This window comes from Drosophila hydei, unplaced genomic scaffold, assembly GCF_003285905.1.
Source record: "Drosophila hydei strain 15085-1641.00,03,60 unplaced genomic scaffold, DhydRS2 tig00000131-arrow-arrow-pilon, whole genome shotgun sequence".
Taxonomy (NCBI): domain Eukaryota; kingdom Metazoa; phylum Arthropoda; class Insecta; order Diptera; family Drosophilidae; genus Drosophila; species Drosophila hydei.
In genome coordinates, this window is record NW_022045671.1 from 177130 (window position 1) to 318562 (window position 141433).

Below are 141433 nucleotides of genomic sequence, written 5' to 3' on the forward strand. Positions count from 1 at the left end.
AGCGCTTTGTTCCCCATCCACAGCGACGTTTATTATTAGTGTCGATTGTTTTTGTAGTTTTTAGCAACTCGTTTGTTTTTATTTCTGTTGTTATCGTTGGCATTGCTTTCTTCGATGTTTCATATGCAAATCGTCCGAACCCTTGAATTTGTTTTTTAGTTTTTAATACTTTTCATTTCAGCTAAATGAATCATTCCAATAACATGGAATTAAGCTGCCGCGTCATATGTATTTCAATGCGACCCTCAAGCCGCCCCAGCGAACTGTTTGTCTCGCTGAGTGTGAGTGTGTGAGTGTGTAAGGCGAGCTTGTTGTGCATGTCCGTGTGGGACGACTCAGATGACTCATTCTGCTCCCATGGTCAATGTCTAATTCCAATGATAAGCACGATTCGCTCTCAGCCGCACAGCCACTGGAATGTGCTGCCAAAACACACAATTTATTTATGCTTGACTCATTGCTCAATTTTTGTTTAAGGCTTTATCAGTGCGACAACAAATAAAATGCACATTAATTTCATATATTTATTTAGGCGTTGACACCAAAATAAAACAAAAACAAAAACAAAACGAAAATGTTTATCGTTTATCAGGTCTTTTAGTTAATCACTAAATGTATATGTATGTTTGTGTTTTTTTTTTTAATATTTATAGGCTGCTTGGCAATTGTATTGGAAGTGAGTGTTCACATATTTATAGCCATGATAAGAGGGCAACAAGGCGCCCCTAGCTGAGTGCTGGGTGCTGGGCGCCGTTCGAGTGTTGCCATATCTTTAAATAAGTACCGTATCAGTGTCTTGTAAGTACACACATACATACATAAATGTGTGCATGTGCATGCGAGAGTGCAAGTGATATGAGCGCCCGCATATGCAATGGAAAAGTCAGTTCCGTTATAGATCAGCGCCATATCCGCTGATTGCAGCGAGAAAGGCGTGGAGCACGGACCGAGCGCGCCAGTCTTAAGCATATGGATTCTGCTGACAAAAAGGCGATAAAGTCGACGCCTTCACGCAATGCTGGCCACGTGCAACAATATTTAATTTTGTTGTTGGCTAAATTTTGGGTGTGACCAGTCAGTCGTTCCTGTTGCACGCACATTAAGCTTTTCGTTTGTCACGCGCATCCAAATCCACAAACGCACGCAGCGATTCACGTGCGTTTATTCTTTTCAATTTGTGTAATTGCTGACCAGCGGCTGACTTTGCAACTTTATTTGAATTTCTTGTCTCTTTAATTGATGTTGTTCACACGCACACATACACAAACACTCGCACACACACAGAGCAAAGCATGGGCAGAGGCAGAGGCAGAGGCGCACGCCCAGCTGTTGGCGCTGAACCGTAACGGGCCAAACCTGCGAAAAGCTTCAGCCAATCTACCGACCTAAAAGTCACTTGGAATGGGAACAACGCTACGAGTGGGAATGGAAATGGGAATGAGAGCGTGCATGTGTGTATGTGTGGGCGATGGTCTACACTTACATACATACTTATGCATATATGCCAGTACACGCTTAATAAGTATAACACACTTACACTCACACGCATGCACACAAACACATACACACACACATACATAGGCGTCACTCGTTTTGATTAAAAACCACTTAAGGTTTTGTTTTTGCAACCCACATTCTTGTGGCTGCGGCCTTCTTTAGATTCGCCGTTAAAGTGAAGACTCGCTAACAGTGGCGCACAAAATGTTAGCTTACAGTAAACCCACCGATCATATCAAACAGTTGGCAACAACAGTAGATTAACAATAAATATGAATACAGATACTTAAAATATATAAATAATTGCTATAATAGCGCTGAAAGCGTGTATTCACTGTGTTTTATTTTAAAGTAGTTTTAGTTGTCACAGTTACTTCACCATGCAAATATGTTGCTTTAGCCATATAAATGCAACGTCGTATATGTGTACATATGTACATACATATATACATTTGTATGGCTGAATGTGTGTGTGACTGTTCTACTGCCCATTGGAGCTGTCATAATTAAAAATTGTGAAAATTATGCGTAGTTTTTTTAAACTTTAATTGTGTATATTTTGGCAATGTAGTTGCATAGACAAGCTTTTTTTTTGCAAATTGGAGACTCTCTCACTCACTTTGTGCCATGGCTGAAGTAAGCCAATCCAATAATAATTGGAGAGAAATTCTTTATACGTCTCTTAGAAGGCACACGTCCAATTGGATATTATGAATAAATAGAAGTGATTGACTTATTTATGCTTTGCATAGACTAAAATAACTAACTATATACAGAAATAGTGGCTGCCATTGGATGTATAGCTCCGATTCCAATCAGATACTTACTATGCTCAGCGAGGTGCCGTTCGAATGCCCAAACAAAATCCAACAGATATCAAAATAATGGAAAATCCAGTCAGACGCCGGCATCAGGTTCGCATACAGTTTCGCTGTGTCTCGCCGACGCTGATGCCGCAAAAAAAAAGAAAAAAAAAAAACAAAAAATGACCAACAATATGTGGAGAAGAAAAAGTAAAGGTGCTGGACGAGCCGCTACCCTGGGTTTTGCTAGCACATATACATATCAAGTTTATCAAGCTGCAGAGGAAGAACATTTTTTGGATACGACAGTCATGAATAAAGTAAAAATATCTCCAGTCTTGTAGTCTGATACATATATACATCTACATATATATACGCTTGCCATTCGCATGCCTTAAGAAATACACCCGGTTTTATGCACTGGCAATTGGTACAGGGTATCGCTAGACAGCAAAATAAAGCTCAATAAAAAAAATTACGACTCAGACGGGCTTCGCGCTGTCTGCGGCGACTCCCACAACGAGCCACGTCTCATCCATTCAATTGCTTCAACACCTTCGGCTGCGGTCGCTGCAGCAACCAGCAAATGGGAAACTAGAAAACAAACAGCAGAGAGGGGGACTGCCCATATGCCGTCTGACTCAATGAAACTGCATTTGCCCAGCGAACAAGTAGTAGAAGCCTAGCAAATGCACCTCCTGTGCTTACTGTGTACATTCTAGATAATCATTATCGTTCTCATTAGTATTAGCATCATCATTAATAATGTTATCCTGAGACAGAAAGAGAGAGCGAGAGGGAGAGTGATATAGCGAGACAAATGCATGAGACACGCATAAATACAGCCGTGCATTGGCATCGAAGTGAAATTGTGAAAAATGGCGTCTTGCAACAATCAAACATAGTTTTTCACTTTTCCAAAAGCTGCTTTAAGTTCTGCTTCTTCTTGAACAACATCATTATCGCCATCGTCATCATTATTATCATCGCCATCAGCTCATTAATCGGCATCGTCGCATGCAACGCGCCCATTAGCTGCCAATTGGAGATGGAACACTCTGCTGCCTAGCTAGTGGCATTAAATTGGAGCCAGTTCAATAGTAGTTGAACTAGTTTTTTTTATGGCTTTTTACTTTGCTTGTTCATCTATATATAGCAAATTATCGCACGATAGCTGTTGCGGCTACTCATCTCTAGCGCAATTAGCCAAAGGCAATTAACAACTATTTGGTATTTTGGCATTATATATAAATAAATTTTTCATAGTTTCATGCAATTATTTATGGACTTCTTCATCTTTGCAATTTGTGCACGCAGCAGACAAACGCTCACTGGGCACTGATACGTCCCACAATCTATCCCTCTCTCCGTCTCTCTCTCTCTCTTGCTCTCTATTAGTTCTACCATTGTCTGAAACAAGCATTTCGTAAAGGCATGCTTGAAATGTTATGGAAAGTGCTCACACACACATATGCATATAGACAGGAGTGTTTCGCTAACTCTCCACTTTATGGAGCCTATGAGCGTTTGATATTAATCTGAAATATGGCAATTATCATAACAAAAGTTGATTGACAATTGATATGTTTAGCTTGATCCCACTTTAAATGGCGCCTAGATGGCAATTAAACGTTTGCACTCTAATTAAGCAGACAATCAATGCGATTTTTGGTGCACGTTTTTGTTTTTATCATGGTCACAACTGGTCATACCTGCCGCTGCGTCTGTCCAAAAAAAAAAAAAAAAAAAAAAAAACAAAATAAGTCATCTATACAAAAGTTGTAGAGAAAATGTGCAACTTTTGCAGCGTGACCAAAAGCGACGAAACAACTCTACGACTGCAAGTGCACTTGACGAGCGAGTGGAGAGAGAAGAGCGGGAGGCAATGCACATCTTAATACCAAATACGCGCGTAAAATGCCAAATTAATTGCAAAAAACGTAAAAATTTTCTCATTCAATGACCTTGACAATGGCTTCGGCTATGGCTTTGGCTTTGGCTTTGACTCGCGAGCTTCAGCTTTGAGCCTAAGCTCTGCGCTCTTTATGGTTACAGAGTTCTCTGCGTGTATGTGTACACACACACATACATATAGCTGCAGTGTGGCGGCTGTGCGAGTTTTGTGTACCCCCTTTTCACTCTGCTCTTTTACAGTGTGCGTGAGTGCGTGCGTGCTTCTCTCGCTCTCTCTCACTCACTGTGTGTGTGTAGAAAACGTGACGAGCTTCAAACTTTTTGGAGAAAGGTCATTGATCATGGCTCTTGTGTAGTAGCTTTTGTTGTTGTTGATATTGCTGTTTGTTGTCGTTGTTGTTGATGTCTGTGAACGCAGCCATTTCAAAGTCATCGGCTACGTCAATTCGCCGTTTTTGGCCATTTAATTATTTCTAGTTTTAATCAAGCCAGCTGTGTGTACGCACAGACATACACCAGCCTCCCTTGACTCCCCCTTTGCCAGTGACAAGGTCGCAACTCATCTGTCTCTGTGCATACAAACATACACACATACATAACTATATTCACACACTAATTAAAACCTCTAAGAACTGAAAGAATACATGTAAACATATATGTATATATGTATGCATATATCTAGCTGCACTTTCCTAGGCAAAGGTGAAGTCTAAAGCAAATGCGCTTCATGGAAAATGTTTCTAAGTTAATTTAAAAAACGGATTCACGAAGTATAGACATACATGCAAATACATAATCATTATGATATAAAATATAACATTACTGTAAAAGAAACAAAGAGCAAAAGATAGAAGAAATATAATACATTCAATAGCCATCAAAACCGGCTAACGATATGTAGGGTATGTGCCGCATGTATGTCTGTTTGTATGTATGTGTGGATGTATGCTTATCTACGAAAGCAGAGCAAAAAGAACAAGCTGATTGGAATGCTGCGAATGCTGACGTTAGCGAATAGCAGTTAACACCATGAGAATTTCTTCAGTTATTCAGTTAAAATATGAAATTACGACAGCTCCCATATCAAATTGAGCGTCTGCCTTGAACAATTCCACGAACAGTGGCCCAACACAATCAGCTAGCTCAACGTTCGATTTCTTCAAAAATACATACATATATACATACATGTATGTACATACATGTACACGAATCAAGTGACGGCAAATACATACACAAACACATTCATAAGTATATATATATACGTATATACATATATATGTATGTAGATAGAAATGCAATGTGATCGAATGGAGCTGCGGCGCTGGGGCTGCGACTGGCAACGTCATTTTTTTTGCCACTCCTTTGGCCACCGTACCCCAAAACGCAAACATTTGTTGTTTTCTTTTCAAAGCTGTTCGTGAGAGAGCACGCCTGCGTAAGCCTCTCTCGTTCTCACTCGCGTTGTCTCACTTTTTTTGTGATGCTGCTCGTTGTTGCTATGTTTGAGTGTGTATGTTGTGTGCACGTGCATCAATGTATGTGTTTGTTGCGTGCTAAAGCGGTTGCTTTTGATATTTTCTAGCTATTTGTGCGTCATTTTAATTCAAAATAGGCAATTATTTAAACAATGATTAGTCAACCGGCAATAGTAAATATACACGATTGCCTATAGAAGAATGCGTCCGCTAGCCATGTATGAGCAATTGCCGTTACAAAAACTCAGAGCGATTTGAACGAATACTTACACAGCCACAAACACTCAACCGCACACTTGCTCATTTATATGTATATATGCATGTGGTTGCATACACTCATACATGCATGCATACATACTTATGTATGCTGCATGTTTTATGCAGCTTTCCCCTCTTTGAGTCTGACAACCACTCGCACTGCACTCTTTCACTTTTAACACTGTTGCAAGAGATACAAAGAAAGAGAGAGAGAGAGAGAGACAGAGAGAGCGGCTTTTTCAATGCAATTAGCAGTCTGTAAATATGTCTTATACAGAATTTAATCTATGAAATATTATAAATAGTTGTCAATAATGATAAGAACTATTATTTAATCATTTAGCACTAGTCAATTTTTAAAAATACCTTTTCAAAATCTAGTAAAACAAGCCATAAACGACTCAGAGTAAAGTTGAGTCAGCATTACGCTGAGCACCAGCAAGTGAATGAGCGAGCGTAATTCTATGTAAGTTAGTGTGTGTGTGTATGACTGAGTGTGCCTCCGTCTCTTTTGCGCAAACGCGCGGTTGACGCATCAACTGGCAGCTGTTTTGGGCTGGCGCCGTTATTGCTATAAACCGAGCTTTAAAACTAGATAACTATGTCGACTAATGAAGACCCTGCATTTCTATTTTGCATCAGATAATGCCCATAATTTCAAATAAGTTGTCTTGTTGAATTGCAGTTGTTAGACAAGGACATCTAATGACTCAAAATCATACTGTTATTACAATTTGGGTTGAAGGAAGGTTCATATGAAAAATTTTCAGAGGGTCAAATAATTGTAGTTGTGCTTACAAGAAAGAATTGAAAAATACTTTAATTGTACGCAACTTATATATTATATAAATTTATTTGTATTTCGCTATCTGTATTTGAGATAATTTTGATTAAGAGTCACAAACATAATCGAAGCTTACGCACTTTGCTGCATGCTGCAAAACGTTCGACAAAATGACGCAATCTGATGGCCGTCACACCCGAAGTAGGGAAATATGCTGTTTCATACTCTTTGTGAGCAGCATATGAACACGCATAGGTACACACACACACACACACGTATACGTTTATACAGGCGCAAACGCACACAGGTTCGTTGGTGTATGTAGAGAGACATGTATAGGCGCACACAGATACGGGGCAGCACACACACACTATCGCTGGCAACGGGGTAAAAATTGAATTCATACCATATATGGTAAAACGCTAGCCAGGCTGGAGAAGTGTGTAAGTGGCGCTGATAAGGCGCTAAGTTACTGTGCCGGTTGGGATGGACGGATACCGGGCTTTATAAAACGGCAAACGCCGACCAGTTTTCATGTCATTACAGTTTGAGTTCTTGTGCAGTGTGGAATACACCTCCCGACACAAAACCGCTTAAAGCAGCCAGCTAAAGTCGTCTACACGAAAGACACACAAAACCGAAAGACTTAATTTATATTTATTTAATTAATTTTAATCAAAACAGACCAAATGTAAGTATATTTACATCAGTACCAAGCAATCCAGCCAAACAAATCCTACAACAAAAATCAATACACTTTACAAACTGCAATAAAAAATCGTGAATAGAGTATATTATTCTGCAATATATACATATATATTTTTTTTAAATAAACCAATTTTTTTTATACAAGTGCTTGTGGAATATGTGAGATAACGTCAATAAAATTGACCATCAGATAATTGAAATCGAAAAACGTAATCAAAATACCAAAAACCAAACCAGTATCACACTGATATCAAACAAAAATAAAAGTCACGCGCTTGTGGAAAAAACAACTCAACAATTTTGTTATCACAAACAATTTGTGAATCGATAAGATATAAAAGCTTATTTCGTAAGCGCTAGAAGCTAGCAGAAGAAGAATGCAAATAGCATATACACGCACACGCACCCAACACATATTTATGCAGCTGTAGCTGTGTTTATATGTGCGATAGATCAAGTGATGGGGCGTGCCCTTTGCGAATTTCGAAAACTCCAATAAAACTTGAAAAGAAGAAGAGCATATCAAAGAAACAAGTGGTGACAGTTTTTTTTCAGTTATTTGCAATTCAATTCGCAAACACTTTCTTTTTTTCCCACGCTTCAATTAACTTTCATGGCAAACAATTTGAAAAGTAACGGCCAAATTGAAGACAAAACAAATTCAAACACATGCACAAAAATGTAGAAATATATATGTATATATATACATGTGGATATATGTATGTATATATATTAATATATGGTATATTTTTATATTTGTACATTGTGCATGTGTGTACAGCTCACGGAGCAAGTGACGTAGGCAAGTTGGCTAGATATAGTCAAAGAATCACGTCATTAAAGTTATTCGGCATTTCTTGAATGCAAAAATGCCGGTTTTTTTTAATGAGCCGCGCTAAAATGGAGAAAACCTTCAACATTGTCAACCGTTGGTTTTGCCATCGACGTCGCCGTTGCCACACTACAGCGCGTGAGAGAGCGAAAGCGGCGACAATTTCCAGCTCTCCTTCACGACGATTCGCTTCGAAACATGACCATATATGGTCACAAAAGTTGGCAAGCCAAGCGCGCTAATCGTGCGCTCTCTATCGCACGCATGCGCCAGCATAGATGGCGTGCGAGCGAGCTGGCAGAGCAGCGGCGCGCTCGCACAGATATCACGACGACGACGACGACGTCGCTTGAAGCAGCGCTTGAAATAGCTGTAACTGGCATTCTGTCGTTTGTTCATTCCTCTTTCGGCAGTCAATCGGTGCGGTTGCATTTTTAGTCAGTCTATTGCCTCGTCGCCTCCTACCAATAACCAAGTGTGGTTTACAAATTTTTCAACTTGAATTGCAAAGTTTCAATTCAATTTTTTCAAACAATTTTCGTCGTTTGTTGTTAAATAAAACAAAAAGGTAATAATAAAAATGAATATGAATAAAAATGCAGAGCTAAATGCACTTTCTTAAAAACATAAAAAAAAAATTCGGTGCCGGCTTGAGTGTTGAATTTTTTCCGATTTTTTTTCTTCGTGCAAATGGCGGCCATTTTATGCGACTACGTATACACACACACATGCATGCTCAGACGAGAGCGGCTCTCTCCTTTGGCCACTTGCTTGGCACCGGCATATGCCGTGGTGATATACTCTCGAGCTTTTTGTCAAGTTGTTGATTTATGTGCAGGGTGTTGCCCCTCAGCTCAAAGAGAGCAAATGCAGATACACACACACAGATACACTCGCTCTCTTTTTTATGTATAGAGAGTGTGTTAAATGGTGGCCATTTTGATTAATTTTTTTCTTGTGTGTTTTTTCTAGCTTACAAAATGTGTGACGAAGAAGTTGCTGCATTGGTTGTCGACAATGGCTCCGGCATGTGCAAGGCTGGCTTCGCTGGCGATGATGCGCCCCGCGCTGTCTTCCCATCGATTGTGGGCCGTCCACGTCATCAGGGCGTGATGGTCGGTATGGGCCAAAAGGACTCGTATGTGGGTGATGAGGCACAGAGCAAACGTGGTATCCTCACCCTGAAGTACCCCATTGAGCACGGTATTGTGACCAACTGGGATGATATGGAGAAGATCTGGCATCACACCTTCTACAATGAGCTGCGTGTGGCTCCCGAGGAGCACCCCGTGCTCTTGACCGAAGCTCCCCTCAACCCCAAGGCCAATCGCGAGAAGATGACACAGATCATGTTTGAGACCTTCAACACACCCGCCATGTATGTGGCCATCCAGGCGGTGCTTTCGCTCTATGCTTCCGGTCGTACCACTGGTATTGTCCTCGATTCTGGTGATGGTGTCTCCCACACTGTGCCCATCTATGAGGGTTATGCCCTGCCCCATGCCATTCTCCGTCTGGATTTGGCTGGTCGCGATTTGACCGATTATTTGATGAAGATCCTCACTGAGCGTGGCTACTCTTTCACCACCACTGCCGAGCGTGAAATTGTTCGTGACATCAAGGAGAAGCTCTGCTATGTTGCTCTCGACTTCGAGCAGGAGATGGCCACCGCTGCCTCTAGCTCCTCCCTGGAGAAGTCTTATGAGCTTCCCGACGGACAGGTCATTACCATCGGTAATGAGCGTTTCCGTTGCCCCGAGGCCCTGTTCCAGCCCTCGTTCTTGGGTATGGAGGCATGCGGCATCCATGAGACCACCTACAATTCGATCATGAAGTGCGATGTTGATATCCGTAAGGATCTGTATGCCAACACAGTGCTGTCTGGTGGCACCACCATGTACCCAGGCATTGCTGATCGTATGCAAAAGGAGATCACCGCCTTGGCCCCATCCACCATGAAGATCAAGATCATTGCACCACCAGAGCGCAAATACTCCGTATGGATCGGTGGTTCCATCTTGGCATCGCTTTCCACCTTCCAGCAGATGTGGATCTCCAAGCAGGAATACGATGAGTCCGGCCCATCCATTGTGCACCGCAAGTGCTTCTAAGCAGCAACACCAACCAACAGGGAGGAGCAGCAAGTGGAGTGGCAACAACAACTTCTATGTGGAGCTGCACGCTATGTTATATTCACACATCATCTTCGTCGTCGTCTTGTTGTGTTCTAGCATTAATTTAATTTATTTCACATGAGATATATGATAAATGCATAATATTTTTTTGTTTTTTTTTTAATATACCTTTTAATATAACAACAAATTGAGAACAACAACAACATATTCTCTATGCCATTCCACTTCTAAAACAAAAATCCACAACTACAACATGACACATATACACACAAACACATATGCGTACACTCCCTGCAAGGAAGAAGCAGCAGCAGATAAGCGACTAAAATATTCCCCTTCAAAAAAAAAGAAGCAAATAAAAGACAACACACAAAATATGCAAAACACAAAAACAACACTAAGAGTTTTGTAAAATTTCAAACACAACCTTATGTATTATTTTTTAATTATGATGTAATTATAAACAACAAAGTGAAACAAAAATATGATGGAAAAAAAACTTAACCAACTCTGTTTTCTGTTACTTTATGCCTCCCCCCTCTCTCACTTGATAACTTCCCCTTTTCCCGTAACTACGTTTGCTCTCACACTGACTGCCTAACGTTACGCTCATTTTCGCTCTCGCTCTAAACTCTTGCTTTGCCGGCCGGCAAATGCATTAATACGCACACAGCTTACTCACTCACATATTGATATGAACGTTCAAGTTGCTGGGGAAGTAAATCCGACAGCCAGTTGCGCGCTCTGTGTACTTCTTTTGCTGCACAACTCCCTTGAAATTTTATATAAGCAAAAATTTGATATATGTATATGTACTTTTTTTTGTATTTTCTAATTGCATGCGTATTGAATGACTATAAGTTTACGCGTAAAAATGTTAATTAAATTGTGTAATGCAAAAGAAAATTGTATTCTCTTTTACATATATGCATACATGGATGTAAGAGTGCCTATGCATATTGCTGGAAAAGAATAGCGTTCTGTTGTAAGTGTGAGGGGGTCAGCGAACTTGTCGAGCTTTCGTTTCTCTTGAAAACCTACCCAACATGCACGCACAGCTGGTTTAAGGTTGCGTTCTCCCGCTCTCAAAATGCAGTCGGCAGTGGAACGCTCACAGAGAGAGAGAGAGAGAGGAAGAGAAGGAGAGATATGAGTTTATGTTAATGACCTTAAACTTGCAATGTGTACCATTCCATATGAATACAAAAGCAAACGAACGAGCGGACCCATCTCACTGCGATTAAAGTTCCGTTTCTAACCGCTATCACAATTTGTTGGCATCGTTCTGAAAGCTTTGCTTTTTTAAATGCTTTTGGTTTAATAAATTGATTTTGTGCCACATTTGCCTAACTATGGAAGACTCTTAACTGCAAATGGTAATTTTCCATTCTTCTGTTTTATTTTTATCGCAGCATATCAAATTTTATTTACCGTTTTCTTGTGGACCAGTTGTAAGCATAGTTGAGCCTGTTTTTGTCTGAAGATATCGTATCACACTATTTATAGAATTAGCTGCATAAACTAAGTATTTCTATGTGAAAGGTTCTACCACATACACATATGCAAATTCAGATGCGTATAGATATATATATATATATACATATATACCTATTGATTCAATTCGTTGGATTAAACATGAACCGGATGACACTACCGTACTTCCCCTATATACATCTCGGCTCCACCACAACGAAGCTTGAATACCCTGCAATCAGTGGAAAATCTATGAGACTGAATTCAGACACAATCTAAGCGACAAGTCCTACAGTTAACCTCATGGAACTCGATAACTATACGAGTGAGTGGCATAAAATTTTTCATACGGCTAGTCGTAAGCCATAATAGTGAAATTTTATTAAGAAACTTGAAAAAATTCAAACGCTTTACTATGAATTCACTCATAAACAAAATACCAACTCTCGTAACTCAGCCACTATGCACACGAGACTACTGAAACTTGGTATGCACATAGCTATATATAATAAAAGCTAAATTATATTAAAATACCGAGCGCAGTTTGCTAGCAAATCGAACAACTAATAAAATACCAACTCTAAAAACTTAGGAACTATGCAAACTAGACATCTGGAATTTGGTATCCAGTTATGTGTGTGCATAACATAGCTGAAGGTAAAAGTTCTTAGGCATACCCCTGCTTAAAATTATAAAAAAAAAAAAAAAAAAAAAAAAAAATAGATAAATGATTATAAGTGCATGCCTAACAGTGGCGGATGGATACTTTTTAGAAGGTAAGAAAAAGATGTCCAGGTTGGAAGTATTTTACTTTTGTAATTTGCTGCTCTTGTCTGCAGTTGAATATTCAGCAAATTGACACGCTGCCCCAATCGAAGGCAATTTGCATAATGGGGAACGTAGTCCAGGTACTGTTTAGCCGAAATTGACGATCAGCTTTTTAGACTTCGTCTGGTATTCGATTCGTGCTTAACAAAATGTCGATTGCAGCTGCGTTTAAGGATCAGGAAATCTTTTTGACCGGCGGCACGGGTAGGCGAAGCTATAGCAACTATATCTATACATATGGCTGGCCAGATATATATTTATATCGGAGACATCGATTTTCTTTATTAAGGGTTCGTTGGCAAAGCGCTGATCGAGAAACTTTTGCGCTCTTGTCCGTCGCTGGGCAGGATCTATGTGCTGTTGCGTCCGAAGAAGGGCGTTCCCATCGAGCGGCGTTTGGAGGACTTGCTCAATTCGAAGCTCTTTGAGCGCCTGCGCCGCGAACAGCCCCAAACAGTGTCCAAGGTTGTGCCCATTGCCGGGGACTGCATGAAGCTGGGTCTGGGCATTAGCGACACGGATCTGGCCAAGCTATCCAACGTCACTGTGGTCTATCATTCGGCTGCCTCTGTGCGGTAGGTGGAAGAGCGCTCAGGCCTAGCTGCAGCTCAGTTCATATTTCCGTTCGTTTCAGCTTTGATGATCCCTTGGGCTCCGCCATTTTGCTGAACACTCGGGGCACGCACGAGCTGGTCAAGCTCGCTCTGCACTGGAAACAGCTGAAGGCCTTCATTCACGTCTCCACAACCTACTCGAATCCAACGGTCATCGATGTCGAGGAGCGCATCTATCCGCCCTACGCGGATTGGCGCACGACAATCAAACTAGCTGAGACCTACGATGGGGAAACTTTAGATATTTTCAATATGAAGTAGGTCGATCTGGGCTGAAGCTATCAGTATGGTATCTCACTCTCTTTCTTTTGACACCCCCTTAGGTATAGCGACTTTCAACCAAACACGTATACCTTCACCAAAAGTCTGGCCGAGCATGTGGTCAATGACTACAAGGATCAGCTACCCATCCTCATATTCAGGCCCTCAATCGGTAGGTGTTCGGCTTATGTGTGTAGAAGTGCTTCCAGTAGTTGTGTGGACTTAGTATCTTAGCATCTTTTTGGTATAGTTAACAGATATTGGATAGGACGGCCAGAAAAAAGCTTCATCGATGATCTGATAAGACCTGAAATATTTTCAGCCGAAGTTTTGAAGAGTCCATCAATACTTAGACTTTGGGCTTTGCTCGTTCCGAGCTATAGAAAACTGATTTTGATTTGGAAACATATTTATTTATGCAATTCGAATCTTCTAGAAAGCTAGGCAGAACCAATTAGTATAATTTCAGTTTAGCAGTTCGATTCTATCTAGTATTCGGGTATTCGACATCTTTCAAATATTATCTAGAAAGTTCTACTTCTAGAAAGTTTGATACACGAAATAAGCTTTCAAGCTCGACTAAAATCTGCTTACTCTCCAACTTGGCAGACTTTTTAATGTTTCCATACAGAAGTAAGATCTTATTCATGCGAGTCTTACCATCGTCTATTTCTTTCTCTTTCTCTCCCTCACTCTGTCTCTCCCTCCCACACTCTCTCACTCTTCCTTTTTCTCTCTCCCTCTCTCATCTCATCTTCTTGCCTCATCTCTCGCTCTCCGCTACCCAATCTGTCTCTCTCTCTCTCTGCACCCCTCATGCAGTCATCTCGACGCTGGAGGAGCCCGTGCCTGGTTGGGCGGACAATTTCAATGGACCCACCGGCATGTTGGTCGCTTGTGGCGTCGGCATCTTACGCTCCCAAAATTGTGATCCCTACATTGTGGCCGACTTTGTGCCCGCCGATGTGGTCGTGCGCGGTCTCATCATAGCCGCTTACAACTATTTGAAGACGCCGCCTGCCAAAGACAAGCCCATCGATGTGATCAATTGCGCCATGGCTAGTATCGCACCCATTACCATGGGCAATGTGATAGACATTGGTAAGAGGTATATACGCCAGAATCCGTTCGAGAAAACGCTCTGGCTGCCAGGTGGGAGCATTACGTTATGTCCTGTGCTACATTTTGTTCGGGTGAGTCTACAATCTCTACCTCTCTCTCTCCCTCTATTGCTCTATCGCTCTATCTCTTTTCTTTGGCACAGTTTATAACAATGCACATTATGATGGCCGTTGTGGTGGACACGTTACTGCGTTTGTCTAATGAGAAGCCTTTGTAAGTTTACCGCGATCCTCCGCGTGATTTGCACTGTCCCTTTTCTTCATCCTCTCGTTCTCTCCTCTCTTGCAGCCTTCTGAAGCTGCAGCGCCGCATCTTTGCCGCCTTTGCTGCTCTGAAGGTATTTGCCAACACTGAATGGCATTTCGAAAATGCAAATTGCCTTGCTCTGCACGAGGTCGTGCCCATAGATGAAGTGTGAGTGAGACAGCAATGGCATCTTCAAGTCGACATGAATTTCGAAAATCTTTCTACTTTCCTGCTGCTTTGTTTTAGACCGACCTTTGGCTTCCTTCAGCATATGAACGTCAATTATGTGGACTTCTTTCAGAATGGCATACGCGGCGCCAAGGAGTTCCTGCTCAATGAGAGTCCCGATAGCAGCAGCAAGGCACGTTTTCGTATCAAAATCTTCTATGTTTTGGACTATTTGCTTCGCGCCATAGTTTATGGATTTTTGCTGCGTCTCGTTTATCGTTACGCAGTGCGCGTTCTCTTGCCCTAATGCCAGCATTCTCTATAGAATATTTGTTGCCTTTTTTGTTTACTTTCACTAGAAACATTTTTTTTTTCTTTATTAATTTTATGGGTTTGGTAAAATAAAGTTGTATGCATTAAACGCAAATAACATTTTCGAGTTTGAATCTACAGTTGAGCTGGCGCCATCTGGCGTACGTGTGCGCCGGTTAACAGCTGCAGCCGCTGTTAATTATACAGAGCAGTGTTATCGATAGCCCGTCGATAGCAAGCACATTTTGAGTATAACATAATGCCGCAATAACATACGCTTTGCCAAAAAGCAACTAATTTTGCCGTGAAAAAAAGTGAGAAAATATTGAAAAATGAATACCTACAAAACGCTAATAAATAAATAAATAAATATAGTCAAAATGCGTAAAGCCTAATCGAATGTGAGAGGCATAATTCGGCGTGCTGTATAATAAAATGCTTAAGTTTTGCGCTGGCGTCTTTTTCCGCAATTAGCTGCTAAAATACACTGAAAATAAACAAACAGCAACACAAACAACAACAAATCATTTTTGAATTGGCATTGCAACAAATGCAGAAGTGTGTGCAAACAGTTAGTTAAATTTATTTGTTTGTTTGGTTGCTTAGTTTTATTATTATTATTATTACAATTCTTTTGTGTGTTTTGGGCACACGAGAACGCGCAGTAGTTTCAGCGGGTTAATTGGATTAGGCAGCAGCAGCGACAGCAGCGGCGGCAGAGGCAGGCGCATTGAGTGTCTTTCGGTTGCGCGAAGGGGAAAACAGAGTTGTTGATCCCGGCTTCAAGCAATGGCCACCACACAGCAATATTCGTTGCGCTGGAATAACTATTTGAGACATTTGACCTATTCACTGGACAATCATCGGCTGAACGATGATTTTGTCGATGTCAGCCTGTGCGTGGATGGGCGCAGGATCAAGGCCCATAAAGTGGTGCTCAGCTCTTGCTCGTCCTACTTCAAGGAGATATTCAAAGAGAATCCACATCCGCATCCAGTCATTATATTTAAGTTTATCAAATTCGAAGATCTCAATTCCATAGTCGAGTTTATGTATCAGGTAAGCGGCTGGCAGCTAATTAACTCACCTTTGGTTGAACAACGTTTATTTTGTATTGAATAGGGCGAGGTGAACGTGCAGCAAGAGGCGCTGCAATCCTTTCTACAAACTGCCGAGCTGCTCGCCGTACAGGGCCTCACAGCCGAAGAGAAGGAGAAGCCGCAAATGCCGGTGGTCCCGCTCATTAGCGAACATAAGCTCATCAAAACGATACCCAGCACAATACGCGCCGTCAATGAACAGCAGCAGCAGCAGCAGCAGCAGCAACATCAACAACAGCAACAACATCAACAGCAGCAGCAACATCAACAGCAGCAGCAGCAGCAGCAGGTGACTGTTGCAGGCAATACCCAAACGATCGAAATACCAACGGCCACGCTGTTGCAGGCAACGGCAACGGCAACGCAAGTACAAACGCAGGTGGCTGCTGTTGCGGCTGCTCAACTGCAGGTGCAGCAAACCCAACAGCAACAGCAGCAACAACAGCAGCAACAGCAGCAGCATCATCATGTACAAAGCACCCAGATACAGCACATTCAAGTTCAGGCAGCGCCGCCTCAGCAACAACAGCAACAGCAGCAGCAGCAGCAGCAGCAACAGCAGCAGCAGCAGCAGGCTGCAGCGCAGGCGCAGCACCTAACTATCACCAACACGGTGTCGCTGCCAGCAGCGAATACCGTTAAGAAACGAAAGATCACCTTCTCCGATGATGATGACAACATCTACACCACCGAAACGGTCGACTATGCCGTCAAGGACGAACAGACCATTGTGAAAAGTAAGCAAAGCCATGGAACTACCTGGACAAATCAATTAGCTGGCATATGCATAAGGTGTACATAGTAAATATACTCAGCCAGTCAGTAACTGTCTTCAACTTAACTCAATGTATTGACTATTATTGTCTGTCGAATCAGATTCCTATCACATATATCTGCGAGCATAGCATGCATCGATGTCTGTACAGCTCAGATTTAAAGCTAGAAAGTTTGCATTAGCCTTAATCTAAGGCTATTGGAAGACTCAAGCTAAGCCTAAGTTCGTCAATAGAATAGAAGTTGTGTGCCGAGAAGATAAGCCAATTTGTTAACTACAATTTCCATCTCAATAGTTAGTAGCACCTTATCTATAGCTTTATACCTGTTAAACTCGATAACAATCTAGTGCAAGTCGAAGCCTCAAACTCTATGTCTATCGTAGTCCACAGCTAATGCCTGCTGATTGAATCCGTTCTAATTGATTGTACTTACAATTTGCTTGCAGCTGCGGAGATGACATTTTTGCGCGGCGCCGTTAAAATGGATATACCCGATTATATAGTTAGCGAGGTGGACGATCGACTGTCAGATGGCGCGACGCCGCAAACGTCCCAGGACGCAACGACAGCGGCTGCACAGACTGTCGCCCAATACTCATCCGAATACGAGATTCTGACCGAGTCCGAAATCGAGGAGAAGTATCAAGCGGATCCCGACAATGCAGATATCGCCATCGAGATGAGTGAGTGGCCGTGCCATAGCATATATATAATAAATTTGATGTGCATTAAAACTAAAGTCAAACTCGTTTGCTTGCAGCTCGCCTGCTGGGCACTGAGAGCGGCGCGACGGCCACAGCCACCGCCCAGGCGGTGCTCGAGGATCCAAGTGCCCCGACGTCAGGTGCCACAACCACCGTCTCCGTGACGCCTGTGAAAACGGACAGCAAAGCCAGCGGCACGAATGGTAAGCTCACTAAAAATGTCTCAAGACTAAAGACTGGAGATCCAAGTTATATATATATATGTATATAGCAGATCTTTGTGCCCTTGTAAACCAGTTAGAGAAAGTCTCTACAATTCTACATCTTTATCTATATCTTTAGTTAATAAATTCGTGAAGTAAGATCTATTATATTCACAATGAGTCTGAGAGTTGAGAAATAATACAATATCTTAAGACTGTAAGTGTTTAACCTAATAATATAGCTAACAATAGCTAAGGAATGTCCACATTCTTTCAGTATCAGCCAACACTAATTGCAGTTCTATAAATAGAATGCTTATGATTCTCAACTAGTTTAAGTCTCAAGTCTCCAAGGACTTAGTGAAGTTCCTTGAGTATTCTTTCGCATGTTTTATGTTTTTATATTTTAGCTTAACTACTATAATTTCGTTACTTTTATTTAGTTAATTTAATTAAACATGTATATATATATATAGTAAATGTTTGCTCTGGCTGGTGCTGGACGTGGAGTGTGTGTGAAACATGATTATAAATTTCTTTATTGTTGCTAACATGCTTATTCTATTGTGTTTATATTTGTCTTCTTCTTTTTCTTATCTTGGCGTCGAATATGTCTCCAAAGTGCTTGTCTATATGTTTATATAAATTTGTGTGTGTCGAGCAGGGGAAAAATAAAACAGAAAATATAGTAGAACAAATAAGACTGAGAGAGTATCGAAATGAAAAGTGGCAAGTCGCAAGCAAATTGTCCTAATTGTGTCCTATTTTTCTGTATATTTTTAGATTCACCCAATAATAAATGGACAGAATGTCAGTTTTGCAAAATGGTTATTACCACGGTGAATCTTTGGAGACATATTCGCACCCAACACACGCCCCAACCGCCGCGCAAATGCGATCTCTGCAATAAGAATTTCAAAAACAAATACAGCCTGCGCGAGCACATACGCATCTCCCACGAGCAGAAGGTGGCCATTAAAACGGAGAACTGATGGACGATCTTTCAGGTGCAGCATGGCGTCAATTGAACAGCCGCACGACACAGAAAGAGACAGAGGCAGGCAAAGAGCGAGAGAGAGAGAGAGAGATAGAAAATTTCGTCCATTAGAAAAGCAAATGCTAAAGTGAAAGACATTTGTGGCACCAAAATCGATAACGATAACGACTTAAAGAAGAAGCAGAGGCAAACGCAAAAATATAATGTTTAAACACTTTTCCAGTCATTAGCACTTACTTTGTCCAAGTTGTTTAGCATAAGACCTAAAGTTAAAGCAAAATTACGAGATGCGATCTGCGTTATATAGAAACATATATATATATAAAGTGCGGCAGCAGATCTGTCTTAGCTATGTATATACTATATATAATTTGATATATATTTATGTCTTAATATCTCTCAGCATGTTTTGGCTATACCAAATGGTATATGCAGATATATTTATATATATATATATTCCTGATACATTGAAGCAAGTCTATAACATTGAAATTTATTTATGTATTTTAGTTAATTAGTTAGCCAAGTAAAGTCACATAACTGTACATACGTATATAGCGCGTAGACTAAGCTTATATATACTATATAATTTCTAGAGCGCCCGAACCAAAGCCAGAGCAGGCTGACAGTTCCCAAGCACCCACAGTCAACATATATGTTATATATATATATATATATATATATATATATATATATATATATAAATTTATATATATATATATATAAATTTATGTTTTTTGCTCAACTTGTACAAATGAAGGGAAAAATATAATTCACATGTATATATGTATATATATATATATACCTATATATATATATATATATATATATATATTCATTGTATATTCTAGTTTCTTTTATACTATGTAACGTATTTAAATACAAATATCGAACGCGAAAATAACAAAAAATAGTTAATTGAAAATCAAATTCCCACACACATGCTAAAGATAAAGATAAAGATTAATATATATATATATATATATATATATATATATATATATATATATGTATATATATCGATATATATATGTACTCTTAGTTAATTGAAAGGCTAAATGTTAAATGAAGAGCACATGCGTATTATATATAGATATATATATAGATATATATATATATATATATATATATATATATATATATATATATATATATATATATATATATATATATATATATATATATATATATATATATATATATATATATGTATGTATATATCGTATCGATTACAACAAATTTTTGATGTCAGATCATATATTATATATAGAGCAAAGAGAGATATATTGGAAGCGCCACCTGGGAGTGGCTCACTTCGGCTAGCCGAAGTCTATGTACCCTTGCAGAATTGCATTCACGTGAATTGCCAGTCATACGATAAATATATAGTATATATATAAATAGTATAGGATATATATATATATATATATATATATATATGCTATATTTCAAGTTCATAGAAAAATATCAAATTCATTGTAGTTTTTTTATACGAGAAAGACGTTTTTTACAATATCTTATGAATGACAGCTACAGCTGTGTCAGTTAAGCTTTAAAATTGGAAATGCAACGGAATGGAACAGTCGTTTTGTACCTTACATGTGTAGAAGACACCTTAGCTTAGTTTTGTGTGGGCAAATATGAAAGTGGAACCAAATGGAAATGAAACATACGCCAAGATAGCGAAAGCTGAGCAGCTAATAACTGAAACGCTGTGAAATGAAACACTCTAGATACGCGCACTGACGCTCAGCTACCAAGCAGACTGACTAGTACCAAACTCAAGTTTGGAACGAAACGGAATGGAATGCGTCCTAACTTGCATCTAGCTTTCGCTTGCTTGCGGTATGAAACACTTGCACGTTGCCGCCACGCCCCGACAACTTGAACTGCAACAGAATGGAATGGAACAACAGTTTGACAGCCACTAGAGTTGAGAATTCAATGAAAAAAAAAATAGTAAAGATAAAATTTTATACCAACTGCCTCTGCAAGGGTAGCAAACCATTTCTATTTAAAAACCAAAAACAAATTTTGCAAAACATTTGAAATTTTCGTATCTCGTGTAATGAAATAGAAGTAAAATGTGAAGCGAACCAAATATGCATGTATATAAGTAAATATATATATATATATATATGTATATATATATATGAAATGAAATTAAAATTTTCGTCTCCTTTTGATAAGCAAAGAGCAAAAAACGAAATAGGAAATTCTTGCGAGAATCACAAATGAAATATACACAATAAAAGCCAAGAACCATACGTATTTCCAGCTTAAAGGCCACACTCTCATTTTTTGTCTTGTTGTTACTGTTAATTTGCACAAATATTGTAAAGCTTTAATTTATTTTGAATGCACTTTGAATTGTTGCAGCTGTGGCCACCGTGGAGGACAGCTCGCCCGCGGGAGTTGCGCTCATCTGCAGCTTCTGCAAGCGGCGGCTGCAGTCGATGAATGCACTGAGGCGGCACATTGCCTCGCGGCACTCGGAGATCCAGAGTAAGGAGTACGAGTGCTTCATATGCATGAAGAACTTCAAGACCAAATGGTCCCTGTCCACGCACAATTCGCGCTTTCATCGTGATGCGCGCAGCAGCAAGGAGCTGACCAAAATCGAGTTTGCGGATCAGTAGCTAAGCTAAGCTCATGGGGAAGACAGAGAGAGAGAGAGAGAGAGAGAGAGAGAGAGAGAGAGAGAGAGAGAGCGCGAGATCTGTAATATATATAAATTTATATATATATAAATATATTTAGTTAAGATCTATTTTGTATGCAACAAATTAAGATTTATCATATTCCTGAATTTTATCTAGATAACTGGATCATCTAGCCATTGTAAATACTAATTTTGTCTAATTTTCTGAAATTTCCAAATTTTTAGCCTACAAATCAAAGGAGTTGCCCTGCCTTAACTTAAATCAATTGCATTTCCATTCGTTTCAAAGGCAAATTAACTTTTCAACAATTCCCATTTTCATACGTTTCATAACAAAGGCAAAAGTAATTCCGTATGTTTCATTTCCATTCGTTTTGAAGGCACAGATAAGTTCTCAGTTCCATTTCATTTTCAAATATAAATACAAATCAATTTTATTTCAATGCGACTCAAAAGCGAATAAATTTTATTTCCATTCGTTTCAAGAGCAAAAGCAAAATGATCAATTATGGTATCCACATGAGTCTCAATTCCACTCGTTTCAATCATACAAATCCATTTGTTCCACAAGCAAAGACAAATGTAAATCAATTTTAATTTATTTTATTTCAATCTCATTCCCAACCGTTTCAAAAACAGACACAAATAGATCAATTTAAAGTAATATTTTATTTTCAAATGCAAATCCAAATCGATTTAATTTTCTAACAAATACGTTTCATTTCCACTTGTTTCAAACATTTTATTTACATTCTTTTTAATATGTAAAAGCAAATCAATTTCATTTCCATGCGTTTCAAAGGCAACACTAGATTATACAGACAGATCGGCATTCGGAACAGTATTTCAGTTTTTTCTTAATTTACTATTAAATTTAGTATAAAGAAATTGGCAAGACTTCATTCATATATATATATATATATAGCTAGATGTTAGTTAAGGAACTCTTTATGGACCACAAAAACAACTAAAAGAAAACAAAGAGCAAAAACCAGTTTGCGATTTATAGAAAATGTTACGAAATGTGTAAAAAAAAATTTTCTTGATTTTTAATATCTTAATCAGTGTTGCGTCTATACATGATAAGATATAAAAGATTTAGGATTTGGAAACATTTTGCCGCGCATGCAAAGAAATTGGTTTTGATTTGGCTTTTGCTTGCAAATTAGAGAAGATCATGGCCGGGCAGGGGGAAGGTTGTGCTAAATTTGATGACGCATTTGTGGAGCTCCTCCAGCTGCTGTTTGATGCCGGCGTTCTCGGCCAATGTCTGGGCAAAGTCGGCCATTTTGGGACTGGGCGCTGCCTTTGCTGCCTCGGAGCCGATCTTAAGCGCGGCATCGATAAAGGCAACCACTTGCTCGATATCCTTTTCGAGAAGTCCGCGTGTGGTCAGAGCTGGAGTGCCCAGACGTATGCCGGACGGATTCATGGCGGACTTGTCGCCAGGCACCGTGTTCTTGTTACACGCAATGCCCACCTCCTCGAGCACCAGCTCGGCCTTGTAGCCGGTCATACCCGTTTTGCGCACATCGACCAGCACGAGATGAACATCGGTGCCGCCGGTGGCCACCTTATAGCCCAGATCAATAAGACCCTTGCACAGTGCCTTGGCATTCTTGATGATCTGCGTCTGGTAGCCCTTGAATTCCGGCGATTTGGCCTGCTTGAAGGCCGTGGCAATGCCAGCAATGGCATTGTTGTGCGGGCCACCCTGCAGAGCTGGGAAGACAGACTGATTGATGCGGTCTTCCAGATCGTACATCACCTTGTCGCCGTTGGCCTTGGTGCTGCGCACGCCCTTGCGGAAGAAGATGACGCCAGCGCGCGGGCCGCGCAGCGTCTTGTGCGTCGTTGTGGTCACAATGTCGGCGAACTCGAATGGCGACGGTATCTGCTCGGCGGCAACCAAGCCAGCCACGTGCGCCATATCGGCCATCAAATAGGCGCCGACTTCGTCGCAGATCTTACGGAATCGTCCGTAATCGAGCAGCCGGGAATAGCACGAGATGCCAGCAATGATGATTTGAGGCCGGAACGAGCGCGCCGCCTCTGCCAGCTTGTCGTAGTCGATCAGACCCGTCTCCGGATTTACCTTGTACGGCATGCTCTCAAAGAAGATGGATGTGGCCGAGATTTTCTTGTTGGGCGTGAAGAAGCCGTGCGTCAAATGGCCGCCATCGGGCAGATCCAGGCCCATAATACGATCGTGTGGACGCAATACGCCCGTGTAGACAGCCAGGTTGGCCGGCGACCCAGAATACGGCTGCACATTGACGCCCCACTCAGTGTTGCTGAGATTGAAAAGTTCAAGTCCACGTGTCTGCGCCAAGCACTCAATCTGATCAATAAACTGATTACCGCCATAATAGCTGTCAATGGAGAGAGAGAGAGAGGAGAGGAAGAGTGAGATTGGAGAGATGACATTCAGTTAAGCTTTAGATTAATCTTGCTCAAGCAAATTAATCAACAATCTTCAAACTCTGGCAATAAAATATAGAACTAAGTCTATCTATAACTGAAGACGATCCAAAATATTTCAAGAGGCGCTTTTAAAGTCGAAGAAGCCTTTTATTGTATTCAAGAAGCTTCTATATTTTGTTCTAAGGCAAGCTTTGATGGTAAAAAGAAGCCTTAGATATGTGAGAAGAGCTTAAAGTAGCTTTGATTGAGCTTTTAAGTGTGCATGATGAAAATAGTCAAAGCTCTAAAAGGATTAAGTGTGCATTAGCTTTCAGAAAGCTTGGAACGCTTTTAATGAGCCTGCATGCTTCGATGTAAGCTTTAAGTGTTCTTGAACTTGAAAATATAAGGAAAAAGTTATCTTTAAAAGGAATAAGTGTTAATTTGCTTTCAAAACGTTTTCGACTTACTGCATAGCCAAGGAATTATTGCATAGTAGCTTAACTTTAAGCTTTTATGGAAGCTTCATAATTCGAAGTAAGTTTAAAGAGTTCCAGGATTATCTGAGTTTGAAGTTGCGTTAAGTAAAAGCTCTTTTAATCACACTTAAGCCTGATTCAAATTTAAACCGACTTCAAATAAGCTTTGGCTGCACTTGAGTTACTTAAAGCTTTCATTTGATCTAGTTTTTATGTAATATTTGTGATTGATCTTACCGCTTGCCCGGATAGCCCTCGGAATATTTGTTGGTCAGGCAGGAGCCCAAGCTCTCCAGTACAGCCAACGAAGTGAAGTTTTCGCTGGCAATCATCTCGAGGCTCTCCTTCTGACGCTGTTTCTCCTTTACTATGATCTCGGCCAGCTCCGGATCGCTCTGCTTCAGCGTTGACTGCAACATCTTTTGGTCTGCCATTTTCTGTCGAGACATGGGTAATATAATACTCTAGAAATCTGTACCGATCGTGGTAACGATCGAGACTGCAATGAATTGCAAACGCATTGATGGCGCGCTCTTTATGACTAAACGAGCGATCGCCGCAAATATTTATATTTTGCCAGCCATCGGTTCAATGGGTTCAAAAAACATTGGAATTTTTTATTTCTTTCACATATTCATATTATATATATATATATATATGTATAGAAATGGGTGTGCAGAGATAAGGCAAAGCAAGCTAAATGTGCCCGATCACCGCATAGTGATGTGATCTATTCAAGTCAGTGACTTTCAAACTGTGACCTTGGACATAGTGTTGGATCTCGATCTCGATCTTAAGGCGTTATCAGCTGCCTAAATGCAAGATCACTTTGTCTAGCTGATAGAGCAAACCTGCAAAGACATCTGTGACTAGGCCGAAATGGCAAGGGATGCACCTGGACACAGGATGAGAGAGAGATTTACCTTGAAGGTCCGCTTGACAGTAAAAGGTTCTCTGGTCGTTCAGAGAGCTATGCCGGGGCTTTGCAACTGCCTTTGAAATACATTCAGTGCTTGCAGAAGAGACAGCTCGGATGTTTCGATTATCGGAGAAGTCAACTTCAAGATTAGATATTGCAAGGGGCAGAGTTCAGGAACGTTACGAAATCTGTATCCGTTTTGGCGAAAACAGACCACGCCCAATATGCCCACTTACACTTTTCGTCTAGGGTGCCCAATTGGTTTCCTGACTTTTGGCTGATAAGATTAAGGTTTTCGAGCTGATATATAGGTCTTTTGGGCTGGCGTGTGCTGCCAAGGCAGGTACGGAGGTCAGCTCATGGAGCAGCATACCATTTTTATATGGACCCCCCGTTGTGCGTCTATTTGCAGCTATTTACGTCGCGCTCATCGCCTCGCCAAGTGTCACAGGTTCAAATTGGTCCGCCGATAAGACGGAAAAACAACATACGTCAGGGGAATAATATGCCAGCTCGTTATCGTCGAGCTGAACACCAAGGCCTGGAGAGCTGGAAAAGTCTTTGCACTTTTCTAGAAACTTAAGCGAAAAACAATTTGTGAAAACGGATTCCTCGCAGAAATTCTGTTGTTCACTCAATGCGACTTGTTTATAGCTATATTATACACAATTCACGGAATTTCTGAATTATAATTTCGATTTTTTCTATTTTAGCTAGAAAAATTCTTTGAATGATTGCCAGAAAAATAATTCTAAAGCAAATATACAATTTTTGCTTCAAGTTTCTCCAAAGTTTTGGGCCTCATTCTCAGGCTGAACCGATCCCGTTTGCTGCAAGCATAAGATCTGCATGCAACTGTTGAACTTTCAGCAAATATCTTCAACTGCTATCTGTCTGCATGCTCCCAATATTGTATATATCGTAAAAATAATCTTGTTTACGGCAAAATGTAAACACAGCTTTTAGCAGAGAAATAATCAAAGGTTCGCTTGCTGTGAGATTTCATATATATATATATATATATATATATATATATATAAAATATAGATATATATATTTACTCTAAGATTCAATATGCAATGGGCTCAAGATACATATTCTTATATAGACATATACAAACTGCATTCAAATTGAGTTTTATATGTTTCAATGACAGGCGTTAATGGAGGGCGACGGACAACAACAATAAGAATCGCATGGGTGGGGCCTTGTCTTGACGCCTGTTGCCAACTGCAATAATTTATAATTTGATATTTCGAATAAACAACAAATTGGACGCTTCAAAATTGAACTAGCACGAAGCCAAACAGCAACAGGTTGACTCGAGCACAGCTTGAGATTAAACGCGCACGAAGCCAAACAATAACAAGGCGACTCGAGCGCAACTTGAGAACAAGACCACGCGCAGCCAAAAGTAAAATTAACGAATAAGCACGGCGAAACCAGAATACCCTTTTAGACACACAGTCTGCAGTCCTTGATAAACAGTTTAGCTAAAAAGGGCTTTTTTATAGTGAAGTCAAAATTATTGTTATATATATATATATATATATATATATTGCAATAATTTTGCCTTCACAATATATATATATAATCTATATATATATAATATAATATATAATATATATAAAATATTTATATATATATATATATATATATATATATATATATATATATATATATATATATATATACATATATAACAACTCGACTGTTCAAGGCATGCAAATATATTCTTTAAGTATTACCAATACACTCGCACTTCAACTGACAAAATCGAAAGACACTTCGGAAGGGTATAAAACGTGACTGATTAAGACGAAAAATAACTCAACGAGATCGAAATGACAAATTTTCACAAAAAACTGCGAAGTTGCTGCACAGCGAATGCAATTCACACTTGCCAACTGATTGTTTCTATAGTTATTAACAATTTGCACGTCTCAATAAATTAATTAGCTTTCTGCTTTCCGCTCTTTCTTGCTTTCACATACACACTTACCGGAATCGAACTTGAAATGATTCTGATCGCCGTTGAAGCTGCCGGTGTGGCTACCACCGGCGATTTGTTTTTCGCCGCAAAATTTGCTGCGCCCAGGTTGGCAGGTCTGAGCGTAAGCCGATAGCTGTTAAATGTACGGATTGCTGTTATAACTGGACAGTTGATAGCCAATGGATGGCAGCGCGCGGCTGTCTTTATATGCTGCATATTTCTGTGGCTGTTGCTGCTGTGTTGCTATTACTGTTGTGGTTGTGTCTTCTGCGCGTTGATATCTTCGAATGTAACGTCCAGCGTCTTGATCAATACTAGCAAGCCTCAAGGCGCGCTTGTCTCTAGCTACTGCGAGAACCTGTTGTTGATAACCTTTAACCTGCATTTGGAATTGTGTTTTGTTTTGTGTTTCTCTGATAAGCAAATAGATCATGAAATGTTGTTGTTTACTTGCCCCTTGCCATTAGGCAGCCACTGTTCACAAATCAGCTGTTTGCGGTTTTCTGAACATTCACGTAAAATTTTGAGAGCTCAATAAAAACTGCTAGCTACAGATGTTATTAGCATTGCTATTGACATTTAAGTCGAGACTCGTAGTTCGATTTTGTGCTATCGAACCAGTCACATCGATACAGTGAACAGAACGCCAAGGGCTGCATGCTCTCGCTGCCAACACTGTTCAGTTGACTTTGAACTGTTAAGCCGGTCGGTTGGTCGATTGGTTGCTTGGTCAGCGCAGCGAAACATAACAGGCGAAAGCAAGCAAAAGCATACGTCATTAACCGTTACGCTTTAGCAAAAAGAAGAAAAACAAAAAGAGCGCGCGTTGCAAATCAATTTTTTTTTCATATGAATTCTGTTTTTTTTTTCTGCTAGTTTTTTTTTTTTTTTAAACAAAAAAAGTGCGCGGCCAACAAAAATGTATGAATGAATTTTTAGCGCGTTTTCAAATAGAAGCAGTCAAAAACAAACATCAAAAACAAGGAAAAGGTGAGAAACTCAAGAAAACAACTGTTATTATTATTATTTATTTGTTAAAAGCAAAGCGAAATTAGTAACAACAATAACAATAACAAAGACAGAAAAGTGCAAATGTTATTTTTAGCTGAAAGAAAGAAAGAAAAAAGTTTTTTGCGGTTTCTGTTCGATTGTTGTTTTGTTTTTAAATATTTGTTATTGTAAAAAAGAAAGAAAGAAATAAATAAAAATTATTACGATAAAATTCCGTTGTTCTGCTCGCTGGGCAAATTTCCGGGTTTGTTGACTTTGCCAGCTGCACGTTGTTGTTGTTTCTTGTTTAAGTTTAAATTGACATAAATAATAATTAACAAAAAAACAGAAATAATATATATAATATATACATATATATATATATAATATAAAAAATAGTAATAACTATATAGATGCAAGCTTTTATTTTGAAGCTAATTTCACACGAAATGATTAAAAATTGTGTTTGCATTATTTGTTTTTTTTTGTTTTTACTGTTGGTAATTAATTTTTTTGCGCCATGTGTTTTGTTGTTGTCAATTATAAAAGGCCGCGTGAAAGAGACAAAAACCAATTTCCGCCTTTGCAGCGCGCGCAAACAAACGAAAGAAAGAAAAAAAATTAAAAAAAAAAATAATAAATATGCCCACAAAATGAGCCAAGCAATTTGCAATTGACTTTTTTTGTGTGCTATTGCTTTTTCTTTCGTTTTCGTTTTTTTTTTTTTTGTATATTTTACAATTTTAACTTTAATTATACAAAACAAAAAATACAAAAAAAAAAACGGCACGCAAAATTAAAATTGCAAATTGCCGCTGCTGCGCTGCCAGCGTACCTGCTGCTGCCTCTGCCACTGCCGCTGCTGTTGTCAGTTGGCTGTTTGTTTTTGTCCGCTGCTTTATTAGTTTTTTTTGTTTTCATAACGACATTCGTATGCGCGGCGTTACAGTGTCCGCGTTGACGTCGCGGCAAACGCAATTTCGAGTGCAAGCCGCTCTTTCTGTATATGTGTGCTTGTGTGTGTGGGAGAGTTTTAGCTGTGTGTGTGACCGTGCTTTACTCGCACACATTTCAATTACATGCTGTTGACTCTCCAAATTTCAAGTTCATCCGAAGCTCAAATGGCAACAACAAAACGCCGTTAGACAAAGCGTGTGTGTGTGCCAGGGAGAAGGAGAGAGAGGGCAAGCGGAGTTAGAGTTGGACCAAACACAATAACAACAAACGCCATGGTCATGGACAAGCGTTTGTTGTTGTTGCCAAATTTGGCTAAACTTTGGCCACATTTGTTAAAACAGAGCCCAACAAGTGTTTAAGCGAAAATTAAGCCGAATTATGCATAAATAAGCAAGCAGCAAATATACACCTTTGATAAACACACCTTGTATGGGCTGTGTGGGAAGCTAAAGGAAGGAAAATAACTTGTTTATATTTTTGATATAGTAGAGAAATGGATGAAAAATACTTATTGCTTCATATTGGGCTAATTGGAAGTTGTTGGTGTTTTTATTGTAGTTGTGCTTTTGTTATAATGCAAGTAAATAATAGTTTTGTTTATTAATCGTTTTCCTTTAGCAAACATATGTACGAAATCTTGGGTATCATATTTGTTTGAGCTATAAAATTTATGATACCACGTAAACGCCAGAGATTCTATTATGTACATGCCCATGTAGACATGTACATACATGCATACATACATACACGCACATATACATATACTCATAAATAAAAAAATGTAGATTCCCCCGAAGTGTTTTTATTTTTTGGGATTTTCGCAGCAATTTTGCTGCGTATCGGTCTTTTTCTTTTTGCTAGAAATATATATATTTTTGTTATTATATTTTTGTTTTTGTTTTTTTTTATTTTATTTCTTTAAACTCTGACGAGAGGGAGAGGGAGAGTGACACTCTCGTTCGCCCTCTCTCCGCTTCGCTGATATCAGCACTTATTTATAATTAAAAAAATAAAAATAAAAATAAAAAAAATGTAAGTGGAGACAACAAAATGGTGGGGGAAAAGGAGAACAAGAAAAAAAATAGTCAACAGCAAAACAAATGCGAACGAATCGTACAGAACAATAAATGTATATATTACAAAAAGATATATATATATATATATATGTACATATATATATGTATATAAATATTTATGTATATATAAAGTATATGGGAACTCTCGTAAAAAGAAAACACAATAATAAAAAAAAGCTGAAAAAAAAAGAAACATGTTAGGCAAATTTTTTTTACTGATAACTCAAGGCAAAAAAAGCATAGGCGTGCAACAAAATGGTGTCGACTAGCAAATACCCTAACTTACTGGAGTCATATGTGTGCATACAAAAAGTTCAAAAAGTTCGAATATGTAGTTTGCTTATAGAATTGTAGTATGTAGTATATAGAACTGTAGTATGTAGTTAAAAGTAGATGCGAATCGGTTCGGTTCACACACACACACCCGCACACATATAGACACTTGTAATCTAAATCAACTACTGGGTATGAAGGCAAAAAAAAACTCAAAAACGAGAGAAAATGACGGAAGTAGAAGCGCAGAAAGAATAATAGTGGAGCAAAAGCTAAAATCAAAGTCGCTGCGCCTTCACAGATAAAAAGCATGTACGAGCATATCCGTTGAATAGAAACGAACCGAACAATAGAAATCGAATAGAGAAAAAACTGAAGAAAATCAAAAGAAAAGAAATTGAGGAACAACAACAACAAAACATACGCTGTGAACGTCCAACACCCGCCCAACTCCTGCGCCCGCCCACACTCGCAGTGCTCTGCCCCTCTACCTCTTGGCTGAACTGAAGCGATTCGTCGCTGCTATCGGTCGACAGGGGGCGCCTCTTTAAGATGGTCTATCTAAAGGAAAGAACGAAAAACGATATAAATTAGGCAGATATTTCTCCCCATGTGTGTGTGGCAAACTGTATTAAATAAATTACATATACAAGTAAACTTATATACTTATATATATAATCAATATCTAAATTCAGTTAAATTTGAGTGAAAATAAAAAAAATTAAAAGCTCACATCGAGCAAATAAAGTAGAAAAAAAACGAATGTTATTCTAAGTTATGAATCAGAGAAGGTTTTGTGGTCGCTTACTATTTGTATACTCTGTAGACATATATAACTAACCGATTTGGGGCATATACACTTCTACCATTAGGTTTTTACCTTACCAGAATCTGAACTCAATAATGAAATGAAAGAAGTGGAAAACGGAAATGGAAATTCCCATTGACATATTTAATTATAAATGCAAATAATAGTATACGTATATGAATTACTACTATAACATATAACTAGATAGTTTGGAGATACTCCCAAAAGCTGGTTTTGGTAGTTTCAAATCATTAACAATAACTATACTCATATAACTAGTATTAGTTTCTGGAGTTACTCTCTAAATTCTCTTTTGAACATTTGGAATACTTGACTATGTTTAGGGGTATTCCCACTCAAAATAGTTAATAATATATAATAATTATTATATATATTCATATATAAAAAAAAAATATATATATATATATATAGAGTTATATTATTACTTATTTTCTTTGTTATTTGCAGTGATGTATAGGGTATTTGACAGTCTCTATATACACTAATATTTACATAATATATGTTTATTCAGTTTTTTTAAATATATTTTCTTCGTTTTAATGGGTTTTCTTTAAATTTATACGTATTTGCATTGCCTGCTTTATGAGTAGTTTTTTATTATTATTATTATTAAATATATATTATATAGGCATGTACATAAATATGTTTTAATGCATTTACAATACGTAGCAATGTTTTGATTCCATTTGATTTATTTTTCATTTAATTATAAATTTTATTATTGCGAAACAATAAATTTGTTTGCATTCAGGAATTGAATTTGTGCTTTTATAATTAATTTTCTTTTTTTTTAAATCATTTTTTTCTTTAATTATATTTCTGAAATTTGATTAGTGGGACATACATAGTTTTTTGTATAGAACTTTAACGATAATTATTTGAGAAGCTTAAATAATCTGAAGGACTTCAGATACATAAATTGTTCGAAAACAGTGAATTCAGTTCAGAACACATCAAGTTCCAATCGGTTCACATCACGTTGCTAACTAGTTCAAATATCTAGGTTCCTTAATTTTTTCAAACTGGTTCACAAGGGATGTTAAGCTTGAATCACATTAGAAATGATTTAATGAACTGATATACAGACATGAATAGCTAGCTAACGGATCGAACACATACATATGTATAGTGTATGGATACAAAAACCATATACCTACATATATTATATACGTGCACACATACATAAATATATACATAGTTACATGTGTATATAGTTAATATAAAGCTGGCAAAGAAAATATTAAAAACAAGGCAAACATCGCCTGGAAAATAAAGTTGAGCAAAAAGCATTTAATTTATTTACCTCCTCTTACCCCCCACTCCACCCCCTTTCTCATTGCCCTGCCACGCCCCCTCACACACACAGACAAACGACCTGACCGTTTGCGCTGCAGCTCTTAGTCCTTTGCCTCTTATGCTCCACCCTAGCCCCTGCTCAACATTGTCCCAACGTCAAGGCAAAAAAGTACAAAAAAAACGGTAAAAAAAACATTAAAAAAATTTCGTTTTACTGTTGCTCGGTTTTTGCCTTTTTGGCGCGGACAGAAAACTATGAGCACAAAATGAAAAAGAAGCACAAAAAAAGTAGCAAAAAAAGCTGAGAAGGAAACGAAAAAATGAAAATAAAATAAGAGAAAAGCGAAACTGAAACTGAACTTTACATCAAGGCATGCAATGGGAGGGCAGAAGAAGAAATCGCAGAAATGGGAACAACAGCAAAAACTTCATTTATACTTTGCACCGAACAAAATAACAAGTGGCCAGAGCGGGATAGCGAGAGAGCGAGTGGAAGTGAGGGGAGATGGAGAGAGAGAGAGTGCTGGAGCCAGCGTTGAGCACACTGCTTGTTATCTGCATACCCTGTATTTTCATTCGCACAGTGCGTCATGCACAATGGTTTGATGTTGCTGCGTGATTGATAAATTGAAATGTGGATGTATTATTATGAAGTTATCGTTTTGCTACTCTATTAATAGACTTCGAATGAGTAGCATTATATTAAAATACTATGTCTTATTGATATTCTCAAAGCATTCATATATTATGTTATCGATTTGTGCGATATGTTATCGGCTTGCTACTTAAGGTATAATCTACATTATGTATACACTTCCATATACATTGTTAGTAAGTTATCGATGTGGTATCGGCTTACTCTCTGATGATAAGTGCACTATAAATATACTTCGTATGAGTAACTTGATATTAATATACTATATGTTATCGTTATACATATTTTATTATGCTTTATCGATAACCTCAGTATTATCGATATGTTATGAGTTAGAATGATATGATCAAACACTGTATTCCATATATGGCTATGTTATACATGTACTATAGATGTACTCGACGTGAATAACTAGCAATAAATTCTTGTGTGAGAGATCGATTACGATATGATGTGTATTAACCAAGCGCTGGTTGTTATTTATTTGCTTTTCTAGTAACACACAATTGTTTACACCAACAACTTATCGATATGCTGGCTACTTAGAGCTAAAAGACAGAAATTGATTTTACAGGATATGTCGAAGTCGTAATCGGACGGCTTATGAAACAGTTGCTCGCTGTTTTTTATGGTTTTGTTGTTGTCCATCCGAAAGGGGGGACAATTCTCTTTGTTGTTGTTGCATTTTTTCTTACTTACATATTATATAAGTCAGATATATGTATATAATAAACACATATGTAACACACGCCCACACAAGAAAGTGTAGAAAGAGAGAAAGACAGAGAGAGAGAGAGAGAGAGGGCAACACATGTACACATATGTATGCATGTGTATGTGTATGCATTGAGCTGCACATTACCTAAGGAATAAATCACTTGAATCGCCAGCTGAATCGGTTGACACTGTGAAACACAACTCAATATTCAATTTTGGCATTTTTTTTTGTTAAGTGGTGTAAAATCGTATGGGAAATGGGAAAATGTGGGAGGGGAAATTGTTGCGGCGCGAGGCGAAGTTGAAATTGAACTTTTTTATTTTCCCTCTTTTAAAGTGAACAAATATGCAATAAATTACAAAGTAAAAAAAATGATAAAAATTGGCAAAAAATAAAAAAATTATCGTCAGTTTCAAGGAGACACAGCAATGGGTAATTGCAAAATTCTCAGTTCGAACGCAGCTCTGCCATCATCATCATCATCATCAGCAGCAGCAGCAACTGGGGCTTTTTTTATTTGTTTTTTTTTTCTGTTTCTTTTGTTTTTGTGGTCCACTCTAATTTAGTTGTGTGCGTCTGTGAGTGTGTGTGTGTGTTTTTTTTTTGTGGCTCTGCTCTTGATTTGATGCCTCGGTTATTTTTATTTTTATATTATTTTGCTTATTTGAGTTTTCGCAATTTATACAAAAGTTTCGGTATATGAAACAAATTTCAGCTGAAACCGTTTTCGATTGCTATAACTATCGATTAGATGGATCGATAAATCCGAGATGATCATTTTCTATCCAGCTTGTAAGATACAGCTACAGTTACAGATACAGATACAGATACAGATACAGATGCAGATACAGATACAGATACAGATACAGATACAGATACAGATACAGATACAGATACAGATACAGATACAGATACAGATACAGATACAGATACAGATACAGATACAGATACAAATACATATAAAGATAACTAAAGTTAGGCCTATATGTTCATAGAGCTATAAATAGCTCTTAGGTATTGGCAGATATGGCTTAAAGTCCAGGGAATTCCTCTGTCGTTTCGTGAAGTAAACAAAGAGTTGCAAAAAGCCAAGAACAGGTCTTGGCAAAAACATCAACAAATCTAAGAGAACAAAACGTCAGTTAAAAGGAAAAAAGTCGCCAAGTAGCTATGCCGGCTCACCTCTAGACCCCGCTCAGCGGGCGCAGCAGATATGTTAGTTTTTGTTTATGTTTTAATGTTGTTTTTTGTCTTGTGTGTTTTTTTCGTTTCGTCTGCTTTTTCGGTTATAGATGGTTCGGGTGGCATTGTTATATTATGTTGGCGCTTTTTGCCAGATAGATTTGTCTATATATAAAAATAATATTAAGTGTATATTAGGCGCAAGAACAAATAACGAAGCATTGACATAGACACACAGTGAAGGCCAGAAGGCGGCAAAAAAGGGGCGGCTGGGCGGTGCGGCACTTGCCAGGGGGCGTCTTGGCAATAATACAAAAAATGAAAACGAAAAAAAAAAAAACTTGTAGAAACCGCTCGCATATGAGTTAGAATCTGTGGCCGAGGCTAACGTACTTACAGATACAAGATACAACCACACACACATCCACACACACGCGCACTCAGATGGGCAAAAAACGATGACAGTTTTCTTGATGAATGTGCGCGCTGCTTCCCGAAGTCGGAGACCACATAAAGCTTGCTGCTAAGCCCCACCAACAGACCTCCCGCTCACCTCGAGCTCCCCTTTAGCCAAGCTCTGGCTGCAGCTGAACGAAGCGAGTTTTTCCTATTTGTATCTGGCGAGCGTCTCTTTCGCTTTTCATTGCCCTCAACCAAAGAGCCTACCTACCTGCCTGCCACCTGCATGTGGCTCCCCTTTGCCTGCGCCACACCCTCCCCCACCTTGCTGATATCTATGCAGCTTTTCATTTTCTCGCTACGTTAGACGTTTTTCCGACTCTTTTTCCTTGGGCTCGCTGCAAGTGTTGCCTTTAAGTGCCTGGCTCTAAAAGAAATAGACAAAAAGTACAAAAAAAAAAAAAAAATAGCTCAACCTAGCAAAGCTTTTCGAGCAATTTACGAGGTCTCTTCTAGGGCTGAGATTAAAACTAGTCCACTTTTTGGGGCCTTCCTTTCTCGGTTTTTCTTATGCTCCACAGTTGGTAACAGATACTCAGACCCAAATAGAAAAAAAAGTGTAAGAGCTAGTCCAATGGATTTCTTGAATCCCTTCAGGTCAAGCAAAAATTGGGCATGCTTTTAGTGCTTCTCGAGTATGTTCCACAAATAGAGCTGCAGAGCGTTCCATTAGGCTGCTCGACCTTGTTAGGAATATGTATTATTATCATTCTCATTCGCTTTCTCTATCTTGTCCTTATTATTTATTTTTATTGTTATTCCTATTCTTAATCATATTCTCATTCTTGTGCTCATTTTCAGTCTGAGTCTCCATCTGCATCTGCATCTCTTTCTCATTCTCATTCTCATTCTCATTCTCATTCTCATTCTCATTCTCATTCTCATTCTCATTCTCATTCTCATTCTCATTCTCATTCTCATTCTCATTCTCATTCTCCTTCTCCTTCTCCTTCTCCTTCTCCAAAAATATTCCCTATCTGAAGTTCTTAAGAGGATTTTCGATATATCTGATTTTCGTAATGATTTGTTTATGCTTAAGTTCGAGTGGAGCCCCCATAAGAAATCTGGTTCTCTAGCTAGGACTCTATTTATGGTGAGTCCTGTTCAAAGTCTTGCCGGCCCCCTGCCACCCACTTGAGCCACTGCCACGGACGATGGCAACGACGTCTTGGAGCCAGGTTCAGCTACCTAAGATTACATCGACGCTGGCCTTAGATACATTTGTATCTGTATCTGCATTTGTGTGTGCGCCAAACTGGACACTGCTGCGGTTGTTGTTGTTGTTGTTGTAGTTGGTGTGTCTGGAAATTATTAGATTTTGTGTCAGCAAAACAACAACAACAACAATGAGAATACCAAAGTGGAAGCTGCATAAGTCAACACAGCAGCTCGAAAGACTTGCAAAAAATAAAAGAAGAAAAAAAAAACTAAAAAAAAAAGATAAATAAATGAAAAATAAAAAATAAATAAAAACGATAGCCAAAGCGGAAGGCGAATGCACTTGGACTTGGCGAGCAACAGCAACAACAATTGCAACAACAACAGCAACAACAACAACTATAACAACAACTACAACAATAGTTGTAGAGCATCGTAAAGTCGCAAGTTGTTGCTTGAGCTCCAAGTTTTTTCTGTTGTTTTTTGTTTTGTTTTGTCTTTTTTTTTAAAGTTATTTTGCTGCAGCTTGTTGCAGTTGCATTTGCTGTTGCTGCTGCTGCTGTTGTTGCTGTTGTTGTTTCGAAAACATTTTATGATGTTGCTTAAAGTCGCTGCAGCAAAAGGTGGCATGCGTATCTGCCTTAGTCTCTGTCTCAGCAGCTTCTACAGCTTTGCAGTTTGCAGCGAACGATGTTGCAGCAGTTGCAGCTAGCCTTAGAGATGCGCCACGCTGTAGACTCTGCGTCGATCTTTGCTTTATTTATTGTATATATATTCTTATTTCATTTGATATACTTATTCATCTACATGGGTATAGACAATTGTCAGTTCAGCTTATCTAATATTAAATATCTTGCTTTATTTTTCAGCTTAATCTTAAGTCCCAAAGTAACAAATTCATTTCTAATACTTTGTCGCCAGCTTTCATGAGCTTTGAGCTTTGCTAAAGTTTTCTATTTTACTGTATGGAAGATCTTAAAAGAAGCAAGCGCAGAATCCTTGTTCTTGATCAAATTATAGCTAGCTATAAGGATTTTGATACATACAAATATATCTACTATCTAGATAAAGATTTTCCGTTATTTTCAGTAAGTTTCATTCTTCTATTTATCGATAGCTAGAGCCTTTCTGTGAGCGGACCTTACTTTACTTACTTTTTGTGCCTATTTGATTTTGTTTCAGACAGAGCTCTTAGCATGTTGAAGTCTTCGTGCTTACGCACGACACGACGTGACACGCGCACATCTCTAATGGGCAGCGAGTACGTGTTATTGCACTTGGCTCCTACTTGCAGTTGTTGTTGTTGTTAGCTAGACTTGATCTTGGACTTCAATTTGAAGTCGAGAACTCTTTGGGCATCTGCGCCTGCGTGCGCAGTTCCTTGGCCTAGGCAGCTCTTGACAGCCTCCACACACACACACGCACTCTCTCTCTTTCTCACTTGTTATTTATTTATTTTAGTCTCATTTTGTTTGTTTTTTTTTTGCATTTCGTAAGCCCAAAAATGAGGGGTCTGGAAACATTTAGCAACTGCGCGCAGTGCAATTTGCAGAGTGTAGGGCTTTTTCGGTTTTTTGCATGTTTTCTTTGCTTTTTTTTTGGATGGGGGCTGGGGTCTGTGTATGCTATTAACAATAAAGAAATAAAAAATACTAATCAAGAAAAGAACAATTTCAATTTGCCAAATGTATACAAAGGCAAAGCCTTTGACTTCTTTTTCTCTAAATTGATTTTCTCTCTCTCTCTCTCTCTCTCGCACTTCCTTCTTGTCTCCAGCAACTGCTTATTTATTATTTTCAGTTGTTTATTTGGATTTCTTGCATAGAACTCTATAAAAGTTTCGTGTTTTTTCTTTGTGTAAAAAGTGAAGGAAGAGAGCTGGAAAAGAGATGTCGAAAGAGATGTAAAGCGAGAACTAGCAAACGAAGCAGTTAGCAAACGGATTCCAAATAGTGATGAGGGAGCATTAAAGAGCGAGAGAGTGAGTGAGAGCGATGGCAGATGGAGAAAGAGAGATGGATTAGGGTAGAGAATGTTGGGGATAGATATAGAGAGCTAAAAAGTAAAAGAAGCTGAAGAAAGATAGCGAGGCAGAGAAACAGATACGTGACTGAAGGAGATACAAAAAGGACATTTCCCTAACCCCTCTATTAAAAATGTTGATTAATAAATCTTTTTCTGTAACGCTTTCCTACTGTCTCCCTCTCCCTCTCTCTCTATCTCTATCTCTATCTCTCTAACTCTCTATCTCTCTCACTCTCTCACTCTCTCACTCTCACTCTCTCTCTCTCTCTCTCTCTCTCTCATTCTCTCTCACTCTCTCCCTCTCTCTCTCTCTCTCTCCTCCTCCCTCTCTCTCTCTCTCTCTCTCTCTCTCTCTCTCTCTCTCTCTCTCTCTCACACTCTCTCTCACTCTCTCTCTCTCACTCTCTCTCTCTTTCTCTCCCACTCTCTTTTTCTCTCTCTTATTCGGTGTCTCTCATTCCATTCATTCTTTCTTTCTCTCTCACTTTTTTTCTCATTCTTTCTCTCTCTTCTTTTCCCATCTTCACGCCACTCTTCTTTATTAAAAAACTTCTATAAAATTTAAAAAGCTTTATAAATTGTTTTTCATTTATTCAGTTGAATCTGAGGCGAAACAAATAACATGCTTATATATATATATGTATATATATATAACTATGTATGTATATCTACATTTTCTTCTGTCGCGTATATTTGTATCTATACATAAAAGTTGTGTAAAATATTGGAGATACTTTTCGTTTTGCTTGGTTTATATTTATTTTTGTTGTTGCTGTATTTTTTTTGCTTTTCATTTCCACTTTTGTCATTCCGTAGCTCTGTGGCGCCCCTGCAACTCCGACCCTTCGGCTCCTCCGAGCTCCCCCGCCCACGTTGTGTGTCCCTTTTGCTGCTCCACGTTAGCACATAAATTTATATTACAGTTTTTTGCTTTGTATGATAAAGAAACAAAAGCAAAAACGTTACGAAAAAAAGAAAGAAAAAAGGAAAAAAAAAGAAAATGAAAAAAATAATAATAAAAAAACATCCAACCAGCGTACAACAAAAATGACAACAACAACTACAACGACGATGACGACGACGACGTCGACGACGACGTTAAAAAATTATACAAATTACAAAAGCATCTGGAAAAAGAAAGAAAATTGCGATGGCAGAGGGAAAAACGGATTTTTACATTCCACATACATATATAGATGTATAAATGTATATATATATATATATATATATATATATATATATATATATATATATATATATATATATATATGATAAAGAAATATATATATATATATATATATACATATATGTGTGTGTGTGTATGTGTGTGTGTTTGGTTATTTGTACTTCACATACATAGATGTAGATGTGTGTTAACTATTATTTACTTGTCCTGCATGCGGTGCAAAGTCTCGCAGGTGTATTGTATAACAATCAGATTCATATGATGTACCGTAAGCTATCAATCATGCATATCATGTATGTCAATCATATATGTAACTATCTTTAATCAAACGCATCACATAATGAGCTTACGAAAAGAGTTTCACGTATTGCATACACATAAATAATAATTCAATTGTTCATCAATCAATCAATCATATCTATTTTTAAATATCTTAATATATTAACTACATGTTCTATGCATATGATACGTTCTATTGCATCATTTATCAAACATCAATCATTTACGATCTAAAGTTTTCAACTTAAGTTCAACTGTTTGATGAGTATATTTGTAAAGCATCAATCATCAATCAATTGTGATGTATGATTCTGCTCACTTCGACGTATCTTTTATCAACTTATCTACTTTTTGCTATTTTCCATGCCAAACGATACTTTTTTGTCATAAAAAAAACTTTTTTCATTATTAGTTTAACATAAGCTTTTAAGCTTTTTAAATTGATTAAATTCTTCTGCTCTCCAAATCTATCAATCATGATGTATGAGTAAATTTGAATGAAAGCTAATCTACTGTGTAGCTTTAGCTTTAGCTAGGCTACGATAATTGATCCATTTCATTCATATCATAAAGAGAAGCTTGGAAAAGCTTTCCGTTAAGCTTTGAGCAGAGCTTTTGAAATTGCTCGTTTCGTTCGCTTTCTTCTGCGACGTGAACATTTCAACAATGCAACAAAGTCCAGGCAGCAACTGAAAGGGGGCGATTCTTGAATCAAAATTAATAGTGCCGAAGCATACACACATATATATATATGTATGTACGTACATATAGAATTCCATATAAATATATATATATATGTTTATATATGGGAAACTGTGTACCTTTCATTTAAGTTGACATAAAAATCGATATTTAAAAAAAAGGATAAAATTGCGCAAAAAAAACCATAAAAAACGTCAAGTAAAAAATTACAGCTTAAAAAAGCTGGCAACAACAACAACAGCAGCAGCAACAAAAGAGCGGAGAAAGACAGAAAATGAAAATAATAATAATAAAATAAGCAAAAAGAAAAAAAAAAGAACTCAACGGTCGTTATGCTTTTTTCCGCTTTTGCCATGTTCTCTGGCGCTTTTTGTGTTTTTATTTATTTATTTTTATTTTTCTTTCTGTTTTTTTTTTTTTTGCTGTTGCTGCCGCAGTCGACGTCGCTGTTTCTGCTGTTGCTGCTGCTTTTGCTGTTGTTAAATTTTTTTCTTTTTTCATTTTCCGCTCGCAACCTTTTTGCGTCATGGCCCTACCGTAGCGCGCTCCTCTCTTCCTTCCTCGTTCCCATCGCCGTCCTCTTCTCCGTCCCTCACCTCGCGCTCTCTCTGTGGCCACTGCTCTCTTCTTTCTGTCCCCCTCTTCATCTTCTGTTTGCGTTCATGAAGCCAACGACGTTTCTTGCCTTACAGTTGGAAAAAAAGAAAAGAAAAAAGTCAAAACAAAAAAAGGATGAAAAAGTTTTCCCAAGCAAGTCGCCAATTGAAATACACTTACAGAAATTAAGCTTTCATTTAGCAGTGGCTTTTGGTTGTATTTTAGTTGATTTAACACTCTTGATAAATTAATTGACAATTGTCGATTTTAAAGCTGAAGATATACTGTTAGTGTATAGACAACATGTTAAAGTGCTTGTCAACTTTGACAGGTGCCCATGTGAGCTGCTCTTCATTAATCTCTAATTCTTTAAGTGAAAATATGAGACATATTATCCTGTTGTCAAAGTTAACGAGTGCTTTAACATTAGTTAATAATGCACTGATTACAGAAACTAATTAGATTTCTGTTGAACTTGACCAGCTTATGTAAAAATGCATAAGCTGAAATATTTTTTTCTATTTTCTTGATTTCAGAATAAAATTAATTATTTAGTATATATTTCAGTAGTTATTAGTATTATTTCACTACCTAATACACATTATCATTGGGGTAAAGACTACTCATAGTAGTTAATAGCTAATATACCCTACATTAGATAGTGCGTCTATCAATAATTAAAAGAATATTTATTTAGCACTCTTTAAGCTTTAGTAGTAGTCTCTCTGTCTCTTTTCTTCTCTCTCCCTCTCTTATCTCTCTCTCTCTTATCTCTCTCTCTCTCTCTTACCTTTCCGCTAACTCCCTCGCTTTTTTCTCTATATCTCTTCTTTCTCTCTATCTCTTCTCTCTCTCTCTTATCTCTCTCTCTCTTATCTCTCTCTCTCTTATCTCTCTCTCTCTTATCTCTCTCTCTCTCTCTCTCTCTCTCTCTCTCTCTCTCCTCTCTCTCCTCTCTCTCCTCTCTCTCCTCTCTCTCCTCTCTCTCCTCTCTCTTCTCTCTCTCTCTCTCTCTCTTTCTCACTCTCTCTCTCCCTCTCTCTTGATACAACTTCAATCGTTGACAGGAACCTTTGATGACAATCGCAAGTTTTTAATTTAGCTCTCAGTATCTATGTATATGGGCGTGCATATACCCGACTAACTGATAGATAGGGTAACATGCCGTGCAGCATAATTAAAATAGCCACATGACATAGTTAGAGTATAATAACTGAAAACAGGAACACACAAAAAAAAAATATATAAAAAAGTGAAGAAAAAACTGAAAAAAAAATGTTTTAAAAAAAAAAACGAAACGTAAAAAAGCGAAATCCAAAGAAGACGAAAAATGTGATAAAAACTGAAAAATATTTTCCATGAGAAAAACCAAAAGAAGCGAAGAAGGCAACGGCGCTCGCTCTCTCTGTGTGTGTGTGGGGCCTTGAGTTCAAGTTGGGTTCGCTTGAGGTTGGGGTTGTTTAAGAGGATGAGGCTTGGCGCCGTACGTTCGCTTTGGGGGTAGTGCTTGGGCGGCAAAAATATACTACAATAAAACATGTATTTTTTATATGCCATTCTTTTTGCGCTCTCGTTGTAAATTTTTGCGTTCTTTTTTATTTTGCTATACATATATATCGTGTATACCTACATATATATGTATATATATATGTATTTTTTTAAGGAGCTGAAATGTATAACAGCTCATGTAAAGTGTGTGTGTGTGTGTGCTGGGATCAAAAAACCCTTTGCTGCAAAAGCAGTTGGCGAAATGTGTTTCCTTGTTGTGGGTGGCCGGACATTGGGTATTTTCTTTTTCTGCTTCTACTTCGGCCTCTTCCTCTGCTTCTTCCTTATGCTTCACTATATTCACGCATCTATGTATCCGTATGTATAGCTATGTATCTTGTCTTCTATATGCTGCACTTTTCGCAAATTCCTTTATGTGCCAGCTTTTCTTCATTTCTTCTTCTTCTTCACTCTCTGCTTCACGTCAATTTCTTTTCGAAATTAAATAGTGAAACGCAATTTCTGTTTTTGTTGTCTTTTTCTTTTTACTTTTTTTAAATGCTGCAAACTATTTTTCTGTATTTTTGCCCCGCAGGGTATGTCCTAATGGCCTGGCCTGTTGTGCCCTTTGATAGCTTGTAAAGATGTGGCATTCAGTTATTCCCTCTGTTGCCTGTCTATATTCTTTATTCTATATTCTATATTCTATATTCTATATTCTATATTCTATATTCTATATTCTATATTCTATATTCTATATTCTATATTCTATATTCTATATTCTATATATTTGTATATTTTTACCGGATATTATCTAGTCGAGCAGGCTAAGCTAATCTCTCAGCTTTGCGGTACTCTGTGTGTCCTTTCTTTTGTGTGTGTTTGTGTGTGTGTGAGAGAGGGAGAGAGAGAGTGCGTGTGTTCGCACGCTTTCCACTTAAACTTGGGCATAAAAAACATCAGGAAAAGCAGTCTTGTTTTGTTTTTTTTTTTATCCCTATAATAAAAATAATGTAAAAAATTTAAAGAAATATTCCAAGAACATTCCCGAAATATAAAACATAAAAGGGTTGGCTCAATTTGTAAAAGCGAAAAAAGGTTTCAAATTCCTCAAATTGATAGCCTTTTCTAGGCGATAACTTATAGCGCATATTGATAAACTAGAAAACTATTTATATTTGTATATCTCTATATATATCTATAAATCTTGAATATACTCAAATGTAATTTTATATAATGGAGGCCCTATGGAATCTGATTAGTTCTTCTCATATTTTAGCACATTTGCTTCTAGTGTTAAGCCATTTTAATACCCATTTAAAATGGTTAAACAGGGCATATGGACTTGTGTTGTTGCAAATGCTTGATTAGTCAGATAGACAAGGATTAGTCAGATAGACTCGATTTTGGCAACAAAAACTATCGGTTTTATTAATCGATAAACGACTCAGATTTAGTTTTTAGATGCTTTGAAATCCTAACGAATCTTGGTATTTGTATTTGGTAGAGTAAAGCATCGATTCTCATTGTTTCCTTTGTTGGGAACAAATTAACTGAAATAGTAAAGCCCGGTCTTTGATACAAACGGATGTCATAGACTATTGCAGCAGAGATGCTTGCGCCTAGAGCGCTCTAACTGTTTTGCTTATGCTCGCTCACTGGACGCAACGCGAGTCTGTTCTGCTGAAGTCAAAGACTTTTCGCCTGCTGCCAAAGTTCCCCTTGTCCTAGCTAATTGCTGAGCTCCTGCCCCACATATAGCTCTATGTTTTCATAAGTTAGAAACTAGCGTGAGCGTGCATTAAGCAGTCGGCTATGCTCCAACTGAAATGTTCTTGTGGCTGTCATTTGCCTAGTTTTTGGTTCGAGCAGTTGTAAATGAATTGTTTTTCACACATTTTTCTTTACATTTAATTATTATTTTATTGTTTTGTAAACAATAATATAATGCTGATAGCAATTGCAAAACGAAAAGTTTTAGTTGGTTTATTTTGGAATTGTTTGCAATTTAAAAATTATGAAGTTCCTTCTTCTGCCTCTGGCTCTGGCTCTGCTTTCCTTAAGCTATTTAAATTGCTTTGGTGGCTTTTCTAGATAATTTCGTATTGTTTATTGTTGTTGTTTTTTATGTTGATTGACGAAACTGATGGGATTTGTGGCATTTTATTATTTGTTTAGATTGTTGAGCAACGGAGCCACTCGATTCGTCCACGATGCTGCCGCAGCAATATTGCCTGCGCTGGAAGTACCATCATAGCAATCTGCAGACGATGTTCTCGCAGCTGCTGGATCGCGGCTGTTTCTGCGATGTGACGCTCGCCTGCGAGGGCCAATTGATAAGGGCGCATCGCGTGGTGCTTTGTGCGTGCAGCACCTTCTTCGACTCGGTGCTATCGAACTATGCCAGCGAACGTGATCCGATTATCATCATGAAGGACGTCACATTCGCTGAGGTCAAGTGCCTCATCGAGTTCATGTACAAGGGCGAGATCAATGTGGAGCATGTGAGTCGTCTCGGTCGGGCTATAGCCTATAGTCTATGGCTGGAGCTGGAGTATGGAGTTATGCTGTTCGTCTCTCTGTGTTTGCAGGCTAGCTTGCCCTCGTTGCTGAAGACCGCTGACGATCTGAAGATCAAGGGCCTCGCCGAGGTTACCTGGCGGGATGATGACGATGGCCCGCCGCCTCCGATGCCAGCCGCTGAGTTCCATTCGCCTCCACGCAGTCTGGCCGAGAGTTATGCCCACGATCTGGTCCATCAGCAGGCGCCGCATCTGCAGGCCCAGCACTCGCTGGCGCACAGTGATCGGGAACGTGAACGTGAACGTGAGCGTGATCGCGAACGCCATTCGCCAGCGGGTCTGGATAGTGTCCTGGGCATAAATGCCGGCGCTCGCTTGCCCGACTTGACGCCCCTGCCCAGTGCCAGCGCTGGCTTGGATTGCCCAGCACCCGTCTCAGATCCGTTTCTGGGACCCAAACGCAAACGAGGACGACCTCCCCTGGATGACACATACGATGTATTTAATGTGTAAGTCAATACCCTGTACTAACTGACTGACCAAACATCTAACCAGATACCAAATGCTTAAATAGTGAAGCAATAGTCTGTACAGCTTTGAGGTGTAAATCGGAAAACCCAGCTAGATAGCCGACGGAGGGGTCTATTGAACGTGACTGCTTAGGACACACTGAGCTAAGACCCCTTCAGTATGTGAGCCTGGGTTGATACCCTTTAAGACATAGTCTAGGAACAATTTAATAAATATATATGACGTCGAGTGAGCTGAGTGTCCGTGGCACTGGCCATGTTCGTCCGTTTGTCCGACCGTCCGACGGACCAACCGTGCATAAACTTTATGTTCTTGAAATATTTGAAATATTTATTATTGAATTTGGTATGCAGTTTTAAGTGTTCGCTTTTGTTTCGATACTCGTTCACGAAATGCAGAACAGAGTTGATGGGTTTTGTGCGCTTCGATCTCGGAATGCGGTTACATTTTTGGCTTTTATTTTATTTTTTTTTTTGGCTTACTTTCTTCAGTCGCAAACTGGCGCAATATGCGGCCAACTTGGAGCCCGCACAGCGCGCTTATTTGGAGTCGACGCGTCCCTTCGCTGAGGAAACGTTGCCGGCTGCACATTCCGCCGCATTGGCATCGCCGCCTGCCGCCTGCCCGCCCAAGCAGCGCCAGCGTCTGCGTCAGCAACAGCAGCAGCAGCAGCAACAGTCGACGCCAGCACAAATGGAGTTGGGGGAGCGGGAATTGGATGCGACACAGGAGTGGGCCAAAGAGTCAAGCCCCAAGCTTAGCGATGTGCAGCTAAAGGCAGAGCTGGAGCTGAGCAACGATGCGAGCAGTGTGCAGACAACAGCAGCAGCAGCAGCAACAGCGGCAGCGGCGGCGGTGCCAGCTGTGCCGCTCTCCAACTCGGCCAAGAAGCTGGCCGACAAGCCGGTCGAGCGGCGCGAACGACATGGCAAGTTGCGTCATGCCACGCGTCGCCTCTATGGCGAACGGGAAAAGTCCGCCGAGAAGAAGCGCTCAACAGCAGCGGCGAGCGAGTCGCCTGCAGTGGATCAGCTGACGCCGGCCGAGCCGGGTGAGGTGCGGGCGGCCGTTGCCGTTGCCGATGCTGACGCCGACGTCGACGCCAACGCCAATGCCAATGCCAATGCCAACGCTGACGCTGACGCCTTGCCAAAGCCCGTCGAGGAGATTGAGAATGAGCATTTGGTGGCAAATCGAGCCGAGTCGCCGGCCCTGCTGCCAGCTGCCAGCTTCGGTGGCAAATACTTGATCAACGATCATGGCATGCTAATGGCCCACGATTTTGCGCCCAATGCTGTGGCCAGTGCCGCAGTTGCGGCTGCAGCAGCGGCGGCAGCTGTTGCCGTTGCCACAGCCAATGGCGGTGGCAACAGCAATGCAACAGCGAGTGCCGTCGAGCATGGCGGCGACTATGCCGAGGTCAAGCTGGAGGATTACGATGCCGCCGAATTGCGGCTAACCAATGAGGAGCTCACCCAATGGCAGGATGTTATCAAAATGGACGATTATTTGGCCAAGGGGCGACGTCCACAGTTCTGGGAGGAGCCATTCACCAAGCGCGTGAGTGCAGCGGACTGTCCATGTGCCTAAGCTTGGCTAATTCGGCATCTTTTGCAGGTACTCGATGCCATCAAAAACAAAAGACTTGAAATGAAGAAGGCGGCTCGCATCTTGGGCGTCTCCTATGGCACGCTCTACGGTCGCTATCGCGAGGTCTACGGCTGTCTAAAGCATCCGTATAGGTAGGTCTTATATGCGGGACTATTTTTAGATTTATGTATAAAACTTTGCCACGACAGCGGCACCACTTTTCGCAATTCCGTCGCCTCCTCCGCAGGCAGCCAGCTGTCGGTGCAGCCGCGGTTCGATCTGAGTTTCCGTAGCAGCAGCGTTTTACCCACCCAACTGGGTAAGCAAATTCTCATCATTCATCCATATTGCACATTTTCCAAATGATAAACTCTAAATCTGTCGCCTTTGCAGAGCTGGGCAAGCTGCGGCAAAAGGATCTCAGCGAACTCTGGACGCGTCCGCAGATATGAAAGCCAACGAAAATGTTGAAAAATCTCAAACGTCGACCCAGATTGATCTAAACTTAGTGTTAAGCACAATTTCGTTAGGCTAACATATTTATGGTCTATATACCCACAAAACAAACAAACAACAAAAAACATTCAACAAAAAGACAGTTAAGTTAAGCGTGAGGCTAGTTTAAGATAATCAAAAAAAAGAAAAAAAAAACAAAAACTAAAAAAAATGAAGAAAATATTTTAAGATTTCCTCATCATTTTCTGCATGTTACAAAACTGTTTTAATATATATATATATACATATATATATATTTAACATATATATATATATAAAGTGTATTGTATTAGATTGGTATTATCTAGCATTCAATGTGAATGAAGTAGCTATTTTTGGTCAGTAGTAAAATTTAAATACAATTTAAATTAGTTTTTCAAAACTATAACTTAATGGGGATACAAAAACAAAAACAAAAACTAAACAAAAAAAGTTGAATTAAAAAAATAACGAAAGTACACAACAATTTTTTGATAATATTACAAAAAACAAAAAGTATTACATATAAACTTTATATGATTAAAACAAAATCACATGAAATATGCAAAAATTGTCGTTTGATTTACAAAGCTAAAAAAATGGAAGCGCTGCCACAGCTATCACGTGAGCACATATAAATATTTTCATTCTCTTAACATTTTCAAATTACATTTTAAATTTGGCGCGCAGTCTTTCCCTGTCATACAGTTATCGACAAGTTCACGTTCATTTAACATTTCGGAACCGGTTCCAGTTGAGGGCGTCGATTGGCGCGAGCCGGAAGACTGAGTGCTGTTAGCCATCAGCTGTTGCTGTTGTCTTCTATATAGTTTTTTTTACAAGTTATTTTATTTATTTTTTTATTATTGTAAAATATGCAGTTAAATATAATTGAGTTAAGCGATGTTCATTTAAAGAGCTGCTTAATTAGCGCCGATGAGGACACAGTGCTGCAGTTTTACTGCCACGATCAACGTAAGGAACTAAGCTACACCGAAAACTTGCCTGTGTCTGAGTTTCTGCAACGCATTAAGGTGAGCTGCTACTTGACCGATGGATCAATGATGAAATGATTAACTGTATCAAATGCTTACGATAGCAATTGAACAAACGTGTGGAATTTCCTGCAAAAGCCGTGCGCGCGGCTTTGAGTAGTGCCCAGCCAACAGTGGCCACATTGCGAACTGATTCGCAGAAAGGTACTGAACTGGAGCAGGAGCTGAATCAAGAAGAGCAGCTGGAGCAGCATACTGTGCTTAGCTTAAAGTATCGCATTGAAGGGACGCCGGCGCCACTTAAATGGGAGTGGCACTTAACGTCCACGAACAGTGCTATACTGATCGTATGTAGTCTCGGTAAAACGTTTATTTATATCGATAATTATATTAAATCTTTAATTCTTGCAGTTCTATCGTCAGATGCTGAGGAATGCGCTGCATATAGCCAGTTGTCTAAGCAAAAATCAGCAGTACTTGTTGGACGTTGTTAAAAAGAAGGATATAGAAGTGCAACAATATCGCCTGGATGGCGCTCGCCATTGGAGAAGTAAGGCACAAGGCCTGTGCATTGACGTTAGCTATAAATATCCTGTTTTTCTATCTCATTTAGCTACTGTCGCAACGGAACCCTTTGATGTGGAGGCGTTCCATGCGCAGAACAAACAGCTGATGTCAGCTGTTGCCGCCTACGAGCCACTTGACAAAACGTTAGATGATGAGCCAGCGGCCACGTCCACAGTCAAAAGCGAATCAGTGGGCAGCTCCAGCTATGCAGCTGCCAAATGCTTAAGTCCACGCAACAGGTTTGCCAACAGAAATTGAATTCAAATTAAAAATCAAACGCATTTAATGTCCATTTTGGTTGCAGAAAGCGCAAGGCAATGGAAACGAGTAAGCAACATTTGGAACGCAAGGTGCTGCAGCGTCGGCGTGTGCCACAGCTCCAATATAAGAGCAGTGAAAGTCAGGAATCCGAATTGGATGCGACGTTTGGCCAAATCCAAGCCGATCCAGTCCAGATTGAAGTTGAATCAACAATGGCCGCGATCAAGCAGGAGCCAAGTCCAGTCATGGAAGCGCCCAAAACAGAGTTGGATGAAATAATGCAGTTGATCAATCGTACAGCGGAGGAAACGAATAAAATTCTCAAAGAACATCAAGTCACTTCAAAGCGATAAAGACGGCAATATGTTAAGCTCTTATTCCTCTCTCTCTCTCTCTCTAAACTACAGTCAAGTGTCTGGTTAATGCAATATTTTTAACTGATTGTAAATTTGTTTATCTTTAGACTAAATACTAATTTATACAAATATTATTTTATGATATAATTGCATGTAAATAGCTGAGGCAACGTAAACAAATTGTTTACACGTGTCTTAAGGATCTATTGATCTGAATTAGTAAATTATATTGTATATGCATATTTAAATAGTATGTTCTTCAGTTTTTATATATATTATAATTAAGGCCATATAAACTTAGATAAGATATTTTAACACAATTTTTAAATGAAAGTAAAATTCATAGTATATGCAGCAATTTGTATTATATTTCTATATATTCCATATATGTGTATATTCGATTTAAATTTAAACACTTTTGATTGTTCAATGAGTTCGAGTGAGATCGAAATACCAACTATGTTTTATAGCTTCTGCTTAACTTTGCCTTCTGCTTCCAGCTTCTACTTCAGTGAAGTTGTGACACCTCGAGCAAGCTGTGGCCAGATGCAAACTGTTTTTGTTAGGACGTTACTATTTCGATATGTAGGTGTGTGTATTTGTGCTTGACTCTGTAGTTATGTGCATGCTGTTTGCTTTGCTCTTCACTCTCAACACGTGGCCCCTAATCAGTGGAGGGTTTCTTTATTTTTTTTACAACTATTTAGTTATTTATTGTTTTTGTCTTAATTTTAATTGAAATATTAAGGAATAAAAATAGACAAGCATTTCCTGGAATTTTAAGACAAGTGCAAAATCTTTCAAAAATGTTGTCTGCTTATCTAATACCCTAGAAAGAGGTGCGTCAAAAGGAAAGTACTTACATTACTATTAGTCAAGTCTATTATCTTATGATTATGATTATGATTTATGATTACCCTATTATCTTTGTCTGATTAGCTCAAACAGGATACATTAGATATCATATATCATATATAATAACGTCTCATATCATGAGTTTGCTAACATTGTCTTAGTTCGGAGGTACGCCCGAACTAAGACAATGTTGGCAAACTCATGATATGAGACGTTATTATAGTTGCAGTCAGTTGCATTATTGAATGGACCTTTCGCTCTCTTCCCTTGAGCTTGGAGTTGTAAATCTACATTGAGTGTGTGTTAAACCCATTGATAGGCCAGCTCATTGGGGAAAATCCATTCAGTAATTCTAGAGTGAGTAAAGGCAAAGAGTTTATCAAGACAGCCTATCACACCCCTTAGCCATGGCACGGTTCTGATTAGATTATGTCGCTCTTTATCGGCAGATTTAATTGTGGCGATATCGAGCGACTAGCGATCGATGACCAATTGTTTTTAGACACGATTGTCCGCGCTTTGTCAGTTTGCTACGGAACTACGAAGACTCCACATGGCTGCCAAACGACTAGCGACGATCTGTTTGGTAGTGCTTTTCAGCGTCTGTCTGACAGCGAATGGTATGCCTGATCTGCTTGAAATCCATCATTGTTCATCTCTCTTGCTCTTGCCTAGGCGCTGGACTTAGCTCACAGCTCATACGTCCCAGATTCAGCGAGGATTCGAGCCGAATTATCAATGGCACCGAGGCCACCATGGAGGCCACCCGGCACCAGGTCAGCCTACGGCGTCGCCTCAACGATGGCTACTTCTTTGGCACTGGCCACATTTGCGGCGGCTCCCTGATCAAGCCCAATGTCGTGCTCGGCGCTGCCCATTGCTTTGTGGAGTAAGTGCGATCAGCTTGTTACCAAAACCAATAGTTGATCATTCCAGCTCTTGGTTGCTGTTAGCTTCAAGCTGAGAGATCTGCTTCCTGATTCTCATATTGGTTATTCATAACCGACAAGACCGATCGAATAGATAGGTCAAGTCACGTTGATCTCATTAATTGACCCTTCCGTTCCTTTGTATAGCCAAATCATCTACGACGGCACCTTCGTGCCCAAAGAGGACTTCATTGTGGTCATGGGCAATTTGGATCGTTTCGACAAGACCAACACGCTGACCTTTGACATTGAGCGGCTGATCTTGCAGCTGAAAATCTTCGATTTGTCCACATACGACAAGGACATTGCGCTGCTAATCCTCAGTGGGTCCGTGCCCGCCAATCATCCCACGATACGGCCCATTGGACTGAGTGCTTTAACTGTACCAGGGGAAACTATTTGCCAGGTAACTGGATGGGGCTACACCGAGCAGGGCTACAACTCGGATATCCTTATGACACTCGATGTGCCCATGATCAGCGAGACGCAGTGCATCAACGAAAGCGGTCTGGGTCACTTGATACTGCCGGGCATGATCTGTGCCGGCTATATGGAAGGAGAGCGTGATGCCTGCAGCGGTGACTCCGGCGGACCGCTCGTCTGCCAGAGCCAACTGGCGGGCATTGTCTCCTGGGGCATCGGCTGTGCCAAGCCCATGTTTCCAGGTGTTTACACCGATGTCTCCTACTACTACGACTGGATAATCGAGCAAATCTCTGAGCTAGGCAGCGGTGATGGCAGCGGAGATGGCAGTGGCAGTGGAGATGGCAGCGGCAGTGGAGATGGAAGTGGAGATGGCAGTGGCAGTGGAGATGGAAGTGGCAGTGGAGATGGAGGCGACGATGGCGTTGGACTGATTACATTTTCTTTTGGCTTGAGCATTGCAGTGCCTGTGCTGCTCGGCCTAAGCCACATTTCTTAGTTATAAGCCTAGTCCTTAAGACGAGCTCAATAAAACAACAGTTGAGACTGCTCTAAAAACATTAGACCAAATAATCAATTGGAATTTTTGGTTTTAGTTAATCTTAGGGTTAATCTTCATGTGCCTTAAGTACAGTTTGTTTCTAAGTTTGAAACAGCTCTAAGAATGTGAACTTAAGGGACGGATCTATCCTAGAGTATTTCATGCCTTGGGCCAAGGTTTTCAATAGATTTTCCAAATAGGAAAACATGGACGTAGAGGAAGTCAAAGCTCTAAGTCTAAGCTTGAAGTGCGTTAGTCGGGAGTGCGCGACTTGGAGACACCCTGAACTCTGGCTGCATAATTTCGGGTTGCTTCAGTAGACTAAGGAAACAGATCGATAGTTCGATAGTTCGATAGTTATTCGATAAGTATGACAGGAACATATGTGAAGTCTTTGCTGCGCCAGGCTGTCGTCTGCCACGCCTTCTTCCGCCTATTCAAGTGGCTTCACTGTATACAGTTGCCCAGCTCAACTGGTTGCCCGTCCGGTTTTCCGTTTAGCCTTGAGTTTTGTGTATGGAGAATCTATTTAAAAACTATTTGGCTGCATGAAAAACACTTAAATTGTGTTATTTTAAAATTTATTTGGTTTGGGAAGGTAAGATGCATGCGTTTCTGCTGCTGCTCATGGTGCTCTGGAGCTCGATGGGCATGTCCGAGGCGGCGCAGACAACAAAATTATCTATGGAGGAGGAGCAGCTGAAGCAGGATCTCAATTGGGATGTGGAAAGGTCGTTATACAGCGATTATTATGTGTCCTTGCGACAGCAGCAAAAGGACGCCACTCGCCATGGCGCCGGTCATGTCTGCGGTGGCTCGCTCATCAGCCACAGCGTGGTGCTAACAGCTGCGCATTGTTTCGTGGAGTAGGTGATCGAGATGCATCGACAGCAGCTACAGTTCGGCTCCTAATTGCGCCTTGTGTCTTACAGTCAAACGCGTTTTGATGGCACTTTTCTGAACAAGTCGAGCTTCGTCGTCGCGCTGGGCAACAAGCAACACCTGATGATCAACGAGAACACGCTGTTCTTTGGTCTGCACACGGTGCTGGTGCAGGCGAAGCGGTTCGATATGAATACTTATGAGAAGGACATCGCTTTGATTATACTCAGCGGGAGGGTGCCGCCGTTTGTGCAGCCCGTTCAGCTGGCCAAGGCCACGTTTCCTCCGCTGACCAGCTGCCAGATATCCGCGTGGAACAACAATCAGATCGAGTACTTCCTCGGCCAGTTGGTCAGCGTGAATGTGACTCTGGCTGAGCGGCAGCTATGCCAGGTGAGCCAGCAGGCGCTCTTGCCGGGCATGATGTGTGCCCAGAACGCGAACGAGCGCCAGCTGGAGCCTTGCACGGCAGATGGCGGCGGCCCACTGGTCTGCCAAGGGCAGCTGGTGGGCATCAGCTCGTGGGGCATACGATGCGGCGTGCCGGGCCGCTTCGGCGTCTACACCAGTGTGCAGTTCTACAAATCTTGGATAGACGAGACCATCAAGCGTTCCGATATGCATGAGCAGCGACGGGGCAAGCAGGTTGACTTTGCCGAAAAAGCTGAGCGGGGCACGGATTTCGAGACTAGTGATGACTTGGACATTGAGTACGAGCTCAGTCAAGGTGGCATGCTCTCCGCGAGTGGCAACAATTTCGAAGCGTTTCGCATGCATGTGTCTGTCTTAGTCATGCTGAGTCTATGCCGCCTCTAAAAATCCGCGGCACGGACGGCCTCTTGCATTGGTGCAGAGTCCATTCCGTTCCTACTTTTTGAACTCTCCGGCATCCAAGAGGAGGTGCGGACCGGTTTTTTTTTTTACATATTGTTTACTCTTTATCAGTGTGTGACGAAGCCGCAAAATCCATTGCATTCGGAGCTATCCTAGGTAGGGTTTATTTCACTTAATTTTAAGTGATTGAAACGAGGAAACGCACTTAAGCTCATAATCAACATATTGAATATTCACGAGGCATCTGTACATTTTCATATTTAGATCTTTGTAGTATTTTGTATTTGCTCGCAATAAATACATGCATGAAGTTTTTCTTCTCATACTTTCAATATTTATATTTATAGTGCATGGTATTACCTGGTCCATGCTCTGCTACCGCCTGCTCCTCTGAGCATTTCCTGATTCTTATCAACGATCGACCATCGCTTGTGGAATGCAATTCTGCTATGTAATCGTCTGGTCTGTCAGTCACCTTAGACCCAGTTTCATAGGTGAGTTCTATTTCAAGATTACCATGAGGAAGTGGCAGGTAAGCGAATGGGGTTTTTATGTTCTCTAAGTGTCGAGGCGTTGATCAATCTTTGGCATTCCAACTGTGGCCTAGCACAGATATGTTAAGGAGCTGTTAATGTAGAGCTGTTAAGTGACTGTTAAGTGACTGTTAAGCCTAAAAGTTGCTATTAGAAGTGGATTTAGATGCTAAGCTTGGGCTTACATTAAGCCTTATCCAATGTTCTCTCAGTAAATAGATTTACTTAGGCTAAACATAAGTACAGGATATCAAAAGTTGTTAGTCAAGTGCAGTCGTCACGATTTAAAAATAAATAGAAAAATAAACAAAATCAAAATCGAAGAAAACAAAAAAAGAAAATAATAATAAATAATCTGACGTCTTATCAATAGCGATTATTATTGCGTCTATGTGTAAGTGTGTGTGTGTGTGTGTGTGTGTATTTCTATGATGTGGTTTTATGGCATGTTGTGACTTTATCAGTACATTAAAAAAAAAAAAACTAGAAGGAATGCCTAACTCTTATGTAAGGAAGTTGCAATACTCTAAGATTTCATTGCTTCGTTACTTAATGTTTGTTTCCATCACAGAGAGAGAGAGAGAGAGAGAGGGGCGAGAGAGAGGGAGAGAGAGAGTGAGAGAGAGAGAGAGAGAGAGACTGAGAGAGAGAGAGAGAGAGAGAGAGAGACTGAGAGAGAGAGAGAGAGAGAGAGTGAGAGAGATAGGGCGAGAGAGAGAGAGGGCGAGAGAGAGTGAGAGAAACATCGAGAGAGAGAGTGAGAGGGTACGAGAGAGAGAGAAAGGCTGAATGGGGAAGAAAGAGAGTAAGTATGGAAGAAAGAGAGCGAGCGATAAATAATGCTTCCATCTCGCCTACCATTGTATAATCCGTAACTCCTAGAAAGATCCATGGCAAACTCTTGTGAAGATAGCTGGCATTTCAATAGCCACTCGACAGTTGATATGAAACCAGATCAGCACAGCCCACGAGCAAGCGTGAGCAACCTTTTGGTAGGGTATCGACGTAAACAGCGACCGAAATCGATTCAAAATTGAATTATCTGGGGGAAAAGCGTTTGCGAATTTGCTTTCGTGCGATTTAGAATTGAATTATTTCATTCAACGTTCGGCTCTCTCTAAAGGTGCGCACTATCGACCCGAAGGCCCAGCCCCACCGTTACAGTAATAATCCTCGATCCTGGTTCGACTACTAGTGAACGATGCAGCTCAACGATTATATCAAGAGGATTATAAAAATAATGATTTTTGCATTTCTATGCGCCGAAATGCAAACGAGTAAGTCGAAACTTAAAATATATATAAATATATATAATATATAAAAATATATAAATAATATATATAGAGTGCTATAAAATAGATTTCTTAACTTGAACTCTATATATATTATATAGTTTGCTGTGAATTGCTTCAAGTTTGAGTTGCATTTGAAGCAGGGAAACTTAACTAGAATTTTGTAGTTGAGATTGGATATTCCAGATGATGCAATGTTGAGCACAAATAGTGTCTAGAGGCTAGAGGATCACTCAGGTATTAGAAATATACTGTGTAGAACAAATGGAAATTAATCTATTAGCATTTTATATTATGTATATTCGATAGACTTAGTTAAAATATTTATTCTAGAAGACTCGATACTAATTACTTTATTTGGGAGAGTTTTTATCTATGGCTAATTTTGAGATAAATTTTAATTAAAATAGATTGAAATGGCCAAAAGTTGGCACAAACTATGATTAGATAAATTTGCAATTCGATTTTATGGCCAAGCTGAGCTGTGACGGCTGCTGCTCTGTTTTGTTTTGACTGCGAGGGATTTGTAGCAGCAAGGCCAAACTGCGTAGCTTCCGTCGTCTTTGCTGGCCAACAACTGTTGATAGACGCGGCCGTAAAACACGCGCCTTACTATCGTGCGATAATACCAATTCCCCAGCCAAATGGCTGGAGCAACAACAAGAATTGGTAAACAAACGATCAGCTGATTGGGGAATGCGCCTGAGTCGTTCGCATTGACATTGATAAGCCCTGGCCCATGGATCACACCATACAAAATGCATTTCACCTGTTGCCAAGGCCAATTCGATAATCAGTTAGCAAGCGTTGCTTTCACTTGATAGTGCAAGACTTCAGGTAGATAGAGAGATCGATTGATGGACTTGATCGCCAAGGTCAACTACAGATGGTGGTGGTGGCTCTGAGGTTAGGTCGTATTTCTTCAGCTTAGCCCCACTGATGTATTCCTTTGCTTCGTCTTCTTCCTCTCTTAGCCTTCACGCACTCGGAGCTGGCTAAAAAGCGCAGCATTGGATCGTCCGCATCGGCAGCACCGTACCAGGCCTCGATACGTCTGCTAGATCAGGAGCTGGACTACTTTGGCAAGGGCCACATCTGCTCGGGTGCACTGGTGGCCCCCTCCGTGGTGCTGACCGTGGCCCAGTGCGTCTACGAGTAGGTGCACAGCTGGCAATGCGCATTGCAGTCAAGCTAATCCTTTGCTATTTTTAGTCAGGACAACATGCGATTCTACCATCCAGCGGAGCTGCGCGTAGTCCTGGGCAGCACGCAGCGCTTTTCGCCGACGGCTCATGGTCAGGTGTTGGGCGTGACCCATGTCTACAAGCCGCCCAAACAGCTGTCCCTTGCCATCCTCATGCTCGAACAGGATATTGGCGCGCATCTCACGCGCATTCGGCCCATTGCGCTGCCCGTGGACGCAGAGCACTTGGAGCGGACATCGGAGCCGTGGCACATCAGTAGCTGGGGCTTGGCTGGCGAGGATGGCCGCGAGCTGCACGAATTGCTGCGGCTGCGCGTCACGCGCTCACCCTGCGGCCAACAGCTGTGCGTGAAGTACGACGAGCAGACCTATGAGCTCGACGCAGGCGCTCCGCTGACCACATCCAATCAGCTGCTCGGCCTGCGCAGCCAGTCGTCCGTCTTTGTCGATGTCGCCAGCCACCTCGACTGGATCCGAGCCCAAATTGGCGACGGCTCCAATCACAATAGCTCCGTTTGGGGCATTCTGGGCCTGTTGGCCTTTACGATCTATGTGATCAAGTGCAGCTGCAAGGGGCTCAGCACCTAGGCTCTACTGTACAGTAGAGCAGCATGGCTACAGCTTACGCTAAACGGGAAACGTAAGCTTCTAGGAAAATGTGATAATTGCTATTAGGGGTATGCCCTAGAATAACCATAGAAAAAATTATTTCTGAATATATGTTTTATATATATTTTATAATTTTATTTTGACTTTATGTAAATATTTTTTTTATTTTTTTTTAGAATTTTTATAAGTAGAATAAACAATTGACTAATTACAGTACATTTTGAATGATTGATTGAAGCTTGATAATTTTGTTTATATATGCATTAAGGGTATGCTGTTAGTATATACATAAAGACGTTAGTACAACAGGTTGATAGAAGTATTTGAGTATTTAATAAATATTTTTGTAAGTTTAAGTAGAGAGGTGTGTATTAGGGGAGTTCCTGTAATAAATAAATGTGCATTTATAAGGGATATTCCAGCAAAAAGTGAGCTGTAATCTTACAAAATTCGTAAGAGGGAAAAATATATATATATATAAAAAAAATATTTATATATATATATAAAAAAAAATATATATATATATATATATATTTTTTTTTTTATCATTATTATATACTACGGGAATACGTCTAATGCAAGCTGTAAATGAGTTGCAGTCTAAATGTTTGTTAATAATTTTTAATATTTAGATTTTAACATATATAGCGTGCATTAGAGGTATTCTTGCAATATAGAATATTGTTTTAGGCAACATAAGGGATAACAAAGTAAACTCTCTTATCAATAAAAGGTATAAGTATATATAAATATATATAGTATATATATATATTAGTAATTTAGTAACAATTAACAATTAATAACATTTGAAACAAACAAAGAGTAATGCAAGGAATGCCCCTGATAACAGTCTGAGCTGACGAGACAAGGCATGGAATCGATGCTAATCGAGCAGAGCTGTGACCAGGCTGCAGAAGCGTTGCCCGCAGAGCAGCAGCACGGACGTGGAGCTGGTTAGCTGCTGGCCGGAGCGGATCAGTGGCCAGGACCATTGGAAGTCGGCCATGTGGCCATAGGTGCGCTGCTGCCAGCCCTCGATGTGGGCGTAGCTGAAGAGATGGAAGTGCTTGGAGCCGGGCAGAGTCAGCACCAGCAAATGTCGCTCCTGGGCAACGGCAAAGGTCAGCAGCTGCTGGATGCGTGCGGCCAAGTGCAGCTGCTGGAGCGGCGCAAACTGTTGACTCTTCTGCTGAAAGCTATAAATGGAGATGTGCCGACAGCTGTAGCAGCTGAGCAGCAGCTGCTCCGACTGCAGCTCGGCCAGATCGTAGTCGCCCTCGATGTGCTGCAACAGCTCGAAGCGCTGGCTCTGTGCGTCCAGGCGATGCACTGCCAGCACCGGCAGATGCTCCAAGTGCTGCAGTCCATTCGTCAGCAGCAGAGTTAACGGGCGGCCACTCTCCTTGTCCTCCAGCTGGATGAGCTTCATCAGGCGGCCGGCGGCGGCGGGCTGCACCGATTGCCAATCGCTGAGGCTGCAATTCGTATGATTCACGCGCAGCACGCGCACCTCGTCCGGGCTGCTGATCAAGAGCAGGCTGTAGTCCTGCTGATCGTGCAGCTGCAGCTGCTCCACGTGCTGGCGCAGACCCAGCGTGTGGGCGTGGCCACGGCAGCTGATGTGCATGCGCGCCCGAAACTGTGCCATCGGCTGCTGCTGTTGGCAATAGTTCTGCGCCTTGACCCGTATGGCAGCCCGGTCGGAGCTGGCGCGCAGCAGGTGGCTGGCCAGGCTGACGTTGCTCAAGTGCACGCGCTGCAGTTGCCTGGAGAACTGGGCCTGCAGCTGCTGCAGGTGGCAGATGCCAGTCGGCTGTGCCGCTTGTGGCGCCACTGCCAGCTCGAGCAACTCATCCGCTGTGGGCTCACTCCAAGTCAGCTCGAGCGGCGGCTGTTCGTAGTCCAGATAGAGCAGGCGCTGGCTGCGATTGGCACGTTGCTGCTGTAGCTGCTGCTCCAACTGGAGCAGACGCTGACGCAGCTGCTGGCGTGCAACGTTCTGGGGCTGCGTCTCCAGGCGCGCTTCTCGCGCTTCACTTATGGACGCATCCACGAGCAGGCCGCCCTCGAAGCGCGCGTCATCCAGCACTAAGCTATCGATGCTGTAATCGCGATCTGTGTAGATGCTCTGCTGATAGCTCTCGCTGAGATCGCGGCCATTGAGCCGCATAATATGGGTGGGGCCCTCGAGGCGTATGCCGCTGGCGAAGGTCTTCGGGCCGCTAATCAACTGCGGCCGCTGGCCATGTCGGTAGACGACATTCTGCAAAGGAATCCCGTTGATGGTGCGCAGCAGGCAGCGCTCGCCCAGCTCCAGCTGCTCGAATTGAAGTGCGCCAAAGTGCTCCAAGGAGGCGCCATGAAGTGGCACGCGCTGCTCCAGCAGGTACTCCAGACTCATGCCATTGATCTCGTCCAGCTGCAGCTGCTGTTCCAATTGCAATCGCTCCATACGAACGGGCGGCCACACAACATCTGCTGCCTGCTCGAAGATGCTCGCCACATGGCCGCCATTGAGCTGTCCTTGGACTTGCAGCTCCTCTATATCCGGCGGCAGTTGGAAGTGAAGTTGTGCTCCTATTGGCTGTCCGCTGGAGCGTCGATAGAGCGAGGCATTCAGCCGGCGCAGATCGATGTGATTTAGCAGCTCGAACTGGCCATCGCTCAGCAGGTTGATGGAGCGTGCGCGCACCGCCTGCAGCAGCATCTGCGGCGCCTTCACCAGCTGTGTGCTTGGTGCATTTCGCAGCAGCGCATCCTCGGCTATGTGACTGAGATTGAGCTGGCTGGGAAAACTTTGGCTGGTCAGCAGCTGGCCAAGATGCGGCTGCTGTAGGATGACATGTCCGGAGATGGTTTGCTTGCCGCGACGACGCACCGCATGCCGACGCAGATAGTCCAGCTGCGGATTGGAGGCATTCTCTCCATTCCACAGAGCATCGCCCAGCACCGTTAGACGACGCCAGCTGCGCTGCTGCAACGCCGTCAGCTTCTGCTCCAGTTGTGGCAGTTGCGGATCATTGACCAGCTCACAGCTTAGGCTGCCATTGATCTGCAGCTGGCTGACATAGAGATCACCCTGCAGTTGCAATGCTTCCTGGCGCAGATCCACAAAGCTGCTCGCTGGCACACCATTCACCTGACCCACATCCACGTTGCTGGCCGTCAGCCGATCGAAGCTGTAGATGCCGCCAATCGATTGGGGCGTGGTGCGCAGCAGCGTGTCCTCTAGCAGAGCGGACAGGTCAAGGCCATTCAGGCTCGGCGCTTGCAGCGCATCCGTAATCAGCACCTGCTCCTGGAAGTGCTTCTGGCCGGCGATGACGCTGTTGGCATTCGCGCCAACCAAACGGCTCACATACTCATCCCAGTGGATGCCATTGAGAGTCTGCAGCTGGAGCGGCCGATCGAAGCGCACGTTGCCCTCGATGATGAGCTGCTTGTGCAGCAGGAGTGGTGGCTGCGGCCCGCGATCCTGCTGCCCGCTGGGCACGCTCATCTTGCCGAGCAGCTCGTCGAAGGCCAGGCCGTTGAGTCGCTGAAAGATCAGGCTCTGCAAATTGGGCCTTTCCGTCAGCTCTAGGCGCTGCAGACCATAAGCCGGCTGCAGCAGCTGCGACAGTTTCAAATGGTTCAGACGCTGGGCGGACAAATTGCCGGCAATCTCCACGTGACTCTTGACCACAATGCGTGGAAAGTACTTGAGGCTGGTGAAATTCTGCGCGAGCTGCCCCTTCAGCACCAGCTCGGAGACGGGCAGTCCATTGAGCACCTGGCTAGATAGCGTGTCCAGCTCCAGTGGCGCCTCGAATCGCTTGCTGCCCGTTATGCTGGCCGTCTCGCCCTGGCGCACTGCGTCTGTGGCCAGCTGAGCCAGCCGGCTGCTGTAATTGCCGCAGTAGACATTCCCATCTATCCGGGCATTCATGAAGATCAGATGAGACGGCTTTCTGGATGCTCGTGCCACGGGATCATCTTCTGCACCGCTGAGCAGATGCTCAGCCGTTGGATGTCCATTGATATGCTGAGTGCTCAAGGCGCCTGTTGTCACCTTGGCATTGCCAAATACCAGTTTTTGTAGGTCCTATGGAAAGGGAGGTGAACTTTTGATTGACTGAATGATTGATTGAATGATTGATTGAATGATTGATTGAATGATTGATTGATTGACTGATTGGCTAATTGATTGACTGAGTGGCTGATAAATAAATGATTGATTATTTGATTGACTGACTGATTGACTGACTTCATGACTGATAGACCCATTGACTAACTGATGTATGAATGATTGATTGACTGACTGATTTACTGATAGATCGTTAGACTTGCTGATGCAAGACTGATTGACTGACTGCTTGATGGACTAACAGATTGATTGATTGATTGACTGAATCAATGATTGATGGACTAATCGACTGATTGGTTTACTGATTAACTGATTGTCTAATTGACTGATCGACTGATTGACAAACAGATTGATTGACTTATAGACCGAATGGCTGATTGATTGACGACACTCAATTTGTGAGTGATTGATAAACTGACTCATGGATTAACTGAAACTATGATTGATTGATTGATTAACTGAAAGATTGATTAACCGACCGAATGATTGATTGACTTATTGACTGACTGATCATTTGATTGACTGACTGATTCACCGTATGACTTGAGAGGCGATTGACTGCTAAATCATATTGATTGATTGGATGATTGATTGGCTGCTTAATTCAGTTCCCAACTGATCAACATTCCTTATATTACTAACCTGCGATTTATTCAGCAATAGATAGTCCGTGTGCAAGTCTTGTGCACGCAGAGATTGTCCCAATAGCATCATGCGCGTTTCCTGCGTGTCCGCCAGCAAATTGTTCACCGTGATAGAGCCGTTCACCGTGATCCTGCCCATATAATACTGCTGTAGATTGGAGGATTGATGTGGACCCTCGGCTGGCATTTGACGTGCCCACTTGGTCATGTTTGCGACCAGAATATCGCCCGAGACGCTCATCTGGTAGATGCGAACGGGCGCTGTAGGAGCAGTAAATGTGGTTCAGTCAGCCATAATCTTATCTAACATTTCATTAGTCAAACTAGGGTCAATCTATTTACAGTTACTGAATATATATATATATATATATCATGCTTTTCATGAAAAGTCATTTTATATTCAGCATCCAGAAGTATTTAGACCGTCTTGAGCTCAAATCAAAATTCGAAAATGTGCGATTTCGAATTTGAATCAATTTATGGCAAAAATTGGGACTCTGTCACGATGTTACTTTTGTTCTATTGGTTGGATATTTAGATATCGACTTCGAGTTGGTTTTGAAGGGATCTCTTAAAGATCGAACGCTGCCGAATCAAGTGACAGTGAAATATCCAATGTTACTCACTTTTAATGAGGGTATTCCTGTCGCCGCGGAACACAATATCCTCGGCAAAGTTGAGGCCGTTAACGAGCTTGGCATCGAGCTTGGGCGCATAGAAGGCGGACATGAATATATTGGAGGCCACCACCTGGGGCTGACGCAAATTGAAGAGCTGCTGCACCACCAGCCCATTCAGCAGCGGAGTCTGAAGATTGACAACGCGAGCGCGCAGCTGGAAGACAAGACGACCCTCGACCTTGTTGTCGCGCGTTTTCAGGAAGAGCGAGTCGTAAAAGTCAAACCAGGAGACATTGTTGATGCGCTCCACTTGGAGATGTCGCACCACCATATGGTTAGCCGGTGTGCGCTCTGGCTGCTGCTTGCTGCTGGGTGGAATGAGTAGCTCCTGTGTGTGGAGCTGCTTGGTGAGCAGCTGTCCCTTGATGCTAAGTATGGCCGGCGGTTCGGCAGACTCCACAGAGTAGCCTAAAAATATGCCAAGAGTAGACTGTCAATGCTATTAATTCAATCGGAGGAAGATTTCAGTCTCACCTGGCAGCAGTTCCCCGTGGTAGATAAGATTCTGGACATGCAAACGTTTCGCCTTGAGCGTATCCAGTGTGCCCGCATAGGATGCATTGCCCACACCAAAGGAGCGCCTGTTGCGCCTGTGCGCATATTGATGACGCAGTTGCTCCACTCGCTGCTGCAGCTGCACGGGGCTGGCCAGATGATTACCATGCAGCTGCACCAGCTCAATGCGTGAGCCGCTCTGGACGTGCAATGGTTGGGTCTGATTGAACTGCGGCTGATGCAGCATCAGTGATTGCATCAGCTGATGCAGTGCATCCACTTGTTGCTTGCGACGCAGCAGCCGACTGCGCAGTCCATGGATTGCCTGCTCGAACTCGTGACGATGTTGCTGCACACTGCTCAGATCTGTGGAATAGCATTTGAATATGGATTGATACCCAGCCAAGACGGGCATGCAGTTTACCATCGTTCCCTTCCAGATTGGCGGCCAGGCTGGCTGGCTCGTTGGTCCCGCCCAGCTGCACCATGCGCAGCGTCGTGGTGCTTGGATCCCGTTGATACATCAGGAGTACAAAGCTTTCGTTCTGTGGATTGCGATGGGTGTAAATGCCTGCCGCTTGGCCATCGGCTCCAAAGCCGCTGTAGCAATCGAGGCGTTGGCTATTGAACACCAGCATCTCGCCATTGGCACGTGCTCCCACCAGCAGCTGGCCCTGTTCGGAGGCGGCCAGGTGACTGAATTGTAGCTGTCGCAGCACATGCTTCCGATACACCACAAAGTTGCCATCGACCATGCGGAAGAGGATACATGAGCCGCCGCTGCTGCTGCTGATGCTGGGGCAGGCGAAGATTAGATTGCGACCACGAAAACGCACGGCCAGCACGTGGCGCGCCTGTACCGTGAGGCTCTGGCGGCGCAACAGGCGCAATGTTGGTGTAACCAGCTCATAGACGGACAGCACGAGCTGCGGATCAAGGTAAAATCATATTGAAATATATCTCTATTCGAGATTTTTGTCGGCGCTTACCCTAGCTTGTCCTCGCAGCGATCGTCCCGTGATTATGTAATGGGGCTCACGGCCCACCACCTGGAAGGCTTTAATGGTCGGCAAGCTAAGCTCCTCCACGGGATTGAAATACGTTTCCAGCCATTCGTAGGTTCTGTGGAAGTTTGAGTGAGAATAGCACAGGTAAAAACTGGGTGCATATCCCACCTGCATCTGGCCTGGCTGTGGGACACATTGAAGGTTAGCAGCAGCAGCACCTGATCTGCATTTGGCTGCAGCAAATGAAGCTGTTGCAGGCTGCTGCCAGCCAGGGCGAACTCTTGAATGGGCTCGAACTGCAGCTGCCGGGCATCCAGCATGGCTTGCTGTGGCAGTTGATAAAATTCCAGTGACTCCGGCAGCGCCACGGCCAGCAATAGATACTCTCGCCAGAGGACAACAGCGGCTGCTGTGGCCAACTGCTGCCGCACACGCCCCGCCAGCTCGCCCAGACGCAGCAGTCGCTTGTCCTTGCCTGACAGTTGCAGCTGGAACAGCTCGTGGCCATGGAGCACCAGCAGCAGTTGCGGCGCCCGCAACACCAACAGATGCCGTTCGTGGTGCAGCTCCATCTCCATGAACGGCAGACGAATCTCTACGCTCAAGCTGGTACCGTTAACATCCTTGCGGCATACGCTGGGCATCAGTTTTTCTGGATTTCCTGGCCTAAGGTCAATGGGCACCTCTCCATGAATCTGTGCGTTGGTTAGAGAGGGACAGCTGTCAGAGTGGACACATTTTTTATTCACATATTTTGCTACTTACCGTTATAAAATTGAACACACATAGAAATACAATACGCAAATCCATGAATAACAAACACAAATATATATAATATATATATTATTATATATTATTATATATTACACAGGGTCTGAGGGAGATCTTGATTAGTTCCGATCTCCAATTTAACTAGCACTAAATTTTCATGGCACGCGTTGCAAAATTCCCACGCCTTGTGTCTGTTCCCATGTAACGGTATAATTCTTGAATGTAAAGAGAGCGTAAGAACTGGGAGAGGGAGAGACTGACGTCGTCGCTGCATATTGGTGCACATACTGAAAACTATGTGCGAATATCGTATGTCGTCATGTAGCGGTTAACTTCTTGCATACGGAAAGAGTGTAAGTGCTGGCAAAGAGAGAGAAGGGGAAAAAAAAAATTTCATGATTGCACGAGCGCAAAAGGGACAAACTGAGCTAGGCTTCTTCCAGGCTGCACACTAGTACAAGGCCCTTAATCATTCTGTGAATATGAGTGCAGTTCTAGAACACGTTCTCAAGCGTGTATGTTATTTATATATATATATATATATATATACATATATAAAGTATTTAATTTGGAAAACCGCTAGAGGAGTTAAATATTGAAAGATTATTATTATAGATAATAAACAATAAGCAAAGCCTAAACGTATGCTGCATTTAATATATTTGTGGCTTGATAGGTTCTAGATTGTGATTTATAATATAATAAATTAAAATAATATCTCATTTCTAAATAAAATCGTTAAAAATTAAAAAACAAAAAAATTTTAAACAATAAACAGAGAAATAAAAAAATTAATTTAAGAAAAATAAGTAATATGACAATTGCTTCAACAATGAAGATAACGCAAAAATGTATGTTTATCATATAAAATATGTTGCGGTAAACTAATGGAACGTGTATAACATAAATTCAAAAAGCACCTTTTGCATATGCCCTGAAACAAGACCCCAAAAATAGAAGCCATTGGTAAATGCCATCGAAGCTGTTGAGTCAATCGGCTTCGATCATTAGTGGAGGTCATTAAAGGCCTTAAATCGGCTGCATAAATGTGGCAGATACTACGACACACCCCTCGGCGTCGCCCAATGCTAATGCCATCGGAAGTGCTAGACATCAAGGAAGGAAAAAGAAAAATCACGTAAAAATAAAACCCGAAATACCATTAAAAATGTATCCGTGCCTCGACCTCAACTCTAAATGACAGAGAGGGCAATCATTTTCAAAGAAAAGCAACTATTCTCGTATAAGGCAACATATGGCCTCTATCCAGTTTGATATTTTAAAGCCAAGATTAAATTTAATGATATTACGATTATATATTATTCGTAAATTTCATCATCAAGTATTCTATAATAGCTTATATATGGAGCTCAAGAGATTCAACAATTTTTAAGCAAGTTCAATTAAATAAAAATTCCTAATATAAGAATAACATAATATAAAAAAAAAACATTCATTCATTGATATATTTTCTTTATATTTACTACATATATTTTTCTTTTCAATTGATTAAATTTAAAACCATTGTCAAAGGTCAAACATGGTAGCAGATGTTTTAAAGCTGCTTTTCATTTCTGTGGCATTAGCTACTGTTTTTTTTTTCTTCTCTATGCCACATTTGCCACTTGGCCAATTTTGGTCATTGTGACCATTTTGAGCTGCGAGTTTTTCGTGACTAATTAGCGAAATTTGCGACATCATCATCAAGACGGAAGACGACCTCGAAAATAGCCAAAAAGGGGCCACCAAGTCGAACGGATAGTTTGGTGTCTAAACCCTTGAGTGCCCATTGGCTCTACTGCTCCGATGCTCCACTGTCCATTGTCATGCATATCGCACATCAGTCGGCTCTGATTTGAGTGCTTTCCAATTAGAAGCTCGCATGCGATACTAGCGCCTGCTGTCTCTGGCGCAACAGTCACACACAAATGTTCCATATGGGCCTATGACGAAGTTATACCCTACATGCACGCATGGACAGTTGGGTCTATATGGCGCCAACACAGTTGTTTCAGCCAAGGCATATTAAGTTTCTGCTCTAATACTCTGTCATTAACATTTCCTTGTTAATTCAAGAGTAATGTAAAAGGTATGTTCATTTTATTGTCTATTTTTTGTACAGGATATCTATTAGTTCAGACATTCTAGCATCCACCATTCTTATTGGATTTTGTTTGTGTTGTTGTTTTGTCTATGCCGCAGGGTAAAACGCGCCAAGCACTCGGGCAGAAACGAAAGGAGAGCCGGCGCGAGCGAGCATTGGAGAGAGTTTTTCGAATGGAAATTCATAGAAGGGAAAATAGAGAGAGCCGAACTAAGAGAGAGCGCAAGTGAGAGCAAGAGGGATAGAGTGTGAGAGCGCGCGTAATTGAGAGCGGCAGAGCGCCGTTGTCTGCTTGCTGTTGCGTATCTGCCAGATACAAAGCAGAGCGACGCGATGCGTCGCTGTCGCTGCCGCTGCCGCTGCCGTTGCTGCTGCTGCTAGGCAGCTAACTGTAAGATCGGCTAGCGTATAGCGGGCTGCCGGCGCCTGTTGGACTTCTGAATCATTGTGCAATTTCTCGTCGCGTACACCGGACGTGCCACTGCCACAAGCAGCAGTAGCAGCAGCAGCAGACGTCGCGCCCTCGCGAGACGTTTAACAATTTTTTTTTGTTCAATTTTTGAATATACGCGCGCGACTCTTGTGTGTGCGTGTGTGTGTGTGTGAGTGCGTGTATGTGTGAGTATCTGCTCCACATTTTCATTTATTTTCCTTTTTTTTTTATTATTGCGAATGGTGCAATTTATAGTATTTATTTGGGTTTCTTGATTATGCAGCACAAATCGAATACCAAACCAAAACAGCTCGCTATATATAATTTATAAAAAGATATATATAGAGCGGGCGAGAGAGCGCGAAACAATGGATTTGCCAGGCGCAACCGAAATCTAAAATCACATTCAATCTACAAGGAAATCGTTTTTTGTAACTCTGTGACTTAACAATATGAAATTGTGGAAATCAAAGAAACCAATCGGAGGCTGTGTGCCCGGCAAGTCGAGCGCGCTGAAGCAGGAGCAGGAGCTGTCCAGCAAACAGCTGCAGCTGCAGCAACAGCAGCAGCAGCAACAGGACTCCAATGCCATTGCGCTGGCGCCCATGCTATCCGGTAAGTTCTACGCAAATAATAAAATATGCCCGACGATCAGATACCTCGCGATCTGTTAGCTGTGCCGTATTCTGTTTTATGTTTCATTTCGATTTCCCGTCGCTCAGGGTTATCGCATTTCCGCTCAAGGTGCCGCCTCCCAAAGTGGCCCTCAAGTGCTTCTAATAAGTTTTCCACGTTTTTCTTTTTTTCTTTTCGTCGTTGCTGTTGTTTTTGTTGCTTATGTGTAGTTTGAATTTCTCAAGCAGAACGCAGTGCAGCGCGCATTTGTATCTGTATCTGTGAGATACTTTTTTTACGCTCACGCTGGGCCGCTTGACGACTTGGCCGACGCTTTTCAGCAGCCAACATCTTTGACATTTTCAATTAAAAATAATTGCTCGCATTTCGTTTTCATTTCAAAAGCTAAATTTTCACTGCAATTTGTCAATTTCATCTACTGTGCAATGGCCTAACGGTACGCGCGTGTGTGCGTGTGTGTGTGTGTGTGTGGGCATGGAAATGGAGACTCATTGACCCGACCACAGATTCTCCATTGAGTTATAGCAGTAGAGTAAAAGTTTCAGTTTCGCAATTAAAGCCAATAACAGCTCCAAGCCATTTGACAGATGGCAAGCCATTCAGTTAACGCAGAGCGAGAAAAGTGCGCAAAATGTTAGCAAAATCAATCAAAATAACATTGAAGCATGCGTTTTCTGTTAATTTGATGTTAACAGTGATTTGCTTTACTCTTCAAAGTCTTATTTAAGCCATGAAACAAATGTTAGTTAACACAGAAAGATAGTTTTATTGAGTTACTGTATCTAAAGTAGTTCCATTAAGATGCATTATTTAATATGTTAACTTAACAGACTGTCGTGGGCACATATTTAACAGCTCAGTTGTTTACAGTATGTTAAGCTACTCACATACTTATTTTAAGATACTGTATCTACAGTTCAATCTTAGAGTATCTGGCTGGCTGTAAGCATAGGTACTAAGATACTTTCATTCAGATACTGTATCTTAAGTTGATTCTCAGTAAAGTCTTGCCTTATTTGTAGTCTAGTTGAGCTGCCAGTAAGATACAGTATCTAAAGCTGCAGCCAAGATACAGCTACTAAGATTTAGTATCTTTAGTTAACTCAAAAGTTCGTTTAGTTAGTTAGTTAACAGATCTGACCCATATTATATATCCTTAAGAAGACTGAGCTGCATTTCGCACTCTGTGCAACTGTGGAGAGGCCGCACGATTCACGCTTCACGACTCACGCTTCACGAGTCACGAGTCACGAGTCAGTTGTTGGTGTCGTCTTTGCAAAGATTGAACTGGAAGAGTTATGGCACATATCGTTTAACCCGACGACCGGGCTGCTCAGCTTTAGCCGAACTCTGTTAATGAATGAAAACGAGATGCGCAGCACCAACTGCTGGCAACTGTGTGCCTGTATCTGTATCTGTATCTGTAATTGTGTATCTTTGTATCTGCATGTGGACATTAACGCATGCAGCATAGCGGGCAGTCGTAGCGAAGGAGCTGCACCATGTCGTGGGGCAGCTGTGTGTGCGTGTGTAAGCTTAAATTGCATTTGATGAATTTATGGCATGGCAAGCGTAATTAAGCATTTAATTAAATATTTTGTGATGCGGCGCATTGTTGGCCACGCCGTTCGCTTCCATACAATTTGCTAGCCTAATCTGCTAGAGCGGAATGCCACACAGATTGTTGGCATGTCTGCGTGTGTGTGAGACTGACCCAGCTCAGCGCTCTTCGATCAAACTGCGTGCAATACCTAAAGATACAAATTGAGCTGCAGCCTGCAGATACATAGATACATTTGTAACACCCCCGCTCGAATTGTCGCACAGCTAGCCGGGGGCAAGGGGCGGCCACTCAACATGGATCGTCGGCCAGATGTCACTTGTTTACACAGCAACAGCAACAGCAACAACAGCAACAACAGCAACAACAACAATAACAACTGCAGTTTACTTAACACTCAACTGTGTGTAAACAAGGCCTGAGAAAACGTAAAGGTGCGCAATGTCAATGCACCAAATGGTGGCACAAATCAGCTGCCTCTGCCCCTGCTTCTGTCGCCGCTCTAAAACTAACCCTAAACCAATTTCATATTCAATTTTTATAGCTCGCATTAAGCACTCATCAAAGCAGCTATCAAATCGAACATTTTTTTAGTGCAGCATAGAAAAAGTGACATGCATCGAATGCTGCTCTACATTGAAAACATGTTGAAGACTCTAGGTTTCTTGAGTCGCAGCTGAAATGATTGAAGTATTTAGAAAGAGTTTGCGCAGCCTAAGCAATCAATGTTAACTGCGCAAATGTTAACACACTGTTAATGTGGTTGATCAATTTTAATCAAAATCTTCAACTTTTACTTTTACTTCTATTAAGCTTAAGCTTTAAGCAATGTTAATAATGTTAAGTCGCCTAACAGTGCCACTGTTAAGTCACTGTTGCAGGTAGGGCTGTTAACAATGCTAACATATTGAGTGAAGTTGCTTTAACAGTGCCACAGTCTGCTCGGGCTGCTAGCAAAAGCATGCCACAGCTGCTGCTCACAGATTGACAAGCGATTTTATTTAACATTTAGAGCTTTTAAAGCACTGTTGACTTAGTAATTGTTGATCAATTCATGTTAAGTCTTCTGTTAAGTAAGATATAATGACTGTTTTGCTATTTACCCTGAATGGCTGGCGCTGTTAACTCTGTGGCGACACGCCACATCCTCTTGTTATGTAATACTCTGTTAAGGCACTGTTAGCTGATGAATGCCTAATGAGCGCTAACATTTGACGTTTCCTATCACTGTTAAGGCGCTGTTAACTCGATGACTGCTTTGCTATTTACCCTGAATGGCTGGCGCTGTTAACTCTGTGACGACACGCCACATCCTCTTGTTATGTAGTACTCTGTTAAGGCACTGTTAGATGAATGACTAATGGCTGGCGCTGTTAACTCTGTGTCTTCTGTTAATGTAGTCCTCTGTTAACATTTCACGCTTCCTATCACTGTTAAGGCGCTGTTAACTCCTTGAAAGCATGCCACACAGCTCTTTGGAGTGATTTGTTTGCAACACAAAAGAATTAATCAGTTTTAATAGTTGCTATCGGATGTGTTTCTATTTCCGACTGCGGCCCACACGAATATCTGAAAGATACAATCGGCCGAACGTGTCCAACTGCAACTAAATGCACAAAATAAAATAAAAGAAGACGTCCAGGAAATTATGGAATTCGTTGTCTCCCGTCAAAATTAGAGCATCGAACTCGATGCGATCGACAGTTGAGATGCATTCGGGTCGCTGCAGATACATTTGCATTTGTATCTGAAGCTTGTGTTTCGCTTTTAACGAGTGGCATGATTAATTGTAAATGTTGGCATATAAAAAAGGTGAGAATAGCTGCGCAGGGAAATGGAAAAATGTGAAATGGGAAATGCCAAAGGAAATCATGTTCGCAATGCGCTTTTGCAGCAACTCAGATCATAATTAATACAGAAATTAGTTTTACGATCAATAAATTGAGCTGAACAAATTTACAGCAGATTTCTCAGCTATATATCTGCTATAGATATATGCATGTGCATATAGTATTTACAGTTATTTATAGCACTTATTCGTGGCACATTTGTTATGCCTGGGAATTGTTTCCTGCTCCTCGAATCCATCAACAGGTCATTTAAATTGTTTGCGACACTTTATGGCTGATGGGTTTATTTCGACTCTGTGTTGGAGTTGGTCGGAAGCGGGGGAGGGAGGTAGGTGGGGAGGCCCTTGCAGGCCCTTGCAGTTGGCATTGCAATAAAAATCTCTCTCATCTGCTGCTGCTTGGGGTTTATGAGTTTGGCTCTAGGGACGTTCGCCAAGTACTTTCTCTCACTCTCTCTTTCTCTCTATGCCGAGGGTTAGCTCTGGGATTTTGGGGGCTGGCTGGCTGGCAGACAAGATGACGCGTCGCTGGCAAATGGATAAACATTAAAATTTGTTTTTCCCTTTTCGACAGAGACATGTGAAAAATTGCTCAAATGCCACGATTTGAGGCAATCGAGCATTTTGTTGTGCGTGTGTGTGTGTGTGTGTGCGTCTAATGTTTGTTTTTTTTTCGCCAAGCATAAACAAAAGCGAAGAGCTGCAGCCATAAGTGCGCTAAGAGCCACAAAAGTTGCCTCAATACAGTTTGGCGCAATTGAAACGAAATGAGCACAGGCCGAATGGAGAGGGCAGGGCAAGTCCCTGTGGCAATTGCAGCATTTGCTTTGGCTTGTTTATGCAACACACACACACACACACACGCACTCGCACACGCTCATGCACAGTGAGACATCTGACAGTTCCGGAGGGCGATGCGTTTACGTTTTGTGGCAAATCCTTTCGGGTGTTGCTCTCATTAAGCTGCCACACACCAAACGGAAGCAACACTGGGCGACAACTGCAGCAGCAACAACAATAACATAAACAACAACAGCTGTGAAAGCAGCTAGCAAAGCTGCGGCAAATGGCATTGACTGCCACGCACAGTGGGGCAAATTGAGGCAGATAATATAATAATATATATATCATAAAGAGAGATTTTATATATCTAAATTTATATATATATATATATATATATATATATATATATATATATATACATATATATATATATATATATATATTTATAATATTTCTATATATAATTTTATATAATTTTTCTATATAATTTTAGGCCTTTGTATCCATGGTGCATGCAAATATTGTTGCTGTTGTTGCAACAGTTGCAACTGCTGTGGCAATTGTCAGACTTTTGTTTACATTTCTGCGCGAAATTTGCAACAACGACGTCACTCAGCACCACACACACACACACACACATACACACACACACATATATATATATATAGCAAGTCTATGAAATGTATTTAGAATTGAAAATACATAAATATTGGGGTAAATGTCTGCTGCACAGAGAGCGCGCATTGTACGCGTTGATAGCAGCTACTGCATACGCACTTCAAGCTCCTCTACACACACACACACACACACACACACACACACACCGTGACAAGGGCTGTGGACATTTAATGCATCGTCGTTTGGTCTTGGCAGGAAAAACTGTCACAATTTCAACTTGGCTAAAAATAGTAACAAAAACAAAAGCGAGCAAATGACAATATCATGAAAATGCCAGCTGCTCGACTAGCACATACCCTACATGTGCTATTTTTCTTTATATATATAAATATCTGTTCTTTATAGAAGGGCTGGGATACATCATTTTCCATCAAAGTTTGACTCAAATCGAACAAGATCTCAGCTTTAGAGTCAACCTTAGCTGTCTTAGTGCAGCATGCCTCTTGCCTGCATACAGGGTATTCATGAAAAGAAACAGCCAGCCAAATGGTCATTAGCAACTTGATCATCATCGTCAGCTTCAGCTACTTCATTATCATCATCATCATCATCGGTTTGCTCAGCGCACCGAAGGCACACGATTAATGTAATTTGTTGCTGTTGTTTTTGCTTTGCCTGTTGGCTGTTGCAAGTTGCTGCTATTGTTGCTGCTGCTGTTGTTGTTGTCGTCTACCGTTTGGATTAATTTGTAGAGTTTGTGGCAGACGGCGACTGCTAGAATACGCGCGGCGACTTCACTTCAACTGCAGTCTCCCAACTCCCAACTCCCAGCTCCCAGCTCCCATCTGTCGTCTCCCTAGAGTCGACTCCATCAGCCATTCCCCACACATTGAGCATAATTATTTGTCTGTTGCCGGGCCGCAGCTGTAGCTGTAGCTGTATCTGTATCTGTATCTATAGCTGTATCTGTATCTGCATCTGGTGCAGCTTCCATAACTTGAATGTCGTCAGTCCTTCGCGATTTTTGTCAACGCCCTCTGCACGTGTTAATTATGAATGTTGAGAATGTTCAGCGAGCTCTCAGCATATCTTTAATAGCTATGCGAGCGACAAATATTTGAGAGCTAACAGCTGCCAGCTTACAGATACAAGATAGATCCTAATATTTTCATTCTTCTTAGAGAGATCAGAGAGTACCTAAAAATCTAAAGCTGAAAAGCTCTGTTTGTATTTAATTCTCTTTTACTTACTCTCTTTCTCTTTCTCTTTCTCTTTCTCTTTCTCTTTCTCTTTCTCTTTCTCTTTCTCTTTCTCATTCTCATTCTCATTCTCATTCTCTTTCTCTTTCTCTTTCTCTTTCTCTTTCTCATTCTCACTCTCACTCTCACTCTCACTCTCACTCTCACTCTCACTCTCACTCTCACTCTCACTCTCACTCTCACTCTCACTCTCACTCTCACTCTCACTCTCACTCTCACTCTCACTCTCACTCTCACTCTCACTCTCACTCTCACTCTCACTCTCACTCTCACTCTCACTCTCACTCTCACTCTCACTCTCACTCTCACTCTCACTCCCATTCTCTCCTCTTCTCTTTTGTTTGTCATTCGTAAACGTTTTACGGGCAGCTATTGAAGGAGATTGATTGATATTTAGTTTCTTTTGATGTTTATCACTGACTTAGCCCAAATAGAACGAACGCCCCTTGCAAATAGAACTATCTATCTATATAGTAGATAGCTGTGGTGATCTATTACCCATTGATGGCTTCACGTATTAGTTATGAGACTCGTATGGCTCTCAGATGTGGGGCACATGCGAGTTGTTGTGATAAGCTGTTGCACGATACACAGAGAACGCCTTTCATTATGTCAATAGGGAAATTGAATATCCATTCGAATGGTAATTGCACTGGACTGGAAAAACCTTATCACGTGCAACGAAAAACCAACAAGCGAAACTCAATTTCGGTTCGGTACGTGCGTTGGCTATGCGACCGGGGATTGGTTATGGGCTATTAACATTTTGGGGCATAAATCTGTGCCCCTAACTGCGGCAAGTACATTGTGGCGCGATAAGAGCAACTGCAAGGCAAATAGAACTCATGTGCCTCAAGCGTGGCACTGAGGGAGAGAGAGCGGGGGTGGCAATGCTGCATTTGCAAATGAAATTGTTGTGCTGCTTGGGCTCTTCATTAGGAGCTGCCCCTTTGGCTTTGGCATATGAAAGAGTTGACGCCGCGGCGACAACAACTCTTATGGGCATAAATCAATTCTCCTGCCCCGCCTGCCTCGCAAATATTTTGTACAGCAAAACGGCGTCATAATGAGCACATATCATACCATATGAACATGCACACACACACACATATATACATATATATACATGTATTGTGTGCCTGTGTCTACTGCAATCCATTCACAGTTAAAGCAGGGACAGGCAACGTTTTGCGCTGGAGTCGGAACGAATGGCTTTAGGCTGATGTTGCAGTTAACAGTTTGACTTTAACATAAGCAACTTAACATAGTGGGAGAATTTTGCAAAGCTGTTAACTGCTAAGTGTTAAGTGTTTAACATAGCAGTTAACAGCACGTCACACTTTAACAGCAGCTTAACAGCTTATGTCAAGTCTTTGAATTAGTTTTGTCTATAAGTCGTCAGTTAACAGCCGCTTAACATGCTGTTAGTAACATTGCCTTTCTGATTTCACAACTGCAGTTCACGTGAACTAGTTCCGCCACTGCGGCATTCAGCCCTGCATATTGTGTTCTTTATGGGGCTCGACGCATAAATGTCAACGTCTCGCTAAATACTCGAGGATCTGAGTGCAGTAGCTGCAACTGCTGCATGCCACATTCATTGCAACACCCGCCACCAAAGTTCCCCTTCCAGCTGAACAGAGTTGAGTTGCGAGTTCTGAGTTGTGCTTAGTTCAGCTCAGTTCAGTTTAGTTCAGTTCGGTTCAACGGCTGTTGCACTTTGGCTGCATCCGCTGCCCTTGCCACAGTGTTCCTGCTACCCGCTGCCCGCGCCCCGATTTTTCGCGGCTTTATCAGATGTTGACATTTTTGTTTTTGCGGAACCACACTCGAGTTCATTTGCAATAATTGGTTTTTCTTGTTGTTCGTTCTTGTCTTCGCCTTTCCCTTTGGGGCCTAGCCGACTATTCCCTGCCCTCTCCTCGGCCCTGTCCACATTTTGACATACATATTTCTCAGCTCTGTAACTGTCGTCCATTATGAAGTGTCCGGGTTAATGGACACACGCATATTCTGAATCGAGGAGCGGCCATCAACTATTAGGCCCAGCACTCGAAGTGCGCGTACTGTTCTGCTTCTGCTTGTGCTTCTGCTTGTGCTTGTGCTTGTGCTTCTTCTTCTTTCAGCTTGTTTATTGCGCTAGTGCAGGGAATAACAAACAGTCGGAGCTGTCAATGCAGCCCCATCAACTCGAACGTCAATCAATCGCCACGAATTCGTTGGCCCACATTGCAGTTAAGCGGAACACCTGTCAAGTAACGGGGAGAGGGAATTGAAAGCTTCTTTGGGGAAGGGTGGGAATAGCCATTCACATGAAAATCTATCTTCAAAGTTTTTCAGCTAAAAGTTAGCTAACCAGAAGATTGGGAGTAAACATTGCTTTTTGCTAGACTTAAATGATCTCTTATGTTGCTGTCAAAGTGCGTGTTAGTTTATCGAAAGGATTGGCAGCCAAGAAAGAGATAGATATGCAGAGAAAGGGAGAGTAGAGACAAAAGACAGACATAGACAGGCAGATGAGGACTAGTAATAACGAGAGGGAGACAGAGACAGATAGGCATAGAAAGGAAAACATAGAGTGAACAGAGACAGAGAGGGGAATACAAGACTAGAAGATGGATAGATTGAAAGAGATATGGAGACAGATTGAGAGAAAAACACTGAGAGATTGAGAGAGAGCTAGAAGCAGTGAGTCAAGGGGAAGCAGAGACAAAAGACATAGAGGAGAACTAGAGATTGAGATAGTTGAGATAGAGAGAGATAAATAGAAAATCAAGTTAAAGCATAGAGAGAGAGAGAGAGAGAGAGAGAGAGAGAGAGAGAGAGAGAGAGAGAGAGCAACAAAGAGCAGGGCAATATGGGAGCGTGAGTCTGGAAGACAGTTATATTGAGAGAGCTATAGAGAGACATAGGCATAGAAAAAATATAAAGAGTGCGTGTGAGAGAGAGAGAGAGAGGGCAACAAAGAGCGAGGAAATGAAGGAATATAAGCCTGGAAGATAGATAGATGATAGATAGAAAGAAAAAGATAGAGAATAAGACATTTCTTTGAATACCTCTTGTCAAATCTAATGGGTTAAAGCTATACAAACAGCATGCAAATAACAAATGAAAAAACCCAGTTGGGAATGCCCCTAATGAACTCATTTAGTCAAGAGATGCTTGCAACATATTGAAGATTATTAACAGATGTATGAATACATATATTAAAGGGGAAACATGCGAGCATGCTGAAGTCTGCTTAGAGAGCGAGGGACGGAGAGGGAGAGAGAGAGATAGAGGAAGAGTAGAGGGAGTTCCGCTACTGTTTAGGTTTTTGTATGATGTCTATTTTCAAAGTAAATGTGGCAAAGCGTCCGCTGGAATGTCTTGTTGCAAATGTGCCGCAAATGCAAACAGAAGCGACCCCCAGCGAGCTGTGTGCCGCGGCGACTGTCTGCCAGTTAGTCAATCAGTCCATCAGTCAGTCAAGCAGTCAGCCAGTTGCTAGCTGAAGCTGTTTCCATGGCGCTTGGGCGGCCTTCAAGTGCTGCCATTCAATTGTCCAACTGTTTCGTCTAGTTTACTCAATGCCTGCCAAGTGATCTGTGAGCTGTGATCTGTTTAATTGCCAGGATTAGCCGTATGGCCAGGAAGTTGGCAATGGCAACGTTGCGGCTGAGCGCAATTTCCGCCTTGCAACATGCAGCGCGCAACTGTCGCCGATAAATTTAACTGCAACTGCAACTGCAACGGCTGGCAAATGCCAAAAAGCGAGCTGCGAGTTGGCCATAAAATCGAGCGGACAGCCATAACCAAAGCAAAACACCAAAATAGTTTTTAATGATTGCCAACGCCCACTTCCCGCTGCCCACTCCCCAGGCCCCTGCCACGCCACAGCAGCCAGCCAGCTCGCAGTCAGTCGGCTTCTAAACGGAACTGCAAATGGCAATGTGAATTTGCCCGTCAATTTGCAAATTTCCTAATGAAGAAGTCACCCAAAAGGCTTGTCACCCGCAACAAATTGAAAGCAATTGGCGCGGAACGGAATGGAATGGAACAGGTCTACAATGCTTAAAGTTAAATATGTATTGTAGCTCAATAGTTGCAAAGCGCTTTGAGAGAGTAGGGAACAAAGTGGAATGAAACGCGAAATGAAATGGAATGAAACATGTGTTATTTAAAATTAGCTTAGCTCAATTGATTGTGTTTGAGTGTTGCTTTACTTATTATGATAAGGAATGAAATGGAATCGAACACATGTTGGTTGGAAACAAATGGAATGCAAATGAAACCTTATGGAATGAAACATGCTATGAGTTTTTTACCACGGTTGGACCATGTAGATGATGGACAAATTTGTTTATGGTGGAACAAAGCGGAATAGAACAGCCTCTAAGTTTTTGGTTCATCTGGAAATGTCTTGAGTTTAGTTGCCTTTCTTGAGCTTGACTTTCAATATGTTTTCTGTTAATGAAATTTTCTATTTTTATGTGCAGAAATGGAAAGCCGAAGATTTCCACACAATATTCAAGCAAACTATTTAAACAGAATGGATTTTCGCCTTCATCTGACATTTGTAGCAAAACAAAATATTTAACAGCTCAGGTTAGCAATCGATGAAACGCCTTTGATTCAGCGCAACTTTCTGAATGGCAAAAACCGCATAAAACTACATAATAATAGATATGAATATATACATATATATATATATATATATATATACATATATAACAGAAACTAAGCGTAGACATGATTTCCGCTCGGCGTATCCAATGAATTATGTCAAAAATAAAAGAGAATCATGAGGAAAACGTGCAGCAGCTCGTGGAAAATCAAAATGAAAAGCCGCACGAAAATAGCAAAAACAGAAAACCGAAAACAAAAAACAGAAATGAATAGCAGAATCGTAAATATAGAAATGTAAAACTGTAAAATGACTTCAAAGCGAACGGGCCCAAAAGGAAGCAAGCGAAATGTCAGAAAGTGCAAAAAGCCAGAGAAGCGCTAAAAAATGGCAACAAAAAAATAGATGGAAAATAAACACGGCTGAAATCTAACATACAAGTTACACTGTCTCAAATGCTCGACTAGCAGATACCCTGCATCGGCACTAGGTGTCCAAGACATCGAAGTCTCTTTGGCTGTAAATAGTTTGGAAGCACTGAAGGAAGGGTACCTTTTGGCGGGAAATCGATTATTTATCGATAATTGCAAGCAATCGATCATTGAACCAGAGGGACGTGAAACATATTTAGTAATATATTGAGATGTTCATAACTTATAACAGCAACAATATGCCCTATTTCGCTGCTTAAAAACCAAACAGAATTCAAAACAAGCCAAAAAAACGATTTACACAATGTATATATATATATATATATATATATTTATATATATATATACAAGCAGTTCTAATACATATATTAACTATCTGTGCTACATAGTATATCTGTATCTGTGTCTGTACGCATCTGGGCAAATGTATCTTGTAGATACATTTTGCTGTTGTGCTTGGCAAATGAAGCGAAACGCACAAAATTTCAACGTTACGTTTTTTAGCTTCTCCGCCCTTGTCTTTGGCTTATGCTATTATTTTTTGGTTTTTTTTATTTTTTTTTTATTTGTTGCTGCTTTTTTTTTAATTTTGCCTAATTATTGTTTTTGTTTTTCATACTCGGGCGGGCATTAAGAAAAACTTTATGCGCCATTGAAGCGTTGGAAAATAAAAGTCGCGTCCGCAGCGACCGCCGTTTACGTCAAAGTTGTTACGCTGTGTGTGTGTGTGTGAGTGTGTGTGTGTGTGTGTGTGTGTGTGTGTGTGTGTGTGTGTGTGTGTGTGTGTGTGTGTGTGTGAGTGTGACTGTGCGGCTGTGGCTGAGGCTGAGGTGCGCGTCTGTTGCTGCTTGACTGTGGCCCCACATGGAGCGCAACGCCGCAATTGTTGCAGATCGCGCATACGCCGTGTGTCACAAACAGCATTGCCACATCGCCACAGAAAAGGTTGCCAGACAGCGGCAGTACTCAACATAAAATCATTTCTTAGAGACGTCAATAGAAGCAGCTTCTATATGTATATAAGTGATCTTTCAGCTTTAAAAGTTTATATTAAAAGGGCGTTAAGAATAAAACTTCAAATTTTGTTATATTCATATATGAAAAGTCAGGTTGTTTTTACTGTTACATAGATCAATCTCGGAGTATATAGGAAACTGGTTGGCATAGCTTAACTTATGGCTCGAGCGAACTTCTTGGCTGGAGATAGTTCAAGCTGCCTCAACTGCTTGCCTCATGGTTCGTTTGCTGTTCAGCCTTAGTCTATTACTATATGTCTCTAGACTATGTATGCTCTATATATGAGGTACTTCACACAAACAAGGAGTCGTGCCATCTGGAGAGGCCTGCGCAGGCAAGAAAAAACATAAAAAATTCATAAAGATTAATTCGTTGTTTTTTCCATTGAATTTCTTTTTTTTTTTTTTTTGTTTTTGGTCTTGTTCGATGGCATTTTAATTGAAGCGCTGACAATGCTGAAGGTCGTTGGCTTTTTGGTGTGTGATTCACTCGATGGCAAATATTGGCCAGGTGGGCGTGGCCCGGCCCATAAGGGCATGCTGTTCTACGCCAGCCGCAAAGGCGAAAATTCCATGGCGAAATGTCTGCAACTCGCTTTGATCTTCTTTTTTGTTAGTTTTCTTTGCTGTTACATCTATTATATATATATATATATATATATATATATATATATATATATTTTTTTTTTTTTTGTTTTTGTTTTTATTTTCGGCTGATGAATAAATTAAGAAATGCATGGTAGCCCACCTCCCCTCCTTACACACAGCTCCCTTTGACTGCGCTTGGCAAAATTATGAGCGAGGCGGAGGCAGGTTGTGTGTGTGTGTGTGAGAGTGGGTGGGTGGGTTGCTGGTGCTGCGGTCAATGAACGTCTTTGTCTGGCGAACACCTTTGATGTTGATTTGATGCCATATGCTGATATACATTTTCCCGTTCTGCTTCCCTTTGCAGTTGACCGAGCGATGAGCCCCGCGCAATCGGAGGACTCCGGACTGGCACCGGAGCGAGGCACAACCTATGCCACGATCACGCTGCCACGCAACGCTCTCCATTTGGCAATCAGTTTTGCAGGTAAGTGGGAAGGGATCGAAATCTATTATGAATTCGCCTTGTTAGCAATTTACGCAGCTGCACAACTCTTGATAGAGAACAGAAGCCCGCATCGAAAAATATTTGATTGTTCAATTAAAAAATCTAATTTCTGACAGCTGTCAGTTGAAGTTGGAATTGATTGAAAGATTTTTCAATTATTTCATAATTATCTAAAAACAAATTTATAGGCGTAAGCTAAGGGCTGCAATTGACCGACGTAAACGATGCGATAAGTTAGATATATTATTTGGGTATAAGGGCCTCGATTATGGGCAACAGAATGTTTATTTTGTTATTTAGGAAAACGTATGATGTGTATATTTGTTCAGTTCAACCAAGAGTTTTCAGTCTTCAATCTCCTCATATGCCAAACACACTCAAGCTGAGCGCTTTGCGCTTCAAAGCATTTGTCAACATTGACTTAACATTGGCATTAACATTAACAGCGTCGCTTTAACATGGTAATGTTAGCTGTCAAGCTTTAGGGAACGATGTTTATGTTTGCTTCTCTTTGGCTCTAGTCTCATATTTGTGTTTGCTGTGATGTAACTTGTGGATATAGCATTTGTATCTTTAAGATACAAAAATGTCGTATCTTAGAGATACGCAAAGGAAGTCTGGTAGATGAATGTCAATATGAGATAGACTGCAGTTGACAAAGTATCTCATAGATACATATACAAAGTAAGCGAAATATCTTAAAGATACAATCACAATGATCCAATTTGTTGTATGAATATCACAAATATATATACAATTTATACACAGGCATCTCAGATACATTTGCAGTATCTCAAAGATACATTTAATAAAAACAAAGTTTAAGCTTAATAAACATCGGAATACTTCTGCAATGTTATGTTGTACCTAATAAAATTTGTATCTTATAGATACATTCTTATAGCATATATGTATCTTATAGATACATTTTCAATGTCTGGGAAAATGTGTACAATACTCAAGTCAAAGCAACACAAAGAACGAATGAACTTTTTCAATGGCATTGTATCTTCTAGGTTTCGCATCTTAAAGATACTTTTGTTTATATGCATCTTGTAGATACATCTTTAAGATTCTTCGTAATAAGCACTCACAAAATGCTGATATTGATGGCAAATAAACATAAATATACAATCCCATTGTATATTTCGAATTGTGCATCTTTCAGATACATTTCCATTGCTTAAAAGTATCTTATAGAAACAAGTACAATATCTTAAAGAAACATCATAATAAATACAGAGCAAATGTTAAAATTTCAGCCAAATAAACATAAAGATACGATGCCACTGTATCTTCTACATTGTGTATCTTTCAGATACTTTTCAGTAGCATTTATAATTTGGTTATAAATCCACATTTAACTAGCCAAGCAGCCTTTCGTTAAAGATACTTTTTGAAGTTCTTTCGTCTGCTGATGAACTATTGAGTCAGAAGCAATTCATGTTGCTTGCCTACCAAATGGGCTGGCCCTGCTTCAATTTGCGACTCTAGCTTTTTGGGTCGGTCTTGATCTCCAGCCAAAAAGTGGGCCGATGCGATTTGAATGCGGAACGCGTTCGCGTCGATAACGCGGCGTAGCGTTTGCCGACGTCGTCGCCGCTGCCAAAATAAATCATCATTTCAATCTGCTGCTGACGACGCCACCGCCCCCGCCTCCGGCCGGCGGGCGTGGCGAGTCTGTCGACTGCCAGACATTATAATACATATTTCGTTGGCGGACGTAGATGTTGTCTGTAGTCTAGAAATTTTATATCATTTGCCCTGACTAATCTCGACACTGCGCGAAGCGGCTAGCGGCTAGGGAGAGAGAGAGACAGAGAGAGAGAGGGATTGAGAGAACGAGAATGAATGAGAGACAGCGTGAATGAGAGAGGGAGCACAAGCTTAACCCTAGCATAGTTCAGCTGCGAGCCAGAGTCTGGACGTCTGACGTAAGCTTTTGGTCGATGACGTCTTGTCCTCGCCTTCGATTATGTTAGCCGTAATGCAAATGTGGGTGGGGCAGCGTCAGGGGCATTAGCAGGGTGCCTCATCTAGCTTTTGTTGGCCTGGCATTTTGCCAGCGACCGCACATGCACCTCGCCACGGCTGCCCTCTGGCGCGCTGTTTGTCATAACAACAAGGCGGCCAGCCGCTTTTTAAGCATACATTTATTTACGAGTAGTTTTTCTATTTGTTTTTGTTTTTTTTTTTTAATATAATTTTTGTAGTTTTTTCTACGATTTTATTTGGTCAGAAGAGGCGACTGTGTCGTCTGACGAGTTGCTGACAGAATTGGTAATGGAGACCCAGGCAGCAGGCAGCAGGCAGCGGGCAGCGGGCAGTGGACAACAGACAGTCAAAGCTAACACTCAACTTATCAGAAATCATATAACTGAAGAGCATATTGATATATGGTATATATATTAACTAAAGTCAAGTGACTGTGAGACTGTGAAACTGTTTATGCTTGAGCCATAGTGGGAAGGAAATCAAGGCTATATCAAGCTATATCTGAAGCATTTGAAGTAGATGCCGTCATCCTAGCTGTTATCTAGAATCTGAAATGGAAATACATCAGCAGCCCAAACCATTTCATAGAATCAATCTTTACTGAGCATACTGACATTCTGCTAAAGTTTTAGACTTATAAATGAACTGGAAAATCAATTTAGAGAGAGCTAGGCCACCTGTGGCATTACGGGCAATCACACGTCTAGCGATTAGATTAATGGGTCTGCCTTGACTTGCACTTGGCGCTTTGTTTATTTGAACAGCTCGATTGAGCGCGATTCATGGCATATTGATTTACCTAGTCGATTTGTTATACCCACAGAGCGCAATGATCTATCGTATCCACCTGTTATTGGCGCACTCAATCCAGTGGGTCATGCGGCCGATTTTCTGGCGCCAGGCGATCGTCTGCACCAGATCGATGGCATCTCAACAATTGGGCTGAGCAATCAGAAGATTATGAATATGCTGTGCGCAAACGGAACGGATACGGCGCCGGCCATCGTGGAGATCGAGTATTCGCTGCCCGAATGCAGTAAGTGTGATCCCTAGGCGTTGATCGATGATCACTGACAGATGATCGTTGTTGGATGATCATTGATTCTGAATCACTGATCACAGATATACTGTGATACTCGTTGATCGTTTGTCAGTAATGGTTAATCATTGATACTTGATCACTGGTTGTTGATCACTGATTGCAGTTTGCTGATCGCTGATCACAAATCGATAATCGTTGATCGAGGATCAGTGCTGGATGATCTCTGATTCAGGATCCGTGATCACAGTGATACTGTGAAGCGCGCTGATCACTGATCGCTAATCGTTGACTGTTGATCGCTTATGGATGATCACTGATTCTTGATCACTTGATCGATAATCGTTGATTATTGCTTGATTCTCATGTTTGGTATTTGTCACTGCAGTTTCCCAAAACAGTTTGTATGTTACCTCGAAGCTGGCACAGATCACCGTGGAGCGTGAGAGCGGGTGCCTGGGTCTAACGCTGCGAGGCGGTGCCGATTATCCGCTGATCGTAACGCACGTCAGACTGCACGGCCCAGTCTATAAGACCGGCCGGATCAAGCCAGGCGATCGGCTGCTGCGCGTCGATAATGTAAGTGTCCAATGAACCGAGTGATGGCAAACACCTGCTGACGATTGCTGACAGACGCTTCCGTTGAGCCATTTCCGTAAACTCTCCCACTCTTACACTCACTCCCTCTCTCTCTCTCTCTCTCTGTTTAGATCTCGCTCATTGGAAAGACTTTGGCGGAGGCACAGCAGATCATTAAATGCGGTCACGTTTCCGGCTATACGAATCTAACCATCGAATACGACGTCTCCGTTGTGCAGAGCGTCGAATTCTCGATGGGCCCGCTGCTCATTGAGATCGAACGACCCCTCAATGATAAATTGGGCCTGGTGCTATGCAACTATACGAGCACGGGCACCAACTCCGCGGGCACAGCCAGCAGCAGCACAGACAAAATCGACGAACTCGCCCAATCGGGCATCTATATAGCCAGCATACTACCCGCCAGTATTGCCGATCGGTGAGTCTGAAGCTAATGTAAATTCCAGTTGCATCGCCTGGAAAATAAATTAAATCTACTCTAATAATGAGCTAAGTTGAAGCTATTCAGATTACTATACATCTACTTTCCACAAATATCCATAGAAATGGCTATATCAGCGTTGCCATACTATTATTTTTAGCCTATCTGGCAACACTTGAAGTTGATTTGAGTCGTAAAATAACTTGATATTCAATAACTACTCCAGCACAGCCAAGCCAATGCACAGCTAACGTAACTCAGGGTTGCCACATTATTATTTTTAGCTAATCTGGCAACACTTGAAGTTGATTTGAGTGTTAAAGTAACTTGAAAAGCAGCAAATCTTCAATCATAGTTAATCTAATGCAGAGCTAAGTCATTTAGTGTTGCCACATTGTTATTTTTAGCTAATCTGGCAACTCTTTACCTTGTTTTGAGTATTATAATAACTTATATTTTAGCACTAATTCAATCACAGCCAAGCTAATGCACATCTTAAGCAATTCAGCGTTGCCACATTGTTATTTTTAGCTAGTCTGGCAGCACGCAAAACTTTTAGCTTGACTAGCGTGAGAAATCGTGCATTGAAAATTGAAAACTGCAAACTGAAATGCTTCGATCTTTGTGTGTTGCAGCTGTGGCGCCTTATCTGTCGGCGATCAGGTGCTCTCCATTGATGACACCATGATCGAGCACAGGGCCTACAGTCCCGACGAGGTGATGACCATATTGGACACCGGCACCGGCCGCGGCTACACACAAATGCAGATCATGCCGGCACACGCGCTGGCACGACGAGGTAAGTCGAACAGCAGAGTCAGAGCGCTGCCATCGCCAGCACCCATCTTTCGTCTCCATCTGCATTTCGTTGGGGCTCCTTTTTGGGCTATCTAAGTGCTCCCATCGCTGGCTGCTTGTGCAATGCCAAAAGCCGCCAAACATGGTGCAGTTGAAGGTCTCGTTGCGTGGGCGTTCGGCTAATGAACAGCAGCAGCAGCGGCGGCTATCAACAAGGCTAAACAACTAAATGCTCAGGCGAGGGCTGCCCCAACAGTTGCTCCCAACTGGCCAGAGCCAAACAATACCCAGTTGAACAGGCTTAGACTAAAAGCAGTATTTGAAAGCCGACATAGAACTGGTCTCTCTCTAGGTCGCTTCCTCTTGCGACACACTACACATTATAGACAAACTGCTTGGGCAACCCTCGCTCTAGCACATTGAATGCCAATCAATTTGTATTTGGAAAGACGAATATTTCGGGGGGCGACAATGGGCGACTACTTAGGGCCGTAAATTCTTAGGCAAGATCGACGCGGGTAAACAAACAGCGAGCTACACACACACACACACACACACACACACACACACACAACGTGGATTAGCTGCAATTAACTATTTCTCACACATGGCGCATCAGCTGAAGGCGACGAGTGCTAAAAGCTTTTTGGCCAAGCTTGGCCAAGGCAGGATCGTAAATTGTGTGGCTAAGCAAACAGCTGGGCACAGTGGGGCAGCGCTGGGCGTCTATAAATAGCAGGGAGCAGCGGCTAATGTGGATTCTTGTCTCTTTCGCATAGGTCACACAGCGCTGGGCAGTCCCAAGTATAGCTTCAGCACGCTGGAATCACGCAAGTCGACGGGCCGGCCGGGCCGGCAGCGTTTCGTGCGCAAGAGCTCGCTGCCGCTGGAGGCTGGCGGGGCAGCTGGTGCTGTGGTGGGCACAGCTGTGGCCGCCGCTGGCAATGGACATGCAAGCAGTCTGGCCGGCGGTCTGTGCCGGGCCGAAAGCTTTCCGGTGCTGCTCGACTGCAGCCAGGGCGCTGGCATTGTGCTGGGCGCTGCCAGCAGCTGTGGACGCGCCGTCAGCATTGCGCAAATCGTGACCGATTCGGTGGCCGATCGCAGCGGATGCATACAGCCGGGTGATCGCATTGTGGCCATCAATAAGATGTACAGCCTGGACGCTGCGGCCATGCGGCAGCTGCTCGATGGCCGTGCCGGTGGCGGTGCCCATGCTGCAGCCCATTGGCTGGAGCTGGAGGTGGAGTTCGATATGCCAGACGCGGTGGTGCCCTCCAGCGGTGTGTTCAACGTGAAGCTGCTGCGCGCGGGCAAATCTGGCCTGGGCTTGAGTGTGAGCGGTTCGAGTCACGGAGGTCTGGTCATCTCCGATGTCAAGATGGGCAGTCCGGCCCATCGCTGTGGCACGCTGCGGCCGGGCGACATACTGCTAGCTGTGGATCAGCATCCGGTGCAGCATTTCAACGTGGATGCTCTGCTCAAAGAGCTGCCAACGGCCACGGCAGCGACAACAGCGGCAGCCCCAACGGACTTCACCACGCTGACAATTAAGCGTGTGGTGCTGCCCGACTTTCTGCCCAGCCCACCCATCTACAGCAACTGCACCACCGCCGTGGTGGCTGGCGGCGGAGGCGGCGGTGGGGACAATGAGCTGTATAGCAGCGCCTACGTGGCTTCCAAGTATGGTGAGGTCAAGTACAACGACTGCATCTCACTCAAGTCGAGCACGCCGCAGCCGGATTACTTCCGTGCCAACTCGAGTCTCGATGAGACGGGCAGCCTGCAGTCGGTGCAGCTGCGGCATCCGCCCTCCAATGGCGCCTGGCCGGTGGGCAATGGTCGCGGCTTTGCCAACGGCACGGCCAACACGCAGAGCCTGACCACCGAACTGGCCGAGCAGGAGGAGGACGAACAGGACGAGGAGCATGAGCAGGCGTCTCATTACGGCGGCTACGAGTTGAATCGTTATGCCAGGTGAGTGGTCCTTGCCAACGGCGACAGCTAGACCCCATCCTAATCGCACCAATCTCACGTAGCGTGGACTGCACCGCTCTGCCGCCGCCCATGGAGAGCAAGGTGTATGGCTCGGCGGCCAGTTCCAGCAGCAAGAGCAGCGGCAGCAGCCTGCATCAGATCATCTTCACAGTGCGGCTGGAGCCGAAGGGCGGCCTGCTGGGCATCACGTTGGCGGGCAGCGAGGATATTACCAAGCCGATCACCATAAGCGGCCTGGTCGAGGGTAAGTGCTGAGAGATAGCTAACACTCAGCAAACAACTGATGCACCTGCTCCACCTGCTCGTTTGCCTAGGTGGAATTGCGTTTAAGAACGGACAGATACACGTGGGCGATCAGCTGCTGGCCATCGACGAGCACTCGGTGCAGGGCATGCCGCTCTCGCATGCCACCAGCCAGCTGCATCATCTGGGCGACGTGGTTGACCTGAAGATACTGCGCAGCCACGACATCAACAGCAGCTCCAGCTGCAGCCTGCCAGCTGCAACGCAGGCCATCTATGCCAAGGTGCAGCGACGCCCGCGCAGTCCCTCGACCAACACCGAGGCCAGCAGCAGCAACAAGGATCCGCAGCAAGGACAGCAGCAGCAGCAGCAGCAGCAGCAGCGCGTCTTCCATGTCACACTTTACAAGGATAAGGTCTACGATGACTATGGCTTCTCTGTCTCGGATGGGCTCTACGAGCGAGGCGTCTTCATCAATCGCATACGCAGCGGCGGCCCGGCGGATATGTGTGGCCAGCTGAAGCCCTTCGATCGCATCATGCAGGCGAGTTCAGCCGATCATTGCCGATCATATATATGTATATATAATATATCCCTCTCCCTCTCTCTCTCTCTCAGGTCAATGAGATTAAGACGCAAGACTTTGACTGCTGTCTCACCGTTCCGCTGATCGCTGCAGCAGGCGACAAGATCGAGATGATCATGCAACGCTCCGAATGAACAGCGATCCTCGCTCTGCGATCGCTTCTACATATTTCTCTTTTATTCTTCTTTTTTTTTTGTAATCTTTAACTAGTTGTATATTAAGTCTTAGCGCTAAGTGCCATTCTTTTGTACCTAACTGATGCCCCTCCCCGCCCCTCCCAGCCGATATGCCTTAACTAATTTTAACGACAATAAGTTATGCCAAGTGCCTGCAAAGTTTTTTTTCTATCTATACAAAGATATACCAACGATCGTCTACCATAACCAAATAAATGAGAGAAAGAGAGATCAGAGTGCATCACCCGATGCGCACGGAAAATAATTAATAATTGTACTTTTATTATGTTTTATTTTATATACGAATATATACGAGAAAAGAACTAAACAAAATGAAAAAACACAATAAACAACAATTTACCTAAGGCTTCATCCATCTTATTTCCATTTCAGAAAGAGAGCGAGAGAGAAAGGGAGAGAGAGAGAGAGAGAGAGAGAGAGATGCAGCAGGACAGAGTAAGAAACAGGAAGGAAAAGAATAAAACAGAAGATGATAAAGTGGTGCAGAAAATGAAAGAAGTTGCGAGAGAGAGAGGGAGAGCCTCTGCCTCTCTCTCTAAATCAAAGTAAAGCAGAAAGAGGGAGAGACAAATATGAAGATATAGGCGAAAAAGGAGAAAGACAAAAAAACTATGAGAAGCAGAAAAATAATGAAAAAGAAAGAAAATAAATGAGAAAATAATGAGAGAGGAAGAATCAAAGAGAGAGCGAGAGATAGACAGAGAAGACAAAGATGGGGAGAACCAAAGAGAAGAAGAGCGATATACAGAGACATAGAAATATTGGTTGAGAGGGGTAGAGATACCGAGGACAAACCAAAAAAAAGAAAGAAAGTTAAATGTAGAGAGAACGGAAAGACGGAAGAAGAAGAAAAATGAGAGAATGAGAGAGAGAGAGAGATGACAATGGCGATCTACAGCGCTCGCTCTTAAATTGAATGCCAAATATCACATATGAAACTTGCCCGTTCTATAGAGTAATTAATATTTTTAGAAGCAGTTCGTACTCATTAAGTTAAGTTCCATAAGCAAAGAAGCATATCTAATTGTTAAACATCTTGCTATGAAGGCTGTTAGCAGCTTCGTAGCTATGAGCAAACGTAATAAGCTGAGTATAATAGATGCAGCTCGGAGCTACCTCAAAGAATTGAATCGGGGCTCAACAAATTTGAATCGAGATTGACAACAGGAGGCTCGTTTGTTGTTGACCTAGTGTTATGTTATTATGGCATTTGTTTTTTCTGTTTGCTGACGCCCTCTGGGGTTCCTCTGGTTACGTTATTCAATATTGAACTTTGGGACTATAAACAAGTGTGTGCGCGGACGTCAACGGCCTTATGTCCCTCTACGGAGACCATTATCTATGGGCCTCTCTGGAAAACAGATCGAAAAGTGCAATAAAAAAAAAACAAACACTGTATTGATTGAAACGCTGTAAACAAACGCCATATCAGCATGTTGGGCCATTAATAATACCTGAAGCGGAAAACATACGTAATACCCTATACGGGTAGTAAAAAATTGAATAGAATTTGCCAAGACATTCATATCCCAAACAACTTTCGAAACTAATTTCCACCCAACTCTCACCTAGAATGTTCCAATTCAAAAAGGCTTTGCTCAATCTACCTATCAATAACCTGTAGAAGTTTTAGACTCCTCCATCTATCTATATTTATAGATAAGAAATAATCGCTTTGGTTACAGCGACTTCTGGCTTCCGCCTTATCTAAACAGCAATATTTCCACTTACAGCTTTACAGGGTATCTCAGGTAATATTTCTGCCATAATCCGAGAATGTAAATCAATATATGTATGTATGCAGCTGCTAGCTAGATTGCTGTAAGTAAATAAAACTGAAACTGAGCCATTTTCGTTTCTATATACGTTCTATTTTTAAACCAATGTTAACCGTTGTACGTCGCTCCCCCAGCCCCTGCCCCGCGGCGAGCTGTATGGAATTCCCCTTTCGCCGCGTTCGTACGATTTGCTGTTGAAGCTCGGCGATGGAAGAGAGAGATTGCTAGAGAGAGATGAGCACAAACGGCAAAGCAAAGCCAAGAAGTAGATGAAGAAGAAGAATGATGTATGAAGCGATCGGTGATAAGGCAACTGAGCTGGTTTATTCTAGGCGATCTGGTCCAGCCAGCAGCTCCCATTGACGTCAATGGCGCATTGAGATCCTGGTGGAAAAGTCAAGCGACTGGCAGGCCGGTAAACACCTTTGCCAATGGACTTTGGACTGGCTGATTTTTGTTGTTCTGAATGCCGAATCCGTAACGGAACCAGATTACTGATAACAGCAAAGCCACCCGCCACGGATGGCAACTGCATTGAGCCCGCCCCGAATCTGGGAGGCGTGTCAGCTGTGAGCGCTTGACACAGTTTCCAATTCAGTTTTGCTTTTGTTTTGTTGCCGATTGGCAGGCGATAAGCGCGTTCCACCGTACAGTCATCTCTGTAGGCGGCGACATTATCTATGCCAATTCAAATTGTGTCTTTGCTTTGGCGTTTCATCACTTTTGCGCGCTTCTTCCGCTATTCTCCGACTTTGGGTTCGGGGCAGAAGCTTTAAGCTTTAGTTCAAAGCCATCGCGAGCTTTTGGCTAAGCGGCATTGCGACTTTGATCTTCGCTTGTCACGCTTATCGTGTTTAAAGTGCATCTGACAGCGACGTTGGCGTCGGCGTCGACATCGACATCGACGTCATTTTGTACTTTGCAGCCTGCGCTTTTCGAGATCGAGGGAGGGGTGGGAGCTAGGTTTTGCAGGCAAAGCTTATCTTAGTGCCGTTATACCCCGCTCAGCTGCAGCGACGAGGCCGAAGCTCGAGTCGCCGTCGTCGCATACAAATTGCGTGCCGCGCAGCTGTTCGGCTCAGTGCTCTGTCGACCGTCATACGCAACGGACAGTGCGCGCAATTAACGGGACTAACGGGAGAATCATTTCTTCTTCTGCCTTTTGTTTTTCTTAATCCTCTCAACTGGCGCAACTGAAAGAAACGTGCCAAAAAACTTAAGCACAACTATATACTTCGAAACCAAAGTGAATGTCGAGTGCTGTGTGAGCGAGACAGATAAATTTACAGACAGATACTGAGTGAGAGGGAGAGAGAGAGAGAGAAGTGCGCGATTTATTGCCGATAAGATTAATTTAATTAAAAACAACAACAACAACGAGAACAACAGACATTGTCTTAGCTTCTTCAGTTAAGCTATCTATAAAAAAAAATAGATTTAAAACTTCGACGTGTGGTGTAAATGTGATTTAGTTTAGTTTCTGACGAAAATGTAGACAGGCTGCAACACAGTAGCAGCAACAGGTGAACAAAAGGTGAACAACAGGTGTACAACAAAAACGAGAACAACAACGAGAACAATTGGCAACGTGCAGAAGAATTGCCGAGGCGAACCAAAATGTACGTGGCCAACACAACAGGTGGCTTAATGCTGCAGACGATGCTCTACTTGGCCAACCACACGAGCCGCGCCGCAGTCAACACGCTGATTGATATGCCACCGGCACCCAAAAGTGGTAAGTGTTCCGACCAGATCGACCAAACGGGTCTATCTATCAGTTCAGACACCGCTATTGCCTAATCTAACCGACGAAATTGTTCAATTCGAATGGCTCTTAGCGGAGCTTTTCTATTTTTAGCTTGTGATTCCCTTTCGATAAAAAAGACAGTCAAGCCTATGGCCAGAGGCCTGTGCTCTAGCAATTCACACTTTCTAGTTCTCCCACTCAGCATACTTATTCTAGTTCAAATTGAATAGTTCCAATCGGGATCTACGAACCAGATACTTTTTCTAGTTTGAATAGGAAACTTCCTATCGGTATATGTGAACGAGATGCTTTTTCTAGTTCCAATTTTATATTGCCAATTGAAAATTTAGAACTAGATACTTTATCAAACTCAAACTGGATAGTTCCAATCTGAATCTATGAACTAGATACTTTATTGAGCTCTAATTTGATGGAATGGATGGAAGCAAGCTAGTTTTTCCAGCTCAAATTTGATAGTTCCAATTGGCGTATGAGAACCAGATACTATATCTAGCTAAAATCTATATATTTCCAATCTGAATTTATGAATACGATACATTTTCTAGTTCACATTTGTGAGTTCCCAATTCTATCTATGAATCTATGAACCAGCTACTTTATCTAGTTTCAGTTTTATAGTTCCAACTGGAATCAATGAATCAAGTGTATGATCTAGTTCAAATTTGATAGTTCTTTGATTTCTAATACTTTTTCCAGTATCCGTTTTTGATGTCTTCGCACTTTCCCCACTTTTTCTAGTTCATATCTTCTAGATCCGAACTTTTTGGATGTTTTCCCTGTAACTAAATATTTGAGTTCGCACCTTCATAAGTTTTTAATGAATAATGTATAGGGTCAAAGCTACAAAGTATCAGGTGATATGGTATGCCTATCAATGTATAGATAAAAAGTGCTAAGTTCTTATATAGATCTACCTATTCTGATAGAGGAAGTTAAACTAACGACAGATTCGACATTTCCCTGTCAGATCCGACTCGTACTATATATACTCCATATATGTATATATTCGAAATGAGTGTTCGCTCCATTAACACAACAAGTTTGATGACTAACCGATATAACACTTACAGCAATCAGTTACACATAATTGAGAACTTTGAGTGACTTGCTTATAGTGCGACTTGAGGTGATTATTGAGTACGTAAAACAAATTGGGACTGACTTGGGTTCAGGGAAGTCTCACATGGTCTTCAAAGTACAGGGTGTCTGTTGGACGACTACTAACAGCTGTTACTCGCTCTCGCTTAGTGTTTGCACTCTCTACGAGAAAGAGAGAAGCATTTCAGTTCCATTTCCAAGTGCTTCTTTAGCATACTGCTCAGCTATTCCTACCTAGCTAGTTGGGTCATTCAGCTCGATTGCCAGACAGAAAGTAGTACAGCAAATAGATTTTCCCAATAGACATTCAATGGATATGCTAACGAGATCGGACAAGACTTTGGCCCTACGTCTTCACCTCGCACAGAAGTTTGAAAGTGTGCCAAAGGCGAAAGCGTGATGATCAACGGAAATATGATGGAATATAGAATATCTGAAGTAGAAAAAACTTGAAGTACATTTAATGAAAATCATTAGACAATGATGACAATGATAACTTGGCATTTGATCAATTGATCAGTTGATCATTCGATCATCTGATCAGTCGAGCGAATTTCAAGTGCCACGCAACATTGCGCAGCTGGAAAAGGAAGTCAATAGGAAATGTTGCGCTTGATGGAACAGTCAATGACATCTTTAATTGGCTAACAGTCAATTAACAGTGACTAAGAACAAGTGTAGATCGCCGGCAGCCTGAGGCTGTCTAAGGGGTCTAACAGTTACTTAACATTTCACTGCTAGGGAATGTTAATCTAACATTTTCAGTAAGATGTGCCTTACCATGGCAGACATCCATAACATGCGCAGCTTTTATAGATTCTGTTAGATGACCATGTTAACAGAGAGTTCTTAAGACAGCCAATAAATGTTAATAACATTTTCTAGCTGTTATTTCTCTTAACATAGCACACTACTGTTAATAACATTTATATCTAATTTGATCTCGTTTTGCTCCACTTTGCAGACATTAACGAGGTGAAATGCTTCGGCGTCTACGGCTGCTTTCCGATCAATGGGCCGTGGAACACGGTGACGCGTACGATCAGCGTGCATCCGCAGAAGCCGTCGGAGATCGAACCGCACTTTACGCTGTACACGGAACGCTCCATGGAGCATGCCAAGTACATTGATCTCAACGATCCGGACAGCGTGCAGGCCATGGGCATCAATGCACTGGGGAAGCTCTACTTGGTGGTCCATGGCTACTTGGAGTCGGGCGGGATACCCTGGATGCGGGAGATGGGACGAACGCTGCTCAATGAGTGTGCGGAGGGCGAGTGTGCTGTCATCATTATCGATTGGGGCGGCGGCTCGAGTCCGCCTTATGTCCAGGCCGTGGCCAATATACGACTCGTCGGTGCTATCACTGCCCACGTGATTCACATGCTGTACGAGGAGCTGCGCCTGCCCAATCTGGACAATGTGCACATCATCGGCCATTCACTTGGGTCGCATCTCTCCGGCTATGCGGGCTATCATCTGCAGCAGGACTTTGGCTTGAAGCTGGGCCGCATCACCGGCCTGGATCCGGCTGCGCCACTGTTCACGGACACCGACACAATTGTGCGACTCGATCGATCCGATGCGAAGTTCGTGGACGTCCTTCACACGGACGCCAATCCACTGATGAAGGGCGGCTTGGGCATCATTCAGCGCATTGGCCACGTCGACTTCTATCCGAACGGCGGCTTCGATAATCCCGGCTGTGACAAGAAGCTGCAGGATGTCATGAAGAGCAACCGCAAGAGCACATTCTTCATGACCATGCAGGAGTTCATTGGCTGCAATCACCTGCGCAGCGAGCAGTTCTTCATGGAGAGCATTTCGAGCAAGTGCCCCTTCCTGGGCATCACCTGCGACTCGTACGAGGTAAGTCCGGGAGTGATCTGTCTTCCGAGCAGCTAATCAGTTTTCCTTAATCCTGCAGAGCTTCAAGGATGCAAAGTGCATTAGCTGCGATGAGCCGGGCCACCTGTGCATGCGCATGGGCTTTCACAGTCAGCAGGACTATGAGGAGCAAATGTCGCAGGGTCTGATCAAGCCGAAGGATCCGCCGCCTGTCTTCTATATGATGACCAGCGATCATCACCCATTCTGCCGGGCACACTACAGGATAACGGTGCGTGTCTCAAGTCACGACGAGAGCACGCTGCATGGCGGCGAGATCGGCACCCTGTCTATTCGATTGCACGAGGAACGCAATAAGAAGAAGACAACGGAACGCATGAAGTTCTCCCCGAAGGCCATGTACTTTGAGCCGGGCTTCGATTACACAGCATTGCTGCCTGGCCGCGACTTGCAGCAGCCGGGACATGCCAGCGTCTACTGGGAATACCAGACGAATTTCCTCAATCCGCTCACGTGGCGCATCCTGTCCTCGCCGCGCATCTATCTCGAGTACATTCTGATCGAATCGCTCGAGTTGAGCGATCTGTATCTGAAGCTCTGTCCGCTGCACGAGGGTGCCATTCTGTCCGGTACGGAGAATATTCTGCATACGCACTACTGCAAGGACTAGCCCGACCCATTCTCCTTTAGCAAAAAATTCGATAGCTTTTCTCTGCTGCTCCCAAAAGCAGGCAACACAAATTGCTTAGACTCAGTTAAGACACTCCGCCAGCCGCTTGGTTTGTGTCTTGGCTGAAGGCTGACTCAATTAAGACACTTAACCAGTTCGTTTTGGCTGAGAACAGAATGTATGCAAAAGCTATCAACACACCCATACTTAGTGCCACTTGGCTTGTGTCTTGACTGAACGCAGTTTCAACTGTTCCCGCTTTTTGTGCTCAGCAGAGACACACACCCACACACTGAGCAGCATTTTGTATTTTATTATAGTATTCGCACTTGTCCCATAATTTATTCAAATTGCAGCGGAAGAGGAAGAGCACAATGTTATTTATCAATATATATAGATTTATATATATGTGTATATATAAATTATATATAGTTGTATATACATTTGCATGTCTAAGTGTTATTTATGCTTATCTAGCTTTTTTTTTCATTTTTTTTTAAACTTAATTAGCGTATTTATGTTAAGAAATTTATTTGAAATAAAAATAGAAGAGATCAGATGTATGTGTGGAGTTTTTCAGCTCTGTCAGTCAGACAGTCAATCAATGCGCCATTGAATCTATCAATATTTCTAACCATCCTGAGTGGCCTAGCCAATCAATCAATCAATCATTTACTTTACTTACTCAATCAATCATTTTATCTGAGTGTCAATCAATCAATCATGCTATATATGATACATCTAGATGCATGATTGAGCTCAGATTGCTCTAGATACATAGGAGTTGACAGCTCTAAATTGTTTACAGATTTCGAGCAATGTTTCTCTACATGTTTAAATATGTATATTGATATCTGATAATATATATATATATATATATATATATATATATATATGTATCTGTGACATATATATTCCAGCTTGAGTTGAGCTTCTTTGCAGTTGGTTCGCCCCTCAAGAATATGTCTTTAGCTCTCGCCTTATTTTAGGAAGCGAACTATTTAGCTTTATGATTCGAATCAGCTCTTGTTTTCTAATGAATTACACACACACATACACACCCATACATATATATATATATATATATATATATATATATATATATATATATATATATATATATATATATTATATTATATTTGTATATCCTTTAACTGTTGTTGTTGTTAATAATTTAAATGCTTATCTTGTCGTTAGCATCTATCGCATGTGTGTGTCTGTGTGTGTGTGTGTGTGTATGTGTGTGTATCTCTTTACATATAATTGATACTATCTGCATTTTGATTTGACTTGTTCGTTCTTCTCTCTTGGGTCTTACCTTTGCTGTTGTTGTTTTGGACATTCCACAGGTTGTTCCAAAGTTCTGTGTCGTCGCTTTGACTCTGTGGCATGCTGCATACAGCCTGGGCCGCCCTTGTCCAGCCACGCCCCCCACCACGCCGTTGCTGATGATCATGTTGACAATCTTTCTTACCGCTGTCTCTTCCTCTTGCGGCACTTCTCGGAATTTCACAACTGTTTCAACGTCTTTTCTTTGGGAAACCTTTTCTCGCGCTCCTCTTTGGGTCTGTCGCATGTTTTGGTTTCTTTCTTCTAATACGCGCGCGTATTCATTAATAATGTTAATCGATTTCGAATCAAACAAAAAAATATATATGTCACTTGTTGTGCCCCTGTCCCTACCCCTCTCTCCCCCTCCCCCCTCTCCCTCTCTTTGCCTGTCTCTCAATCCTTTTGGCTGCCTGTTTCTTTGCTGTAAATTGCTTGCAGCTGTGCCATGACCTCAGCTTCGCTTCCATCTTAATTAGTTGCTCACCTCCTACCCCGTCCCCCTTGCCCACCCCCTTCCTCCCGTTGCATAAATCAGCTGCCAAGCGCCGGCTGAGCGACATCAAATGCAACTCAAATCAAAATGTCATAACTTGCGCAGCGCCGACACAAGCGACAATACGTCAACATGCCACATAACCACACAGTCTGCCTCCCACCTCCACCTACCCCACCGGCATTTGGGTCTCTCTTTTAATTAGTCGCTGCCCGCCCCCACTTTACTTAACTGCCGCCCTCCAACTCTTTCGCCTGCACGTCGCAAACAAATCACATAATTATGATTGAGCGCAGCCAACGCCAGTCCTAGCGCTACCCCTAGCCCCCACCCCCACCCCTACCCCTACCTCTCGACCAGCTGTGGCGCATTTTGGGGCTTCGTTTATGGCGCGTGCATAAAAATAAATCTGTCCGGCTTGCAGCTGCCGTAATTGAATGCAAATGCCCATCCAAAAATACGCCTCATCTATTGAAGCGCCGCCCTTGCTCCGTCTCCCTCTCTCGCGCGCGTAGCGTGCAGGCGACAATCTGCTATAAATTATCGTGTGTAGGTGCCACAGCTGCCCCAACTACCTTCTTCAGCCTGCAGCCCCCAGCCTCTATGCTCCATTGTCTTTGCTGGCGATGCGTGGAAAACTAATTTTCCAATTCCCGCTCGCAGCTTCACCCCCCCCCCCCCCCCCCCTCACACTTTTGCCGCTTTCCTGTGACATTTATCTTGGGCACATTTTGATATTCATAATTTGTGGCGTGTGGCTCCGGCGTACTCCTTCTGGCATGTTGTTAAATTGCACCACGTGTTTTTGATAATGACGACATAATTATCCCAGCTCGTATCCCTGCAGCACAGCGCGTCACCAACTGCAGACTCTGGCCCAATCAAAGTGCTCTCAGTCAGTGCACTCAGTCAATCATGATTGATTGACCAGCTGAAATGAGCATAGAAAATGCATTGAATGGGAACAAGCAGCACTCTCAACTGCCTAAGTTCACTCAAGCTGTAACTATCGCTCAATCAGTCAATCAGTGATTCAGTGAGTTACTTATTCAATCAATCAATCAGAGCTTCAATGAGTCAGTCACTCAATCACTCATCCAGCATGTCAATCATTCACTTGCATAGTCTACATCAGTCAATCAGTCGATAAGTAAGTTAGTCAATCATTCAATCATGCTTAACATGTGCTGTTAACTGATGGTTAACAGCAAGGCCTTAACATTTTTTCTGCTATCCTTAACAGCTTTAAGGTGCTCTCAGCCTTGGCTGTTAACTTCGGCTTAACATTTGCCAGCCCACAAAGGACTCTTTGAGTGCGAGGGGCGTGTCAGGGCCAAACAAATGAGATGACAAAATGTGTAGGATTCCGGAGTAGAGCTCGAAACGCAAGGAGCAAAAGGAGCTGAAATTAATAACACAAAGAAACCGCTTGCGGTCATATAGAGCACTAATTTAAATATCATTAGTAAACAATTAAAACAAAAGGAGCTCCCTTGACAATGGCGGCATTATACCAAGTCCCTGTCAGCGCGCGACACGCCTACGGGCGGCGGGCGGCGGGCGGCGGGCGGAGGGCAACGCTTACATAAATGTCACAGAGCCCGGAGAGAAAACAGAGCATAATGAAAGCCAAACAAATCAAAGGGCGACGTTTCTGTATTTCGGGTCGTTTTGGCTTTGCGCAAAGTTGTGACAGGTCGCCGAGAAAAGGATTGCGAGAAGGACAAAAAGGAAACGGAAAAAGGATTTCTGTGCGCTTTGTTTTAATGCTTTTGTTGCTGGTCTCTGCGCTTAATTGCATTTCACGTACAATTTGTCAAAACACACACTGAAGACTCTCCTCGGGCGCTCTACCCCGATCACTCCCAGCAGCGCTCTACCCCCGCCCCCACAGGATAAGGCTGTGCTAACATATTTCTAATTTCTGCTTTCTAGTTTATAAACGTGCCTTATCTGCAGCCTGCGGCAATTCACATGGTCCATGCGGCTTGCAAACACGTGGCACCCCCAGCCTCTTGCAGCCAACCCCCTCTGTCACCCACCGTTCCTCCCACCCCCTCCTCTTGAACTGCGCAGCCGTCGCGACGCTCTCGACCGCAAATCACCTGATGCTACTTTTCCCATTGCCAACAATAACTGCTGCCACGCCCCGCTTAAGCACGAGGGCGTCCACCCCTACACGCCTCTCTCTGTCCCTCTCCCACTCTTTGAATCGCTCTGTCATAATGGCTTGGCTGGTTAGCTATACAATATGTTTGTAATATGATCCTGCGTGCTTGAGCATAATTTGTTATTTTAGCTATCGCATTATGCTACCTCTGCAGCAACCCCCACCCCTCCACCTTTGATTAAACTACGCACTGGGGTAATACAGACGAACGTACGCATACATATTTATACGTAAATGGATTTCTCGCAGCGGAACATCTTTTGTCAGCCAAAGCAAAACAACAAAAACAAAAAATATCGATTACATTCGCTGAAAACTTTTTGTCTGTATGCTGAGGTAGAAGAAGAAGCAGATGAAGAAGAGGAGGTGCAGGTGAAGGAGGAGGAGGAGGAGAGCCTGAGACAGCGCTCATTGGAGGCCCCAGGAATAACATAACCATAAATAAGGGTAATAAAATTGATGCTCAGTTGTCGCTGCAGCTGTCCTGCACTAAGAGCAACAAATAAATTGTTGCTGTTGCTGTTGTTGCTTTTGTTTTTTTTTTTGTTTTTGGCGATCGAGCAATACTCATAACACTAACTCACAGTCAGCAGGGCAAACAGCTACCAACTTTTAATGAGCTCTCTCTCTCTCGCTTTCCGTCTCCCTCACTCTTTCTCTGCTCATGCACAGTTCTCAAGGATGAGAATGCAGCTTAAAGTTTTGTGACGCAGCTTTTTAAATGCAGTTGCTGAGAAGAACTCCAAAAGTCAATTTGCCTCAATAGTAGTTGTCGCTGCATTTGCGTATTCTTTTCGCTCTGCGGCGAACTACATGTTCATTAATGTAAATGCCCTCAACTTATTCTATTTGACACAATAGCAGTTGTCGCTGTGTTATCTTAGCTTTTCGCCGCAGAGCGCAGAGTTCACTCATGAGACTTTAGTTCTGTGTCAAAGGTACACAAATTTAGTATTTGCTGTATTTATGCACACACATACATACATACATATATGTATAAAGCTTTTAGATAAAAAATATGTGAAAATTGCCTTGGGCTATTTTAAAATTTATTGCATTCAACTGTTTCTTAAGCAATCTAAATACAATAATTAACTGTATATAATAAATGTATGTAAAAAAAAATGTAACATAATTTAGTAAAATGTTCACTTACATTTCCTATATGCATAAAAAAACTTAAAGAGGAAGACAAATATCTATATATGTGTATTGTCCAGTTACAAAAGATGTTGGCTGTAATTGTTTTTTGCCTTCTTATTTTAGTCAAACAAATATCTTGACATCTAAATCCAGAGTAAGTACATAGCTATACTTTGTATATGTATATGTACATATGTGTAATTGAAGTATTCCTTTGCTGTTGATGTAGTTGTTTTTTTCGTATACAGCTGCGTATGTGTTGGTATTTTGAGTACTTAAGGGAGTGAGCACTCAATTTCGATAATGAGAACGGATTCGCCTCACACTTGAGCACACTTGCAAAGCGAAGCCGACAAATGCTCTTTTTCGTATCTCCTTTTCACTCTTGCTGCTGTTGTTGTTGTTGCTGTAACTGTTTGTGTTACGTTTTGTCTTGCTTTGTTATTTCGCTGCAGTTGTTCTTGTTGTTGCTGCTGTCATTGTGTTTGGCCATTGGGCGAAGCATGCGAAAATTCTGAACAGCGGCGAGTTATTAAAAATAATATTCGCCGGATAAGCGCAGTCAGGCGTGCAACTGGAAAGGCAGCAGCAGCAGCAGCGGCAGCGAATTTGAATTGAGGAGTGGGCAATGTGCAGCTTATCTCGCATCTTTGCATTAACACTTCGGGTTTCGCCGCCTGCTATTGTTGTTGTTGTTGTTGCTATGCACACATATTCACACACACGCACACAAACACACACATGGCACAAAATGGCTGCCAATGATGGCATTTCGCTTATCAGATCAGCGCAATCGCCGCGCTGTGACAATGAAAATTTAGCACCTTGAATCATACACACTCACACATACACACACACATGCATACAATCGCTTGCTTGCGCGCTCTATCTCTTTCTTACTCCCTCTCTCCCTGTCTCCCTCTTTTGCTCTTACAGCTTCTCAAAGGCATTCGCATTGGTGAGCATCTCACGAGTCAAACGCCAGACTTGCTTGGCGGCCTGCTCCAGGGCGCTGGGGGATTTGCCCTTGAACATGTCGAGGCTGGGCAGAAAATAGTGGGGACAGCGCCGGTATTGCAGGCAGGAGATTAGCTGCAGGAATATCCCATTCAAACGGTCCGCAATGCAGCCCTCGTCCCACTCAAAGTCACGCGGATGCTTCTCGCACTCGTAGAGCAACAGATTCTTCAGATGATATGCGCTGATCGGATTGCCGGGCAGCTCCAAATGCCGGTCACGCAGTGTCTTCAATATGCTCAAGCAGCGGCGACGGCAGCCACCTTTGAAGATTCACATCATCAGCTCAGTTGCCAATAGATTGTTAAATCTGGCCCAGCCCCCAGCCCGCGCACTCACCTTGCAGCAGTCGATTCTCGGCCTCGAAGAAGCTGAGCACCCAAGCATCGCCCTCCATGCTGGCCGCATTGTTGTTCTTGTTCTGCATGACGATGCTCTCCTTGGAGAGCAGATCGAAGCCCTCCGTCTTGACCTCGGCCACAATATTGGGATGCGGCCAGGGTATGTGCGGCATCGGCCAATGGGCCGCCGATCTCGGCCAGATGCCGGAACACTTGAAAGCCGGCGTTATTTGCACCACAAAGCGCTCCCGGATGCGCAGCTTCACCTCGGTGGTATCGCCCATCATCTTGACCATGTCCCGATAGATGCTCTTATCGCACGCCTGCGCCACCAGCGTCTGAAAGCGGGCGCGTATCTTGCGCGACGACAGATAGCCGGATGCCGTGATGAACTCCACCCACAGCGACATCGAGCGCTTGCGTCCGTCGCTCAGCTTCAGCACCGCGCAGCCGGGCAAAGTGCCGTCGTCCACAAAGTTGAAGACGCCCATCTGGTTGAGGTAGAGCACGATCTCAAATTCATTCGGTGAGATCACCTCGACGCCCTCGAATCTGCAAGGGAACCAACACAGACACACAAAGAGAAAAGCAAATTGTAATCCTCGACTCAGCTGCGGTATCGGCTACGTCTAATCAATGGCTGCCAATTGGAGCTGCGTAATTCGGTCGTCTGATACCTGTCAGCGCTCTCCTGCCTCACCTGCTATAATCGTACAACAACAACGACAACGACCACATTGAGTTGGCTCTTGCATCGCCTGAAACATGCGATGTCATTGCCGTCAAGTCATGCTCCTCGGCTCCTACTGCTCAATATCGATTGCATCTACGGCTCGCAGCCGTGAGGGAAGGGCGAAGGCTTAACGCAAATATCAGATCAACTTATATCTCTATATATGGAATTACTATATATATTTTTAATCACGCCTGGATTTATAACTGAGAATAAGGTTTCGCTCATGATTTGAAAGGGAGTATATTAGCTTTTAGCAATGTTCCTCTAGTGCTTGGATGACATAATCATGTCTGCTAAAGTCTGATCAAATTTATATCTTTCAGTTGTACAGCTAAATTTAGGATTTAGTTAATGATTAAACTTCAACTCGAAAACCCATCGAATTTGAATTCCCTCGAAAACTCTCTGATTCATCTGCTTTCTCTGATTTTGTCATATTGGAATGAGCGATATTAGATATAGGCTCAAAGATAAGATCTGAGATAAAAGATTTCATCGCAATGAAATTTTAAGTTTTATAAATATTCAAGTTCCAAAACTTTTAGCAGGAATGAAATTTTTTTGAGTTTTAGAATCTTTAACTAAGCTGAACTTTTGAAAGACCTTTCTAGATTTTTGTTTCAAATTCCCAAAAGCTTGACTAGATATCTTTGAAATGCTTGTAGATTGCATACGAGATAAAAGTATTCCCGGATATATATATATATATATATATAATCGATCGACAGATCAGATGAGCTGATCGGAGTTCTGAATAGTTCTTCTGGTAGAGAGTTGACTCGCACTCACCTGCCATTGCACTCGACCAGGCTGGAGATGAAGCGCGGCTCCTGCAGCTCCACCTCCTTGAGTATGTCCTGGACGATTTTGCAGATCTCTCGTATGGCCGTGGCCGTCTTGAAGATGCGCGCCTGCACGCGCTCGGCGCAGAAGCGATTCAGCTGGTAAATCATGCGCGTCTGGGCGGCCATCATATCCGGCGGCACCAGCATCTCGGGCTACAGTGATATTTATGTTAGATGGCCCAATCGGGTGCCCAAGGACAGGCTGTCCAAGAAGGTAGCCGGCAAAGGCGGCTAACAACAAACGGAGACGTTGACGTTGATGTTGACGTTCGAGTTTTAGTTGGGGTTGGAGCTGGAGCTGGAGCTGGAGCTGGAGCTGGAGTTGACGTTGACCTCGACCGTATGCCAATTATGCGAGCTGCAAACGAAATCGGAAGCGCAGGAGGCGGAGCAGCTGGAGCTGGAGCAGAAGGAGTGGGCAGAGGAGGAGGAGCAGACAAAGGAACAATTCAATTGTGAGTTACGCTGACAGGCGAAGTGGCAACAATGGGTAGCACAGCGCGAACTCTTGACTTTGGCTTTGCTTTTGTATTTATATTAAATGTCGCGAGCGCGCGTATCTCTTGAATATCTCCTATATGTATATCTGTCTATGTATATCTGTGTGTGTGTCAAGGCTGGGCTGGATTAGCTGTTGCGATTGCGTTAATGCGGATGCGTTATGGCCGAGCCGAGTTGTCGTGCGTCTGTCGAATGCCTCTGCCACAGCCTCGACAGCGATGCCAGCTAACAAAACACTCGATGCCGATTCGGACGAAAAGATACGCGTCCGAGTCCCAGTTGCGAGACCGAGACCGAGACCAAGACCGAGACCGAGACCGAGTCCGAGTACGAAGCGGAGTCCGGAGTCGTTGCTGGCGTTGTAAATCTCGCGAATATTTACAGCTTTGCCAGATAAAACACAGCGAAAAAGTGCACTCTCTGCGCGCGTGTGTGTGTGTGTGTGTGTGTGTCTCATGAATGGGCTGTGAGTACACCCACAAAGGCGACTACAGCCAAAGATACAGATACAAATGCAATTTCAGTTGTAGATACATGTGCAGCCATAGATAAAGATACAGAGACAGATAATGATACAGATAAAGATACTTTTACATATACAGTATCAGATACAGCTACAGCTACAGCTACAGATACAGATATAGATGCAGGTGCAACTGTCAGCGTGTCACGTGACACATGGACCGCGTGATTGTCGCCTCGCTGGTCTCGTGCCAAGCGAACAACAAAAACAACAAAAACAACAACAACAACATCAGCAACATGCAATCAATGAGATACTCTGCGTATCTGTATCTGTAAGATACACACATAGAGCGCTGACTAATCAAAGGCAGAGCGCCTGCAGCCATGCCGGAGTATCTGAGAGCGTCCACACCTCTCGCTCTCGCTCTCGCTCTCGCCGTGTATCTATGGGTGTGCGCGTGTGTGTGTGCGTCTGCATCGGCATTGGCTGGCACAAGCCCCGCCCACAGAGCGAGGCGATACACACGAGCGAGCGTTCAACATGCCGTCGGCCTGTCGCTGCGTCCGTCTGTCACGCAGCGGCGCGCTCTTTGAAGTGTCCCTCTCTCTCTCTCTCTCTCTCTCTCTCTCTCTCTCTCTCTGCCTGCCCGGGTGTGTGTGTAAATTTAATTTGTTAAATACATTTTGTGCCAGACGCCGTCGTACACGAATTGTTTGCAATAATTTATCTGAAATGTGCACTCATTTAGCAACGGGCCGCGAGCAACCCTCGTCCAGTCGATATCTTTATATCTCACGGATACACGAACACCACAAAGTTTTACATTTCACAGATACATTCCCACAACACACACACGCACACACAGACAGCTACATTCATAAATATGTCGCCGGGATTAATGTGCCAGTTGGCAATTTTTGACAGCGTTATTCCAGCCAAAAGCAAGCGACGCGACGCGACGCAACTTGTGACTCTGTTTCCCTGCCCCTGCCCCGCCCCCCGCTCTGTTGCTGCTTGAGCTAGTTATATGTCCAGCACAGACTATATGCTATAGGCAACTCTTCCGCATTGTCATCGGCCGCGCAGATCAAAGCATTCGTCAAACTTTGTTTTGTTGCTTTCAATTAGACGAAAATCTCTTGCACTTGGCACTAGTTCAACTCGATGTCAACAACACAGCGCAGCGAGTACAAAACTCTGATTAGAAGAGCCAAAATCCAAATAGAAATATCTCAGCAAGGGAATGATGTGCGCTAGATATCCTCTGAAAAATAGCTGAGCTTTGAGCAGTTGCTGCTCCTGTCCTAGAGCTATCTGAGCTGGCAGGCGAACGATTGTAGACGGCAGCACTCTGAACTGCATAGATCAGTAATATCTATATACATCTATAAGCTATGGCTATATATATACTCTGATCTCAGCTATATCATAGCTTAATGAGCTCTTAAGTCTCTCTCCTTTCTGCACTACCCGTCTCTGCCTCTCTGTCTCGTTCTATTTCGCTCTTTCGAGATCTATCTCTCTCTCTCTCTTTATCCTTCTTTTGCAATATTTATTTTTCCCTCACTGTTTCACTCCTTCTCTTCTTCTCTGGCTGTTTATCTTTCATTCTTTCTCTTGCTTTTCAGTGTCTCTTCCTCACTTGTTCTCATTCTCTCCTTCTCATTCTTTCTGTTTATCTATCTCTTGCCACTCTCACTCTCTCTAAGTCTCTCTATCTCTTTTTATATTTTTCTATTTCTTCCTGTCGCTCTGCTTTCTTCTTCTCTAAACTGCTTTCATTCTCTACCACACATTATACAGGGTATCTGTAGTCCATCAGTTCTAGCACTTTCGACTCGTTGCTCTGTTAATCGCGCAACGATTTCAACTGCTCGAAGATGATCACGATTTTGCGCCCCTCTCTGAGTTTTCACATTCTCATATTGAGCTTGGGCCATGGGATCTATAAAATATATCAAATTCAAATGGGCGAATCGAAGATTCATAAATAAATTAACAATGAAAATACTTGAAACTTATCTGGGGTCAATTTGTAAATGTTTTGTTGAATTCAGGAAGCGCTGCGATCGAGCTCGCATATCATTGGCCATAATCACTCTGCTCAATGGAATATATATGCGTGTCTGTATAGACAGATCCATATATATATATATATATGGACTCATTCCTCCATTCATCCAATGTGCCGCTGATAAACGAGTCTCTATTCGAATCAATTTAGTCGCGTCGAGTGGATCAGTGAAGGATCATGGCCAGGTGGGAGCGCAGTTTACAACATTTGCTTCGGTTTTAGCGCGGGATTTTCACACACACACACACATATATACACACAGATCAGAGTAGACATATCTGCATAAATTTGAAACAAAGGGCGACAGGCGGACAGTGAGACCTCGCGACAGACGGACACAAAGAGCAGCAAATGGTAAAAAGTGGAAACGAGCATGTACTATAAATTCGACTCTCTGTGTGTGTGCGTGTGTGTGTGTGTGTGTGTATGTTTTTCCCGTATTTATATATCTCTTAGATCTTGAAGAAATTTGAATATAATTTATGTGCAATCGTCGCGTTTTTCGGTTGGTTTATTTGCTTGCTCTGCCCCTGGACCGTAGCCCCTGTCCCTGTCCCTGTCTCTGTCACTGGCTCTACCTCTGCCCCTGCCCCTGCCCCTGCCCCTGTCACTGTCACTGTCCCTGGCTCGGTCCGGTCCGGTTCGGTTCGGTTCGGTCCCAAATGAAGAACGATCCATCCATCTAAACGTTTGTCACTTGCTGCGCTGTCGCCGCAACGTTTGTCTTTTCGCTGGATCCGCCAGCTCTGCTCCTTCGCCCCGCTCCCTCGCCCTCTCTCGCTCTCGCTCTCGCTTCTTTTGTCTTTGCTGCTGCTTCTACCTCATCTGCTTTTCGTTTTTCTGTTAAACAACAAATGGTTAAAAAAAAGCGTCTGTGACACCGTCGTCGCCCGTTGACCATCATCGCAGTCGTTTATCTTGTAGATATATCGCTCTGTCCAGCTGAGCGACCAGCTCGACGAGCTGCTCCAAGTTTCTATGGAAACGAACAATAACTAAATTTCACATGCATCCCGCTAAAGTAATTCCGCTCTATGGATTCTAAAATACCACCGAAACGAACACACGCACACACCGAGCTCTCTGCCAGCTCTGTTTGTACCTTTGATTGTCTTCAGGTGATTTGCGAAGCTCGCAAACTTTTGGATACTTTTGAGTGTTGCGAGTTCACTTATGGCGCGTGTTCATAGAGATGACCAATCTAATGCAAGTTCTAAAATACCCTGTAGTGTTCGAAAAAGCCACTTTAATATTTTTGGAATGTATTTCGAAAAAGTTCTGGCAGCTTCGACAGTCAAAGCTGCTCAAAGTTCGAAATTGTCTAATTTCGAAAGTTTTACAAAATTTCAAACTGACTCAAATTTGAATATGGAATACTCCTTGAAGAATAATGCGAGCTCGAAAAGTTTTTCGAAGTTCGAAATTCGAAATTCAATTTGTATTTTTATGTAATGCGCTCTGATATATGGTAAAACTTTCGAAGATCGAAACTAAACTCGAATTCGAGAATCATTTGACACAGTTATCGTCTCGCCGAATTCGAAAACGTTTGAATTGTGCAGTTCGATGAATGCGATTCGATATCGAAAAAGTATTTTATTAGCAAATTCGATTTGAAGTTCGAAATTTATACGAACTTCGCTCTAATTGGCTTCATGTTATGTATATAAATGTAATAAAACTGTTAATAACAGCAGCTATGGCGCTCTGTTATTAGCATGTTGCTGTTATGTTATTACCTGTTAAATAGTTTAATTAATTCCCAGCAAATTGTTGATTAAATTTTATTAACAGAGCTCATTATGTTAACGTGACATTTCATTTAACATTAACATTAACATTGGCTCTAACATAGATGTTAACATAAGCAGCGCCATTTGCAAATTCTTCATTTGACTTTCTCAGCCGCTCTTCAAGCTGGACATGCGCTGAATTCATAAGGACAAAGAAAAACCACATTGCCACGCCCATCTTGAAACGACTTACCGCTTGCCTGCTGCTGCTGCTGCTGCTCCTTTCTGTTGGCTATCCAAAAAGCATTCTTTAAGCGGATTTGCATTAACGCTCGAGCAGCCAATAAACCCGTTTACACACACACACACACAGACAGAGTCGCTGCACATCAATGAAATAATAACAAAGGTAAGCCCCTGCGCTTTTTGCTTAAGTACAGGTGACATTTGACTACTTTATTGAATTATGACAGCGAACAAATCAGCGACACGTATCCATCCATCCATCCGACGATCCTCGACGATCATCGAGCGAGTGGCACCCAAAGCGTCGTTCAATCGGTTAAGCATATATATATATATCTATATATATATATATATATATATATATAGTTTTTGTATCTGTAGAGACGGATGCAGCAGCGGACTGCTCATGCCTCATTACGCATGCGCCGCGTTGTGCCGCTGCTCGAGGAATGATGATGATGATGATGATGATGACGACGATGATCGACTGATCAAATGTTGTCGACTGGATCCACTCGCTACGTTGCCTAGTTGTGCGGACATGTGTTTCGCGTTCCACTGCCTGGCATACTAATTACGCCTATCGCATATGCCCATGTGCCGCCCAGCGTACCTTTTCCGATCTCTTAACTTACGATCTTGACGACAAGTGCACGCTAATCACGCAGCCGAAGGGCCTGTCACTTTGTTTAAGGTTAATTTAAGTATAAGAAAAAAACGAACAGGCGAAATAATATCATAATTTATTGTTACAGCTACCTTTCGCTGCCTCTCCCGCTCTCCCGCTCTCTAGGTCTGTCTCGATGTCGTTCTGTGGGTCGCTCTCGTCGATTCTCATTTCAGACACGTACACGAAAATCGATCTCAATTTCGTAGTTCAGATATCACGCGCACACAACTCGTCGTTGTTGTTGTTGCTGCTGCTGTCCCGGGCTGGCCACGTTCCACATATGTAGTCGCCAAGCCCTATTCCCAGGCCTCAGTCCCTCAGATACATGTATGTATCTCTCTCTCGCTCTCTCTCTCTCTCTCTCTCCTTATATACGGCCAATATATGCGACTGGCTAAGACGGCGGCCCTTTTCAAGCTGCGATGATCACGTTGACATTTCGCTTCACAAAAGGCAGGGGCGAGGGCGTACGCAAGACACGCTACTGTAGAGAGAGAGAGAGAGAGAGACCAAGAGAGAGAGAGAGAGAGTGAGAGAGGCAGCGGTGGGGCGGCAGAAGCCAACGATCACTGGGGGCTGTTGACATGTCGCTGGTTGTGATTGATTTAGGGCTCGTTGGCTGCTTTTTGTTTTCCGCTGAAGCGCAGCCGTTTGAACCCATTGTTTTTAACCAAAAATGGGCGTACGATTGTCAAGGAAAAAGGCAACAGCAACAGCAACAGCAACAACAATAAACAACAACATTGAGCACTCGGCACTGGATTTGAAATTAGGTTTTGGAACTTGCCCATATTAAATTGATAAAGCTGGATTACTGGGCCACAGAATGCAATTCATATTTCATCACTAATGAGCCAACATCAGAAGAAGGCATTGAACAAAGCCCCGAGATCTGCCTGAAGATTACCAAAACGAATTTCGATTTATCAACAAAAACTGCTCCAGGGCCAGAGCTGACTTTAACTAGAGAGAAGTCCAAGTCTAAATGTTGTTTAGATCTTCATAACACTGCGATCTGTGTGAAATAAGTGAGAAGTTTAGATAGCTGAATAGCTTGATAGATGCTAAAGAGCGTGATATATATATATATAGAGAGAGAGAGAGATAGAGAGAGGTAGGCAACTAGATAACTAAATAGTAGACAAGCAAACAAATGTATAGAAAGACTCAACTTAGATTGATTGATAGATGTATATATATATATAAATAAATATATATATATTTATATATATATATATTCCCATTAAAGTCACAAAGAGATTTTAAGCTTTAATCAGTTTTTGTTCGGGTATACTGAGGCTTGGTATGCCCACTCGTTCAGCTCATTGCACAGATTTTCAATGGGTCACTCGATGCGAGTCGCTGCAGTTCGGTTCGGTTCGGTTCGGCTCGGCTCGGCTCGACTCGTAGGGCCTCGTAATTACCTCTGCGATCGCGCAACAGTTGCCAACTGCAGTGAAGTCTGTGGCTCGGCGCTCTGCCTCGCGGCGCTTGTGGCTGAAGCGTATTAAATGAATATTTGCTTTTTGTCAAAAGGCTATAATCAAGCACCCTGGCGATGACAGGCTAAGGGGCTCTAATTACAGCTTGTTAGCCTGATCCGAGGGCCACACAGATCGTGGCTCACTTCGACCGGCTCACGCAAACGCCCTGGCCCCCGCCCTGTGCCCCATTTGCCGTTTATGCTAAGTGGCAAGCGCCGACGCAACGCAAGTGGCAGCAACTGCAGCAGCAGCAATTGCAGCGGCAGCAGCAACAGCTCATCTTTTGGCGGGCTTAATGCTAGCCTTGCCTTGCCCCACGCGTCCAGCCCAGCGGCTTGTCAGCCACTGCAGCTTGATTGAAGCCCGCAAATTAAAATTGCCAATGGCTGGCGGATTTATATACCCCGCACAAAGGCGCCTAAAGCGGGTATAAGCACGAATGGATGAGGCCATCTCTGTCTGCTGCTCTGTCCATCTGCTGTGCTCGAAAGCTGTGTCTGGCATAGGTCAGCAGCTGATCGAGCTTGCTCACAGGGTATGCAGCCCGTCGAGCAGATCCGACTCGAGCGCACTTTTACTTGATTCTCGTTTTTGTTTTTGCTTTTGATGTGGCTCGAATGCAATTCTCACGATTTGGCAGAGACGCTGCACACAGAGCCACATCCTCATCCCCATCCCCATCAGCTTCATCGTCAGCATGATCATGGTGTAAGCTGCTCATTTGGGCGTTGCAACACACAAGATTCTCATCCAGGTCGCGCGATGCGCAAATCGCGTCTCAAGCTGCGAGCTTCCAAGTCCGGTTTGCTGCTGCGGCTGCTGCTGCGGCTGCTGCTGCCTTCAGCTGATCAAATTAACCATTTAAATAAAACATTTGTTTTGATTCCCGCTTAAAAGAAATGCAAAGCTCCACAGAGTGGGCGAAGGGGGAGGCGGGGCGACAGGTAGACGGGGCATCTGCGCTTCGTTGATGCCGGTTGACAGGCGTACACACAAATCCTTCTCGTTGTGGTAGCTGCTCAGCCAACTGAGCTCCAGCTACAGACCCATTATGATCATACGCGAGTCTTTGGGAACTTTAATGCCAGATTATCACAGCATTTACTCGTACTTAGCCCAGTGTAGCTGAATCATTAACATGCTCTCTGACCCGCTCACTCTCTGCGCGTCTCTCTCGAGCAATATCGATCAAAATGTTATATGAATACTGGAGTAGCCTTAACTGCGTGCTTACCAAGTGATATCTCCCCCTCTGGAGAGTCTCTTTATCTATACTGTCTATCTAAATATCTATCTAACTTTGCTATCTGTCTTTACTATCTATCTGCGCTCTCTATTTATCAATCTATTCCGCATCTATACGATACATCTATTACATCAGGATCCCCTTCAATTACCATTGCCTTTAATCCATATTATCTAGCTATATTATCTAACTTTGCTATCCATCTCTAGTATGTATCTATAATATACATCTATACTCTCTATTTTCAATATCTATCTTTACTATCTACCCACATCATTTAGCTATAGGATTTACTATCCCATTCTATTCCATCTATCTTTCTTATCCGCATGCTATCCATCTTTACTATATATTACTATCTAGCCACGCCATCTATATATCTATAAAATATATCTGTGTCTATCTTTAGCTATATATCTATATGTCTATAAATTCCATTCATATATATATATATCCAATATCATCTCTTTACTATCCTACTACTATCCTATCCAATTATCGTATCTATTTCTTTTTGAATCTAAAAGTTTGGTCGATCCATGGCGATATGGATATATCAATCAATCTAAAACATTCTCTGCATAGATCTGTTTATTTGAAGAGCTTATAGCATATGTGAGCTGTGCATAGCTGTCTAAGAAATGTGTAATATTTCACAGCTGGAGAGCACACGCCACAAAATACCCTGTAGAAATGTGCGCATTGCGTATTGGGACTTAACAAATCGTGTGTTCAAAATGTGATTATGAGATGTGCACAAAAATTTGCTGCTGGCCATTAAATGAATACAAATTGCATCGAATTCATTAAGAGAGACCAAAGAACAAGGCCAACGACAAGGAAAAGTAGCAGACGAAGACGAAGAGCAGATGATTCCGACTTGGCTAACAAATTGGCCCCCACTGACATTTGGCTGATGCTGATGCTGATGCTGATGCCAATGGACAGGCGACAGCTCGAATGGAAAGGAGTCAAAGGAGGAGGAGGTTTGGGGACTGCCGGAATTATCATTTATTAATTGTTCTTTAATTTGTGTGGGAAGCAATTCCCACCTCTGCCTCAATATACACACAAGTGAAGAGAAGAAGCAGCTGAAAAATAAAATAATATAAAATTAGCGACCGCAAACAACAACAAATAATAAATTTCGGCTTTTGCTGTCGTTGTTGCTTTTGTTTGCTATCAAAATGCAAATGGAATCCAATAAACAACAACTCATTAAAAGCGCAACTAACCGGCTGATGACCCGATCCAAAAGAAGAGGCCTCCGACCAAATCAAGCAAGCCGTCCAAACACCAGCCACCAAAGACCACAGACCAAAGCGAACCTAATTGGCCATAAAAGATCGAACGCCCACCAAAATTAGTCAGGTGGCACTAACAGGTGAAACCTAATGATTGTCCAGTTTATAGATCATTTTGGAATAAAACATTCAGCGCTGCTAGATAAAGTCGAGTAGTCTTCCAGGAATCTTATGATAATAGATAAAACATAATAGATATATATATAAATAAATATATATGTCTAAGAACTATTTCTTAGCTAGAACTCAGTTGTAGCTAAGTATTCTTCAGCGAATTTCGTATAATAGAAATATATCTGATTTCTATATAGAACAACTAGAGAAGTGGCTGAGCTATATGTCAACAAAAGAGTTAATTGAATCCAAGTTTACTTAGTGCTTAACTGGAAACTGAATAAAGAAAGAGCGAATAGATCTTAGCAAAGAAATTTTTAGATGTTTTCAGATTTTACAGCTGTTTTAATAGACCTAAGACTTAGGGCTCAAATCTTATTCTAAGATATACAATTAAATGAGATTATTATTTTTATAATTGCTTGATATATAACTGAAATAAATTGTATATTCGAGTCGTTCCTCAATTTGTCTGATATATTAAATATTTGAGATATAGAGCGAGGGAGCTTTAATTTAAACGCTCGATGCTATAAAATATGATCGGTACATTAGGGAATACGTGTTTGACTTATTCAAAAATTGTACTCGATGAACTCGATAAACCTGCAATATGGAATTGATTGAAATAAATACATTTAAGAAGCATATAAATAAGAAATGGGGACATTTCGAGCCTTTGGATAATATAAAAATCGAAGCTCGTACGAGCATAAATCAAGCGGAATGCAATCAAAATAAATAATATATTAGAGTGTGTACGAGAGCATGTAACGCCAAAGGGAACAACAAATGAACGCAACGTGGAGAGTGCACGACTAGCAGATGCCCTGCCAATGAGAAATCGCAGCTTGAAGAGAAACAGAACTTCAAGTGCCTTTCGTATTAACTCGAGTACTATGCAGTAATCGAAAGGACATTTAGCTGGCAAAAGATAACTTAAGCTATACCAAACTTGAGACAATTCGGAGATTGCTCGACTATGAGATGCACTGTAAATAATTACAAATATACACCAGCTACAGATAGGAAACCTTTTGAAATGGTTAATTTCATAAATCAAAGAAGACAGGAGATACCCTGTGCATGAGATTTATAGAATGGAATTTTAACTAAAAATATTTATCATTTATGTTGCTACAACTCAAGTATTATATACCAGATAGAGTTGAAATCAAAAGGCCCAAGACTCAGACATGCAACATGTGTATATGAAAGGCAAATGAAATTCTATTCGTATTACTTCTTTTGTATTAGCTCGAGTATTATAGAGGCGATCGACTTGAAATCGATAGACTGCTTAATTAGCTCTAAGAACTTATTGCTTACCAAAATGAGAAAGTATCTTAGCTATGCCTTGTGGGTCGCCCGTCGCCTAGGAAAGGGTATCACAGCCATGAAACGAATCAACGATTGATCGAACAGGTAAATAATTTAATTTATGAACGGCATTCAATTTAATTTGACTGTTATGTCTGTTGCCTGAGAGCGAAACTCACACGTGATCCAAATACTGGATGCGCTGCTCGCGGACTGGCCCAGCTCTGACTCAAAGTGGGCCGCCTTCACGAATACCTACCTACATATATATACATATATATATGTGTATATACCTGTATAGAAATATGTCTTATAGTCATGTTGACGATCATTTTGCGACAATTGATGCAAAGTTTATTGTTTCCTTAATTCGCCATTAAAAATGCGCAACGTGTTTGCCAGACGAACCCGATTGACTGACAGCTGTACGCTTAGACATACATATATAAACTTATATATATATATATAGATATATGTGTGTGTATATCGGGGAATTGAAAAGCCACTGCAATATATATTGAATTGAAATTTATATCGATCGACGAAATTGGCGCACGTCGTCGAACACAGCACTTCAAAGTAGCGCCCAGGCCCACACGACGGCGCCTAATCAATATTCAAATGTTAATGTTAACCAAGGCATGTTATTGGCCATAAGAGCGACTTAACAGAGCTACATGATGACTGTTAAATGCTGCCATAAATATACACTCTTGACATTAGCTATCAAATGACAAAAGTTGATTTCGAATTGCCTCTAATCAAAGTCCACATTTCGCTCTTATTGTCTGCTAGTTGTCATGTTAAGTGGCTGTCGAGCTTAGCTGTTTAACATAGTTACATAATGACTGTGGAATACAGATATATATGTATCATAGAATATCGCTGTCTTTGGTATAATTATTGTTGATGAATAAAGAATCTATGACAATGCCTTTGATCATAGCCAACATTGCGCTGTAACAGTGTGTTAGTTGCTCTGTTAAGTGGCTGTTAGGAGCTATCATCTAGTCCAGATTTGCCTTTCCTTTGCTTCTTAATATTAATCAAGATTTGATATCTTAAGCGGCTGTTAAGTATAGTAATTAGCTATCATATTTATTAACATTCGCATGCTCTGTTAACCAACAGTTATAGTCATATATATAGCTTCAAGCTATGTTAAGCAGCTGTTAAAATGGAAAACATGTTATCGACTCGCAGATTTGTCGAATTGTTAAAGTTATGTAAGCAACTATATTATATTTATGTTTGTATGTAAAGCGAACACTGTTAAGCTGGTAATGTTAGAGCGCTGTTAGAGATTAGTAGACTGTTAGGCTGAAAAGAACCAACAATTAAAACTCAATTGTGATTTGTTGAAAAAAAACTTAATTTTTTTATTGACTAAACTCACAAGAAAAGCGAAAAACACAAATAAATAATTTAAAAAACAAAAAAAAAATATGTTTATATATGTTTATATATATATATATATATCTGGTGTTTTCAACTAAATTGTTGCTTAGCTTAAACTAATTTCCTTTAGCTAATTTTAATTGCCGCCTGGCAAAATGTTTATGCAGAAAAAAATGATCTATAGACTATATATATAGCTGATATAAGTACTTAGGCTTGTGCGTATCTCTTGCTGTTATTTGTATTTGTATTTGTATCGTATATGAACTATGTAGGCAGACATAGAGACGTACGTACGTGTCTATATGTATATGCTTCAGTATATCAATTAAATATAGGAAACTCTTTAAGCGGCGTATACTTTTCGAAAGCACCTAAGAACTAAACAACTTAGTATTCTATGAAAATATCAAATAGTATTTGGGTTAAAATTTTCGAATTATGAGCGTTAGCCCCCATCTAAGCCCTAGCCCCCGCTTAACTACCAACTAACTGTGTTTTGGGCCGCACTGTGATGCGCCTTTTGTGTTTTTAGCTCGTTTCCCATCAACGAAAAAACAAAAAACAAAAAATAAAAACAATAATAGAAAAAACTGATCATCGAAAGAGAACAAAACTAAAAATAAATCAAAAATCAAAAGTCAAAAATCGAAAATCAAAAATCGAAAATCAAAAATCGATAATCGAAAACTACGAAAGAGGGAAATTTCAGTGTTTAGACCATCTCACAAAGATCTGGGCATCCCTACAACTCCTCCAGGCAGCGCACGTTGGTGAGCATGATGCGGGTCAGGCGCCAGACCTGCTTCGCGGCGTTCTCGAGGGCGCCCGGAGATTTGCCCTTGAAGAGATCCATGTTGGGCAGGAAGTAGTGGGGACAGCGCCGGCACTGCAGGCAGGATATCAATTGCAGGAATATCCCATTGATGCGATCGGCAATGCAGTTCTCCTCCCATTCCATTTCCCTCGGATGCTTCTCGCATTCGTAGAGCAGCAACGTTTTCAGATGATACGACGTTACGGGATTGCCCGGCAGATCCAGATGACGATCGCGTAAAGTCTTCAATATGCTAAGGCAGCGACGGCGACTGGCACCTGAAATCGGGAAAAACAATTCAAATATATTTCAGATCTCCAAAATGTCTGAAAGAATCCATTGAGCTATCCATAGAATGAGCTTGGTCTTCATGTTTCACATGAAACATCTAGCACTGACTGTGACATGCACTTTAAGGGCCTGTCAAATGTCAGTTTATGTTTAAAGCTAACTTAATTTTTAGCGTTGCCACCTCATCAACTGAAACTAGACACTATATTTTATATTTCTGCCACCCTTCATAGTTAACATGCACTTTAACTGCCTGTCAAATGCTGTTTTATGACTGTTTCCCATGTTGCAGCTTGACAGGCGCATAAAATGCAGCAAGCAGTCAAGCTTTTGACATTTAGATACAACTGAGCGTTGCCACCTGGTCATAAATTGCAGCACAACTCAAAGTAAGTTTCGATTGATAATCGAAATGGTTTTCTATAAATATTATTTGTACAATTTCATAATAGCCCAAGTGTAGATATTGTTTGTCATTGATTATTTCGACCATGCTCATGCTCAATTAGTCATTTGAATGGCACTCAAGTGTCGAAAAAGCGTGAAATGTAGAAAACATTTTACGAAACTTGATAACTGCTACGCTGACTAATCGGTTTCGTACAAAAGTTGTCTTTAATTTGCTGATAATTGACAGTACGTATATCGTAAGAGAGACCCCGAAAACAATCAGTTTCAGCTCTTCGGATATTTTGTGAACCGATTTTGATTGATAAACCCACATAGCAGTTGGGACGTCGAACAGCACATAAATCATGGACTTCGAGTGTCAAAATTACTAATCTCAAACGGAGCCCGATAATCGTATATTGGGTACATTGATATGATGTCTACCTGTGGGCACGGTGCGACTACTGAGACCCACATAGCTGGGAATACTTGAAATTTTATAATAGAGTTCCGTTGAAACTTCTTATGAAATATATGTTTATGGTCAAATGGAAAGACTATGGACTATTCAAAAGGGCAAACATGGATTCAAAGGGAGAATAAATATCAGATTGGAATAATCGATATACGATAACAGTTGATTAAATTCATAATCGATTTAATTTTTTTTAATTTGTTGACAGCACACGGAAACAGAGTCTATATATTAAATTGGGCACGCAAAATATAATTATCGATAACGATAACATAAGCCAATATGCGTTAAAAGAACAAAAACTGGATACAGTCCACGAGTTGTATTGAACTTAATGTCACAAGTTATATTCTCTGAATAGGTTTAGACAACATAAATCGATAAACGATAACGATAAATGTAGACATAAGAGCGATACATTATATCTTAATATACTTTTCATATTCCCTTTTAACTGCGCAGAAAATCTGAGTGGCAAGCACACGGACAAATGCATAATCGATACACGATAACTATGTGCAATCGAAAACAATCGATTACATAATAATTTCATTTCATTCATTTCATGTCATAGAAAGTGACTTGGTGAAACAGATAAGTGTACCTCATCAATAAACGATAACGATAAACGATATATACGTAAAAATATAACAAAATAGTTATCGATTCAAAGAGATATTTCAAACGAAATGAAGGCAAGCAAAATGAAATAGAAGAAAAACTCAAGAGCGCATATGTTCACATGTATCAGTCTGATTAAGAGCAAGCGATGCACGATAACGATAAATAATTGAATATATATGAATGCTAATAGATCAGTGCTTCATTAATATACTGTAGAAATGCGCAGAATAAGCACAACATGAATAAAACAAAGACGCATCGAATGTGACAATGGAAATCTGATAGGTGTGACAGCAAGCGTAATCGATAGACGATAGGCGATAACGATATTGTAATGGATACAGGCACATTGACAGTTAGTCGAGAGGCACGATCGCAGCTAAAGAAAAAGCAAGTAATTATTATGCGACAGCCAGCATTAAATTAAATGTCAAGACGTTCGACTAGCGTCCAAGAGACAAGATTCCGAGATTCGAAGATTCCAAGATTGCATTCGATTCGAAGATCGAAGATCGAGAGAGATCGTTGAGAGGGCGCATAAAATCAAATGTGAGGGCTTCAGATTTGATTTCGATTTCGATTTGGGTCTTTGGCTAAGTTTTTATCTTCTTTCATATTTTATTTCGCTTCTTCTTTTTTCCCTCTTGTTGTTGTTGGCTTCGCTTTGTCGTCTCTGGTGGCTTTAAAGGTTTTTTTGTTTTTGGCTTTTATTTTTTGTTTTAGTTTTTTATTTGAATTTTTTGTTTGGTTGGCTTCTTGAGGCCGGGCCGGCGCGCCGTTGTTTTTATTTATTTGTTGACTTTATCTAATCGCCGAGATTTAAAATATTTATAAAATCGTTTAGAAATTTATTTATGGCCCAGGCACTGTTGGCATTTGTTGATATCAAGCCGAAAACCCGTTTCTCCGCTGCCTTATAGCGTTGGTTAGCGTCTGCCTAACCGACTACAGCCCAACTGCGTTTATCTGACTCAGATCAGCGGATTTGTGCGCGTGGAGACATCAGCCAGAAAGGCGGCCAAAGGTGGCTTATCCAATAAATAGTGTGCGGCCTAGTCTTCACACAGATTTATGATCGCGCTGCCCATCATGGAGGCCATATCTCATTTCTTATCGCGCTTCAATAAACGGATGCGTTTTGCTCTGCCAGTCGATCGATTGCCTAAACGTTTCTCCCCCTCTCCCTCTCCCTCTTCCCGTCTCGTCTCGTTCCTCAGCAGCCTAATTTAATGGAAAGCTATTGAGTAATCGACTAACAAAATGCAGAGACAAACTAATCTCCAGTCAGAAGTCTGCATTGATCTATCTACTGAATGTGTAGTCCGATTTGATCGGCTCTCATCGTGATCAATAGTCGCGTGCTTAGGCAACTCTTTTTAATTGCTTGCGATGATTAGATTAGGCAGCTGTTAAATGATTTAATTATCTACTTTTATGATCAATTAAGCTCCAAACTGATCTTTAAAAGCAAAAACTTTTCTATGTGAACAGCATCTGATCTTCGCTCAAATGTGATTTGCTCTTCTTATGGATAACACTACGAATTAAACTCATCATTGCGATCAGCTGCAGATGAACTGATCTTTGATAGATGTTCAGTTGATCACATGTTCAACAGCTAATCAAATGCATTTGATGAGAGTCCAGCTTATCGATGGATCTTGTCGCCAGCCGTAGCAGCACACATACAGGTGTATATCTTGATAGCTGAATTGATTTACAAGCAATTATATGAAAGCTACAGTCGCTGATTTGTTCGAAATAAATCAATTAAATTTAAGTGTGTCGCTGATTGTAACTGCTTTGACGCGGAGCTAACTCCCGAGGTACGGTGTGGCGCAGGGGCGACGGGGCGAGCTCGATTTTCTACATTTTTATTTACTATCGGCTATCATTTACTAGCATTATTTTTGGGTTTACCTCGGCTTGAGAGTGTTCTTTGTTTGTTTATTTTTTTGGCTTTGTGAAATCAGAAGCAAAAGATTTGCTTGCACGAACTTTGACTTTGGCTTAAATTGTACAGAAGAGGAACAAAATTTGAGTCCGAGTTACAATCTTAACTTGGAACAGAATCTTTGAATAATGTTTGAATAACTTTCTGAAGCAGAAACATTTTCTAATTGCAGTTTGAATTAAAAGAAACCTAAAGCGAACCTCAAAGCCAAAAGCTTTCTGAACTAACTTAACAATTTTTATTAACTTTACAATTTGTAGTGGAAATTTAGGAGAGATAGAAACAACTTTGACAACTCTTTAACAATGTGAACTATAGGATCTCTTATATATCGGATCAGCCTAAGTGAACTGGGCATTTCTTTATATGATATGAGCTGTAGACATACTTTCTATATATGCTCTGCGCTACAAGCATTCACTGATCGATAACAATGTTATCTATAAGATCTCCATATGCCTTTTGAAATACTCTTGCTTATATACCCCTTCTAACTAAGTGAACGACGCATATAATCGCTGCACACATTTCCTATATAGATTTACTAATCCGATTGTCGATAGCAATCTTATCTAAAAGATCTTTTATGTTTCTACCAGATCTCTGAACACGTTGCTATATATAAAAGTTAATGATATTCTATATACGTTTACCAATCCAAAAACATTCCAAATATATGGCCAAGTTCACGTTATCAAGTTTATCTTGGATTATTATTCATGTATATCTATATAGTAATAATTATAGTTCCATCCATTATTCAGAATTCTATGCTAAATGCCTTTACTATATAGTTGACCTGTCGAACTAGTTGGGTTTGAGTGCCGACGGCAGTTTGAAATGTTAGGGAAACAGCTTGGGCTGAGAACTCACCTTGCAACAGACGATTCTCGGCGTCCGTAAAGCTGAGCACCCAGGCATCGCCCTCCATGGCGGAGTTCTTGCCTTGGAGCGCGATGCACTCCTTGGAAAGCATGTCGAAGCCCTCAGTCTTAACCTCTGCAACAATATTGGGATGCGGCCAGGGTATGCCGGGCAGCGGCCAGTGCGACGCCGATCTCGGCCAGAGGCCGGCGCACTTGAAGGCGGGCGTAATTTGGACAATGATCCGCTCCCTGATCCGCAGCTTCACCTCGGTGGTGTCGGCGATCATTTTGACAATGTCGCGATAGGCGCACTTGTCGCACGCCTGTGCCACCAGCGTCTGGAATCTGGAGCGAATCTTGCGCGCTGACAGATAGCCGGATGCCGTGATGAACTCCACCCACAGCGACATCGAGCGCTTGCGTCCGTCGCTCAGCTTCAGCACCGCGCAGCCGGGCAAAGTGCCGTCGTCCACAAAGTTGAGGACGCCCATCTGGTTGAGGTAGATGATGATTTCGAACTCTGTGGGTGAGATCACTTCCAGGCCCTCGAAGCGGCCATTGTAGTCGTTCAGGGACGAGATGAAGCGCGGCTCCTGCACCTCCACCTCCTTGAGCACGTCCTGCACGATGCGACAGACCTCCTGGATCTGCTTGTGTATCTGCGCCTTGCGCACCTGCACTCGATCCGCGCAATATTTGTTCATTTGATAAACCATCTTGGACTGTGCCGCGATCATGTCCGACGGCACCAGCATTATTGACCCGGGCGACGACGTCGTGATGCTTTCTCTTAACTCTTTCTAAATATATATATATATATACATATATATATATATATATATATATATATATATATATATATAATTAAATATTTGTTATAGGAACTGTTATTCAGAGATTTGTTGGCTTGTTTTAGAACAGTTTAAGCATGGTTTTTTGATTTGTTGTGAATACACTTATTGCTTATCTAATTTGTGTTTTCTCTCAGGCACAGCACAAAAAAAAATTGATAACAAAATGCAATTGTTTGAATTACTTGAACGTTGCGAACGCTGGCGGCGGCCTTTCGTTACTGTCGCGGTTTCACTACAATTCAAGTCACTGTTTTGCATTGAGTTTCGCACGCGTCGCAGTCGCAGTCACAGTCACAGTCACAGGCGCAGTCAACTCGTGTCGCGTGTACTCGCGCCATCAACTCCAAGACATTGACTGATTTCGTATGGCGTGCACGCCGCAAGAAAAGTATCTTTGGTAGCCACAGTCGCGGCCGCAGTCGCAGTCGCAGCTCTGCCCAGTCTCCATCTCATCCAACTCCCCAATGAGTACCAGTAGCAGCAGCAGCGAGTGCGAGCGAAACAGCGCTAGCTATGCGTGGCTTTTGCCTTCAACACTCTATCTCGCTCAGGCGCGCTCTCTCACTCTCTAACCACACCTGAAGCACTGAGAGCGTTCGTAATGGCTGAGCAGCAACTCTGTCGGCGCAAGCCACTGTGTGTGCATGTGTGTGTGCGTGCTGACGTTCGCCTTTGTGTTGGTTTCTTGTGTGTTTGTTTAATGCTCTTTTGATTGTTTGTTTGTTTAATAAAGCGCTATAATGGCGACCACACTGCGTGAGAGAGCGAGAGCGAGAGCCAGCTGCAGAGAGAGCGCCAGGCTTGTGCTTGTGCAATTTTACTTTCACTCTTTTCAACCACAACCACCCCGTAAATGCAATCCCTTCAATTGCCCATCGTTTTCATTTGCTTCCGTTGCCGCCGCCGTCGTTTAGCTCCGCCTCTTTTTTGCGCTCACACAAACACACTGAGAGTGGGAGAGAGAGAGAGAGCGAGAGCACGCGCAAGAGAGAGGCAGCCGGCATATGCGGAGCTCACACAGATAAACACCAATACACAGAGCCAGCATTGTTCTTGTCCTCACTTGGGGTTGGCCTGTGGGTGTTGTTTTTTGTTTCCTCTCTTTCCTTTTTTCCTGCTTTTTCGTTTTGAACGTGGGCTGCACATTGCAGGCATTGTAAGTAGTTGTTGACTGCTATTCGCATTACAGTTAAATAAATAACATAAACAGCGGCCCAACAGTGGCCATTAACATGCGTGATTTATGTTAAGATGTCTGCGGGCGAATCTTGCAGCGCGAATACAAAAACAATTCTGACTTAGTGGACACATCAAACGAGCTGCAACTGTAATTATGCCAGTTACACTACGAAGTTAGGGAACAAATCTTTAGAAATTAATTGGGTTGTTATTTATAATTTGTTTTTGCCACAAAGCGAGCCTGAGAGCGAACGAACGAGGATGTTAGATAAGCTAAGTCTTTTTTGTATCTTTATATACACGTATAAATCTATTATATTCATATAATTTATGTCTGTTTACCACATTGTTTAGAAGCAAAAGCTGAATTTAAATATATTTATAAGTATAAATACAATTCCTTTAGCGTGTGTTTACTGCATATGTATATAGGGGTGCCTTAGAGTATTAATTGATTTATGTAACTTGAGCCTAGGAACCAACCCTTATTACTAGTTCATATAAAAAACTTGTGCGTATTTATTGAATTACAATATTATGTTAACAGAGGCTGTTAACATGCATGCTAAAGCGTATGAAAGCCTGAAGCAATCTGTTAACTTAAATACCTTCAATATTTCTTCAATTTGATTAAAGTTAATTGAAATAACGCACACATAACTGTAAAGCTTAGTGGAAATTTAATAAAAATCGATGGGCCATGCCATGTTGCAGAGCGACATCCAGCGACATCCTCTCCAGGCCCAAATACTTCTTTATACATTTACTTTCTTTCGTACGCCCATTAATGCACATCTAATGTGATTAATGGACGCTTAACACGAGCTGCCGGCCAGCGCTAGTGGGCGTGGGGAGAGGGGGAGCGGGGCGGGGCTAGCTGGTGTCATATCTAGCTTTTTATGCGCAGAGTCTGGCAACATTAAGTTCCACTTTAAGAGAGTGGCAAACAAATTATTATGTATAATTCAGTTAAGAACTGTGTGCCGGAACCTGCATTAAGATAAAGCTAATTAACACCTCAGACCCGACTCAATTCCTGAGCACCCTAACTTGGCTCTAGAATATGCTTGCCACATGCGTCTATCATTTTTCTTCGCTCTGACGATAAGCGGCGACTGGCTATATGGAGCTGCAGCCGGAGCTGGTGCTGGAGCTGGAAATGGAAATGAGCCGTTGCCTGATAGTGCGCTGGGAATCGCTTTAATGGCCGCGTAAATGTGGAAAATTATCAAAGGGACACGAACTTAATTGCGTCCATTATCGGCCTTTATGGCATATAAATTGGAAATGAATTATGCAGACGGACACAAGAGATCTTCATTAGGCCAACTGGCCAAGTGGCCAACTGGCCGAGTCCAATTCTCTTTTGAGCTTCTTCTCTTTGTTTTTGTCGCTCTGTCAAGGTCGTCTTGCCTGCTTTTGGTGGTGCCCACAAAACTCTATCGGATAAGATAAAGCAGCCATTGATGCTCTGCGATTTATGCGAGTCACGCAGCTCTCGCTCGCATTGGCCGGATCATTGGCCGTTAAGTGGAGGCTGCACGGTAGTCGCTGCGTTTAATTAAATTGTGTATGTTGTGCCTGAGTGTGTGCCTGAGTGTGTGTGTGTGCTGTGTGTGTGCTGTGTGTGTTACCCCTGGTTGATGGGACGACTTCATTCGCGGCGGTTGCAACTTATCAGCAGCTCAAGATCTGCAATGATGAGCTCCTGCTGCTCCTGCTGCTGCTGCTCCTTGGCACATACGCTTTATGGTTCTGGCCAGGCCAAAATGAGCAAATGGCGGAAAATTAAGCAAGCGACAAGGTGCGAGTGGGACACACAGAGTGAGAGACAGAGACACAGACAGAGAGATTGCAATCGCAACAGCAGCAGCAGCAGCAGCAGCTGCAACATGGCCACAACAACAAGCTGCTGCTGCTGCTGCTGCTGCTGCTGCCCCCCTTTAGCAACTAACTCCAGCTCTTGTTATGCTCGTTCACTTACTAATAAAACAGAGCATATTGGCGTTGAGCAGCGTCAAGTCAAGTCAAGCCGCTGCTGCCACAGTTTAGCTTAGGCTCAACATCTGACAGACTCTGGCTCAACAGACTCTGGCTTAGATCAGTAGCTCTGACTGTTGCGCGTCTCGAGCGCAGCTAACAAGCATGGCGCAGTCGTTGAGACCCGTTTGCTACGCTTCTTCTTCTTGCTGTGGGCTTCTTTGTGTTGACACTTGCAACGTGGACATGTTCATTTGTGTTTTAGCTGAACGAATTGTTTGTGCCACATGTGGCAAGCCAGCAGCAGCAGCATCAGAGTAATCGCAACTGCCTTAAGCTTGATAACTTCTTTTGATAAGTTCCTCCAGCTCTGTAGATCTCCAAGTCCAAAAAGAAACAATAAAACAAGTGAGCCCGCTCTAGTGGGGAGTATCCGACGAGCAAATACCCAGAAACAGCTTTCTAACTGCGCCACATCAGTTCCAGGTGTGGCAATCTTAACAGAAGGAGTACCCCCAATGTGTGTGTCCCTGAGATGAATCTAAATGCCAAATTTGCTGATCAAATTTCAATTTCACGCTGTAACTAAATAAAATTTAAAAAAAAAAAGAAAAAAAAAAAAAAAAAAAAATTTCAATTTATGAAAACACGAACTCAAGTTTCATATTGATTCTCGTCGATTTATCGATTATTTGAGGGAAACGTGAGCTGCGCGTGCTATGGCTGAGCCTGGGTCTTAAGGTTTCAGGTCTGATGCTCTGACGAGATCGTAGCGATTAGACAAACGAGCAGTTAGACAAGCTAAGCAGGCACAGCAGTAAGTGTCGACGACACGTTAACTCCTTCATAATTAATGTAACTATCTACAGAGCAGACTAACTGAAGCAAGCCCGCGAGTCTGGCTAGGCTTAGCTCTAGCATTTTGTAGATATAGTTGCCTTGAGCTTGTCAGCGCCCCAAGTCAACATTAAACCAATTGTCAAACTTCTAAGATCTGAATGCAAAATTAAAGCAGCTTTGCCTGTCTCTCTCTCACTCTTCCTCTCTCTCTCTCACTCTCACTCTCCTCTATCTATTCATCAGCGCTTGCTGCACGCAGCTCTTGCCATCCTCTCCCACTGGGTAAGTTGTGTACGGCATATTCTAATCCCCGCTTGGGGCACTCAACACGATATGAGTTCAGTGGAATCGCATGCTGCAAGTGGCAAGAGGCAGAGTGAACTTAAACAGAAGCGAACCTTAATTAGGGCAACGCTCGAAATGCCACCTAAAATCCGACTTATTGACAATATCGCAAGATGGAGTTGGTACTTCCAATGTCAGTTGATAGCGAACCCATTTCAAAGCGCACACACACACACACACACACACACAGGCAGAGACACAGAGACACAGAGAGGTCCACTCGTACGATCATCGATCATTTTCCAATTGAGCTGGCCGAGCTCCGATAATCTGCAGAGCTGCCAGCACGCATTGCGTTTCATTGTGCAGTCGAGTTTGTCATTCGATATGATGGCAACGCTGACAGCAGCAGCCCAACAGATGAAGATAAAGATTGGAAACGGAATGGAGAGGGTAGCGCAGGGGCGACACGAGGCAAGCTGGCGCTTTGGCCAACAGGGCCAACAGGGCCAACAGGCCCAACAGCTGGCGACATTTGACCTGAACGCTCTGCTGGCTGTGACTGCGGCTGTGGCTGCGACTGTGGCATGTGCAAAGGTCAGCCGGTTGCAGAGGCGGTTGCCGAGCGACAGGCAGTCGAGGGCATTGGCATTGGCATTAGCATTTACCTGTCTGCCCTGTCTGCTGGCCAAGTGGCGCCTGCATCCCGTCGCGCGTTGTCTGCATATGCGGAATATGCGTGAGCGTGGGGCATGCAACAACAGCAACGGCAACGGCAACGGCAACAAGAGTCGCAGCATCTTTTTGGACATGTTCAGACATTCAAATCAGTGCCAGGTTTCAGCTGAGAATTATCCACAGTTGCAGAGCCCCCATCCCCCCAACTGTGGGGCACACACACACACACACACACACACACACGCGACATGCGGTTAAATATGCTTAAGTTTTTCCGCGGACAACTTGAAATTAAGTAGATGCCACAGCAAGCAGTTGCAACAGTTGCTGTTGCTGTTGCTGTTGCTGTTGCCTGCCTCCAGTTGGGGCACCCATGCAGTTACCTTAATTTATATATTGTTTGGCTCTGTGCAAATATCAACGCGCCTCCTCAGCCACATCTTCCACTGCGTTCGCTGCTTCTCTGTGCCTGCGTGGCATGTAGTTAATGCAGCTCCTTGGCCATTATCCATTCATTATGACCATTAGGCTTTGTATCACTCCTCTCTCTCTCTCGCTCTCTCTCTCCCTCCCGCCGTGTGTGCCCCTCTAGCTGCCTCTCTTTGTGCACCATTTGATTAATTCGCCTTTGGACCACATGACATCAATTGCAGCCACTTGGCATTCTTTAGCGTGTCATCGGCCAGATTCTGGTTTCGTGCGATTACCCGTCGTTGCGCGGCGCAAATGCCTTGCTAAGTCTATAAAATATCTAAGAGCTTCCCAGTTTAATTAAAGACTGCAACTAAAATTAAGCTAATTTCAATAAATGAAATCAAATGGCAAATCTTTTCAAATATTCCAGCAGCGCAATGTTATCGATAACTCGTACAGCTGCTGGAATAGAGCTATCGGAAGTAGTATCACTCTTGTCTGGTCAGCCCATAGTCTGCATACATTGTGTAGCGCGTTTCATTTGCTTCTGGTCTTTGCCTTTTACAAACCTAATTAGCAACTTAAGTGGAGTGATCTCAACATTAAGTTGACTCTTCGAAAATATTTGGCCAAGCTAAGGCTCTTTTCTCTCTCTCTCTCCCTGGCTTATCTCGTCCTGTTCTTAAATTATGGGCTCCGTAAAGCTGTGGCTTATTAATGCAAGCCCCAACCCTCCCCCTCCCTCCTCTCCCTGCTCCCTGCTCCACTCTGAACAAAACCATTTTGAATGAATCGTGTGATAATTTAGCCAGAGGATCGTGCGACATGGCATGGATGAGCCATTAGCCATTAGCTGCTTGTTAAGGCGCCACAACAGACAGGAGAGAGAGCGAGAGAGAGAGAGAGGGAAACAGTGTCATTAAGCTGGAAGCTGGCCATAAACATGAATATGCTATTATGGCCAGCGCTTGAGGCACTTTGGGTGTTATCCTCGCTGATTAAAAGGAGCTGCAAGTATTTGTTTATTCAATTAAAGGCTCCCCCTCCTCTCGCATATCCATCAAAATGAGAGAGCGGAATGCCAGGCGATAATCTCAATGCCAGATCTGCGATTTCCCAACATAAACTCATCGAATTTATGACCATAAAAACATGTCTCCGCTCGTATTCTAAAAGTGTTTATTTTGATGGCCACCGCAGTCCGGGCGCTAATTAGGACGTGCTGCAAGCTCCAAGAGTTGCCTCCACTACACGCCACTCCATGCCAAGCTCTAAGGCCGCATCCAAGACCAAGTCGCGTCGTATCATTAAAATCAAAATCAAAATCAAAATCATGCAAACGTTTAACAGCGCTACAAAACTTGTCGCAGATCTCCGTGGCGATTAAGCAGCGATGGCGACGAAGGCGGGGCGGAGACGCAGGCGCTGGCCGGGCATGCTTGGGGGCTGGGTGCTCTATTGGGTCGTAAAAACGCGCCGTTACAAGCAGTTGGCACTTGGCACTTGGCAGTTGCCAGTTGCCAGTTGGCAGTTGCCTCATAAACTTTATAAACTGATTGCCCAGTTTCTGTTGCACTGCAAACTTGACTTGACGCTACCCTGTCATAAGGCAGCTGCCAGAGTGGGCATGCTGTGCTACGACTGCAAGCAGTCAGCTTATCTATAAAGGCTGGGATGACTCTATTGACTTTAGTTTGCCTTAAAGAAAAAAACAAAAAGAGAAAAGAGCAGTCGACATATGCAGTCAAGAGCTTAGCTAAAATATATCTCTATATATATTTTATATATAATTTCTAATATAAATATTTTTGAAAGGAAAAGAGAATATTTTGCAGTCTTGCTGCTGCTCTGCTTGTCCCAACTCCGTTTCACTTCGTGTCTCCGTCTCCAGAAATGGCTCACAATTTGTAATTGAATGCATGTAAATTGATTTCCACTGCCAACAGTCGTAATATCAGAGATTTTATGAAGCTCTGAGCGCTGAGAAACCACGCGAAATGTCAACCAAAAACTCAGCCAGGCCCAACAGCAGCAGCAGCCTGCGAGCTGGGCTAAGACAAACTGTTAAGGCTCGAGGAGTGATGCGTTATGTGCTAAATATTATCGCCAAGTACACTTTAGGCCATTAGCAGCCCATTTAGGCGACGGCTAGCCGGACTTCAACTTCAACTTCAACTCCGACGCCAACTCCAACTCCAACTCCAACTCCAACTCCAACTCCGACTGCGAATGAGATAATTTTGTGAGAGCTGCTCAGGCTGCTATCTTGAATTATGTCAGTTTTGTAATTTTATGCGAATCTTGTTAAATGTGCGGAAGATCGTTTTACTGCTGCGCTCTGCTATCTTCCGCCCCAGCCCTTGGCTCTGGCCTGGGACACGCACGCAACGAAAGACTTAGGCAACGAACTCGCGCCAGACAGCTGCATGCTACGCCGTGTGGCACAAATGACCATGAAATTGAGCGCAGACTGTCAACTCTCAGACCGAACAGCAACACCAACCAAGTCCAAATATTTAAACCACAACAAATTTCAAAAGTTCCCGAATAAAAACTTGCGAAAATTCGTTTTGCACGTGAAATCCTCTAGCTGACCCAGCAAGAGCAATACTATTTCCGATAGCTCCATTTCAACAGTTCTACAAGCCATCAATGTCGTACATCTGCTGAAATATCTCTCAAGATTTGCCATTTGATAACGAAGTATTTTAAGTCTGTTAAAGCTAATATAATGATGGTAATATAGAAGAAGATCAAACATCGATAATTGGAATATTCTTATCTATTATGATAATGATAATGATAATGATAATGATGATGATGATGATGATGATGATGATGATGATGATGATGATGATGATGATGATAATGATAATGATAATGAACCAAATATTTCTAAATCTATATAAATAAATATCTATACGTATATATCTACATATATATCTACATATATATCCATATATATCCACATATATGTCCATATATTTATTTATCTGTATGCAGTCCCATACTTATATTGAAAACAAATCAATTTATAAACACTTCAACTGTGTTTTATCGTTTTTTAATAGGCTTGCAGCGGGTCCCATAAATGTGTCTGGCAATGCGTAACAAGAACATTGAATATATTGATGAGTATACAACATATAGTATAAGAATATAGTATAAGAATGGAAACAGAGTCAAGATATATCTATATATAAGACTAACTATCTCAACTTAAATGCCAGTAAGACTAGCTCTTTATAGACAATACCTAAAAAAGTTCTTTCTATCTGAACTCGATTGTCTATCAATCGCTATAGTAGTTAGAAGATATGTGGAAATTAATTAGATCATATCGTAAAGAATGTGTATCTGGGTTAAGTTGGGTTTTCAGAGCATTCAGACTTCGTTCTTATCATATTTCCATAATATTTGTGTTCACTTTGGTTTTCGCTTTTGTGTCTTTGGCGCCGTCTTCAAAATCGCATAAATTGCGGTTATTAACGCGCGCTTAGGCCACAACTCATGTCAAAATGTATCAATGGGTTCCATATGGGGAATATTTATATTTCTGTGCAGCTTTCGACGCGCGCGCGCTGCACATCGCAGGAAAAAACCAATAAAGGCCCGGCAGCTGCAGGCGCAGAGCCCCGATATCGGGGCCTGCATAGGATAAATTATTTCGGGACAAGCAAAATATCACTTCGATTAATTCAAACAAAGGCGAAACGCAAAGCTGGAACTTGCAGCCTCAACTTCGCGGCTCCGACTCCGACTACGACTCGTTGCTGAACTCAGCGCCTTGCCGCACCCAATGCAAATAGAGTTGGCATTATCAAGGCACAGGGGAATTAAAAAAAAAAAACACAAAAATAAAAACAACTAAAATGACAGAGAGAAAGAGAGAGAGAGAGAGAGAAATACGAACACGGGCCTTACGGCCAGAAAAGGATAAGACAGGCAAAAAGAAGAAGGAGGCAAGAAGAGTAGAGAGAGACTCGGCTCGTACGACTTGTTTATTTGGTATTGAGCTTAATTTGGACATGATAAGTTGCCTGGCCGGCGTTGCCGGCAACGGTCGGCTCTGCCTTTCAAGTCTTTTCGGTCTTTACAATCCAATTGATGTTTTACTCCGCCAAGCGGCACGAAGTGCCGAGCGAGATCGCATTGATCGTTGATCGTAATGATCTCCACTCGCAACTGCGATCACTTGCTAAACCGCATACGCCCCTAACGAGTGGCTGTTAGTTTGGATATTGAACATTGCGATCGCTGCCGATCTATTTAAGGTCAGTTTAGTTATGATCCAAATAGGATCACACTAAGTTTCTACAATTGAACTGATCTTTCTTTACCTTTCATGCTCATTATACGCTCGCCTCAGTTATTAACAAAGTAAGGACAAAGCCCAAGACCACTTCGAATAAGATAACTTTGGGGCAATACCTAATTATTTCTTCCTGAGGCTTCGAATATTTGTTATTCTGATTTCAATTTGAATGAAATTTAATGTCGAATCCCCGATCTTACAAATGAAATTTAAACAAAGAAAAAACATTCACTCTCCAGTTGTTTGAGCTCAGTTAGAAGCTCCTTAGAACCGCTTCGACACGTCCTCGTATATAAATACATATATTTGTTATATGATGAACGATCGCGTCGAGTGCGTGGATCGCATGGAGCGCCTCTTCACAGCAAAAGTGTCTTAAACTGCGTAGCCGAGACACATGGAAAAAAAGACGAAAAAAGAGATGAAAACAAAGCAATTTAGAGCAATTTCGATTAAAATCAATATTTACAAGTCACGAGCGCCATGGACGAGGTCTCTTGACAAAGCCTGGGTGGCTCACGCACCTAGGCAACCGGGTCTTACGGGGCCAGCGATGGGTGGGGCAAGCGAGGCCAAAATTACGAATTTAAACATGAAAAGTTATAAATAATGTGACGATGACGGAGACAGAGACAACACTCACACACGCTCACACACACACACACACACACTGCGAGTACAAAAACGAGTATGGTGCAATAGTAGGACACACTCGACCTGATGATACCCTGTAATACAGCGAAGTTCTATAAGTAGTTAACAAGCTTGGCTTATATCGATGTTATAGCCATGAAATCGAAGTCAGATATCATTTGGACATGGATTCGATTAATCAAATATTATCGATATTTATTTTTATTTTATCGATATTAAATATTTTTATTTTTATTTTTATTTTTTTATATATTTTTATTTATATATTATTATATCATATACTCGAAAAGCTATCGATAGTTTTGTTGTTTGTCGATAGTTAAGTCATTATCGATAACTAAATAATTTTCAGAATTTTCTTACTTACCTTATGTGTGAAAATTTCCATAAAGTGCTGTGCAAAAATGTCATAAATTGCATAAGTACTATCGATAACATCGATACTATCGCATATATATACAACATATGTATGTTACATGTCATTTTCACACATTTTGATAGACAATTACTATACATTCGATATATATTATCGATACTATCGACATCTTTGTAGCTGCTCATGAAGTAGACTAAGCTGATTACAGGGTATTTCCTGGGCGAGTCCAATGCAAATGCAGCGTAAAGAGAACGAGAGCCTCAGATACCGCTGACAAAGGCCGAGTTTGTGTTCTGAGTCTTTCGTGCTGCGATCTGAAATAAACAAGGCGGTTGCCCCAAGGCGGCTGACGTTCGACGTTCAACATTTGGAAACAGACAGCGGCTCGACGGGTATGGCGGGCAGTTCGGATACAACGTCAGTCGCTGCTTTGTCCTAAAGAGCTGTTGATGCGTACCGGGCCCAGGCAGTCAGCCAAGCAGCCAAGCAGCCAGCCAGCCTGACTGTTGATGTTGGCTGGTTAGCTGGTTGGCTGGTTGGCTGGCTAACTGGCTAACTGGCTGGTTGGGCCTTGCTTGGTGTCTGGTGTCTGGTGTTGTTGGTTTGCTTTGGTAATCACCTTTTGTTATAAACACTGTAATTAGGGCTTCATTAAAAGGGTGGTCCCCGCTTGTCTTCGCCTGGCATGCCAAGCGGATGGCTGAACGTTGATTGAAAACGTCCCGTTCCGATCTGTCCGTCCGCAATCGTCGTTCGAGAGTTTTTGGTATCTGTTCGGCTACGTTCATGTAGCGCCGATCAACAAGCTGGCCACGCCCACAGCGCACGCCTCATAAATAATAAGTGAAATGTGCGTGCGGCCAGCCACAATACGTACCCACATCCACGTATGCCCTGCACATTGGTGCACTGGCTCTCTCGCGGCCCGAGTCGACCCGAGAGCTACTGTGCCTTCCCGTCAAGAGATCTCTGACTTCAGCAGGAAACCCCATTTTGGCAGTCCCGCGCCTTGGCACCACTGTGCGATCTCTGGCACTCTGGGCTAAACAAATAGCGAGCCCAACATAATTACAGCATGCACAAAGTGTTTTTTAAGAAAGGGCGGACAGTTGCTGTGCAGTTTATTCACCTGCCGTCCCACTCGGGGCCAGGGACCCACCGCAACGTACAAATTTCACGCCTTGCAGCTATTTGCGCAAAAATCTGTATAGGAAATGGCGCAGTTAACCCAGACTGCAGGATACCCTGGAAAGTGTTTCGAGTCTAGGCATATGGCGACAGCTCAGCCCAGCTCAAGAGATAGATCTAGATCTAGATTGAAGGCGAGTACATATAATATACATATCTCTGAGAGTAAGCTCCTTGAGGAACTAGTTTTGTTGTTGCTCCATTCATAGTTCAAAGAGAGTTGCTAGATAAACTTATTTGAGCTTATCCTTGGCAAGGCAACCAGGTGAGCTTGATTCTATGTCTAGCTTTGACTCTAGTCAAGTTTTGTTTTACTTCTGCTTTATCATATATCTGTATATATAGTTGTTGTTCCATGCTATTACAGGGTATGTGGCAGTCTCACTTGCTCACTGCTCTGATAAACGCCAAGCGCTTTATCATTTTTTCAGTCGCCATAATTAAAATGCCATCAGGTAGATTCTGTGACGTCAGAGCAGCTGAGTCAATGTACCTGCAACAGTTGGCTATTGATCGCTTGATCGCTGGAGCGCTGGAGCGCTGGATCGCTTGATCGAGTGCATTCGATAAGGCTACAAGTGGAGGAAACAAAAAACTGTCACCGACATTTCTTGCTGTCTCCGCTCTCTCGATGAGCATATGATTTATGCACTTGTCGCCGTCGTCGTTTGTGCGGGCCAACCAACTGGACCTTAGATAAATCGAACAGATATCGAACCCGACGAGTCCGGGTCGGCGTTGGCCGGGGGGAAAAACTGTCTCTCAAGTATCTTCTGAGAAATTAGCTGCGTCTTTCAATTCAATTCGAATGTGTTTTTAATGCTAATAGATACGTGTATGTATAACCCTCAGACTCATTCACAATTAGTCTAAGGCGAGGCCAAATAGCTCTAAAGCAATGTTCGTCCTTCAGTTGGCCCCGCTGTTTGCCTGTTGAATCTAGAGCCCGACTATCCAGATCTTGAGCTTGTTGCAAATTCTAGAGCCAAGCCTCTCACACATCAGACAAAGCTTCTCTAGAATTGTTCACAGAGAGAGAGAGAGAGAGAGAGAGAGAGGTCAACCAAGGTCCTCCAAAGTTAGATCTATAAATCTGTAAAATCTGATATTCGACGAGCATTGCTTAGGATATTTGCCTACGAAAGAGCCAAAGTAGATATATTTATATAAACAATATGCTCAGGCTGAGCTCTTCACTAATTCTTCTTCAACAAAGTTGACTCAGTTCTTTAGGTATTAGTTATTCGTTGTTGGTTAGTTCAATGATTGAGTTGGCCTTTTGTCAGCTCATTTGTTGTGCTCATTATGTATGTTGTTGTTGGCTTCTTTGTTTGCCTCGCAGCACAGCGGGTTGTCCAGCTGATGACCCGACGTTATCCATTGATAAGCGACTGGCGACTGGCGCCTGAGCAAAAAGTCGGTCGCTCAACGCGACAAACTCTCAGTGTTGGCAGTTGGAAGTTCAAATGTTGATATTAAAAATGGAAAAGGAAATGGAAATGGAAATGGAAATGGAGTTGGAAATGCGGCAAGTGGAACAAGAACAATGTGTCATTTTAATGTTGATCAAAATGATTTTTATTGTGGCTATTCGCTTGAATTTGTTGCTTGGTGGCTTGCGGCCAGCCTGGGGCGTTGTGTTCGTTGTCACAGTTTCTCCGCCTTCGTTGCCGCCTCCGCCTCCACCTCCGTTGCCCGCAGGGGCTATAAACATTTATTGGTTACGGCTCATTTGGGAAGGCACAAAACAAATAAACAGTCGCAACAGACACATGGAAAACCACCTGACGCATGCCAGCCGCATGCAAAGTCGAAAAGAAACAGAAAAAAACACAGCTCGATCGTTCGATCTTGAGGTTCTCTCTGCAGCACTTCGACTCTTCGGGTTCATCCTTTCACTTTTAATGAACCTAATGAACAGATGCATAAATCATCATTCGAGAAGCCACAGAATGTCGTTAGTTTGTCGCGCTCATTAATGGGCCAGCCCTCTAGGGGGCAGCCCGTAGACGCCGTCGAGCTACCTTGCGTATGGACCCCTTTCCCTTAGTGTCCGTACCTGAGGGCCACGCCCATTTTTAGCTGCAGTAGCATTCGGCTCACGGTTCACGCTTCACGACAGCCCAACAACATTGTGAATTGTATGGCTATTAATCTATTGTTATGGGCCACTCGGAAATTAACTTGCCACATCATTTCTTAGACGAGCTGCTCCCGTTGTGAGCCGCAGGTGCAATCAACTTATTTCATTTGTTTATACAGCGTGCCAGAGCCCGGCCCCGAGTCGGCCATTTGCACACATGAGCGCGGACCTAATTATGCTCTAGTCAACCAAGCCAAGACCCACCTAGACCCATCTATTTGGCTATCTAGTGAGGCCAAAGAGTAGAGTCAATTGAGCCTAGATTCTGAGCTTTAATTAACTCGAGGAACGAGTCGACGCTGTAGATGGAAGTGAAGTCTGTGTACTGGGAGTGCTCGACTAGCATATACCCTGAATATTGTCTCAATCATTATAGACTTCATCATCAGCAGACAGACAGACGGAATCGACTTAGTTACTCACTCTGCTCAACATGATATATATTTAGATACATTTGCTTTCTGCGGCACTTAGACCCCTTTACAATAAGCATTACAATCCACAACGCAGAGGTATTTATAAAGACCTGGCATGAGGCATTCAGCTAGCCGAGACTCTACCATATGCTGCTCAGCGAAAAGGACACACAACATGAGCCACGACTCGGGCGCTGTTCACAATAGTCTGGTCGTGCCGGTACTTCAAACTCTCCGTTTTCTAATCACGTGTCAAATCTGTGCATCAGTTTTGATGGTAACTTAAAACCAAAGTTCAAATTCAGGGGGTAGACAATCGCAGTCGCAATCGCAATCGCAATCGCGAGGCAGGCAAAGGAAGTCACAGAGAGAGAGAAGGAGAGAGAGCGAGGGCTCTATATGAGTCTGTGCAAAGTCAGCGAGCCCGATGTAAACTGATTAACAAGCCCGATAAGCAGCGTCAGCCTCAAACAATTGCCATGCACTCGCATTTGCCACTTTTTTCCATTCTTGCCTCTGGACGGCCACAACGGACCTATTGTTCGACCTTTGTTCCGGCACCGCGCCGTACTGTGGGGCGTTGCAGTTGTTATTGCCACAGCTGTTCTAATAAATAGCATAATGCATCGAACAGCCAAACAATAGAGCCGATGCTTAAGACATCAATGAATACGCTCGCAACTGGGAAACTAACGGAATTTGTGCTGCCCGAAAAGTTTGCTATCAAATAAACTTGTCTCCAAGTCGGAAACTTGAGGAGCAGCTGAAGGCAGCTCGACTGCTTAAGGTCTTGGCTAAGTTCATTACAAGTAAAAGGATTTTGGGAAAGCGTCTGGCAGAAGGCGTGGCAGATCACAGAGAGTATTTGGATATGTATATATCTATATCTAGCCAGAGAGAGAGAGAGAGAAAGAGAGAGAGAGAGATTCTTAGATATCATAGCTAGTTCGATAACTCTCACACTTGCTTATCGATATCAACATAACTTTCGACTGAAAGATCACTAAGTACAGCAACTTTGGTAGGTAGTTCCTCCATAAGGATTACACAGCTTACAAGTTAATCCAAGTCAAGATGCCTTCCAGTATGCCCTCAATAATGTAGCTTTGAGCTCTAGACTCTAGCAGCTGCTACACAGCTGTATTACTCTCACTTCTTTTGCATTAACTAATTCAATTCATTCGCTGCTGAACGCTAGATGAATCACTCAAGCGTACTCAAGGACCAGAGCAAAGCAAAGCAACTGAACGGAACTAGTTCCTTTAAACTAATTTAAACTGGAGTAGAACTTAGTCTATAATTTGGCATGATATATATGCAATATATGCGTGCTACCTTCTGAGTAGTCACTGGTATGAGTTGCGAGCTTGTGTCTTCCCGTTGCAACACTTGTTGTGGCAAGGGGCTGTCTGTAAGTCTCAGCCTGGCATGCGGCTAAGGTCCATATATGGGGTTATGTACTACCATATATACAATGGGCACAAGTTGAGTTGTATCGGGGCGTAAAGCGACATGTTCTTGTTCCACTTAACGCACACACACGCACACACAGAGAGCGGGAGAGAGCGAGAGAGAACTGTGTGCTACTGCCATACCGACTGTGATCCCTGATCCCAGATCCCTCGAGCACCTTAACTTACTTTCGGCCGTGCATTCCGCGCATAAAGCCCATTGGCATTGTTATTATTGTTGTTGCATGTAATTGTTGTTGTTGTTTGTTTGTTTGTTTGTTTATTTGTTGTTGTTTCGTGTCGTGTTTAGTTGCCGTAATGCTTACATGTCTCCCCCTCTGTGTCTGTGTGTGTGTGTGTGTGTCGTGAATGAGTGTGTTCGAGGCGAATTTGTTTGTTTTATGGCCGCATAAAATTTAATGCCGCATAAAGTTATCGCCTAACGAGCTCAATGAGCGCACACACAGACACGCGCGAGTCGCCCTGTGCACACAGGACACCCTGTGACACAGACAGGCATTGCCG

At 42.3% G+C, this 141433-nt stretch overlaps 13 protein-coding genes across 14 annotated transcripts; 9 read left to right on the forward strand and 4 right to left on the reverse strand.

Moving 5' to 3' along the window:
- Positions 1 to 7269: 7269 nt before the first annotated feature.
- Positions 7270 to 10415, forward strand: LOC111597353 (actin-5C). 2 transcript variants are annotated; one of them, XM_023312001.2, is made up of 2 exons: positions 7270 to 7422; positions 9244 to 10415. In XM_023312001.2, the coding sequence occupies exon 2, from the start codon at positions 9252 to 9254 to the stop codon at positions 10380 to 10382; it is 1131 nt and encodes a 376-aa protein (XP_023167769.1). In that variant the 5' UTR covers positions 7270 to 7422; positions 9244 to 9251; the 3' UTR covers positions 10383 to 10415. The 2 variants fall into 2 exon arrangements, with proteins under 2 accessions (XP_023167769.1, XP_023167768.1); XM_023312000.2 differs by lacking the exon at positions 7270 to 7422 and adding an exon at positions 8673 to 8839.
- A 2397-nt stretch (positions 10416 to 12812) lies between these two features.
- Positions 12813 to 21864, forward strand: LOC111597332. The gene is made up of 13 exons (XM_030223097.1): positions 12813 to 12911; positions 12997 to 13282; positions 13342 to 13578; positions 13645 to 13754; positions 14405 to 14775; positions 14847 to 14917; positions 14993 to 15118; positions 15197 to 15422; positions 16211 to 16489; positions 16553 to 17267; positions 17753 to 17989; positions 18067 to 18213; positions 21590 to 21864. Exons 1-13 carry the CDS (start codon positions 12857 to 12859, stop codon positions 21847 to 21849), a joined length of 3120 nt encoding a protein of 1039 aa, XP_030078957.1. The 5' UTR covers positions 12813 to 12856; the 3' UTR covers positions 21850 to 21864.
- Positions 21865 to 22905: 1041 nt separating this feature from the next.
- Positions 22906 to 28224, reverse strand: LOC111597309 (serine hydroxymethyltransferase, cytosolic). The gene is made up of 4 exons (XM_023311935.2): positions 28117 to 28224; positions 27676 to 28045; positions 24992 to 25191; positions 22906 to 24244 (listed from the first exon to the last, which is right to left on the reverse strand). The coding sequence occupies exons 2-4, from the start codon at positions 27880 to 27882 to the stop codon at positions 23038 to 23040; spliced, it is 1614 nt and encodes a 537-aa protein (XP_023167703.2). The 5' UTR covers positions 27883 to 28045; positions 28117 to 28224; the 3' UTR covers positions 22906 to 23037.
- Positions 28225 to 28542: 318 nt separating this feature from the next.
- On the forward strand, positions 28543 to 48790 carry LOC111597257 (protein tramtrack, alpha isoform). The gene is made up of 7 exons (XM_023311861.2): positions 28543 to 28656; positions 45715 to 46040; positions 46128 to 46567; positions 47081 to 48149; positions 48207 to 48331; positions 48389 to 48498; positions 48573 to 48790. Exons 2-7 carry the CDS (start codon positions 45750 to 45752, stop codon positions 48629 to 48631), a joined length of 2094 nt encoding a protein of 697 aa, XP_023167629.2. The 5' UTR covers positions 28543 to 28656; positions 45715 to 45749; the 3' UTR covers positions 48632 to 48790.
- A 645-nt stretch (positions 48791 to 49435) lies between these two features.
- LOC111597304 lies at positions 49436 to 50973 on the forward strand. The gene is made up of 5 exons (XM_023311928.2): positions 49436 to 49687; positions 49753 to 49995; positions 50060 to 50198; positions 50262 to 50454; positions 50520 to 50973. The coding sequence occupies exons 1-5, from the start codon at positions 49529 to 49531 to the stop codon at positions 50827 to 50829; spliced, it is 1044 nt and encodes a 347-aa protein (XP_023167696.2). The 5' UTR covers positions 49436 to 49528; the 3' UTR covers positions 50830 to 50973.
- Positions 50974 to 52212: 1239 nt separating this feature from the next.
- Positions 52213 to 53600, forward strand: LOC111597278 (trypsin-1-like). The gene is made up of 3 exons (XM_023311894.2): positions 52213 to 52307; positions 52363 to 52576; positions 52764 to 53600. Exons 1-3 carry the CDS (start codon positions 52241 to 52243, stop codon positions 53536 to 53538), a joined length of 1056 nt encoding a protein of 351 aa, XP_023167662.2. The 5' UTR covers positions 52213 to 52240; the 3' UTR covers positions 53539 to 53600.
- Positions 53601 to 54084: 484 nt separating this feature from the next.
- LOC111597281 (kallikrein-14-like) lies at positions 54085 to 55608 on the forward strand. Its single transcript, XM_023311897.2, has 2 exons — positions 54085 to 54446; positions 54513 to 55608. The coding sequence occupies exons 1-2, from the start codon at positions 54184 to 54186 to the stop codon at positions 55276 to 55278; spliced, it is 1029 nt and encodes a 342-aa protein (XP_023167665.1). The 5' UTR covers positions 54085 to 54183; the 3' UTR covers positions 55279 to 55608.
- Positions 55609 to 56911: 1303 nt separating this feature from the next.
- On the forward strand, positions 56912 to 59020 carry LOC111597277 (serine protease 28). The gene is made up of 3 exons (XM_023311893.2): positions 56912 to 57106; positions 58096 to 58276; positions 58334 to 59020. The coding sequence occupies exons 1-3, from the start codon at positions 57031 to 57033 to the stop codon at positions 58911 to 58913; spliced, it is 837 nt and encodes a 278-aa protein (XP_023167661.1). The 5' UTR covers positions 56912 to 57030; the 3' UTR covers positions 58914 to 59020.
- A 732-nt stretch (positions 59021 to 59752) lies between these two features.
- On the reverse strand, positions 59753 to 66736 carry LOC111597258. The gene is made up of 8 exons (XM_023311862.2): positions 66652 to 66736; positions 66055 to 66581; positions 65869 to 66001; positions 65304 to 65805; positions 64859 to 65245; positions 64331 to 64792; positions 63703 to 63965; positions 59753 to 63018 (listed from the first exon to the last, which is right to left on the reverse strand). The coding sequence occupies exons 1-8, from the start codon at positions 66694 to 66696 to the stop codon at positions 59818 to 59820; spliced, it is 5520 nt and encodes a 1839-aa protein (XP_023167630.2). The 5' UTR covers positions 66697 to 66736; the 3' UTR covers positions 59753 to 59817.
- A 2605-nt stretch (positions 66737 to 69341) lies between these two features.
- LOC111597250 (glutamate receptor-interacting protein 1) lies at positions 69342 to 90873 on the forward strand. The gene is made up of 11 exons (XM_023311853.2): positions 69342 to 69379; positions 69478 to 69809; positions 82906 to 83025; positions 85865 to 86077; positions 86469 to 86659; positions 86791 to 87098; positions 87737 to 87900; positions 88679 to 89876; positions 89939 to 90141; positions 90212 to 90684; positions 90759 to 90873. The coding sequence occupies exons 2-11, from the start codon at positions 69647 to 69649 to the stop codon at positions 90858 to 90860; spliced, it is 3135 nt and encodes a 1044-aa protein (XP_023167621.2). The 5' UTR covers positions 69342 to 69379; positions 69478 to 69646; the 3' UTR covers positions 90861 to 90873.
- Positions 90874 to 93795: 2922 nt separating this feature from the next.
- Positions 93796 to 98417, forward strand: LOC111597238 (pancreatic lipase-related protein 2). Its single transcript, XM_023311832.2, has 3 exons — positions 93796 to 94436; positions 96532 to 97436; positions 97495 to 98417. Exons 1-3 carry the CDS (start codon positions 94319 to 94321, stop codon positions 98083 to 98085), a joined length of 1614 nt encoding a protein of 537 aa, XP_023167600.2. The 5' UTR covers positions 93796 to 94318; the 3' UTR covers positions 98086 to 98417.
- A 4876-nt stretch (positions 98418 to 103293) lies between these two features.
- Positions 103294 to 106327, reverse strand: LOC111597252 (protein mab-21-like). The gene is made up of 3 exons (XM_023311855.2): positions 106107 to 106327; positions 104580 to 105133; positions 103294 to 104503 (listed from the first exon to the last, which is right to left on the reverse strand). Exons 1-3 carry the CDS (start codon positions 106307 to 106309, stop codon positions 104154 to 104156), a joined length of 1107 nt encoding a protein of 368 aa, XP_023167623.1. The 5' UTR covers positions 106310 to 106327; the 3' UTR covers positions 103294 to 104153.
- Positions 106328 to 119437: 13110 nt separating this feature from the next.
- Positions 119438 to 125329, reverse strand: LOC111597331 (protein mab-21). The gene is made up of 3 exons (XM_023311974.2): positions 125172 to 125329; positions 124143 to 124935; positions 119438 to 119813 (listed from the first exon to the last, which is right to left on the reverse strand). The coding sequence occupies exons 2-3, from the start codon at positions 124888 to 124890 to the stop codon at positions 119464 to 119466; spliced, it is 1098 nt and encodes a 365-aa protein (XP_023167742.2). The 5' UTR covers positions 124891 to 124935; positions 125172 to 125329; the 3' UTR covers positions 119438 to 119463.
- Positions 125330 to 141433: the final 16104 nt, after the last annotated feature.

Coding starts and splice junctions, on each gene's coding strand:
- LOC111597353 (XM_023312001.2), top strand. CDS start 9,252: ATGTGTGACGAAGAAGTTGCTGCATTGGTTGTCGACAATGGCTCCGGC.
- LOC111597332 (XM_030223097.1), top strand. CDS start 12,857: ATGTCGATTGCAGCTGCGTTTAAGGATCAGGAAATCTTTTTGACCGGC. Junction 13,579..13,644: donor TTAGATATTTTCAATATGAA/GTAGGTCGATCT, acceptor ACACCCCCTTAG/GTATAGCGACTTTCAACCAA. Junction 13,755..14,404: donor CATATTCAGGCCCTCAATCG/GTAGGTGTTCGG, acceptor CCCCTCATGCAG/TCATCTCGACGCTGGAGGAG.
- LOC111597309 (XM_023311935.2), bottom strand. CDS start 27,882: ATGCAGCATATAAAGACAGCCGCGCGCTGCCATCCATTGGCTATCAAC. Junction 25,192..27,675: donor TCATTTCAAGTTCGATTCCG/GTAAGTGTGTAT, acceptor ATGTCTCGACAG/AAAATGGCAGACCAAAAGAT. Junction 24,245..24,991: donor GAGGGCTATCCGGGCAAGCG/GTAAGATCAATC, acceptor CTCCATTGACAG/CTATTATGGCGGTAATCAGT.
- LOC111597257 (XM_023311861.2), top strand. CDS start 45,750: ATGCTGCCGCAGCAATATTGCCTGCGCTGGAAGTACCATCATAGCAAT. Junction 48,332..48,388: donor TGTCTAAAGCATCCGTATAG/GTAGGTCTTATA, acceptor TTGCCACGACAG/CGGCACCACTTTTCGCAATT. Junction 48,499..48,572: donor CGTTTTACCCACCCAACTGG/GTAAGCAAATTC, acceptor TCGCCTTTGCAG/AGCTGGGCAAGCTGCGGCAA.
- LOC111597304 (XM_023311928.2), top strand. CDS start 49,529: ATGCAGTTAAATATAATTGAGTTAAGCGATGTTCATTTAAAGAGCTGC. Junction 50,199..50,261: donor TGGCGCTCGCCATTGGAGAA/GTAAGGCACAAG, acceptor TATCTCATTTAG/CTACTGTCGCAACGGAACCC. Junction 50,455..50,519: donor TGCTTAAGTCCACGCAACAG/GTTTGCCAACAG, acceptor TTTTGGTTGCAG/AAAGCGCAAGGCAATGGAAA.
- LOC111597278 (XM_023311894.2), top strand. CDS start 52,241: ATGGCTGCCAAACGACTAGCGACGATCTGTTTGGTAGTGCTTTTCAGC. Junction 52,308..52,362: donor CGTCTGTCTGACAGCGAATG/GTATGCCTGATC, acceptor GCTCTTGCCTAG/GCGCTGGACTTAGCTCACAG. Junction 52,577..52,763: donor GCTGCCCATTGCTTTGTGGA/GTAAGTGCGATC, acceptor TCCTTTGTATAG/CCAAATCATCTACGACGGCA.
- LOC111597281 (XM_023311897.2), top strand. CDS start 54,184: ATGCATGCGTTTCTGCTGCTGCTCATGGTGCTCTGGAGCTCGATGGGC. Junction 54,447..54,512: donor GCTGCGCATTGTTTCGTGGA/GTAGGTGATCGA, acceptor TGTGTCTTACAG/TCAAACGCGTTTTGATGGCA.
- LOC111597277 (XM_023311893.2), top strand. CDS start 57,031: ATGCAGCTCAACGATTATATCAAGAGGATTATAAAAATAATGATTTTT. Junction 57,107..58,095: donor ATGCGCCGAAATGCAAACGA/GTAAGTCGAAAC, acceptor TTCCTCTCTTAG/CCTTCACGCACTCGGAGCTG. Junction 58,277..58,333: donor GTGGCCCAGTGCGTCTACGA/GTAGGTGCACAG, acceptor TGCTATTTTTAG/TCAGGACAACATGCGATTCT.
- LOC111597258 (XM_023311862.2), bottom strand. CDS start 66,696: ATGGATTTGCGTATTGTATTTCTATGTGTGTTCAATTTTATAACG. Junction 66,002..66,054: donor CACAGCCAGGCCAGATGCAG/GTGGGATATGCA, acceptor AAACTTCCACAG/AACCTACGAATGGCTGGAAA. Junction 65,246..65,303: donor CAATCTGGAAGGGAACGATG/GTAAACTGCATG, acceptor GCTATTCCACAG/ATCTGAGCAGTGTGCAGCAA.
- LOC111597250 (XM_023311853.2), top strand. CDS start 69,647: ATGAAATTGTGGAAATCAAAGAAACCAATCGGAGGCTGTGTGCCCGGC. Junction 86,660..86,790: donor GGCTGCTGCGCGTCGATAAT/GTAAGTGTCCAA, acceptor CTCTCTGTTTAG/ATCTCGCTCATTGGAAAGAC. Junction 90,685..90,758: donor CCTTCGATCGCATCATGCAG/GCGAGTTCAGCC, acceptor TCTCTCTCTCAG/GTCAATGAGATTAAGACGCA.
- LOC111597238 (XM_023311832.2), top strand. CDS start 94,319: ATGTACGTGGCCAACACAACAGGTGGCTTAATGCTGCAGACGATGCTC. Junction 94,437..96,531: donor GCCACCGGCACCCAAAAGTG/GTAAGTGTTCCG, acceptor TCCACTTTGCAG/ACATTAACGAGGTGAAATGC. Junction 97,437..97,494: donor TCACCTGCGACTCGTACGAG/GTAAGTCCGGGA, acceptor TTAATCCTGCAG/AGCTTCAAGGATGCAAAGTG.
- LOC111597252 (XM_023311855.2), bottom strand. CDS start 106,309: ATGCTGGTGCCGCCGGATATGATGGCCGCCCAGACGCGCATGATTTAC. Junction 105,134..106,106: donor CTGGTCGAGTGCAATGGCAG/GTGAGTGCGAGT, acceptor GTTCCCTTGCAG/ATTCGAGGGCGTCGAGGTGA. Junction 104,504..104,579: donor CGAGAATCGACTGCTGCAAG/GTGAGTGCGCGG, acceptor GAATCTTCAAAG/GTGGCTGCCGTCGCCGCTGC.
- LOC111597331 (XM_023311974.2), bottom strand. CDS start 124,890: ATGCTGGTGCCGTCGGACATGATCGCGGCACAGTCCAAGATGGTTTAT. Junction 119,814..124,142: donor CGAGAATCGTCTGTTGCAAG/GTGAGTTCTCAG, acceptor TCCCGATTTCAG/GTGCCAGTCGCCGTCGCTGC.